Source organism: Lycium ferocissimum, chromosome 1 (genome assembly GCF_029784015.1).
Source record: "Lycium ferocissimum isolate CSIRO_LF1 chromosome 1, AGI_CSIRO_Lferr_CH_V1, whole genome shotgun sequence".
Classification (NCBI taxonomy): Eukaryota; Viridiplantae; Streptophyta; class Magnoliopsida; order Solanales; family Solanaceae; genus Lycium; species Lycium ferocissimum.
Genome location: NC_081342.1, coordinates 70,583,233 through 70,725,525, shown reverse-complemented (window position 1 = coordinate 70,725,525; position 142,293 = coordinate 70,583,233). Strand labels below are relative to the sequence as shown.

Genomic DNA, 142,293 nt, shown 5'->3' with positions numbered 1-142,293 from the left:
TGGTAAAAAAAAGGGTCCAAAGTTTGTTTTCATTTTGTAATCTTTTTGTCTGACTCGTGGCAATCACAATTAACGGCTAATTCAGATACTTCCTTCGTTTCATAATAAGCAATTTTAAATTTCAGACACAATTCGTTAAGAAATTATTCACTTCTAAAAAGTAAGAAGTATTTACTAACTTACTCTTAATCAAACGCCTTAAAAGCAGGTATATGATCTTTAATAGTAGTATTTTCCTCATTAATTATTCTTGAGCCGAGAATCTATTGGAACAAAAAAGTTCTACCGTCACAAAACGTATAGCTGCCTCGCATATTCTACCCTCCGACTTCACCTCGCGAGAATATACTGGTCATGTTGTTGTTGGTCAGTAATTAACCGCATGTCAAAACCTTGCATGTTCATAATTTCAACCTTAGCTGCTCCCTTTCACACACACAGACACACAAAGACAAAGGAGTAATAAATGAAAGGGCCTGAAAGATGGGGTCAAAAAAAGGGGGTCCAACAACAGTTATGTTTCTGTTTTATAATCTTTTTGTTCGACTCGTGCCAACCGCAATTAACGGCTTCTACAGAAAAATAGGTATAGAGAGAGATAGATACTTCCTCCGTTCATGTTTATTTATTTCATATTTAACAGTATTGGATTGATCACATAATATAAGAGTAAATTTAAAAAAGATAGGTTGCTAATTCTTTCTTATTTCGAGCAATCTAACACTCTTTTTTGAATTCCAAGAAAAAAGCAATAAATACACTCTTTTATCCCATAAGAATAAATAAAATGATAATTCTACTAAATCACCTCTCATTATTATAATTTACTCTCTCCATCTATTTTTATTCGCTCATACAAGATTTCAGCACTTCCTTTAAGAAATTACTAGATCATGCATATTTTTACTATACCCATTACTATAAGCATTTCCAAAAATTTATGGAATGATTTGGGGGATTAATAGTTAATGTTAAGGGTAAAACATGAAAAAAATTATTTTTATCTTGATATGCTAAAATGAATAAGAAAAGTAGAAATATATTTTTAAGATAATTAATAAAAGAAAGTTGAGAAAGAAAGTAGTATAAGTCATCTAAGGGTTGGAAAATAATAGTGTATTTAATAATAAAGGTAAAATAGGTCAAAACCAGAATTATCTCTCGATTTTATAAATCGGCACAAATAAAAAAAATACATTTATCAGACAGTAGACAAATAAAAGTGAAATGAGAAAATATTTAATTTTTCTTTCTAACTTGTTTTTGCACATTTTAAAGCATGAAAGGACACGTCACGAGTAAGTCAAAAGGACAATGCGCCAGAATCACCGGATAACGCCGGTTTTGTAACGGTCACGGCGTTTATGCTTTCCATAATTCGGTGTCGACTTACTTTTCGACTACCGTTACTGGAACAACCATCCCTCGTAATCTATTCCAAGTTATTTATCGCTTTTTTACTTTACACGCTCCTTTAGATTCTCCCTCTATTTATTTTTACTGTTTGTTTTTTACTTTAGACACCCCTAATAAATAAACGAAGATATATTTTATCATAATACCTATATTAGCCCTAATAGACTAATGTTAAGAATAAAATTAGAAAAAAAAGTTTGTCTTTTCTCTCGATATACTAACGTACACAATAAAAAATTTATTTTTAAGATATTCGATAAAGTTAGTGAACGGACGGAGTATTAAGTAGGAGGTATTTGACTATATCTTTACCCTTATTTACGTACAAGTTACAATATCTATATGTTAAATGTTTACCCTATTTATGCCGTTTCCTCCACTAATGATAAAATTCTATCGAGCGAAATGATAAGAAAAAAATCGATTGTGCCTTGAATATTAAACGACAAATAATTTGAAACCAATTATTTTTAGAATCATATTGTATATTTTGAGATAATTATTTTTAATAATCACGATAAATAATTTGAGATAGATGGAGTATAGTTTTGCCTTACCAATTTTTTTTTTTTATTATTTTTTTTTTGGGTGCTCGCACGCATGTGTTGAAGTACCACTAATTTAAACAAAAATATCAGCTTAATGCACCCATAAGCAATTGGGATTTGGGGTTCTCACTCGGAGGGCCCATCTTTGTTAATATGAAATCTATATATAATATAAAAGTTTCAAAAAAGATAAGCAATCCCCCCCCCCCCCCCCCCCCCCCCCCCCCCCCCCCCCCCCCCCCCCCCCCCCCCCCCCCCCCCCCTCTCTCTCTCTCTCTCTCTCTCTTTTTCTCCTTTTTTTTGGAGTTTTTTCTACCTAATAAATAGGTAAATGATTTTAAAAAAGGCCTCACAAAAATGAATGCTCCTGCAGCGCACGTTTTGAGTAATCAATTGTCTTTTAATACAAACCAATAATGATTCTCCTAATTACACCTTTACTCTTCCTCTCAACTGTTGAAAATGTTTAAGAAAATTTCTACGTTTGAACTATTCACTTCACTTACTGGCAAAAATCAACGCTTAATCCTCATTCTGAAAGCAAGAGGAATAATTAGCATATATTTCCCTATAATTAGCATTTATTAGTACATATTACTCTGCTAGCTAACCGTAGGAAATAAAGAGGCACGTAATCCTCCTAATAATTAGCCTCATGCCCACACGACTTTCTAACTTCAAAAAAAACTTGGACTCTATTTAGCAAGTTTTAGAAAAGGGAATGGCCGTCCAGCTAATTGGTGCGCCAGGTAACATCTCCGCTCTTTCTCTCTCTCTCAAAAAATCTCTCTCTCTCTCTCTCTCAATATAGATTTATGTTCTCTTTAATTTTTATCTCATCCTTTTTACTGTATTTAATTTAAATAATTGAAATGTGGATGTCATGTTTGTTTGATTCTGCTTCTTATGGGTGTCTTGATTTTTGATTTCTGATGATTTTCTTGAGCTTTTAGTTATAAATTATTGTACAGAACAAAGAGAATCATTTGAAGTCTTCAATCTTGTGGCAAAGAACCGAAATTTGAAAGGTAGAAATCAAGTATTTGTTTTTGAATATTTCTTTTGTGCTGTTTTATTGTTGAAGTAAATGTTGAGAATTTTATTTTATTTAATTGTATGCCGATTATTTGAAGTAATTGTTGAAATACGTTTGTAGGAATATCATCTGGATTACAAGTGAGGGGACTGTATTTGCAAGAACGAAAAGGTGTCACTTGAGGAGAGACTTTTTCAGAACGAAGATTTTATACTGTATGATGAAGAACAAATATATAACAAAAGCTCAAAAAAATACTTATACTTAAAAATTTGTATCTTTATATATTATAAAGTTGGATGTTAAGAAAGAGTGATGTGAACATCTCTTTACCAATGAACACAATTTTTTTTTTCTCCTTTTATTGGTCTTTTCTTTAATTTTCTCATTTATGTGCCAAGTAAAAAGTACAAAATATAATCGTTTAGCTCTTTTAAGTATGTTAAATGTGCTTAACTTTTTTCCTTACAAAGATGAAAAAACGTTGCATAACTTGGTGAGTATGGGAAAATGTAACGACATCTATTTCATTTATGCATAAACCTATGCTTACGGAGGAATTAATGAAATGACAGAAGTTTTTAATTTCATAAACCCATATATTAAGAAGTTATGGAGATAAAAAGTTGTGAATTGTGAAGGTATAACAATTTGTGGGTAGTCATTTATTGCATCCATGGAAATCCTCACACCCAAAAATAAAGATTTCATTAGAGGAGAGGCGAGAAACCAAGCATACTAAGTTGAGGATTTAAATTTCTCTAAAAGTTTCTGCTGTAAAATAGTTGAATTTTTTTCGTTTATCGAAGGTATTTTATTCTTTTTTCAAATTTATCCTTGACACATTCTTAATTCAATGAACAAATTTGATGTTTGTAATAGTTTCAAAGCCCCTCTTAATTAAGGATGTTTTAGTAATACAACTCTAAATATTTAGGAGTAAGTAAATTCCTTAATTCATGTGTCAAAGCCTAAAACCTCAATTATTTTGGACTAGAGGGAGTACTAAATTTTCTTGGACGTTGCTTGATTATACTTTTGAACATGATTATCAGATAATTAACAATCGATATGTGGTATAGTAATGCTCTCAATTAATATCTTTCTATTTGTATAATTATCTTATTTTTCATGTGAAAAAGTATCCAATACTTTATTTGGATTTGTTTTTCTAATACTCATTCATATATGTAAAATGTATGTTTCCTTATAAATTTGTTTTTTAATATATATTTTCTTCTGCATTTCTCCCATTTTTTTTTTTTTTTTTTGATTCTTTTTTGGTACTATAAAGATTTTATATCTTTATATCTAAATTTATATTAAAAAAGATATTAAAACTTTAAACTTATAAAACGAACATTCACGCCGCGCGAAGTGCGGCCACATTCACTAGTTATGAATGAGGGCGTCCATAATTCGATTCGATATGATTTGATTTTCATCAAAATTGAAATCAATCAATCCTTTTTTCTTTTCTTTTCTTTTTTTTTTATCCTTTCTCTCTCTCTCTCTCTCTCTCTTTTTTTTTTTCCATTGCACACACAGAAATACAAATTGAATACAGTCATCCAATTGGAATTGTCGATAACTTTTTCATTAGTCAAATGCATGATTAGCAATAATAGATGAATGAATGATTGATTTTATGATCTTTTGAAATATTCTTACGTGAGAAATATATGATGTTATTCACTTTCGTTAATCTAACTTATCTCATATGTACTTTTAAAACAAACTAAATTTGTTGAATCACCATACATATTTATCCCATTACAGAAATTCTATCACGTGAATTATTACATCATATGACTATTCATTCTTTTACTCTCCTCCAAATGTGGATTATACATTTGTCCTTCATTTTGAATTCCTACAAAAATATTTGAGAATTCAAGAATTTTACAGAATTTCTATTTGAATATATATTAAAAAAAAGGGAAAAGGGTCAAAAATACCCCTTTCTTTCATAAATTGGCTACTTTTTACTTTCCGTTATAAGTTGCCAAATCTACTTTCACCCTGTTGAAATTAAATATACCCCTATCGTTAAGAAAGTATTCAAAATTACCACTCATTTCTAACATATTCTCACATAAGCAACCCTAGTCATTGGAATTGCGTGCATTGGACGTCACATGACAACAACTTATTAGATGTGGTGCCTACGTGACAATCTTTTAAAACCAATCTGGAAAATTGATTTTTTTTAAAAACAAATCTGGAAAAAATGGCTTTTATTAAAAATCTGAATTTTTTTGATTTTATAAAACCTGTTTTTTAAAAATATATTATTGAAAATTGGATTTTTTAATTAAAAAATCTGGAAAATGATTTTTTTTTTTAATCTGGAAAACTATGAAGTATTTTTAAAAAAATGTCCTAAAATCTATTTTTTTAAATATGGATTAGTTTTTTTTAAAAAATCAGAAAAGTTGATTTAAAAAAAAATCATTTTACAGATTTTTTAATAAAATATCCAATTTTCAAGAATATTTTTTTTAAGAAACGGGTTTTATAAAAAATAAAAAAAATCATATTTTTAATAAAAGCCATTTTTTCAGATTTATTTTTAGAAAAATCAATTTTCCAAATTTTAAAAAAAAATATTGCCAAGTAGGCACCACATATAATAAGTTAAATGCCAGGTGACATCTATGTCACCCAATTCTAGTAGATCAACATGTGGGAATATGTTAGAAATGAGATTATTTTTAATCTTTACTAACTAGCAGTAGGGGTATATTTGACTCCAACTTGTAACGAAGGGTAAAAATAACCAATTTATGAAAGTAGAGGGGCATTTTTTACCCTTTTCCCTTAAAAAAAATTCTTGAGTGATTCGTTATATTGTGAAATGAAAGTAAGATGTCATTCTGCTATTTTTGCATCTGGGTAGCGATGAAAATATACTCTATATGAATTCAACATTGTTTCATAGTATGTCTCGAACTAATTCTTCACATCCATGACTCTATATCTTCTTTATTGTCACTTATTATATTATTTTAGTTAATTAAATGTTTTTCTTAATTTTACCATCTTTAATATTTTCCAATACCAACACTGCCAGCAAAATATCAAGCATTATAAGGGGGGAAAGAGTATTTACAGGGGCGGATCTACTTTAGGCTGAGAGGTGTCGCGTAACATTGCTTCGTCGGAAATTTTACTAAATATTTATATATAATTAAAAGGCAAAGGCAAAATTGAGGATATATTTATGTAAGTGACACCCCTTAACGCTTTGATTTTCCCAGAATGTATCTTAATTTTTGGCCTAATTCTTCTTCTGATGATCGATTCGACCTCTGATAAAAAAAATACCTTGGTTATATTTCATCTCTTCAACAAGTTTGTTCCAATTCGGTGATTAATTTATGTGACCAGCGAGACATTTTTTTACTGATCTCTTTTATTCTAATTGAGTTTTTTCCAGATTTTGTCCCATTAGGATCAATTGCATTGAATACAAATTTTACAAATTGACTGAGCAATCTAAAGTGAATAGTCATTGAGACGAAGTATGATATTGAGTGAAGGAAAGGGTAATTTTAGGAAAAGATCTTCTCCGCTTTGCCTCGAGGACAATCTCCGTCCGGCCCGAAAACCTTCTGACGCCTCTCGTTACCTTTTGGGAGGATGCGCTTCAAGAGAATGATTCGGGTTCTTTGCAGAGTGGAACCATCGGGTACCAGACACGAGATAGATCTTCCAAAGAACAAGGGTGATCTCGTAGTTCTTGTCTGTGAAGATGCGTTGTTAGGTGCTCCATTTTATTTTCCCAATGAGGCCGAGCCTAAACTTGTGCTTCGGATAGCCCAACCGGTCGGGCGCTATCTCTTTTAGAGTTGAACACGAGTTCGAAACCCAGCAGCACATCACTTTTTTCTTTAAAAAAAAAAGTTATATTCCTCATTTACAAAAAGTTTTATAACATGTTTGGGTTCAAACCCACAACCTCTTAATTGTTAAGAAAATTATAACCAATTAGTCTAAACTTACATTTTTAATTATTATCGACAGTAATTTATTTAGACGTAAAGAAGGATCTTTCTGCTTCCCTACTTAATTATTTGAGGTTTTTTTATGTTTTTTTTTTCTTTCACCTTCTTTCTCGCTACTTTTAATGAGGTTATTTTGAATACATTTAAAAAAAAAAAAAACTCTTCGAGAAAAGTTATAGTATTGTAAGTGAGTTATGTTTTATTTATATTTTGTTCCAGTGTTACATTGTTTTATTTATTGTTTTTCATTTTAAAATGTAGCCGCCGACAAAAAATGCTGTAACTACGTCACCTACATAACATAACAATGAAAAATGCATGTAAAGACATCGTCATTACCTTTTTTCCTTCTCATTTTGTCTTTGCTATTATCTAATAATCATATTTTATCTTTTATCTTATCTTTTATAATAGCTCTATCTGATACCCTACTTTTCTTGTAGGTTTATCTTTCAAAAAGCTGATATATGACTGAAAATGATACAATATATTCAAATGATGTATTCATCAAAACAATACTATGTTATATTATATTATGATTATACTATACATTATGAAACGATAATTAAGACCATTTGTATTTTGTTTCTTTCTTCTTCTTGTTGTACCAGCTTTTTGATTCTTGTGCACTCACACTGAAGTAAGTGGTTTCATTTCATATTGGCTTTTGGAGACACGAGGAATTCGAAATCCAAAACTAAGGAGAAATTAATAAAAGACATAAATGTAGCGGAATCTTAGTGATCTGCCTTTTCGTTTTCCCACAAGAAACACTTTTCTAAGTGGGATGTTGCTTTAACTTCGCAATTAATCAGATATTATGACACATCATTTGACTGGAATTTCATTTCTCAAGTACATACTTAAAAAATTATTTAACATTTGTTGTTCACTTCATTTAGTCAATGCATTTTGCTTTTTATATATTTGATTAAGAGGTATACTAAACGATAACACCAATTTGGCCCAAACCATTTTAGTTATACAACCCTTAAATTATTCAAATCTAACGATTTTTGCTTAAATGGACTTCATCATTGTACTTTTAATCCTCGTATTAAAATCAATCTTGAATCTTCAAACATATGTGCTCAATTTATTTTTTACTATATCTTGATTATGTATTCAGTTACGAATTACAATAAATTAACAGCGTTATAAATTAGATATGTAATGACTACCCCTATGTATACACAATCAAAAATGAACAATTGACTGTATAATGCTCTAAACTTACATTCATAATCAAATTGTATTATCTAGACCTCATTTTACATCATTCCATTTAGTAGCAGAAAAGACTGAAATAACAATAAAAAATGAACAATTGACTATATAATGCTCTAAACTTACATTCATAATCAAATTGTATTTATCTAGACCTCATTTTATATTATTCCATTTATTAGCCGAAAAGACTGAAATAACAATATAATAGACAAAGGAAGCAGAGCAAATTGCTTAGATAATCGTTTGCTTGTAAACTGCCCACTAGAAATTGGAATGACTCCATTGAGAAGTGTAAATGTTTCGTAGAGAAGTGAAATGGGAGGTAAATATTTATGACAGTAAATAGGGATTCTAATTATCTACGTGGGAACCCAAAATTTGTACTTATCAATACAATTTTGGAGACCAATAATTAGATAACCAAAACCCTAAATATGACTATATATACAAGTCTATGGATACATACTTCATCATCCTAAACGTCAAACTATTACATAATCTGAGAATTCTTTGAATAGAACTCCAACAAAGAAAATTATTGACGAACCTCTTCATGGGTCGCCAGTGAATAACAACATTTTGTATCAAGATGTTAGGAATCAACTGAAGAAGCTCAAGTTTGAAGTTAACATGTTGCTGCTGAGGTTGACTCGTGAAATTGGCATAGATTACATGAAAAGATTCTTAATGGAGTCCTATATTCTAACCGCCATATATAACATGTTGGAGTTGTGAACTACTTTTGTCCCAAATGAAGCTAACAATAACTCTATTATCAATATTAACAGTGCCATTGAATCTGACTCAAGATATTCAAGTCTCCATCTGTGAACCAAAAGAGTGAGTAGTCCCTTATTAAGTACTTTTTGCTGTGCATGCCATGCATATAGCATGGTATGCTAAAATCTATCTTATGTTTTGATAAATTTGATATTTTAGGTGGTTAGCTCCCTACTGTTATTTGGAATATGTTTTGATGATGTTTTGGCATTTGCTACATAACATTATGAAATGAATCATTGGAAATTATGCTTATTGTATTTTTTTTTTCCACTACTTACTTTGTTTCAACTTCTTATTTTTGCTAGATGATCATTGAGGACAACAAAAAGGACTTAATAAAGGACTACTTGCTCTTTTGGTTCAAAGATGGAGACTTGGATTCTTTGAAGTCAGATTCAGTGTCACTGCTGATATTGATAATAGAATTGTTGTTAGCTTCATTTGAGATAGAAGTAGTGAGCAACTCCTCCAACATGTCATATATGGCGGTTAGAGGATAGAAATTCATTAAGAGTCTTATCATGTAGTCTACGTCAATTTCACGAGTCAAACTTAGCAGCAACATGTTAACCTCAGACTTGAGCTTCTTTAGTTGATTCTTAACATCTTGATACAAAATGTTGTTATTCACTGGCGAACCATAAAGAGGTTCGTCAATAATTTTCTTTGTTGGATTTTTATCCATTTTTTCATATTATAAATATGTAATATTTTGAGGTTGAGGATGATGAAGTATGTATCCATAGAGTTATATATATATAGAGTCATATTTAGGATTTTGGTTGCACTGTATTTAGTTATTGGTTTCCAAATTGGTAAGTACAAATTTTGGGTTCCCATGTAGATAATAAGAATTCTATTACTATCATAAATATTTACTCCCATTTCACTTCTTTGAAGCATTTACACTTCTCTATGACCATTCCAATTTTCAGTGACCAATTTACAAGCAAACAATTATCTATGCAATTCCCTTCGGCTTACTTTGTCTATTGTTATTTCAGTCTTTTTTGCTATTTAAGGGAATGATATAAAATGAGGCCCAGATAATACAATTTGATTATGAATGTAAGTTTAGAGCATTATACAGTGAACTGTTCATTTTTAGTTGGGTATACATACATCTCAATACATAATCAACATATAATCGGTAAAATAAATTGAGCACACAAGTTTGAAGATTCAAGATTGATTATAATCTGACGATTAAAAGTACAATGGATGAAGTCTATTTAAGCAAAAATAGTCACATTTAAATAATTTAAGGGTTGTACAACTAAAATAGTTAAAAGATAGAAATAAAGGGCTCTTATACACTGTCATATTTTTTCATTTCTGGGTGTTTATTATTGTATACATAAGATTAGTTATGAACTCTAAGTTAAAACGTAGTATAAAGACTACTGCGTATTATATGTATAAAAAAATCAAGTAGTTTCAGAAATGGGGAATTATGTATTTCTCAAAAGGGAAAAGGTCTAAATTGATCGCCATTCGAGATTACTCAATTTTATCATTTGTTGCATTTTTTATCCACACATAGCCTTGTCGTTAATAAATCATCTTGTATTTGTCCTTGCCATTAACCAACTGTCTCGTATTTGCCCTTGTCGTTAACGAAACTCAGTATAAATGGGTGGACTCCACGTGTCCAAGTTCTTCAAGAAAAAATGTCATATTATGCCCCTCAACTTTAGAAAATGATGTAAAATTAAGTTTAAATTGAAGCTCCGTTAAGGATCAAGATTATTAAGAGGATCAAGATTATTAAGCAGATTTTTTTTCTAACAGCAAAGTGATACTAATAGTTTAAGGGGACGCAAAATTACTCTATTTTAGATAGTATGCGGACAAATTTGACACGTTTACTTCCTCAAAATAATGTTTTCATTGAAAATTATGACAGAGACGCACGACGAGTGTCTGCCAATGAAACATCCTTTGTTCCTATTTAATCCCTTAATTGAAGGAGGTGAAGGGAAGTAGCATGTGAAGTTTGTTTAGGCTTACACAAAATGTCCATAAACTGAGTTGTCTTGGTATGGAAATGGTAATGTGAAGAAAACAGAGAGGCAGCCACATGAGGACGAGGTTTTCTTCAATTAATCCGTTGCAAACTGAAAAAAAAAAAAAAGATCCATTGCAGAACATTAACAATTAGTACAGAATGGGAGCAAATCTCCTAGTTGTACCACTCTTAGGTCTCAAATTATTTGTCATACTTTTCTTTTGCACGCCCCTTAAAAACATTAATTAGGAGAAATGTTTAATTATTTTACCCCTCATTATTATTTGAACAATCATAGCATCAACCTATTATTAAGGTGTTTGTAGTCTTTGAAAATAAGAACTACAAAGGGGAAATGAAAAATAAATAATTAATTTTGTCGCGAAGAGTAATATTTATTGCAATGTCACGTCACGCTCGTGAGGCTGTGTCGGTAAGTTTGTAACGCCATATGATTCATGTTGTCATCCCCATTTTAAAATTTAGCCTCTATTTCTTTCTATTTTCCTGTCTAGCCATTCCAGGATTTCCATCCTCTCATATGGTGATGCGAAGTGTAAATTCTACCTGTAAATCAGATTTTATCCAAGATATTAATAAAAGTGGAAAAGACTCACTTTATACACATTGTCGATACAACTGAGCCTCATGGCTGATATGCGACACGTAACACTATCTTCACTAGTTGTAAATTATCGAAAAGGCCTTATCGAAATGTTTGAATTTCTATCTTGTAAGAAAACACTAGCTTATGCACACATCATAACTAGAATTTATTCCCAATTGGAAATGGAAGATTTGCGCAACAAATTTTCTTAAGCAAAATTTATCTTTTAAGCTTTTTTTCTAAATGTAGGCTAAAAGTTCAAGATCAACACTATTGGGTCTATCCATGCAAATCACCCTATGGGAAGTTGGTTATGGCCCAAGGATCTGATTTCCTTTCTATATCTAACCGGACAATTTGCACGATTGTCCTTGTTTAATTTTTGTCCCTCAAATTGATGGTCTTTAATTTTGCCCTTCGCACAAATATCCTGAGGTTCTGGGTTCGAACCTTGGCTTATTTATAAAAATGAAATAAAAATTCGCACGACAAGACTTTGCAAAAAATCTGCATTATGCAGCAGACTTTGCCTTAAGGCATAACCCGGCAGACTTTTTGCAAAGCCTTGCCTCGATTTTTTTTTTTTTTTTGACCGAGCAGGGGTTCAAACCGAGACTCGGAATATTTTCGGCCACCTTTTTAAGCGACGGGCAAAAATTAAAGACAACACCTAAAGAAGGGAAATCTGCGCAAAAATTTTTTTTTATCTAGCCGAGCGATGAGCCACCCAAATCCATTCGGATGAAGATCCAATTTATTTTGAAGATTTTGGTAAATAACCAGTTTTATGCTTTTGCTAATTGAAAATCGATCATTATTCTAAAACTTGTTATAAAATAATAAAAAGCAAGAACAAGAATATTTGTAGAAGAAGAGAGAGAGAGTTCTTATTTCTTATGAGGATAAAATACAATAGAAGAGAACATCTCTATTTATAGGAGAGAATTGACTTGGTGCCAAAGTCACAAACCCTAAAATCCCTCCTAAAGATAGACATCACAATATTATAATAATATTTATAACACTCCCCTGATGTACATTTCGATAGATAATATGCCTTCATTAAAACCTTACTAGAAAAAACCCGGGGGAAAAATTCTAGTGGAAGGAAAAAAGAGTACATATTTCTAATAATACGCCATTTGGTTGCCTCATTAAAAACCTTGCAAGGAAAACCCAATTGGGACAAAACCTTGGCTAAGGGAAAAAGAGTACAACACGTATTAACTCCCCCGATGGGTACATCACTCCAAAACTTGAATTTTCGCATTCCAATCTTGTGCACTATCTTCTTGAAAGTTGTAGTTTGTAGAGACTTGGTGAATAAATCAGCCATATTATCGTTCGAACAAATCCCTTGCACGTTGATATCACCATTCTTTTGGAGCTTGTGTGTGAAGAACAACTTTTGTGAAATAAGCTTTATCCGTTTATGAATCCACTCTTTGGTTGGGGTATGTTGCTACATCTTGGTCTTTGGATAGAGTTGCATCAAGATATATAATATTGTTGAAATCACTCCAAGTGCATTTCGAATTGCTTTGTAAACATATGTTATCTTTATATGATTTGATTGTCATGTAGACCAACATCATATGACTATAATCCCTTATAGTCGTAGCAAAATATATAAATGCATCAATTGCATAAAGATATGGCACTTCAGGACCAAAGAATTCTGCAAGTTTCTCATTTCAACTTCTTTTAACGAATAATATACTCTTTTGAGAACTCTTCAAGAGTTTCAATAATTCTCAAGTCATCAACTTGCACTAACCAATATGACAGATTTTGATTTTCACAAAGACGTAAGGATAAATAGTCATTTGTGCCCTTAGTCGATAAATATTCATTAAGGTGATAAAATCGCGTTCACCTTGCTTAATTCATATAAGAATTATGAACAAATTTCTACAACTTGTATATGCTTCGTGCATTTAAAATTCTTCAGGAATTTTCATATAATTTTGTCAAGTAATTCATATAGGTTGTGACAACATCTATTTCTATCTAAATATATGACATCTTCTGGTGTCCGGACAGCAGGTCCAATAAGCTTTACGCTTACCAAGATGTGTCATTTCACTTGATAATAATTTCTACCATGCTTTAATAGACGTAGAATTTAGATCCTCACAATCTTTTACAATATTGCGCTATATTGTACCAAAAATATCATCGATGATATATCATTTGTATTGGTTCGCAATGTGACATAACTTATTGAGATCTCATCACTTCCATTATTTTTAGGTACCTAAACCTCTCATGAGGTTTCATGAAGTGTTATGTCGTAGGCTCTTCAAGAGCACATTGCCTCCTTATAATGATCATTGATCATTTGCTCCTCTTTCTTTTCCATGATTATTGCGTTTGGAACCGATTAGTCTACCACACTTCATGTATGCTATAGACTCTGTCCTTCAGGGACATGAATTTAATAGGAGCATTTTGCAGCTGAAGTTAGAAATTAATTTTGGGTCAGCAAATGCTTCTAGCATTTGAGTAGAATTATCTTTTGAATGAGGATCATACTAATGATATATAATTTATCACATATTCCTCAGCTGCTTATTCTCTCCCCCTTATGTTAGAAAAACTAACATACACCCCATTTTCTTTGGGGGAATCCATCTTTATGCATCATGGTAGATTAATTAATCGTATACCACATATAAAAAACTGTTAGATGGAAATATCTGGTTCCTAACCCTGAACCAATTGTGAGGGGAAAATTTATCATAATTTAGCACATGAAGCATTGTTCTCATAAGCAATGGTTTTGCTTTTTATCGGAGGCATTCAATGCCAAACCAACTTGGATATAAACTAGCATTCACAAGATGAATTATCTTGATTACATAATCTGAAAATTGCGTTCTCAACTCAATCGTTTTTGAGCAAGTAACTTTGCATATGTCAAACTGCAGGTTGACAATAAACGCACATGTGACTGTCTTATCGATGCATCTATTTAAGACATCACATAACAGGTGAACGGGCCCATATTCACCTTTTATATTTTTTTTTCCAGAATTTAGGGATGCAATCCCAACATTAGCCAGTATAATAAACTCATCATGGGAACAAGCAATACAAATAAATTCTTGAAGAATCTTCAAGTTCTTCAATATATGTCGAATATTCAATCTGCACATCATATTTGAATCGGATGGCAAATTGCTCATGCCAATCGATAAAATTATTTATACTAGTAAACTTCGTGTTTACCATGCCATGTGCTATTTGTTTTAGTAAACTTCTGGTTTACTATGACATGAATTATTTTTGTACCAATAAACTTCGTTTATTGTGGCATGCAATTCATCATGCTTATATTTGTTGTACAAATCGAGTAACCTTTCATATTCATATTTCTTTTCCACTATGATATTTTGAAGATATTTAGTCCTCCAATCATTTAAATCTTCAATATGATAGTCATTTACTTTAGTAAACTTCGGTTTACTAGAACTTTTGTTTCGATCATCACACCTTCAAATATTACAATCTAGGATGAATGACATAATAATATATAAGCTCTTTAGGAGCCTTTAATTTATTCTCCATAATCACATATGGTTCGGACACTCTTTGGTGTCATGATACTTGTAGACAAATGATTAGGCTCTTCTCGACCTTGATCATTAATTTTTAACTACCAAATATTGCTCGTATCTTTGCTTTGGTATCATAAAAGAGTTTTAGTTAGACACTCGGTGTCATGAAATAAATAGTAATTAAATGGACATCTAAAGACAATACAATTTATAAATGATTAAACATTAAGTTCTAAACTTCAGTATTTCAAACATCTCCTTCAGGGAAATTTGCTATTAATGTCTGAATATTTTGTATCTTAGCGGTGAGCACAGAAATATTACATCCTCAATCAAGAAAAATACATGAATTTGTTATTTCCTTGTGGAAATCAATAACAACTAATCATGCTATCAATTTGGTTATAATAGAAAATATTCTATAAAATCTTTTTCATTTGCCTTGGAATGATATATAATAAAAGTATCCAAGATAATTTGATGTACGACAAGTACGTGCAGCAATGACCTTCATACCACAAAATAACATCTATATCTTTTGCTAATTTATCTCTTCAGAGGTGTGTTGTGGTATTTCTTCATTCACTTCGTGGAATAAAACTTGGTCATTTAGATGAGCTTTATAGATAATTTTCAATAGCTCATTATTTCTCTGAGTCCGCTTTAATATATTTCCCAAACTTTTTCTACTTGTCAAAAGTTATACCGATACTTCTAGACCACCAAAATACATATAGAACAATTCCTTAGTAGTAAGTTACGTAATACCAAGACATGTTAGTAATTTTCGAATGCTGACAACTTTAAAATCTCTAGTTAACTAATTATATCCGCCACAAATTGCTAACAACTTACTTTCCTAAACATGCATATAATACCAAATTAATGATCAACAGGAATAAGTTCTCATAATATAACCAAACTAGCAAAGGGAAGGGACAAAAATATATTCCTGCTTAATATAGTGAAAGAAGACAATTTATGAGTTCCATTGCAAATAAAAATAAGGCTAATCAGATTCCTTTCCCTTTTAACAAATATAGATATTACATCAATTTCAAAAATTACACATAAAACCCTTAGCAAGTTCCAAATATAGTATAAATTTGACGTTTGAAACCAAAGGATTTTGAGAATTGCAATTGATATCAAGATGTTGAATTGAAACGTTTGGACACTTTCAACCATGATATATTTCAACGGCATGTACTTTGTCCTACGACTTCCATAGTTTGATATTAGGTCCAGTACGTCTAAATTCAACCAAGAATAGTACTTGACAATTCGTTTCCAAAGTAAAAACAGGTACAAAAATAGGATAATATTTATCCGCTTTATTTTCTGAGTCTTACTACTTCGGGAGTAAGTTTCGATTTAATGTTTCAGGAGCAAATTTCAGATTTACTACTTCAGGAGAAAAATTAAAGTTTACTATTTCAGGAGTAAATCATAGAATATTTAGAATAATTTTTCTCAATTATTTTACCTCTTCTGGAGGTGAATCGTGATATCTTCACAATCAAAAACACGTTTATAAGTTTTATTACAGACTATCACATTCACTTCAAGGAATGGATCTGTATTTGTAACATTTATCAAAAGTTCTCATTCTTCAGGAATGGAACAGAATCATCTCTACGTGTTCTGAGCATATCAATTTATGATAGCTTAATACCTCTTTTAAGATGTTGCTACTTCAGGAGCAAATAAAAGTATTAGAGTATTTTTCTCTAACATATCTTCATTTGTAATCACAGCAAATCTATGAAAATATTACCACTTCTGATGATTATGCATAAATAAATCTAACCATAGCAAGACTTCAAAAATATTGCCACTACGGGTGACCGCATAATTTATGGCAAACTCTACTGAAGTTGGAACAAACCTAAGATTGTTGTCCAATTTATAATCCTTTCATTAAGATGATTATTTTGTGGTAATGAGTACCAAAACAACTGTTGTATACTAAGTCATACATATATCCCGTAACCAACCGAATAATAAAAAAGAATATTAAATCAAAAAGGAAGCGAAAGCCCCAATTACTTACCTGTATTGGCCACCTTACCTTTTCCATGTAATATAGCATACTAGAGTTACAGACCATGAAGAATTGAATACATACGAATCACTACTTTTCCTCTTGATTTCTAACAAGGTACGGGTGGTGCCATAAAGCTCTCAAAGATGATAATATTTATGTGGACTAAACTTTAACAAAATATTAGAGACTCGTGCTGATAACGTGTTATAAAATAATAAAGCAAGAACAAGAATATTTGTAGAAGAAGAGAGAAGAGAGTTCTTATTTCTTATGAGGGATAAAATACAATGAAGAGAACATCTCTATTTATAGGAGAGAATTGACTTGGTGCCAAAGTCACAAACCCTAAAATCCCTCCTAAAGATAGACATCACAATATTATAATAATATTTATAACAAAAACTAATTAATAGGAGTATTAAGACACTTCTTAATAAGTAAATAATATTTGGATAATAATACTCCTTTATAGATTAGCAACACACAACTGCTTCTTCTCTAGAGCAAAAATGCTCATTCTTCTCTTTCTCCTTCTCGAACTTCGAGACACTTTTATGAAATTTCACTTGCAGAAGTTCGAACTTTAGGACATTGTTCTAGAGTTTCAATTTTTATGAGTGAAACTTCATGATATTGTGATGTAATTCAGCTTTTATAACTCAAAACTCCATAACAGTATCCTGAAAAATAACAATTCTACTATTTAATTAGTAATTTATCCCTTTGCCTAATTAGATTCTCAATTCTGCTGTTTTGGTCATGTGATAGTCAGATTTATTAGTAAAACTTTGTGTGAAAGGTCCTTCCAAAAGAGGTGGTGCTTTTGTACACAAGTGATTGGCTTTTATCTTGGAGAAGGGTCAATTCTTCCAGAGTAAATTGTGAGAGATATTATTGCTATTCTAGTTAATTACATGTTGGTAATGCAAAGCCAAAGTTTCTTTGTGGTTCCTCTTTTCCTTACTCATCTTTTCTCCTCTATAAAGTGCAAATGTCCCACATAGGTGGAGGAAAGTCTTTCTTTCCTCCTTATATTGAATTGTGTGTTGTTGGGTTGGTAAATGGGCTAGAAAAAGAGATGGGTCTCGCGCACATGAGAATTGGGCTCAGTAGGCAAAAGTGATGAATTTCCCCCCATCCCCCTGCGCACGAGGTATACATAAGGCCTAATTCCATTCCGGTTTTGCTAACTGTTTCTCTTCCTAGACAAAATACTTTGTGCAAGCTCTATACTTCCAACCACCTGTGCAGGTGTTCGGGAGTTGTTGTGGAACCTTGGCGAGCATACCGGGCTAGCCACGACAAAAATGTGGTTTAATAATTTGTTTTCTTGTCTTCCTTGTAACTGATCTGTATTGTTCTCTAATTTTACTAACATAAATTACTACTGCTCAACTTCTTGATTATTATTTATATACGTGGTTTTCACCTCTTTGTTGAGTTTGTTTAATATAGAGTTTACACCTCAGCTATCAGTTGTTCCCTTTTTCTACCTGAACTATCACCATCTATATATTAAAATTCTATAATACTTATGAGGGTTCGATTCTTATAAGCGATAGTACTTATTCTTGACCATTTTTAATTGGTGTCCATTGCGAGTGAGATTATTATTTTGCCTGGAAAGATGATTACTTCACTTATTATTTTAATATGGGAAAAGGTGTAAATATATCCCTCGGTAAAAAAAATGGTGCATATATACCTTTGTTGTTACATAAATGGCGCAAATATACTTTTTTCGTTGACGGAATTTTGTAAAAAATATTTAGCTTCGTTTATAAGTAAATGCCACGTGGCTTCAAAAAACAAGTCTACACATTTTTTTTTTAGTAGAATTATTTTTTTCAAGCCACGTAGTAATTTTTTTTATTTGATGGGTCAGCATGAATAATTCGACGAAATGAACAGGATGGATAATGGAGAGAAGCCGGATTCAAGAGTATTAGGCAAATGTGAAATATATGCTTCTTTCCAAATGCAAGAATATATTTCTCCATTTTGAGATTGAAAGTTACTTAAGTAAGGTGACAGATAGTCTAGTCATTTTGAAGAAAGTAGACCCCTAAGCCATTAATTATACTCCCAATTTATATGACTCACATTTATTTTTAGTTAGCCTCATAAAAAATAAAACGTTTATATATTCGAATTAATCTAACTTCACATTCTCATTTTACCCTTAATGAAATGTCTTATAACCAAAAAATGTATAATATATTTTAGACTATAAATTTTAAAAATCAATCAAAATCTCAAAATTCCTTATCATCCCAATAATCAAAAGTGATCAAATTGTAATTTTTTGCATCTGCATAAAAATAATCTGGGGCATCTATGAAGAGTTAATGAGAAGATGCTCGCACAAAGATATTTGATCGTCAAAACAATAAATCCAAATTAACCGTTGAATTAAAGAAGGCAAAAAAAAAAAAAAAAATCATGTAAAAGAAGGTGCAAATATACCCCGAATTTTGCGAAAAGGTGCAAATATACTAAAATCTTGGGTTTATATCAAACTTTTGTACCAAAATCTTGGAGTTATCTATCCGATATAGGGAGTGAGATTATAATCATGAAATTATAAAAATTATAATCCCGGAATACCTCGTTTGACCAAACAACCCCTATTGGTGCGATTAGAGATTATAATCCGATAATAAATTGTGATCCTATTTTATTTCATGTTTGATACAATTTTTGATTTCATGATTATCCATCGTGAGACTATTATGATATTTTATATACTTAGGATAACAATTCTGAAATTACTAACCCTAGATAAAATAGCAAAATATACCCTTCTCCCAACCATATAAAATATGGAAAAATTGACATAAATATCCGCCCATCAAAATTATAGCCAACAAATGTATATTTTTTGTATTATGATGTATAATATACATAAATTATACAATTTTGATACATAATAGTGTATATTTTTTGTACTCCCTCTGTCCCAATTTAAGTGTTTTAGTTTGACTGGACACGGAGTTTAAGAAATAAATAGAGAATTTTGAATGTTGTGGTCTTAAATTAAAGATGTACGAAATCCTTTAAATCTTGTGATCTCAAATTTATCAAAATTTACTAAATATAGAAAAATTCTATTTTTGGGATAGACCAAAGTGTATAATAAGACACTTAAATTGGGACATAATCACAAAAAAATTATATTTTATTTTAACCGAATTAATTATTTTTTGCGGGATTGACCAAATGAGTAACTTGCCACACAAAAGATGGGGTCATTTGCGCAATTACCCTTCAAAGGCACTGCTCTTTCATTTTTGTCCTCAAATTGTTGGTCTTTAATTTTTGCCTTTCACCTAATATCACGAGGTTTGGGATTCGAATCATACTCAGTAAAAAAAAATTCACAAGATAGAATTTCGTAGCAAAGTTAAACCCATTCGAGCCAAAGTTAGGCCTCAGGCAGGCAGACTTAAGGTAGCAAAACTCTGTCTTGCCAATCTAAACCTCTGCCTTGTGAAATTCCTTTTTTTCTTAACTGAGCTGGGATTCGAACCTAAAACCTCAGATATTAAGCGAAGGGCAAAAATTAAAGAACATCAATTTGAGGGCCAAAATTTAAAGAACGGTGCCTTTGAAGGGCAATCCGCATAAAAAATTGCACAAGATGCCCATAGAGCCCATACCTACTAAGATAAAGCTATAAAAAGTCTTACCAGCCGCAGTACAACCCTAATCTGAAATCTGTGAAAAATTCATCAGTGCTTGAGAAAGTGGTTGTTGGAGTTTGATAGGTGAAGATACTCCCAAAGCATTTACACGGCACTTGTACAGAGCACAGACGTTGTTGTTGTAAATGTTTTTCGAGTATCTTCTCCTATAAACTTCAAAATCTGGATCCCACAAGACACGGGTGAGTTAAATCACATACTACTTTTATCGGTTTGTTACCCCCCGGTCCAAATCTGATCCATTCTGTTTAGCTGCTTTGACAAAAAGAAACACAAATATTATACTCCCTCCGTCCCAATTTATGTACCAATACTTTTTTCGCTTTTTCAGAGTCAATTTGATTAAATTTTGAAGCTAAAATTAACTCAATATTTTAAGATTAAAATCTATATATTTGAAAACTAAAATACATCTTAAAATGTTGGTGGACCGAGGAAGTAATTTACTTGAATATATATTAGGTTGAATTTTATTGGAGAATCAATTCATATAGCCGACTCTGACTTGCTTTGGTATTAAGGGAATTTTTCGCTGGGTTTTGATAGGTCTAAACATATTCTCAACTGAAACAAAAGAAATCAGTACCAGAAATGGATAAAGCATAAGTTCAATTTATTGTACATGAGGAAAAAAAAAGTTAAAAAATGAAAGGTAGAAATCAATTGATTATGTTTAGCTTACATCTCTCGCTTTCGGGCTAGATAGGCTAGGTGACCATTTTTGTACCTACTTTCTTACTAGCAGTATTAGCACTATTCTCGTAGTTTCGTGTTCTTCGTACTTCCTGTGATTTTTGTACTTCGTTTATCGCATTATTTCGTTGTTGTTACCGTTTCCTTATCTAAATGCTATGTACTGCTTTCCATTTCGCATGTTATTGTGGTGCTAGTGCTTTCATTTCCTTATTCTCTTTTTTGTTTTCTTTTCAACTGCTTTACTCGAGTCTAGGGTCTTTCGGAAACAAACTCTCCATCTCTACGAGGTAGGGGGTAAGGTCTGGGTACACTCTACCCTCCCCAGACCCCACATTGTGGGATTACTCTGGGTATGTTGTTGCTATTATGTGCTTAGTCCATTTCATGTTATCCGTGCTAACTGTATCAACTAATTTTAATTCATGACATTCTTATTTATCAATGCTCCTCTAACCATTGCAGGATTGACTTAGAATGCATTTTGCAGATTGTTGATCTAATGTATTCCACTTTATACAATACCTTTTTATCAAGCAAATACATGCTAGAGATGGAAATGAATAACGTTCTAATTGTTGGGATATGGGGAATGGAGGAACCGGGAAGATGACAATTACAAGATCCTATTTGATGAACTCTTTTGTCAGTTTGAATCTCCTTGTTTCCTTGCGGATATTAAAGACACTGAAACAAAGCGCGAAATGCATCCTTTGCAAAATATGCTTCTTTCTAAACTGTTAGGAAAAAAAAAAAAGTTGATTACATCTATGATAAGTATTAGGGGAAGCACATGATAGCGAGTAGATTTCGTTCCAAGAAGGTTCTAATTGTGCTTGATGACATAGATTGCAGAGACCACTTTGATTACTTAGCAGGGGATATTAACTGGTTTGGTAATGGTAATAGAATTAAGAGAGAGAGAGAGAGAGAGAGAGAGAGAGAGAGAGAGAGAGAGAGAGAGAGAGAGAGAGAGAGAAAGGTGAGAGAGAGAGAGAGAGAGAGAGAGAGAGAGAGAGAGAGAAAGGAAAGAAAGAAAGAAAGGAGTGTTATAAATAAAATGTGAAGGGAAAACTGTGTATGATATATGCCCACCTTCCAATGCTACAGTAGATAGAAAACAGTTTTTCCACGAGGTAAGCCTCTTTTTCAATATAAGATCTGAAAAATAAAAATCTCATTTGATCTAATCAGATTTTTTTTTTTTTGGTCTTTTTGGGGTATATAATGGAGATAAGTTGTTGACTGGATACAGAATAGATACACACATATACAGAGAGTATCAAAACATTCAGTAGATTATAAAGGACATTAAGCAAAAAATCTGTTACCTCATAAATATAAAAAAAACACATCGGTGTATCTGACTGAGCTACATTATATGCCATGGTTCCTCCTCATTATAATCTTATTGACTTCTCAGGGAGCTGTACAATAATCTTCAGGCACAAGACCAAATAAGTAAGAGCCCGTTTGGATTGGCTTATAAGTTGCTTATAAGCTGTTTTCAGCTTTTTTGAGTGTTTGGCTGGCATTTAAATCATTTTGTCTTAAAATAAGCTCAAAAAAAATAATTGATCCGACTTAGCTTATCTAAGTTATAAGCCAAAAAAATAAGTTAGACTACCCCAACTTATTTTTTTTAGCTTATAAGCTGCAAACAGCTTATAGGCATAAGCCCATCCAAACAGGCTCTAAACTTTGTTCTCGACCCCTCCATAAATGAATCGCTAGTATGAACTTCTCAGTTAAACTTACCTTCAGCCAATTAGGTATATCAGCTTTCACTATAGTTTATTCTTGAAACCACGTGGAGAACAGTATTTTGATGATTTTTTAGCTCTGTAGTTATACATGTGTGTTTGTGTATCTCAGTTTTCTATATATGTTGTGAACAGTATTTGACAAATCTGAAGACGCTTGATCTCAGCTTCTCCAAAATATTGATACAAACACCAAATTTCAAAGGAATGCCAAATTTGGAGACTTTGCATCTGAAGGGATGTATAAATCTTGAAGAGAACACTATCCTTGGGATATTGCAAAAAGCTCATTTTCTTAAATTTGAAGGAATGTTAGAGCCTTAAGAGGCTTCCAAGTAGTTTTCACGCGGTATGTCCTAAATATCTGGATTTGGACGAGTTTTCTAGTTTAGAAAATTTTCCACATATCCTTGGAAGCATGCATTGCTTGTTAGAGATTAACCTACAATCTTCCGGGATAAGGAAACTGCTGTAGTAAAATCAGCTGCTTGGCAGACATTGTAACTCTTCCTTTGTAAGTTGACAAGTTTGTAAAACCTAGATGTGTCGGCTCCTTCAAACCCGAAACCTTGCCGGAAAGTATTGGGGGTTTAAAGAACTTAAAGGAATCTTGATGCCAGATGTACTCTAATTTCACGACCTCGTATTCCACTGTAAGGTTTAACAAACTTAAATTCTTGAGGTTTCCAAGACCAGTATTGGAAGAAGGCCAAGCTGCAGTGTGTTTTGTGTTTCCAAAGTTTGCTAAAGGGTAACTCTCATTGGAACTTCTGGATCTCAGCTACTGCAATTTAATAGATGGAGGACTTGCAGAAGACTACATCATCCTTGTGTCTTTTCTCTTTTTTACATATCTCCCTGAGCTTTACATTACTTGTATATATATCTTGATTTATTTAGTATGCTAAATCCAACTTATGTCGTTTATCATATGAATACTAGAGACCATTTATTTTAACCTTGATTCTTAATTGATTCGAAACAGTTTTTCTTGTATGGTTGCAGTTTGATGGTTGAGTAGCTGGAAACTATTTCAAGTTGATTGAAAATTGTATGAGCTGACTAACAGCTTGGAAGTTAGCTGAAAAATCCTAAAACATTCATTCACCCTCATCTGCTATATCAGTTGAATAGGAATCGAGTTAATTACCTTTGTAACAAGTTGGGCATGATTAATATCTGTACTCCAACTTAAGGGGGAGTGTTACAGAATGTATATAGACTTCATTCTTAGTAATGTATATAGACCTCATTCTTAGTAATGTACATAGCCATAATTAGGTAGTAGATTTATAGGAACACGTATTTATTTTCTTTCCTAAGTTAGTAAGTTAGCACCTAAGTATTGTATTTATGCCTTTCTTACTTGTTGGAAATTAAAAAAAAAAGAGTCTTAAATTCTATTACAGAAACTATCTACTTTAACCTTGAATATGAAATGATTTGAAGCAGTTTTAATTTTAGGCTTGCAATTTGAAGTTCTGGAAACTAGTCCAAGTTGATTGAAAATTGTTTGAGCTGACTAACAGGTAAGTTAGCTCAAAAATCCTGAAACACCTATTCACCCTCCTCTGGTATTTTTATTAATTGATTGTTATGGATATATGTTTGAAAGTCTCTGAATTCCGAACAGAGCTGATAACTCTGTTATAAGATTATCAGTCAACACTCAAAGTAAGAACGATACTCAGTAGGCTAAGTGAGTACTAAAGTCAGTTAGTTGTTTGGTTACTGCAATAGTGCTTGTTTGAAAACCAGCAAGAAAGAATCCAAGACTATGGGATACAGAAACTTTTTTTTTTGTTTGTTTGATGAAGACTATGGGATACACAAACTTTTGAAAGGCAATGAAGTATAATTTCATCACATTAACTGTCTTTTTACATACAAGCTTCACTTAAAATTGTACAAACAAGTCCCTAACATACACCGGGTTCTGAATGAACATGGAGACCAGCAAGCAATGGTCTTTAGAGAAGGATCAATATCAAAATCATAAGTCTAATTACATTTTCAAGAACTTTATTACAGACACACAAAGCCAAGACACATAAATAAACCAAACTTCACCCTTGTTAGTTTAAAACTCAGCTTTGGAAGCTTAATATCGTGGCCACCAGCAGAGTTGCTTTCCTCGGCAATACTAATCACCTTAATCTGCTTCTTCTTCTCTTCAGCCAAATTAGGCACAATAATATTCAAGACACCATTTTCCAGATGAGCCTTAATGCGTTCCAAATCAGCATTTCCAGGAAGTCTAAACTGTCTCCAGAATTTTCCTGAAGTTCTCTCAGTTCTGTGCCACTTCTCCCCTTCAATTTCTTCATCCATTTTCCTTTCCCCACTGACTCTTAACACCCTGTTTTCTTCCACCTCAATCTTGATGTCCTCCTTCTTCATCCCTGGTACACAACAGCAACAACATGCCCAGTGGAGTCTAAGAAGGGTAGGATGTATACGGACCTTACCCTATCTTTGTGGGAATGGGGTAGAGAGACTGTTTTTGATAAACCGTCAGCTCAAAGGAAGTAATCCAGGCGGTAATGAAAAGAAAATAACGTCAGCAGAAGGCAGACACACAAAGCAAATAAAGCAACACTAGTGGTAAGAAATGGAGTCTTCATCCCTGATATGTCAAGTGTAATTACGTGATCCGTTGCTGTTTCCTTTCAATCTGAGCGAGCTAAGGCGATTGATTCGACCCCTTTTGGGATGGTAAGTGGGGTTTGTTCAAGAATCCTGAAAGGGTCCTGTATTATGTCCCAAAAGGAGCATGTGTATGTCATTAGTGCCTCAGTTTGGGATGGTAGAAAGGCTACAGCCATTGGTAACACAAGAAATAACCTCATAAAGCTTACTCTTGTTTTCACCATTTTTTCTTCTATTAAGTACACGGTTTGAAGAAGAATTATACAAGTTTCTGGAGAAAGAACACTGAGGAAGAAGTTTGCTAAGGGGGGACACTTGGAAATAAGAGACATTATTTCTGAAATGTTCATTTCCTGCTCTTGAATATTCAGGGTAAGCAAGGATTTTATTCACCTTCCCTCCGTTTTAATTTATTTGTCCTACTTCCTTTCTAGTCCATTTTTTTTTTCCACTTTAAAAAAATGCATCTTTCCTTTTTTGACAACTTTTTAATTCCAACTTTCCACATAGCATGTTTAAGACCACAAGATTAGATGACATTTTGGTACATTCTACATATCTTTAGCTTAAGACCACAAGATTTAAAAGTTTCTTTACTTTTATAATTGGTGGTTATTTCTTCTTCTTTTGATTAACTCTTTCCACATCGTCTTATAAAGATTCGCGGTAAATAAGAGTAGGTAATTAATTCGTCTCATAGAGTTAGCTATTTTGTGCTTAAACCACAAAAATCAAATATGTAACAAATGAAAACATGGAATTTTAATAATTCTCCAAACTATTTTTGCCGCCAACCTCTTTACACTTTAGACATCAGATCGAGGAAAAGGTACTAGTACAAGCAAAAGCGAGTAATAAGTTGTTAATTTTATTTGTGTCAAATATGTAACAAAGGGAAGAGTTTTAAAGATATATGTTACTTGCTATATTAGGTAAAGAAGATCTCGTGATATAAAAATTACTTATATTGTATATATTAGTATAATTTCACGTTTCAGAAAGACAAACTTGTTTTGACATAATTCGAAAATCAATTAGGTTACTTGGCACTATTTTCTTTGGTTTTCTTCTGGTAGCACTATGTTCTGTAGAATTGTAGTGTTGTCTAAGGAAGTCGCCCTGCAATTTCTCTCTTCCGTTTTTCTTTGCTTCTGATGTTTCGACTCTTCCCTACACGATGTTGACTATCTTTTTTCTTGTCTAACTTGATTAAAGTTTAAGGGCAATTTGGGCATTAAAAGTTATTTTGTATTTCATATACCGAATTTCAGAATCCGTAAATGTTAAAGTTCAGTATTTGAAATAGTACAGTGAAATATTGAAACTAATTTGAGAAATATTTTATGTGAAATAATGACATGAACTCACAGTGCTTTAACTTTTACGACTCTTTTTTTAAGTGAAATTCATGTCCGAACACAATTAACTGCAAAATATTCTGTTTCAATTTATCCCTTACTACTCTTTGTTTTTGTTTTTTCCAATTTCAACAATATAAATGTTTTCCACACACCTACTAAAACTAAGTGCCTATCAAGTTCTTATACATTTACCTCTCTATATTCCAATGCATAAATTACAGAAATCACAATCAGATCAAATAGTCTGGTTCCTATCTGTGACTGTCTTGACTATCAGGTATGGAAGAGAAATTTAGCTACCAAATTCCAATTTTCATACTAATTCCTCCATGACCAAGTCAAATATAAGAAATGTATAATATTTTGGTTGTCTAACAATGGTACTACCACATGTAAACCACAATTAGTTTTTTCAATTATTCAAACATCATTTAACAATGTGTCCAAGTCAATTATTCTCCTTCTTCTTCGTCTCTCTCCTCCTTCATCATCTCCATTTTAGCTGATAATACGTCCTTTGCATATTGCCCTTCATCTGTCTGCAGTAATGGACTTAAAATTTCATATCCTTTTTGGAGACTTGACAGCTACAATTCCACCTTTCCACAATACTGGAGCTTTTAACCAAAATCATCCCTCTTGTTTCACCCCAACTTCCGCTACATCCTTAAAATATTCTACAAAACCCAAAACATCCTTTAAGTTTCCCAAAGTTGACCAAAAACATCCCTGTGTTAACATTTCCATCCATATTTAACGGATTCTTCATTCGCAGATTGATCCAGGATTCGATGTCAACTGCTCTCAGATTGCTCCAGTTATTTACATGTCCAATGATTCTCTCTTGGTTAAAGAGATTGATTACAATACATATTCCCTTAGCCTGGTAGATATTGATGCTTCTGAGTTCTGACAAAGAAAGGATGGCCTAGAGCACATCATAAGCTTACTCTAGAAGACTTTCCATTTGAATATTCGGAGCATGATACAACAACAACAACAACATACCCAGTGTCGTCCTAAATTTTTGTGCAGAGTGCCCTTCAAATGCACGGGTCTTTAATTTTTCCCCTCAAATTGTTGGTCTTTAATTTTTGCCCTACGCCTAAAACTTCTAGGTTTCGGTTCGAATTCCCGCCCAGTCAAAAATTAAAAAAAAAATCGCCAGGTAGAACTTGGATTCGCAAGGCAGAGTTTTGCCTGCGAAACTCTGTCTTAAAGGCAGAATTTTACCTTCAGGCAGAATCCTGCCTTTGCTTGCGAAATTCTGCCTGAAGGTAAAATTCTGCCTGTAGGCTTAACTTTGCTATAAAACTCTGCCTTGCGATTTTTTTTTGGGGGATTGAGCCCGGGTTCGAACCCCAAACCTCATGGTATTAGCCGAAGGGAAAAAAGTAAAGACCACCCCAAAATAAGGGCATTCCTGTGAATTACTCGTGTAGTCCCACATAGTGGGGTTTGGGGACTAGGGATTGGGGAGGGTAAGATGTACGTAAACCTTACCTCTACCTTTATAGGGTAGAGAGGCTGTTTCCGATAGACCCTCGGCTAAAAAAGATTCGGAGCATGATATGAATCTTAATTTCTATTAAGATAATCGTGTCACACCCCAACCTGGGGTGGGGTGGGGGGTTGTGGCTGGCACTCTGCACTCGAAGGCCCGAGCGAACCAACCATGGCATCTGTGACATGTAATATGAATAATGGGCCGACAAGGCCACTATATGACACTAACAAGAACCAAATGTATTAACTCCGCACGCCGAAGAACCCAACAACAACCTCTCTCTCTCTCTCTTTCTTTCTTTCTATATATATATATATATATATATATATATATATATATATATATATATATATATATATATATATATATATATATATATATATATATATATATATATAAGGCCACAAGGCTATATCACGGTCATGCCAACTGTACAGAGGGCCGACAAGGCCAAGCAAAACATATATACACGGACAACTGGTCTGCAAGCCTCTAAAAGAGTAACACAATATCAACAGGTCGGGACAGGGCCCCGATATGCCCCAAAACTATATATATATACACATAGTAGTACCTATGGACTCAAACAAGCAACTCCGAAGAAATGGAGTGCGACACTCGACCGCTGATCACGGGTCCTGCTGAGGAGGCGCGCCGGCCTGTCTATCAGTACCCGTGGGCATGAGCACAGCGCACAAAAAGGCGTCAGTACGAAATATGTAGGGCAGTAAGCATAAGCATAAGGAATGTAAAAAGCAAGAGAGGAAATCAGAAACAACCTGAAACCCTGAATAAGGCCACGATGGGCAACCATAACTATGACATGAATATAAATGCATGCACATAAAATCATTCGTCACTATGGAGGCTTATAACATATCATATTATATAATAATAAATCCTTCTGTCGGGTGAGCTCATCGTCATATCATCATCATCTCTACCCAACTAATCAGTGGTATGCACAGCTACGTGCCTGCCCGGCTGTATCTGACACGGCACAGTAATGAAAGAAATAGGGAAAAGGGTTCAAAACACACTCAAACTATGGCCAAAATTGCCATAACACACCTGAACTTTGCGGGGGTCCTATGACCCCCCTGTACTTATTTTTTGTGTATTTTGTACGCTTTCAAATGGACAAAGTCACCCAAACTCATTTGAGTGTATACATGCGCTCCACTACAGGAAATTTGATTTTTAGCGACCACTTCTTAACGAAGGGAGATGAATCCGGTTGTTATAAGTGCAGTTACAGTGACCAAATTTTTTTCCAGTCGTTAGAGCTAATTTTTCTTTCAATCATCGTGCCTTTTGCTTTGTGCCTTTTGCGTTGAGTTTGTGCTCGTTCAAGAATTTGTGCCTTTTGCTTTCCTTTGTGTTGAGTTTAAAAGATTTAATTATTCTTCAATCGGGTATTTTTCATTTCTCCACTTTCCAAAATTTCAAACCCAAAAAAACTCCATTGTAACGACCAAATCAAACGGGTCTTTTTCGATATTATATAGGATTTGTGATATTGTCAACGTTGAAAACATGATTAATAATAGTGGATTAAGATAGTAGAACCAGTAAATAAAAACTCCATTAGGGACGTCGAGTTTCGACTTGAAGCTTTCAGATCTGGGTCTTCAAATTTCGGATTTGATGAATAAAATTCTTGGTTGCTGATTGTTTGAAGCTGAACTCGAGCTTAGAAGACGTCTGGAATGTGAAGAAGAACTGAACGACTCCATGACTGCCATGAACAAAGCTTGAAGCTTCGAACTCGAATTTTCGGGTTGCCGCAAATGAGCTCCATTTCGAGTGGGTGATATATCAAAAGAACCGGAACGTCGAGAGGAATTTGAATCTGAAATTTGGTGATGTTTGGTTGAGATTTGAAGTGCATTAGGATCAAATTTCGACCCGCTTCTCGAAGAAGATGAACAAGAATTTGTCGCCATTTTGCCAAAGTTGCCATAACACACCTGAACTTTGCGGGGGTCCTATGACCCCCTGGACTTATTTTTTGTGCATTATATACACTTTTATATGGAATCTTACGCGCTCAAAGAGAGGAGATACAATCGCTTGTACAGGTCACCATATAAAGGCGTACAAAATACACAAAAATAAGTACATGGGGGTCATAGGACCCCCGCAAAGTGCAGGTGTGTTATGGAAACTTTAGCCATAGTTTGAGTGTGTTTTGAACCCTTTTCCCAAAGAAATACGTCTAGGTGCACATCTATGTGCCTGCCTGGCCGCTAATAGCGCGGTGCGGTAATGAAAATAAATACATATATATAAGTGCAATGCAAGACCGAACACAGAAGGGATATCATAGAAAGAGTCGGAATGACCTATCGTCGTTATCCTCCGACTATCGTACTGTCGCTACGTGCTTCTTTCAATTCAAGAGATAACAATTATAGATTATATGAGAAATATACTTGATACAAAGTACATATGAAGTAAGGATCAGCTTAATTGAAAGAAACATGTTCGACTTTATTTAATCGTGAACCACTTCATATTGCACATTATTCTCAAACCAATGAACGGGAAAGATACAACCCGTGGAAAAATACTTCAATACAATCTGGTTGTGAAAGATGGACTATCATTATCATCATGGAGTGAAAAGAACCTAGGTTTAACGAAAGCATTTCAACGATAGGCTAGTCGAATTCTAGTCATGCCGAAGAGTATAGAGAAAGCCCTACATACCTCGTTGTTGAAGCGAATCCCGTCCCACGAGCCCTAATGTCCTTTAGAAAATACGAAGGATTCGAGATCAATTCCCGAAGGATTCGAGATCAATTCCAAGTCTATAACTTATAAAAACATGCATTGAGACATTTTATCGAACAACTTGCGGGCGTACGTTCATTGGATCGTTTATAGATCAATTTCTTTCTTCAAGATTACCATTTTCTTCTCTTTTACTCCTACACTCCATTATCAATCCATCCATTACTTCAGAATCCCAAAATAATACATTTACACCACATAAACTAGCCCAACAATCAAGTTCATCTTTAGGAGTTCATATGAATCCATAAAAACTTGTTCTCATGGGATTTCTTATCTAATTCCTAGGTTTAGATGTTTATAGCGCTCAAGGTGATGAGAAGAAGATCAAAACATACCTTAAGTGTTGAAGAACACTTCAACATACAAGTCACTTCAAGACGAAGCTTTCTTCCGAAAGACAAAACAACGAGAAATCGATGATTCTACGATTGTGACGTGATTCCTAATGTTGTAATCACTTGATTTACCACCAGAGCTAGAGGCAGTCTATCCGGTATTCCATGTTTCCATTCTTCCTAAATGCTTAGGCGATCCTTCTCGTATCACCCCTATTGAGGATATTCAAGTTACTAAGGACTTGTCGTACAAGGAAGTTCTTGTCACCATCCTAGATCGTCAAGTTCGTAAATTGCGAACTAAAGAGTAGCTTCGGTTAAAGTATTGTGACGGAATAATAATATAGAAGAGATGACGTGAGAGGCAGAAGAAGATATGAAAGCCCGATACCCTCATTTGTTCCAATCTTCAGGTTTACATTGACATCCCTGCAATACAATACTTCCTTTCTCATTTCTATTTCTCAAGCTATATATATATATATATATATATATATATATATATATATATATATATATATGTTGTGTTAGGTGCTATTGCTGAGTCAGGCACGGCGAGTACATCCCGGACCACGGCAGATGACAGTTGAGGTGAGTTATGGCTAACTTATCTTGATTTCTGCATACTTAGATGGTTGTGTGAGGCCAAATTGCCATTGTTATGTTGTTATGTGGCCCTGTGTGGCTTTGGATATTGGTTTGAACTACTTGACAGGTTTTGAATAGTCCTGTTTACAGAGGAAACTCTGTCAAAATTTTTAGAAATCCTGAGAGTTGAGATATCCCTCAACATTCAAGGATGAATGTTCTTAAGGGGGGAAGGATGCTACACCTCATGTTTTCGTGCATTATCGTATCGTAAGGTGGCTAACATGCTAAAAAGGTAATGTTTTGAGGTATTTAAATATCATGATAGTCGTATGTTAAGTGTTGAAGTCAAACGAGTTGTGATACGAAAGTCGACAAAGGTTGTCGCAAGTTACGTTTGTAAATTTCACTGAAATTTGTTTCAGATGTCGAAGAGTTTTTCTCTCAATCTACTTGGAGTTACAGGGTGATCCACCTATCAAATCGAAGGTCTGCGAGTCTAATTTCCATCGCATTTAACCGTTGGTCGATACGATGTCCCAGTAGAGAGAAATTCGCATTTCCGTCCAAGGCTGCAAACTGCCGCGGGACAGTGAGCCCAAGTCGGTGGCTGCCCAACTTAAGTGATATAAAAAGAGTCCCAAAACGTTTTAGGCCCTCATTTTCTTCAAGTTAAACCCTAGAACAGCTACTTTATTCTCTCAATTGATTCTCCATCAATCACAATTAAATTCAAAGGCAAATCAAGTGATTACAACATAAGGAATCACGTCACAATCATAGAATCGTCGATTTCTCGTTGTTTTGTCTTTCGGAAGAAAGCTTCGTCTTGAAGTGACTTGTATGTTGAAGTGTTCTTCAATACTTAAGGTATGTTTTGATATTCTTCTCATAAGAATTAGATGTTCTTCAACACTTCAATGTGAAGTGATTCACGATTAAATGAAGTCGAACATGTTTCTTTTAATTGAGCTGATCCTTACTTCATATGTACTTCATATCAAGTATATTTCTCATGTAATCTATAATTGTTTTCTCTTGAATTGAAAGAAGCACGTAGCGACAATATGATAGTCGGAGGATAACGACGATAGGTCACTCCGACTCTTTCTATGATATCCCTTCTGAGGTCGGTCTTGCATTGCACTTATATATATGTATTTATTTTCATTACCGCACCGCGCTATAGGCGGCCAGGCAGGCACGTAGATGTGCACCTAGATGTATTTCTTTCATTACCGTGCCGTGTCAGATACGGCCGGGCAGGCACGTAGCTGTGCATACCACTGATCAGTTGGGCAGAGATGAAGATGATATGACTATGAGCTCACCCCACAGAGGGATTTATTATTCCCTCCGTTTTAATTTATATGAACCCATTTAACTGGGCACGGAGTTTAAAAAAATATAGAAAATTTTTAAACTTGCGGTGTTAGATAAGTTACATATATTTTGTGTGGTTATAAATCATTGCATAAAGGTAAATTGTTTCCAAATATAGGAAGAGGTCATTCTTTTTTCACGGACTAATAAGAAAATAGGTTCACATAAGTTGAAACAGAGGGAGTATTATATAATATGATATGTTATAAGCCTCCACAGTGAGGAATGATTTTACGTGCATGCATTTATATTCATGTCATAGTTATGGTTGCCCACCGTGGCGTTATTCAGGGTTTCAGGTTGTTTCTGATTTCCTCTCTCTTGCTTTTTACATTCCTTATGCTTATGCTTACCGCCCTACATATTTCGTATCGACACCTTTTTGTGCGCTGTGTTCTTGCCCACAGGTACTGATAGACAGGCCGGCACGCCTCCTCAGTAGGACCTGTGATCAACGGTCGAGTGTCGCACTCTACTTCTTCGGAGTTGCTAGTTTGAGTCCATAGGTACTACTGCATGTGTATATATATAGTTTTGGGGTATGTCGGGGTCCTGTCCCGACCTGTTGATATTGTGTTACTCTTTTAGAGGCTTGCAGACTAGTTGTCAGTGTATATATGTTTTGCTTGGCCTTGTCGACCCCTGTACAGCTGGCATGACCGTGATGTGTGTGTGTGTGAATAGGTTGCTGTTGGGTTATTCTGCGTGCAGGTTGATACATTTGGCTCTTTTTAGTGTCATATAGTGGCCTTGTCGGCCCATTATTCATATTACATGTCACAGATGCAATGGTTGGTTCGCCCAGGCCTTCGGTGTTACACCTCCCGTTTTATTGCAAGAAGATTTTAGCTTATTGGTGGTGTACACCTTCGGTTCGGTAGTCCGCACCAGAGCTTTGGTCACGAGATATTTTACTTTGTATGTGTACAGGAGTATAAGTATGTATTCTTGACATTATGAGGGAATTAGAAGTGAAACGAATCGAATCGGAGCAAAACGGAGCAGCTCAGAAAACTGTTGAAACCAGTCAGCGTCGACGGCCCAAGGGACGGACCGTCGACACGTCGACGAGCCGTCGCCTGGCACCGTCGATGAGGTTCTGCAATCAGACATCTCAGGCGGAGAATCGACGGCGCATGTCGACGGAGCGTCGACACGTCGACGAGCCGTCGACCCGCGGATCTGGAAGTTTCCAGCCCTGGTTATAAATATAAGCTCCCACGTTTTAATTTATTATTTCTCCCCAAAACAGACTCTACATCTCTCTAAAACCCTCTCTCTATTTCTATAACAATCTATACCAAGAAATCAAGATCAAAAGCCAAGATTTAAGAGATTCACATACTAGGAAGCCTATTAGGGTTTGTGGAGAGTAAGAATTTCTTTGGCATGCAAGAGGAGGATTTCATTCTAATGGAGTAGAGTGACTCAAGGCTTGTTCCCAAGTGTTTCAGGTAGAATCGCAAGTTAAAGAGGCACGCAATTAGACGATAGAGTTGAAGAGATATAAGGTATGTGCGGCTAGTCCCTTCTTTTCTAAGGCATGATCCCTATGACATGAATTCCCCTATCTCTCCATGACTTTCTTATATTCCATGAACTATGAGTCTACGTCGATAAAGAGCTCCTTATGAGGTAAAGATAAGAGATATGTCATGAATATGATAATGATGATGAATTTAAGTCTAAGGAATTCTAAAGCAAGATATGATATCCATGAGGTTAATGATCCTAAGTATGATCCTTTGATGTTGTTCGTTGTGTACACTCTCACCTTACAATGTTCGTTCTTCCAAGGTGAGATATGATGAATATGATCACTCCATAATGTAATCGGGGGTTCTTGACCTTATGTCACCCCGATATAGTTATAGATTGTCTTTAAGCTCTAATGCATGTTCTATGACGAATGTATGATGATGATAAGTTTATGATGAATTCATGATGACACGATTCCACCGTGCCTCGATGGCCGAACATGTCACCGCTAAGACGGGCTGCTTATGGTTCCACCGTGCCTGAATGGCCGGACATGTCACCGCTAATGCGGGCTGCTTGTGAGTACACCGAGCCTAGAGGCTGGACATGATCACCACTAGTGGGTGACGTATGATGGTTACCCGGACGCGGGTTAATGATGTTGATATATGTGATATGTTTAAAATGCATTTACTCTTAAAAGCTAAGCAGGTTATATCTTCACCTTACGTTTCATGATTTCTTTATTATGCTCATTTTATTCATGCCTTTCATATACTCAGTACAATGCTCGTACTGACGTCCTTTTCTTCTTGGACGTTGTATTCATGCCCACAGGTAGACAGGGTGGTGATCCAGATTCGTAGGAGCTATCAGCAGACTTTGAGAGCACTCCATTGTTCCGGAGGTGCCATTGATTATTATTTTATGTATATATATATTTTGGGCACGATAGGGTCCTGTTCCGTCCAGATGTCTAGTACTCTAGTAGAGGCTCGTAGATACGTATGTGTGGGTAGTATGGTCTCACGATTTCCTCATTGTATATGTATACTATTTTGAAAGCCGAAAGGCTTATGTATATAAAGGTAAATATGTTTCAAAGTGAAAAAGGGCTTTCCTATGATTAAAAGCAAGAGAATAATGAATGAATGTAGGATGAGTATGATGAGTAATAGAATGAGTGGTGCTCGGTGGTCAGCCTCGGGTACCCATCATGGCCCCTAGTCGGGTCGTGACATTCGGTTGCCGAGTGCCGGCCACACCTCCCAAGGTTGGGGTGTGACAAACTGTACCGGTTCTCTTCCAGATTCTGCTCGACCGTTAGATTGCTTAAATTCAGGTGGAAACAAGTCATATATTTATGCTGAGGATTATGAGCCGGAACATCTCAATTGGTATGGTATTTGTGAGAAGAAAGTGGTGGTGCCCGTGATGAGGAGTGGGTGGACCTAAAGCCTTAAGTAGAGTGATTTTATTGATACAAAATAAAGTTATTCGACTTTGCTATATACTTCCTCATAGTTGAGTGACTTTATAATTGTAAGAACCACCCTCGAAAGGCTTAGTCCTCCTTTCTTGTACTTATCCCTATTGAGAATTTTTTTTAATTCTTAATAAAAGGCCGCTAGACACTTTGTTTAGTGGTATGAATTCGCCCAATAAATAAAATAAATAAAAATAAAGAACAACCAAATGGTCAAAAAGAAATCTAAAAAAAAAGGTTAAAGAACAACCTCAAATAGTCAAAAATAAATTTAACAACTTCAAATGGTCAAAAAGTAATCTTAAAAAAAGTTAAAGAACAATCTCAAATGGTCAAAAAGAAATCTAACGTTGGATCATTGCATTGGAGGACAGGAGTCAAGTCAATGATAACTGTACAAAGTCATCTGATTCACATTAAAGCCAGCGGATTAATCATTACACCAATTGTTTACAACTATACTCCCAATGCTTTCTTCTATACCAACTAGATGATGAATGTACGGGTCCAACATAAAAAATAGTACTTTTTTTATTTTAATTTATGTGATATATTTTTTTTAGTCGGTCTAAAAATTAAAGAATAAGAAGGGTTTACCCCCATCGAATAAATTAAGTCCGGGCCCAAACTCGAGATATATAAGTAGTAATAATCTTAATTTAGGAAGTATAATTTGTATCATATTTTTTTTCTACATAATTAATATTAGTGACATGTTAAATATGTATAAGTGACATGTTAAATATGTATTGTTGATAAGTCTTAATAGTTATTTAAGTTACTTAATCCCCTAATTAGATAATTTTTAAACAAAATATTATTTATGATGAAAGAAGTTTGGCGAGAGAATTATCAAATATCACAGATACAAGCGACTGAACATTTTGTAACGTAACATGATCTAAATTATAGGATTATAAATAATTACAACTCGGTGAAAATCATAAAACATAAAAATAATGATTTTTCATGAATTTGTGAGTATATAAGTTCTTTACTTATAGATAGAAACAAATTTCGTGGTATTTATTAAGTTGTAATTTCACTCATGATATTTTATACTGTAAGAGTTTATGTTAGTTAAATAAGGTGATTCAAGTTTAGTTTTAGATGAAATTAAGAAAAAAAATTCATTAAATGAACCTCACAAATCAACTTGGTTCTTCTCATATAGTTTATGCTTAAAAATATTAATCCTCAGTTAAAATTGTAATTTATTGTACTTATTGTATAGTTTTTAAATATCTTAATTTTAATTAAAAATATTATGTTGATCTAAATTAATTTAACTTCAAGATTTAATCAAATTAAGTCTCGAAAAATGATAAGTACCACGTAAATTGAAATGAAAAGAGAGTAATTAGTAAAATCTTATTAATGCTCTAGTTAGAAACGAAAATGTGTACATAGTAACTTAAATTTTACTAAAAGGTTTAATGACAAAAAATGTAAAGAGTAATCTGATACTCCCTCAGGTTTATATTATACGATTTTTTTAGCTCAAACACAGCCTTTAAAATATTACTCACCCCTGGAGAGTAGGAAGCATTTTCACTAAATTATTCTTAATTAAATAGTACTAATTTAATATAATTTCTTATTTATATAAAAATTCATTTATCTAAATAAGGGTAAATTTGAAAGAAAGAAATAAAGCTATTAATATTTACTTAATTGTAAAAACTTTTTATATTGAACCAAATATAAAAGCTCAAAATACCCCTTTGCACACTCCTTAAGAAATAATAAATGGAGTGCATAATGTATCATAATACTCATATTAATTAGTGTATAATTATATTGGATTTGGAAAAAGTGGAAATTTATTTTTAAAATAATGTAAAATAAAAGTGAATGGAGTGAGCGAATATATATATATATATATATATATATAATAGAAATAGAAAGGAGTAAGGGCTTAAAAAAGATTCACAAAAATTTGTAGGGGCCTACGTCAACACTCAAGAAAAGGAATTGAGCATTAAATGTGGGATTAGCCAAGGAAAAGGAGTAGCACCCACGTGTAAGTGATAACCAATGATTTGCAATGTGAGGACGAAAAACTTTATAAATATGACATGGTATGTAAGGGATTATTTTATTACAATTATATTGTGGGCCTCACCACTTTATGCTCTTCCTACTCTTCTTTTCTTCTTCACGTTTTTTTTGTCATTTCTCTCTCCTCTTTCCTATTTTTTCTCATTTTCTTTTTTAAAATCAATCCTATTTAACTGATTTTTTAAGAAAAATTGAAAAAATATCTTTAAAAAAATTAATCTGCATATAATAGAGTTGATTTTAAAAAAAAAATGAGAAAAAATAGGAAAGAGGAGAGAGAAATGACAAAAAAACGTGAAGAAGAAAAGAAGAGCTGGAAGAAAGATAAAGTGATGGGGCCCACAATATAATTGTAATAAAATAATTCTTCACACACCATATCATATTTATGCCTCACCCATGGTAAAGTTTTTCTGTGAGAACGACGGTCCTGCCTGATGGAACTCGTGTTTCCATATAGTAGAAGCAGAAATAGAAATATCTTTTGTCCTGTTTTCCCTTCTCCCTTAGTCCTTTCTTCTTGTTTTTAGACATCATATGAAACCTTCAAAGCCTATTCATGGCCGAGAAATCTGTTTCTGTTCTTTTCATTGCCATTCTGTTCTTCACTTTAGCAGATGGCACTCTGTCTATGTACCTCAATTCTAGCGCTTGCATTACACAGAGTTGTGGTAATGGGGTGAAGATATCATACCCCTTTTGGATTCCTGATAAACAACCATCCCACTGTGGCTTACCAGCTTTTAATGTCACCTGCAACAAACTAAAACCATCTCTTCATATTTCTGGGGAGGAATTTATTATTAAAGAAGTATTTTATACAAACCATTCGATTCTGCTAGCCAAAGCAGATGTGATTGATGAAGACAACAGATGTCCAGTACCAAGACATAATTTTAGCATCAGGGGTACTCCATTTTCCTCGGGGCCTAACACTAAAGATCTCTTCTTCTTCTATGACTGCACTCAACGTTATGCAAGAGAGACATATGCTTTGGATTGTGCCAGCAATACCAGCCAATATTCTTTTGCGGTTTATAAAGCTGATCTTCTGAAGTACTATAACTATTCAGTCGAATCGTGTCAGGATCCTGTTAATGCCCTTGTTGAGGTTGATTCTCTAGATAGATTGCTAAAAATGAATTACAGACAAGTTCTGCTAGGGGGATTCTTTCTGCAGTGGGATGGGACTAATTGTAGAGATTGCCAGAATAGTGGAGGGCACTGTGGTGCTCAAAGTAATGAGTTTATGTGCATTTGCAAAGACCAAACCCAGCCCAAAACATGCCTTCATGGTAATTCTAGAAATTATAAGTTTTAAATCCATGTTTGACCAGATTTCCATTTATTGATTAGAGAATATCTCCTTAATTCCTAAATTGAGGGAAAAAAAAAAAAAAAAAAGGCAAGCCAACTTCCCTTTTCAATGATTTCTTCTGTTGTGTATTGAGCATATCAAAGGAAAAAGTGTTCAAGACTTAGGTGATAGCAGTTGACTAGTTACACTTTATTGAGATTCATTATTATTTTTTGGTATCAGATGATCACCTTTTATGTCCCCGTTTCAGGAAGTAAAAGAATCGGATTGAAGGTTGCAATAGGTGACTATTTTTTGAATTTGGGCACCTTGATTTCTCTTATTATCTTCTTCTCCTCAAGAAAAGCCAATAAGCATTTCTTGTTGCAGCAGTTGATTCAACTGCATTTACATAAAAATAGTTTATCTGATACTGATCGCTGACCTCACACGCCTTCTTTTCTTCTTTTGTCCATTCATAGCATTATCTGCGGTTGGAGCTGCATTAGCGGTAACCTGCTGCTTGATGTGCTGCTTACGAATTAGGAAAACAAAGAAGACGTCAACAAGAAAACACAATGTTGAAGTCTTGCTGAGGCAGTATGGATCCCTAGCCCCAACGGCATATAGCTATTCAGACATTAAGAAAATGACAAATTCCTTTAAAGAGAAACTTGGAGAAGGGGGTTATGGAGGGGTCTACAAAGGTAACCTTAATGGTCATCCTGTTGCTGTGAAGATCTTAAAAGAGACGAAGGGGAATGGAGAAGAGTTCATTAACGAAGTTGCAAGCATCGGTCAAACTTCTCATGTCAACGTTGTTAATCTGTTGGGATTTTGTTTGAATAGTCGGGAAAAAGCTCTTATTTATGAGTTCATGCCAAATGGATCTCTTGATAAACACATATACAATGAAGATTCTAACATGGAATGGGAGATGTTGTACAAAATTGCACTCGGGGTAGCTCGAGGATTGGAATATTTGCATAGAGGGTGCAACTCCCGAATTTTGCATTTTGACATAAAACCTCACAACATTCTCCTGGACGAGGACTTTTGTCCCAAGATATCTGATTTCGGTTTAGCAAAATTTTGTACTCGAAAAGAGAGCATAATGTCTACAATGGAAGCTCGAGGAACCATCGGTTACATAGCTCCAGAGGTGTTTAGTAGAAATTTTGGAGGAGTGTCACACAAATCTGATGTTTACAGCTATGGAATGATGGTTCTCGAAATGGTTGGAGGAAGAAAGAACTACAATGATGAAAGAAGCCATAACAGTGAGATATACTTTCCACGTTGGGCTTATCAACGAATTTTGCTGGATGAAGACCTAAATATAAGAGATATGATGACCAATGAAGAAGAAGAGATTGCGAAGAAAATGATATTAGTTGGTTTGTGGTGCATCCAAACAGACCCCTTGCAAAGGCCAGCCATTGATAAGGTAATTGAAATGTTAGAAAGCAGCTTGGAGACCTTGCAAATCCCACCAAAACCTTTCATAGGTTCTCCATCACGATCAGAAGGATCGCCATTGAACACTTTGGAGCAACCAGCAAAGCCATTCAGATTTTCTACTTTGAGTACGACGCTCGAGTCTACAGCCTCAACAATTGTATAATTTGCTGAAGAAGTTTTTAGACAATATTTTTGTACAACATTGGAATATAACAATCAAATATTCATGAAAGTTATAAATACGTGGCCACTTCCACTTAAAGGTGAAAACTTGTCTATTTGTTTTCTTATATTTAACTGTTTAACTTTTGCAGGAGATAAATGAGGGGAAGGGGATTTTGTAGTCTGAGTTGAGGGTTAGTTTAATTTACTAATTGATGTATTATGCTAATGCTTGACTTGGAGAAGGAACTAAATGACAGGCTATTGTCTTTCTTTTTCACCTCAATAAACAAAATCTTGCTAAAATGACATTCAAAATTTCAGAAAAATAAGGGAGAAACAACTTCAGTATACGCAGTGCTAGCTTCCAACTTTCGCTACATCTAAAATTTTCCCCAAAGCACAAGACTTCGTTTCCTTATTGGGATTGGATTAGCCAAGTATACTGAGGCTAGCTAGAGAAGAAATCTTTGTGAATGTGGTTTTAAAAGGGAGGCTTCCAAACAAAGGAAAGGACCTTCTATAATACTTTGAGCTACACTAGTCCATCTAACAAATCTTGCAAGCAAAGATTGACACAGTTAGGAAGTCAAGTGCTACATCTCTTTAGAGGCAATGCTTGTGAATCCGCTTACAACTACCACCAAATTCTCTCAATAGCACGTTGCTTATATGAGTATTATAATTTCATTTGAGAATATTCAGTTTTAGTGAAAGCTTGCTTGTAACTTTTTAATCTTCTTTTGATATAGACATATTTGTAGTTATTTTAATTTATGGAGTTTGGAGTTATTTTCTGTAAAAATAAAGTATTTAGATTTTTTTTCATGCTAGTATCCCATTATTAGAAAAGAGAGAGTCTCTGCTATGAAATTCATGCGTTTTGGTTTGAAGACCCTAAAAAACCACAAGGCTGAATAATATCATTGCTATGCACGGGCATCACCCATCTATTTGTAGTTATGTGTGTGTGTGTGTGTGTTTGTGTATCTCAGGTATATGTATTTGTTGCGGACAGTATTTGACAAATTTGAAGACGCTTATTCTCAGCCTCTCTAAAAGATATAGACACCAAATTTCACGGGAATGCCAAATTGGGAGACTTTGCATCTGAAGGGATGTATAAATCTTGAAGAGGTTGACCAATCCTTGGGGTATTGCAAAATGCTCATTTTCTTAAATTTGAAGGATTTCAAGAACCTTAAGAGGCTTCCAAGTAGGTTCACACGGTATCTCTTAAATATCTGGATTTGGAATAGTGTTCCAGTTTAGAAAGTTTTCCACATTTCCTTGGAAGCATGCATTGCTTGTTAGAGATCAACCTAAAATCCTCCGGGATGAGGAAACTGCTATTGTAAAATCAGCTGGTTGGAAGACATGGTAACTCTTCCTAACATTATTTGTAAGTTGACAAGTTTGAAGAATCTATAACTTGAAACCTTGCCGGAAAGTATAGAGGATTTAAAGAACTTAGAGAATCTTGATGCCAAAAGTACTCTAATTTCATGACCTCCGCCTTCCATTGTAAGGTTGAACTAACTTAAATCCTTGAGGTTTTCAAGACCAGTATGAAGAAGGCCAAGCTGCAGTCTATTTAGTGTTCCCTCCGTTTGCTAGAGGGTTACGCTCACTGAAGCTTTTGGATCTCAGCTACTGCAATTTAATAGATGGAGGACTTGCGGAAGACATTGGATGCTTATCTAAAAACTCGTGGAAGACTACATCATCCTTGTGTCTTTCTCTTTTTTACATATCTCCTTGAGCTTCTACATTATTATATATATCTTGAGTTATTTAGTATGCTAATCCAACTTATTTCATTGATCAAATGAATAGTAGAAACTATTTATTTTAACCTCGATTCTTAACTGATTTTGAAACAATTTTTGAATGCATGGTTGCAGTTTGAAGTTTGAATAAGTGGAAACTATTTCAAGTTGATTGAAAATTGCGTGAGCTAACAGCTTATAAGTTTAGCTGAAAAATCCAAAAACATTCATTCACCCTCCTCTTGTACATTTATCAGTTGATTGTTATGATTATGTGTTTGTAAGACTCTGGATTCACTACCGTTGATACCTCTGTGATAAGCTTATCAGTCAAAAACACAGAGAACAATAGTCAGTAGTTTAAATGAGTACTAAATTCAATAAGTTGTTTGGTTAGTCCAGTGCTTGTATGAAAGCCACCAAGAAACGATCCGAGACTATGGGCTACACAGAGATTGAAAGGCAATATAGTATAGTTTCATCACATTACCAGTCTTTTTACATACAAGCTTTGGTTTAACACTTAAATTGTAGAAACAAGTCTATAGCATACACAGAATTCTGGACACACCACATATATTATGAACATTGTGACCAACAATGGTCTTTAGAGAAGAGCCAAACTTGCTCAAAACTTCTATTAACTTAAGCAGTTGGATAAGAAGCTTGCATAGCAATTCCACAAAGTCCTTCAGCATCTATGTTTCTTTGCATTCTAATGTAACCATTCTCGCCCCAGCTAGTTCCCCAAGAGTTCTTCACTAACCAATACTGCGTCCCATCACTAGCTTCACCATATCCAACTGCTGTAACACCATGATCTAACTCAGTTCCACATTCTCCAGTAAAAACACCGCTTGAATAGAACTGAAAATCCGCTCCACTAGCATCTATGGCGACTGATACAGGTTGGTTAGCTACAGCTTTTAGTAGAGCAGATTCGCTGTTAGCTGGAACATCTTCGTAACTAGTAATCTTGGCAGCTTGGTTGGATTCCTCGCCAGTTTTGCAAGTGCCATCAGTTCCGTACGGGTAATTTGATTCAGTAGTAAGCCCATGGTTCTTGATGATAAACTTAAATGCATCATCCATGAGACCCCCTTCACATCCCATATCGGAACTTGTGTCACAGTCCACGACTTCCTGTTCGGATAAAGAGATTAACTTACCAGTTTTGTTCTTGTTGATTCCTTCTGTGGCAGCAACAGCAGAAAAAGCCCCGCAACATCCTACATTATAATAAGGTCGATTAGTTTAAGTGCTGCAGATAAATTTATAGGAGGTTAAATAATGATGTGTTAGTTTGACTTACCACACTGCCCTTGGTCCTTAATTCCAGTAACAGCACCCTCCTTTCTCCAATCCATGGTAGCTGGAGCAGTTATATTTTCGTATTTGAATGATGTTGTTTCCGATTTCTGATGGGAAGGCATTCTATACCCGTTGCGAGTGGCTTTGAATTCTTCATTTGTCAAATCTGCAAATTCATTGATGTCTAACTTGTAAGACTTGATCCCAGCCTTATTGATGGAATCAATGTACTCAGCATTGTCTTTGAATATTTTGAATCTTTTTGCTTTCTCTACATCATGTTTGTACACACGCCCAAAGCGAGCCATCCACCGCTAGTGTTTCTGGACCATTGAGGCTTCATACAAGGTGCGAGATGTGGCTTGGGAAGCCATCATTTCCAACACTAGTAGAGCTACAAAAGCAAGCCTCCAACTGAATGCCAATGCCATATTTTGCTACCTGAATTTTCTAGTGATAATAATATTCTGTGTTTTAATGTTGTTGATGAAATGTAAGAGAGTAAGATTTTTATAGTGCTCAAGCTGTTGTTCTGTTAACATTTTCTCATGATGATAGAATTCCTTGAGATGTCCGGTATGTTATGTCTGATTGTGACAAAGATTTCGTACACGCTGCTATTAAGCCCTTATGCCTCTCATTTGTAACTTTGTGATATTTTTTTTTCCCAAAATCTTGGAAATAAAGGTACTAAGGAAGTTCATTCATTGGCTACTATTCTGTCTATTTGCAAATCAAAATCACCTCTCTTTTGACCACTATTGTGACACGGAGAAGAAAGAATTTTCATAAATTGACATTTCTTGTCATATTATAAGATTATATTATCTTCTTGAGTAAACAACTCAGAGTAGTCAGTGATTGTATTTCTTTAGCAAGCGTGTTTATCTAAATCCAGTTGAGCTAGAATTTTGTTTTCATAATTAATATAATAAAGAATGCATATATGCAGATTAAATGAACTATAACACATAATAGGATGTCCAGTAAGTTTTTGATGATCCTAACTTCTTTGAAAATGGTAGGGCAAAAGATTTTGACACAACTTAATTAGGAACAAATGAACGCCCAAATGTCACAAATCTTGGGAAATCAATAGGGAATACTTTTAGTTTAAAGGTGTTCTACTTTGATACAAAGTATGACTTACTTTTGGCCACTATAATGCCAGATAGAGTTAGATGCTAAGTTGCTATGAAGAGGAGAGATGCCTAACTTTGTTGCCTGGTTAGTCATTGAAGAGTCAAATGTCTAGATGGATAAGCAACTATATTACATTCTGAACTCATAATTTTAAAAGTATGCGATGAGTTTATTGTTAAGAACCTTAAGGTTGAAAATATCAGGTTTAAATTTTGGATCCATGTATGATTAAGAAGACGATACATGAAGAATTTGACAGGCTAGGAGCACTTCTTCTGCATGCATTGAGAAGAGAGAGATTAGCATGACCAAAGACCATCCGGTGAAAGAGGATAGCACTTCCAAGGTGAAAATCCAAGAAATAGAGGGAGAAGATTCAGAAGAAATGTCCTTGACCTATTTGTTTATTGGATGGATGTCTTAATTGCATATATAAAATTTCTCCTGGATGTCTTTGATATTTTTATTCTAGTTGGTGAAAGTATTTTCTTCCATTTGTACTTTTTGGGATTTCTGAATTGTCTGGATACTTTTTTTTAATGAATTTGCTTAATTATTGTGGATGCTTAATTAGTTTTCCGGTGGGAGAAAACGGAGACAATCTGATCGTTGATAGTGAGCGATACTAGAAAAACATTGTTATATACGTTGGTGACAGCGTGCTTAAAGCCATACATTCATGGTGATCGTGCAAAAATAACTCAATGGATTATATCAGAGCAAAATAAGTGTATAAAAGTGAAAATCCCTTGGATTAAACCAGGATAAGTCCTCGTGTTGCATTGTGCATACGAATACTGGACAACTAATTATTTTAACCTTGAATGTGAATTGATTTGTATAACAGCTTTTAATGTATGGTTGCAGTTTGAAGTTTGAGTAACTGGAAATGATTTCAAGTCGATTGAAAAAGATGTTTGAGCTGACTAAAAGTTTACCAGTTAACTCAAAAATCCTCCTCTCCTATATTTATCAATTGACTGTTATGGATGTGTTTGTAGGACTCTTAATATCCTACTGCTGATAACTCTGTTATAAGCCTGTCAGTCAAAGACACAAAGTAAGAATGATAGTCAGTGAATACTAAATACAAATAAGTTGTTTGGTTAGTGCAGTGCTTGTATGAAAACCAGCAAGAAACAAGCAGAAACTATAAGATACACAGATTGAAAGGCAATTAAGTATAATTCCTTCACATTACCAGTCTTTTTACATACAAGCTTTGGTTTAACACTTAAATTGTACAAACAAGTCTATAACATACACAGAATTCTGGACACACCACATAATTTATGAACATTGTGACCAACAATGGTCTTCAGAGGAGAACCAATAGCAAACTTGCACAAACTTCAATACTTAAGCAGTAGGATAAGAAGCTTGCATAGCAATTCCGCAGAGTCCTTCTTCAGCACCAATATTTCTTTGCATTCTAATGTAACCATTCTCGCCCCAACTGGTTCCCCATGAGTTCTTCACTAACCAATACTGCGTCCCATCACTAGCTTCACCATATCCAACTTCTGTAACACCATGATCTAACTCAGTTCCACATTCTCCAGTAAAAACACCGCTTGAATAGAGCTGAAAATCCGATCCACTAGCATCAATGGCGACAGATACAGGTTGGTTAGCTACAGCTTTTAGTAGAGAAGACTCGCTGTTAGCTGGAACATCTTCGTAACTAGTAATCTCTGCAGCATGGTTGGATTCCTTCCCGGTTTTGCAAGTGCCATCGGTTCCCTCGTATGGGTAATTGGATTCAGTAGTAAGCCCATGGTTCTTGATGATAAACTTAAAAGCATCATCCATCAGACCTCCTTCACATCCCATATCCGAACTTGTGTCACAGTCCACGAGTTCCTGCTCGGATAAAGAGATTAACTTACCAGTTTTGATCTTGTTGATTCCTTCTGTGGCAGCAACAGCAGAAAATGCCCAGCAACATCCTACATTATAATAAGGTCGTATTAGTTTTTATTATTTCAAATTCATTTATAGGGAGGTTAAATAATGATGATGAGTTAGTTTGACTTACCACATTGTCCTTGGTCTTTAATCCCAGTAACAGCACCCTCCTTTCTCCAGTCCATGGTAGTTGGAGCAGTTACATTTTCATAGTTGAATAACGTAATTTCAGACAATTTCTGGTGAGAAGGCATTCTATACCTGTTGCGAGTGGCTGTGAATTCCTCATTTGTCAAATCTGCAAATTCATTGATGCCCAACTTGTAAGGCTTGATCCCAGCCTTGTTGACAGAATCAATAGTTACCTGAATTCTTTCTATTGACACTACTATTTTTGTGTTTGAATGTTGATGAAATATTTAGAGAGATCAAAGTATATTTATAGTACTGAAGATGTTCATTTAACATTTTCTCATGATGAATTATGATTGTGACAATGGAGATAGATTTTACGTACACGTTGCTTTGATGTCCTCAAATGATATAAACCTAATAAGCCTCTCATTTGTAACTTTCTGATGTGTTTTATTCCCATAAACTTGGAACATATAGTTCAATGGAGTGCTTAACCCCAATGTTGTCCTATTTGCAAATCACAATAGCTTCTCTTTTTTGGCCCTTAATGTGACACGGAAAAGAACAAAAATAGTTACCACAGCATGTAATTTTCACTTCAAGCTTAGGGAAAGAAAAGCATTTTCATAAACGACATATCTTACTTGTCCTATTATAAGTATAGCATACGACTCAATTAATAAAGTGGATTTATGGTGCTACCATGGGCGGACATACATAATCTCAAAGTAAAAGTTTATTCGCACTTGATATTTATATTAAATTATTTGTATCAAGTGGATCTAATTGAATTTACTTAGGATGAAATTTCATTTTCCTCAAGAAATGATAGTGTAAATACGTGAAGTAAATGAACTGACTTGACCACAATCTCTTCTTTTTTTTTTTTTTTGTATAACCAAAGCCCAAAATATTGAACCCACTGGCTCGATTAATCCAAATTCGAGTTAAATACTACATAGCAGCCTAGTTTAACAAAATAATTACCTTAACCTCTCTTTTTTAAACAAATTTTAGGCGTAAATGCACTATGCAGTATATAATCGATATATAATCACCGCAAAACCTATGTATATTCAGTGTATATTGGTTATACACCTATTGTAAATTGAGTATATAATGGTCAAAAACACACCTCAATTATCACTTTTTTGTGAGTTTTCTACCCGAACTATCAGGTGTTTGTTTTCAACCTGAACTATCACCTACTATTTAGCAAAATACACACAACTATCAAGTATTTGCGTTTTCCAACCTGAACTATCACCAACTATTTATCAAAACACAACTAGACTAGTATCTGATGGTGTTGGAAACTCGCAAAAAAAGTGATATTTCAGATGTATTTTTGACCATTATCTCTTAATTTTTTTTAAATTTTCCAATTAATTCATTATGTGGAGTGCCATTTGGCGCCATTTTTAAACACACAAAAAGAGAATGTACAACACGCACCATCAAATATTAGTCGAGGTGTGTTTTGATAACTAGTTGATGATAGTTTAGATAGGAAACACAAATACCAGATAGTTCAGGTAGAAAACTCAAAATAGAGTAATATTTGAGTTGTAATTTAACTATTATCTCTAAAACTTATTTCGACTAAGCGGATGAAGAAAATTAAGATCCCAAAGGGTAAAATGCCTTGTAATTAAAGATCAAAGTTACGAGACGTAAATAATCTAGAAGGATTTTTTGCATATTAAAAAACATTTTCTAAAAGCCAAATACAAAAAAAAAAAAAAAAAAAAAAAATCCTTATATTCTAGAAAATCATGGCAAACATAATCTCCATTTATGCCCACTTTATTTTTCTGTCTCGCGAGTTCTGACTTGAGCCGAGGGATATATGACTTGTGGATCCGAATTTCTATTGAATTAAATTAAAAACGAATAGAAGGAAGGGAAAAAAGTGTAGAAAATGATAACATTAGTCCCTTAACTTTGGTAGCAGGTCCAAAATACTTCCTTAAGTATCATTTGAGCAGTTTTAGTCCTTTTTTTCTTTCACCCCTCCACCAGGACCTCCTTGCTCTTTGGACTCAACCACAACTTTCGAGTTAGAAGTGGAGGGTGCTTATCATATGAGCAACCCCTTCTTGTCAGTTTTAGTCCATTAACTTTGCCTAAAGTGGGCACCTTTGGTCTCTACTAGATATTTACCAAACTCTGATCGTTAAAAACTCAAAAGCGCAAATAAAAAACTATAATTGACACAAAAATAATAGAAATTGCACCTTAAACAACTACATCAAACTCTTGAATTGTGCAAAAAAAAAAAAAACTGCAAAAATTATACTTCTAAATGCGAGTTCTCATTAAATATTTTCTATTTTCATAATCTCTGTAAAATCTTTTTGATAGGTATATTATCGGTTAAATTTAATAGTTAAAATCTGATAACTATCTACTGGAGACCAAAAATGCTCGTTTTTTTGGCAAATTTAAAGGACCAAAACTGCTCGGTTTGATACTTAAGGGTCCATTTTGAACTTACCACCAAAGATAAGGGACCGTTTTTGTTATTTTCTCAGAAAAAGTGAGGGGATGCCAGAAATGAAAGCAAGCATTATCCAATAAAATACTTTGTCCTCTTCATCTAGTCTTGATTCACCAATTTTGTACACTCTCTCCTTAAAATGTTATGATTACGTGTTTGTAAGACTCTGGATTCACTACCGTTGATACCTCTGTGATAAGCTTATCAGTCAAAAACACAAAAGAACAATAGTCAGTAATTTAAATTAGTACTAAATTCAGTGAGTTGTTTGGTTAGTGCAGCGCTTGTATGAAAGCCACCAAGAAACGATCCGAGACTATGGGCTACACAGAGATTGAAAGGCAATATAGTATAGTTTCATCATATTACCAGTCTTTTTACATACAAGCTTTGGTTTAACACTGAAATTGCACAAACAAGTCTATAACATACACAGAATTTTGGACACACCACATAATTTATGAACATTGTGACCAACCAATAGCAAACTTGCACAAACTTCAATACTTAAGCAGTAGGATAAGAAGCTTGCATAGCAATTCCGCAAAGTCCTTCTTCAGCATCAATATTTCTTTGCATTCTAATGTAACCATTCTCGCCCCAACTGGTTCCCCATGAGTTCTTCACTAACCAATACTGCGTCCCATCACTAGCTTCACCATATCCAACTGTTGTAACACCATGATCTAACTCAGTTCCACATTCTCCAGTAAAAACACCGCTTGAATAGAGCTGAAAATCCGATCCACTAGCATCAATGGCGACAGATACAGGTTGGTTAGCTACAGCTTTTAGTAGAGAAGACTCGCTGTTAGCTGGAACATCTTCGTAACTAGTAATCTCTGCAGCATGGTTGGATTCCTTCCCAGTTTTGCAAGTGCCATCGGTTCCCTCGTATGGGTAATTGGATTCAGTTGTAAGCCCATGGTTCTTGATGATAAACTTAAAAGCATCATCCATAAGACCTCCTTCACATCCCATATCCGAACTTGTGTCACAGTCCACGAGTTCCTGCTCGGATAAAGAGATTAACTTACCAGTTTTGATCTTGTTGATTCCTTCTGTGGCAGCAACAGCAGAAAATGCCCAGCAACAGCCTGCATTATAATAAGGTCGTATTAGTGTTTAGTATTTCAAATTCATTTATAGGGAGGTTAAATAATGATGATGAGTTAGTTTGACTTACCACATTGTCCTTGGTCTTTAATTCCGGTAACAGCACCCTCCTTTCTCCAATCCATGGTAGTTGGAGCAGTTACATTTTCATATTTGAATAACGTAATTTCAGACGATTTCTGGTGAGAAGGCATTCTATACCTGTTGCGTGTGGCTGTGAATTCCTCATTTGTCAAATCTGCAAATTCATTGATGCCCAACTTGTAAGGCTTGATCCCAGCCTTGTTGACAGAATCAATGTACTCAGCATTGTCTTTGAATATTGTGAATCCTTTTGCCTTCTCTACATCATCTTTGTACACACGCCCAAAGCGAGCCATCCACTGTTCGTGTTTCTGGACCATTGAGGCTTCATACAAGCCGCGAGATGTGGCTCGAGAAGCCTGGAACAACAAAACTAGTAGAGCTGCAAAAGCAAGCTTCCAATTGAATGTCAAGGCCATCTTTTTAGTTACCTGAATTCTTTCTATTGACACTACTATTTTTGTGTTTGAATGTTGATGAAATATTTAGAGAGATCAAAGTATATTTATAGTACTGAAGATGTTCATTTAACATTTTCTCATGATGAATTATGATTGTGACAATGGAGATAGATTTCGTACACGTTGCTTTGATGTCCTCAAATGATATAAACCTAATAAGCCTCTCATTTGTAACTTTCTGATGTGTTTTATTCCCATAAACTTGGAACATATAGTTCAATGGAGTGCTTAACCCCAATGTTGTCCTATTTGCAAATCACAATAGCTTCTCTTTTGGCCCTTAATGTGACACGGAAAAGAACAAAAAAATAGTTACCACAGCATGTAATTTTCACTTCAAGCTTAGGGAAAGAAAAGCATTTTCATAAACGACATATCTTACTTGTCCTATTATAAGTATAGCATACGACTCAATTAATAAAGTGGATATATGGTGCTACCATGGGCGGACATACATAATCTCAAAGTAAAAGTTTATTCGCACTCGATATTTATATTAAACTATTTATGTCAAATGGATCTAGTTGAATTTACTTACGATGAAATTTCATTTTCCTCAGTAAAATGATAGCGTATATATGTGAAGTAAATGAACTAACTTGACCACAATCTCTCTCTCTCTCTCTCTCTTTTTTTTTGTATAACCAAAGTTTTGAACCCACTGGCTCGATTAATCCAGATTCGAGTTCTATACTACATAGCAGCCCAGCTTAACAAAATAATTACCTTAACCTCTTTTTTTGAAACAAATTTTAGCCAGTATGCAGTGTATAATCGATATATAATCACTGAAAAAATCTGTGTATATTGGTTATACACCTATTGTAAATTGAGTATATAATGGTCAAAAACACACCTCAAGGTTCATTTTTTTGTGAGTTTCCTACCCGAATTATCACGTATTTGCGTTTCCAACCTGAACTATCACCTACTATTTAGCAAAGCACAACTGACCTATCAAGTATTTGCATTTTCCAACATGAAGTATCACCAACTATTTTTTAAAACACAACTAGACTAGTATCTGATGGTGCTGAAATCTCGCAAAAAAGTGATACTTCAGATGTATTTTTGACCATTATCTCTTTTTTTTTCTTTTTTTTTTTTTAATTTTCCAATTAATTCATTCCATGTGGAGTGCCATTTGGCACCATTTTTAAACACACAAAAAGAGAATGTACAACACGCACCATAAATATTAGTCAAGGTGTGTTTTGATAACTACTTGATGATAGTTTAGATAGAAAACACAAAGATAAGATAATTCAGGTAGAATACTCACAATAAATTGATATTAGAGGTGTAATTTAACCATTATCTCTAAAAACTTTTTCGACTAAGCAGATGAAGAAAATTAAGATCCCAAAGTGTAAAAGACCTTGTAATTAAAGATCAAAATTACAAGACGTAAATAATTTAGAAGGAATTTTTGCATATTAAAAAACATTTTCTGAAGAGAAAAGACATCATTTGACTCTTGAACTTGGCACGAAAACTCAGTTTAGCAACTAAACTTAACTTATATTTATTTACCCCCCTTAACAACTTTCATCCCAATTATTTACCACCCTGAGAGCTGACGTGGCAAAAAAAAAAGTAAAAAATAAATAAATTAAGAGAGTGAAAAATATAAAAAGGTGGGCCCGCTGATATATATATATATATTATTATTATTATTATTATTATATAATTAAAAAATAAAATAAAAATAATATATAATTAAAAAATAATTAATTATTTTTCTCTCCACCCCACCCCACCCCACCCCCACGCCCCCGCTCCTCTTCTCACCCCACAACCCCGCCCCCCACCACCATCTTCTTCACCCTTCATTTTTTATTTTTCTCTTTCTTCTTCTTTCTCCTCATCCTACCATAACCACCCATAAGAACAACACCCACATCTTTAACCCACACCCACCACCACCACCACCATCACCCCACCAAATTTCATCCCATTCCTTCTCAAAATCGTCCAAATTGATTATTTTGGTTGTCATTGTTTGCTATTATTATTATTATTATTAGCAACCCCATTTTTTCCATAATCATTATTCCATAACTTTATTTTTAAAAGAAAACAAAAATCAAAATCAAGAAACCAAAAAATGGTGAAAATGGTAAGAAAAAAATGATGAGAATATAGAGAGAAAGAAGAATTTGTGAAGAAGAAGGAGGAGGGGCTGTGGGGGCGGGGGGGGGGGGGGGGGGGTTGTGAAGAAGACGAAATGGTGGGGGAGGGGCGTGGGTGGGGGAGAGGGGCGTGGGGGTGGGGTGGTGGGGGGGCGGGGGGGCAAGCGTGGGGTGGGGGCGGGGCTGTAGCGTGGGGTGGGGGGTTGTGGAGAAAAAGATGGTGGTGGTTATAGAATAATGGTTATGGAAGAAATGGGGTTGCTAATAATAATAATAATAGCCAACAATAACAATCAAAATATCTAATTTGGGCGAATTTGAAAAGGAATGGGAAGAAATTTGGTGGGGTGATGGTGGTGGTGGTGGGTGTTGTTCTTATGGGTGTTTATGGTAGGATGAGGAGAAAGAAGAAGGAGGAGAAAAATAGAAAATGAAGGGTTGGTAATTTTTTAGTATTGGTTATTTTGGTTGGCGGCGGCGGCGGTGCGGCGGAGGCAGTGTGGCGGTGGCAGCGGCAGCGGAGGTGTGGCGGCAGCGGGGGGGTTGAGGAGAAAAAAGAAGAAAGAGAGAAGGAGGAAAGAAGAAAAAAGAGAAAAAATAATAAAAGAAAAACAAAAAATGAAGGGTTAGTAATTTTTGACATGGCAATGACGTGGCAACGACGTGGCAACGATGTGGCAATGACGTGGCGCGAGTGTAATACACCTCCCATTGTGAGAGTGGTATTATTTTCTCAGGGTGGTAAATAATTGGAATGAAAGTTGTTAAGGGGGGTAAATAAATACAAGTTAAGTTTAATTGCTAAACTGAGTTTTCGTACCAAGTGCAAGGGTCAAATGATATCTTTTCTCTTTTTTGAAAGTCACAAAAAATAAATAAATTATTTTCTAGAAAATCATGGCAAACATAATCTCCATTTATTTCCACTTTATTTTTAAATCGTCTCGCGAGTTCTGACTTGAGCCGAGGGATACATGACTTGTGGATCCGAATATTCTATTGAATACAAATTAAAAACGAATAGAAGGAAGGGAAAAAAGTGTAGAAAATGATAACATTAGTCCCTTAAGCTTGGTAGCAGGTCCAAAATACTTCCTTAAGTATCATTTGAGCAGTTTTAGTCCTTTTTTTCTTTCACCCCTCCACCAGGACCTCCTTTTTGCTTCCTTGGTGACTCAAATCCACAACTTTCGGGTTAAAAGTGGAGGGTGCTTATCATATGAGCAATCGCTTCTTGTCAATTTTAGTCCTTTAACTTTGCCTAAAGTGGGCATCTTTGGTCTCTGCTAGATATTTACCAAACTCTGATAGTTAAAACTCAAAAAGCGCAAATAAAAAACTGTAATTGACACAAAAATAATAGAAATTGCACCTTAAGCTACACAAGACTCTTGAAATGTGCAAAAAAAAAAAAAAAAAAACTGTAAAAATTATACTTCGAAGTGCGAGTTCTCATTAAATATTTTCTATTTTCATAATCCCTGTAAAATCTTTTTGATAGGCATAATATCGGTTATATTTAATAGTTAAAATCTGATAAATATCTACCTGAGACAAAAAATGCTCATTTTTTGGCAAATTTAGAGGACCAAAACAGCTTAGTTTGATACTTAAGGGTCCATTTTGAACTTACCACCAAAGATAAGAGACCATTTGGTCATTTTCTCAGAAAAAGTGAGGGGATGCCAGAAATGAAAGCAAGCATTATCCAATAATATGCTTTCTACTGTTCCATCTACTCTTTGATTCGCCAATTTTGTACACTCTCTCTTGTTAAAAGTATGTTTCCATTTTAGTTTACACCAACTCCCTTGTCCCAATTTACGCAGCAACACTTTTTTTTTTTTTTAATCTGTTTCAAAAAAATTTAATTTTTTATATTTAGAAATAATTTAATTTTATGAGATTAGTTACAATCACACAAATATATAAAATTTGTTTTGAGCTATAAATTTCAAAACTCTATGTCAAGTTAAATGATTTATTTGTGTCAAGTTAAATAGTGTAACATAAATTGAGACGGATGGAGGATTAAAGTTGTTAAAACAACATGGACCCCCAAAACCCAACTTGCTCTATATTTTATTTTCATTAAAAATAGATCAATTTTGTACCATTCACACTTTTGTTTTGTCAAACTGAAATTTTTCTGTTTGAGATCATAAGCAAGATGGAAGATGAATACATTAGGAGACACCATAAACATGTGGTTAACGACAATCAGTGCAACTCTTCACTTGTTAAACGCATTAAAGCTCCTGTTAATCTTGTAAGTTTAATCCATTTAAAGTACTTTGCTCTTTTATTTTCATATATTCTCAGATCTATATGCCATCAACTTGTTTTGAGTTACTCCCTCCGTATATTAAAAATAGATGTTTAGTTTCTTGTCCAATTTAGAAAACCAAGACAGAATTTTATCACTTAGTTCCTAATTTACCTTTATTACTCCCTCCGTTCACTTTTACTTGTCCACTTTAGACTTTTTACGCTGTTTAAGAAATAGTAAATGAAGTGCATAATTTACCAATGTACCCATATTAATTGATGCATATTTTTATTGAATTTCAAAAATGTTTTGAAGTGAGTAATTAATACTATGGGTAAAACAGAAAAAAATAAATTGTCTTATCTTAATATACTAAAAGTGATAAGTAAAAGTGAAAATCTATTTTTGGATATTGGACAACTAAAAGTGAACGGAGGGAATATTAACTATCATCATTTCCTAATGCATTTTCCAAAACATTAAATTTATTATATTCAAAGGGCGATATACTAAACTTATCATTTTATTAATTACATCTTAGGGGTTGTGCCAAGTCAAACATGGACAAATAAAAATGGACAGAGCAAGTAGCTGCATTGTAGACAAATAAGATTTAGGAATTGGGATTTTGTCTTCCTATAAAGTAAATTGGTCGAATTATGTAATTTAAGATTGCTGATATAAATGTTTTTGCTGCTGTTTTGAGGTAAAGAAGAAAATGTTTTTTTATGTGTAAGACAGTGTTAATTGTTTCACCCAAGGGTGTGGCCTAGTAGTCAATGAAGTTTGGTTGAAAACCATGAGGTATCAGGTTCAATTCCCAGCAGAGATAAAGTACTAGGTGAGTTCTTCCCATCTGTCCAAGGCATGGTGGACAGATTTACCCGAAGACCTATGTTGGTTGGAGGTAGCAGGTACGCTGTTGAATTAGTCGAGGTATGCGGCTGGCCCGGACACCACGGTTATGAAAAATAATGTGTAACAACAACAACTACATATCCAGTATAATCCCACAAAGTGGGGTCTGGGGAAGGTAGAGTGTCCACAGACCTTACCCTACCTCATGGATGTAGAGAGACTGTTTCTGAAAGACCCTCCGCTTAAAAATAAAATAAAATAATGTGTAAGACAGTGTTTTTTTTTTTTTTTTTTATGAAATAAGATTGGTATTAGAAAGGCATCATGAAGATACATGTTACACACACAACAAAATCATGGTTAACTCCTGAGAACAAAAACTTCAATTCTAAATCAACCAGAAAGCGTTAATTGTTTCATCACCTAGAATATTCATATAATTAGCCTTTGGAGATGGAATTGGCTTTGGTAAACCAAATTGCATCATGTACTTGATTTCATGTGTAACCGATCATTGGATGTGGGACTGACTGGTCTGGTATATTTCATAGGTATGGTCATTGGTGAGAAGGTTTGATCAACCACAAAGGTACAAACCATTCGTGAGCAGGTGCGTAGTGCAAGGGGACCTTGAAATTGGGAGTGTGAGAGAAGTGAATGTACGGTCGGGTCTTCCAGCCACCACCAGCAAGGAGAGGTTAGAGCTTCTAGATGATGAGGAGCACATCTTTGGCGTAAAGATTGTTGGTGGAGATCACAGGCTTAGGGTATGCATCTTTTATCTTCTCATAGAAAATATTGAATCCATTGAATGGATATATATGTTGGCTAAGGTGCTTTGTGTATCTTAAAGTTGAATTTATTCTGTGAAAAAGGAATATAGAATCAAGTGTCTGTTGAATGGTAAGAAACCATGTTTTCCTCTAACCATCTTGCATCAGCGTATAACTGACTATTATATGCTCCTTCTCCTGTTGTGGTTGGGGGGTCATTTGCTCTTTCCCCCCTACTTTGTGCTGGTCTTTAATTTTTGCCCCTCAAGACAAACAACTTTTTTCGCGGGCATAGATTTACATTTTCGCATTATAATATTCCACAAGTTATGTCCCGTGCCTTTAAAGAACTTATCCCCGCTAGGCATAAGTTTGATTTTGAACGGCAAGAATTAAGAATCAGCCAAGTTAAAGACCAGCCCATTTGAAGGGCAAGCCCTGCAATTTCTTCGTGGTTGGCTGAGAGACAGGATTTTCATTGCAAAAGATCTATACGTACTTGAATCCTTGCTGTTCTGAACTCCAACTAGAGATGATGTTACCACCATTCAACTATGCTGATTACTTCTCTGAGAAGTCTTTGGCACTTGAGCTTTAATTTGTCCCTGTTTAAACGAGTTATCCTCTTCCTCCTTCTAACCTCAAATTTTATTTTTCCTGATCGGCTTCTTCAACCAGTACAATAACTATCGCAATATATATTGATCAAGCGAGGTTTATTTCGACATTCTATTCTGAAAGAGCTGACAAATCAAAGACAACTTATAAGTTAAGCATCCATTGTGGGATGAGATTCTCAAGCTTATAGTACTATTTTATACATGCGTGCACACAGCATTTGAACTTGAAACTTCAAGAAACTTCAAGTGTTCAGCATTCATTATGGTCACCTTTGCTTATTCAAATGTCTTCATGGTGTGCGTCTGCGAGAGAGAGAGAGAGAGAGAGAGAGAGTAATTGATTTTAAAGTTGGGATGGGAAAAGCACAAACAATGAAGTTTAGAAACAGAAATTACATGAGATGTTTTATAGTTATCATGAAGTGTCCATTCAATAAATAAATTTAAGTTTGAAAGAATTTTGGTTGAATTTTAGACGGAAGTAACTTGAGTTTTACTTGCACCTTGTCATGTACGATCTTTATAATTTAATTTTCTGGAAAAATATTTGGACCATCTTCTTTATTGCCTCAGAATTGGCTTACTCAGTTAACAGTAGTTGTGCTTGAATATCACATAGAAGCTGCTTACGTTCCATGCTGTTATTATCGCTTTTTTCTTGAGCAATAATGAGTCTTAGAAAAGTGGCTAATTAATGGTACTCCTCCTGTCCCATTTTACACGACGGTGTTTGACTGTATACTATGAATAAGACTCAAATGAAAACTTTGACACATAAACTAAGTATATGCAAAGTACCATAGTTGACCTTGATAGCAATAATTAAATGGGAGATGGTCAGAGTCCCACATTTCCCTTCATGTTCCTCACTTTTATATCAAGTGGGTTCCAATAAGTCATGTCAATAACGGTAAAAATGGGATGTCTTATCTTATTACCACAAACTAAAGAGAAAAGAGTCACATAGAATGGAATAGAGGAAGTTGTAAATTATATCAAGTTTGATCCCACATGGTTTGTGTTGCGGAACTTAAATGGCTTAGACAGTGAGCATGTTGAATTGTTCCATTCATCAAAATTACAAATCTTCTGTTCTTCATTTACTGTTCTTTGGTTAGGAAATGGAGAAGTGAATGCCTGGTCAACTTTTCCTCATAGCAAAGAGACGTTTCTGTTGTTTTGTTTCTTGAAGCGGCATCGATGCAGCCCTGCCATTGGGTATAGCGTGGGATGTAGGGATCCTTTTACCTGTACAAGATTTCACAAATTCTGATCCTATGCGTGTGTAATGCTAATATTTGTTAACTGGAACGATGAAAAGCAAAATGACCTGCTAAGAATGGTTATTGCTTTCCTCTGGGAGAGGCTAATGCTAAGTCCAAATAATCTTCCTCGCATCATCTTAACTCAATTTATTGAGTTTCTGGTGTAATAGTAGTTGGATTGATGATGATGACCATACTTTTTGATTTTTTGTTCCTTATGGGGGTGAAGATTCTTCTTTTTTGATATCCGTGGTGTCTAGGCCAGCTTGTTTATACCTCGACTAATTCCACGGGATACATGCCACCTCCCACTAGCAACAGGTATTAGGTAAATTAGCCCACCAAGTCAGTACCTTCTTGGTACTATTTACAATGAAATTTACCTTACATTTAAGAAAAAAACAATTCATTGAGCTTTATATATTCCTTTCTTTCCATGGTCTTATCTTGTGCACATACACTCAATGTTGGGTCTGGTATTTGTCAGGAATCTTTTAATTTGTTTATTTATTTGTATACCACTAGAAAATACACAGAATCTTTATAAACCTCTAATTTTTCTCAATATACACATTATTGAGTAATGGAATGAAGCGGATCTTGATGTTCTTTCAATCTATTTTTAGTTCCAGAAAAAAACAGGTCCAGATGGAGTGAAATGAATGTTGAAGATTCATAAAGCCATCAACTACTAGTTTGGGATTGAGGTAGTAGCAATTGTTTTTTGGTTAGGAAATGGATAACTGAGAAGTGAATGCAAGGATAACTTTCCTCCTGAGAAGAGTGGTTTCTGTTGTTTCGTATCGAAGAATCGATACACATTCATTGACAATGTGGCATCGGATGCTAGGACCATTTTGCCAAAACAAGATTGTGCAACTCCCCTCTACCATTTCTCTTATTAAGTATGTTATTCAAATATTTGATTAAGAAAAAGGACATGCTAAGATTAGAACGGATAAATAACTTCCCCATGCGAGGGGCTCATTTGAAGTCCAACGAACCTACCTCTGCCTTAATTTGAACTCAATTTATTAAGCTCTCTGTAAACTGCTTTTCTTCTTTATCTTTTTCTGTTTCTTTACCAAATACATATAGCTCATCATGAAAACGTTGTGCTTCCATGTTCATAATGTGAGCCAGCTCCCCTTCCACACTGTATAGTAAAATTATGTTAGTATGTTTTTGCATCATTTTCTGGACTGCATGTTTTTTGTTGGAAAACGGAAGTATTACACAGTAGTACTTAATATCTATACATTGAGCTTGTTAGCAAGTGATTTCCTTTTTCTTTGAAAACGTGGCAGAACTACTCCTCGATTATCACTGTTCATCCTGAGGTCATTGATGGGAGACCTGGAACAATTGTGATCGAGTCATTTGTAGTAGATGTACCAGACGGGAATACCAAGGATGAAACATGCTTCTTTGTGGAGGCCCTCATCCGGTGTAACCTCAAATCGCTAGCTGATGTGTCAGAGCGTTTGGCGGTGCAGGGCCATACCGAGCCTATTGATAGAATGTAGCTTCACAGTTTTTGCAAATGCAGTAGCGTGGGCATATACGTCTTTGCTGCTGGAGCATACATGGATTTTGCTTAGAAGGTGAGTAGAGTGATGGGTATTGTGCTTGTCCTCCTTGATCTCAGGCGAGCGTGTGTATATATATTTTATATTGATGCTTCCTTTAATCATCTGATGGTCACCTCTGTTCGTAAAACCGGATTATTCTTGCAATGGCTATTTCACATTTTGAAGAACCAGTACTGATTCTGGCAGTGCGAAGTATTGAGCCTTGGTTGTAAATATATGCTACGCTACTGGATGAGCTTTTGTTGTCATAAGAATCATGTGCTACTCTGCTGTGGCAAAGGTGCGCTATACACTTGTATCATTTAGAGGCTGGTGTGCTAATGGTATTCCCTAGACTGTAACTCTGCCTTTGTTTTTTTTTTTTTGGTACTTATACATGACAAGAGTTCCTGGTTTGTTGTAGTATATTTCACCCTTTGCGGTATGTTGTATATGATTTCTTGGTGCCTTATTTGTTCCCAAAAACATGTGGATTTCCGAAGCAATTTGTCTTGTCCCTTCTTCATCCCTTCATCCCCTGTAAAGGAATAAGAATGTGAGGGATACTTCCAAGGAGCCAAGAATATCAAGAAAGACAAAGAAGACCGCTTTTGTTTGTCTTGGTTTTGTTTCACCTCAGTACACAGCCGGACCTCTTTTGTTTCAATGAATTAAAAAGGCTACCAAATTTGGGAATATACTTAGTACGTTTTGTTTTGGGAACATGCATGCATTTCAATTGCTTATCATGTGTGTGTTGAGCTTAAATGGGAAAATATGATCAGTGGATCACATACTCGAACCCAACTTGTTTAGAACTGAGATGTTGTTGTATCATTCATGTATGTTGCACTTAAAGTTGGTATACAACAACTATATCTCAATTACAAACTAGTTGAATTATCTATATGAATTCTTACTTCCCATTTTGATACATTTAATTCCAATATGGAATAACTTGTGACTTATGACAGTAGAGGTTTTCTGAAATTTTGGTTTAACAAAGTCTAGTTTCTCCAATCATTCGTGAAAACAGGTAATCATAGTTTATCCATGTAAAAATCACAAGAAATATCTCTTATTTCTTTTGTCTACTTCACCAAATGCATTTTGATTGGTTTAACCTAAGAAGATTATTTCTCAATAGTTACAAGGTTTGGTTTCTGATACATTAATGAAACCAAAACCTTCAAGGATTCAGAACTCAAGGTGGCAACCAACTACTATATACATAGCACGAAGGAGCATTGGAACTCGACCACAAATCCAACATTATTACAAACATCCAACGAGAGACAAGTGTGTGCGCTGTCAATACCTTGTTCTCAAAAAGAGCCAACTAACCAACGAAGAACCTGAGTCTTATCAAGTTTTATCCTTCTAGTTCTTTTGTTGTTATTGTTAGGTTCTAATTGTGGTTCCACTTATTTTTCTTTGCAAGTATTGGTGATAAGTGTTGTTGATATTATTGTTTCTAGGCCAAACCCGGCCGAATACGTATGATCGTCCACAGTCAAACACCAAGTCTGCCGCCCCTTGTTCCATTTAGACACGTGAGGTAGGCTAGAATTTGTTGTGTCGTTTAGACAACTTTTTTCTTTGACTGCTTGACTTGGTGAATTGCACGAACGTGCGTGAAGACCTTAAAAATAGATTTTTTATTTTATTTTTTATTTTCTTCTTCCTTTTCTCTTTCTTTTGCATCAATTGAAAAAAAAAAATCATTAGAAAATTACAGAAAAATCTATCAGTGTTGGTCTTGTCTAGTTCACTACACAAGTTTGGTTCTGCAGTTTTGAATCATTGGTGTTTCTTTGAAACTCGACTGGGTGATTGAAAACTTGAACTTGAAGATAAATTATTTTTAAAAATAAAAAATTCAAGGATGAAAATCGAATCAGCGTTGAAAAATCTGATTGGAAGCTGATGAGATGGAATTTCTTGGATCTGGGTTTAAATCTTCGAGTAACAATTATTTAGAGCTGAAAATCGTGATCGTTCCTTAATTTGAGAGCGGAAATTTGAAAAGACATTGTTGGAGTCTAAGCGCGAGTTTGAAATTTTGGTTTGGCTTCGATTCTCAGATTTTAGGTCTGTTTGTTGATGTTAGCTGATTATGATGTTTGTAAGCTCGAAATTGTTCAATCACAGCTGAAAATATGAAAGCTACTTCGGGTTTGAAGCATTTGTCAGGAAAAAAATTAAATCCGCCATTGTTGGCCGACGAAGCTTTGACTTGAGTATTAGTTTTGGAGTTCTATTGCTTGTCGAATCTGAAACTAAAGTGGAGTTGTGTTTGAACTAAATCGACGCTAAAACCAACTGAAATATTGCTGAAGTTGAACTTGAAAACTCATAGAACTCCATTGAAGCTCGTATGAAGCTTGAAGGTGAAATTTCAAATATTTCGATCAGAAATTTTCCCCGCAATAGCCATTCATCTGGGTTTGCTGTTTTTTCTGTGGAATTGCTTGCTTGATAAATTAATCATTGTTGAAAATGAAGTAAATCTGTAAGAAAAAAAACATGGAGGAAGAGGGTGACGTTGGGGAAACGGCGGCCGGAGGACGGAGGGGTTAGGTGCGTGGGGTTGAAAATAGGTTTTTATTTTTTTGCTCCTTTTTTTAATTTACTAAATAGTTTTAAAGTTTTGGTTAAAAAAAAAACTAAATAGTTTTAAAATAATTTTTCTACTCATATTTTATTCTTTAATAATTATTTTTAGTATATATGCCACGTGTCTTCATTTAATTCGCTGTGTTGACACGTTATCGGCAAGTGTATTACACTCACTCTATATATTTGATTGATAGTACAAAAAGTGTCTAAGTGAAACACAAAGTGCCCATCTGAAGTGTCTAAATGGAACAAGGGCACTTTGAAAGGCCAAAGTTAAGGTTTTTTGACGAATACAAGTTGTCCGTCAAACGGGTTTAGCCTTGTTTCTAGGATCGTAGACAGATTGTTCAAGGAATAGGTCATTTAAGTTTGACAAGAAAGTTGTAAACATGTTATCGCTTCGGATTATAGTGAAGATTTTGGTAAATCCCGTAGGAATATAGGTCGTAGTTTTTGACTCTCTTGAACAAGGAGTTTTTCATGTGAAATCTTCTGTTTTTTTATTTTTTTTTATTTTTTTGTATTCCGCTGCAAATTCCTTCTTAAGCAAACTGCTTCAAGAATCTAATTGTTGAAGTACATAACAGTAGCCCGATCCTAATAAGTGGTATCAGAACTAGACCTTTATACAAAGGCTAGTACCTTGAAAGATGACGACACCTCCTATCGTACAAGAAGGACAATCAACCACAAGACCACCATGCTTTGATGAAAATTATTAGGGCTGGTGGAAAGACCGTATTGAAGATTATATCACATGCGAAGGTCTAGAGCTATGAGAAATTATTCAAAGACACCCAGTTATTACCAAAGCATCAACATCCACAGATGGCAAAGAATCAACATCAGAGTTCTTACTCCAAGATGAAAAGGACTTTCAGGCCATCCAAAAAAAAAAATGCAAAGAAGATACTTATATGTGGCCTTAGACCAAAAGAATATAGTAGAATCTCTTCCTGCAAGACGGGCAAAGAAATATGGGACACCTTTACAGACCACCCATGAAGGAACAAGTCCGGTAAAGAAATCAAAGATCTCCATATTAAATCGACAGTATGAGTTGTTTAGAATGAATAAAGAGGAATCCATCCAAGAGATGTTCAATAGGTTCACCAACATAATCAATGAACTCGATTTTCTTGGTTTAGATGTTCCTCAATGAAAGAGGATTGAAAAACTGCTCGATATCCTACACAACTCTGGCGAAAGGAAAGTTAATGCTATCATGGAAGCCAAAGATCTGGATACAATGACCATAGAAAACCTTATGGGAAATTTGAAAATGTATGAGATGAGGAAGCTCCAGGCATAGAAAAACACTCCATCAACCAGAAATGTGAACCTGGTTCGCGCGGCCAACCAAAGCAAGGATTTCAGTGAAGGAGACATGGCCCTGCTCACCAGAAAATTTTAAAAATTTGTTAAAAAGGAAGGATTCCAATACAAAGAGGATGTTCCTCAAAACCAAGAGAGTCCGAGAGAAATAACCAAGATGGATGTTGCAGATGTGGAAGTATGGATCACCTCTTGCTTTTAAGTATGAGAATTCTTTACACACCGTTAATGCATGTATAAAAGATAAAATTATTTTATAAAGTTTCAATCAAAGTTTCAATTGGCTAGCTTGAAGTAATGATTTTGATCATGATATCTATATGAATTTCCCCTATTTACTCTAATTTAAAATATTTATTTAGTTGAGAGCAGTATATATAATAATATTCTTTGTGCAAACATAATAAAGAAAACTCTTGACGTCGAACGACATGGATACCAAAGGCGTTATAATTTTCAAAAACAAAATAAGTAAAAGCTGGTGTCTCCAAAGCTTAAAGGTAAGTTCTACAGGGTGGTGGTTAGACCAACTTTGCTGTATGGAGTAGAGTATTGACTAGTCAAGAATACCTAAGTCCAGAAGATGAATGTAGCTGGGATGAGGATGTCCAGATAGATGTGTGGGCATACTAAGAGAGATATAAGTTATTTGGGGCAAGGTGGGAGTAACCTCTGTTGCGGACGAAATGATGGAAGCGAGACTTAGATGGTTTGGGCATGTGAAGAGCAAGTGTGAGGATGCACCAATAAGGAGGCGTGAGAGGTTGGCTATCACAGGAGTTAGGAGAGATAGCGGTAGGCCGAAGAAGAACTGGGGGGAGGTGATTAGATAGGACATATTGCGACTTCAGCTTATTGAGGACATGACCCTAGATAGGATAGCGTGGAGGTCGAGGATTAAGGTAGAAGGATAGTAGGTAGTCGAGTGATGTTGCATTGTAGGTGGGAGAGGTAGGGGCTATCCCCCTTTACACGTATTCTTAGTCGTAATATTGTTTAGTTATCGTGTACTTGTCAATTCTTCGATGTGTATCACTATCTATTGCGCTTTTGCTTTGTATCTTGCTCTTTTGCTGTTATATTTGTTGTGTCTGTGTTGAAGTCATTTTCCTTTATTTTCCTTTCTTTTCTTTGATCTTCTTTCCTTTCGAGCTGAGGGTCTTTATAGCTTTTTTGTCTCACAAAAGTAGAGGTAAGGTCTGCGTACATCCTAATACTGGGTATGTTGTTGTTGTAAAATAAGTAAAAACTGAAAAAGGCAAATTATATAGTGTTTAAGTAAAAAAAAAAAAAAAAAAAAAAAGAAGAGGATTTGTCTACGCTAAGTGTATATATCAAATCATTTAATGCATGACATATGTCTTTTAAGTAAAATTTTGGAGTTCTTGGCATTTTGCACCCCTAACATGTGCACTCTTTTGTGATTTGCACCCTATTCTATTATTTTCAATGATTTCCACCCCGATCTCTTTACATTTTTGCAAAACAAGAACAATCATTTTTTGTTGAATTATCCATAAGGGCAAAACAAGAAAACATAAAAAATGATGCAAAATGAAAAAAATAAAGTATTAAACAAAAAAAAGAAAATCTTGCCGTCTCTTAATTAAAGCCACCCCTAGGGAAGATTGTCCCTTAATGCCACCGCCCAAGCTTGTACATGTACCGGAACTCAATTGTTTCATCGATATACGTTTGTTTAGCAAGAACAACATCATTCAAGGCATATTTACATCTTCTTGCACAACAAATTATAATAGAAGTCAATTTAGCCTTAAGAAGGGAGAATTATATGTACATTATGTGAAGTCGTTGTTTTTCCTTTGAGCAATTTTCTACATAACCCTAATTTTAGCTAGGATTACTGTTAAAATTTTGATATCATGAGTTTGAATTCAATGACGTTGTTACTGTTGTAATTTAATGACTTTATTACTGTTGGCCCCATTAAATATTTATCTAAGAAGTTGAGGCGTGTACCAAAGGACGGAGGACAATGAAACATCCTCCTTGCTCTTGTTAGATGAAAAGATACCATATCAGTTATCAAGTATCATCCTCTTCAAAGAAGAGATGGCAGGGAAGATATTAGCATATTGATGGTGTTGGAAAAAAATTCAACTTTAACCTTTGAAGAGGCGAATAGGAATTGATGAGGCAGAAAGAAAGACAACAAATGAAACATGGCAAGCCTAAATAAGATGTCTTTTTTCTGTTTGCACCATTTTTTATCTTATTTGTATTTTTCCTATTTTGCTCTTATGAATAATTCAACAAAAACTCTTTTTTATTGTTTTGCAAGAAAATAAAGAGATTAGGGTGTAAACCATTAAAAATAATAGAATAGGGTGCAAATAAAATAAGAGTGCACACGTTAAGGGTGCAAAATGCCAAGAACTCAAAATTTTGACTTAGCACAACTAATTATGGAGTATTATGCATTCTTCCTAAAGTATCACTTTATTACGACAATTCATTTAGGATTTATATAATTTAATGCATAGATCAGTACAACACTTTTTTTTGGGTTAAGATAGATATCTAATCCATGAAAATTGACCAATAAGTTATAGTTGAGACCAGATTAGATTGCCACATTGGAGGACAACAGAGAAAAACAGAACTGAAAATGGTCCATATCTAGCTAGCTAGCTAGAGAGGAACCATTTTCTAGGTTGTACATGGTTAAATTGATGCAAACTACAAAGCTACGATTCCTGCAAGCACTAAAGCTAAAATAGAACCAATACTAGAAAGACAAAAGCTGATCCTAGATCTAGTTGGTGAAGAGGGAAAAAAGATATATCCATAAGCTATATTCCCTCTGTCCCTTTCATCCCATTAGGTGGAGCTGCACATTTATTGCAAGTAATTCCTTTCAATTCTTCAAAGCTCTTGAGAATATCTTCACTCGCGAATTTGTTAGAAATTAAAATAACTTTCTCCTCTTCGTCACCTTTTTTCTCTGCCACCACCATTTTGTTTTTGTTTGGGGATGCACTCTTGAATTCAAGTGTAGGAATAGTTGATCTAATTGGAGAAACACTTGAACGCCGTTGAGAGCAATTAGAGGAGGATGAATTAAAGTTTAATGCTCTAGGCACAATATTTATGCCTTTGGGAAGCTTATTTTTAGCAACGTGCCAGTGAGACAGTTGCAGTCAATAGTGAGCTGGGGAGGATGGTTATGTTCACCGGAATAGGCCACAACAAAAAGATTTTTACCCTTTGGGCTTTTGTCAATGTGTTTCTTCACTCTACAGCTTTTTAAGGTGCTACACCTGTAGGAGTTCCTGTCGTGACACACAGAATAAGCATCACAACATTTTATTAGGTCACGAAAATTGATGAGAAAGGAACAAAACTTTCTATGACATGAAAAAAATGTTGAAAGAACAAACCTCGGGAATGGAGAAGTTTTTATTGGCTTTTGACCGTACTTCCGCCATGCCCATGTATCATTTATGAATTCCTCTTGCCTCAATTCATAGATAATTTTTATCGGCTGATTTTTCTTGTGACGATCAGGTGACTCATTTAATCTTAAAAATTCATTTCACGTAAAATGAAACAGATCGGATGGAGTACTACCTTCTACGAGTCTGGATCAAACTAGTTCTACTGGGCACGGTCAAAGTAGGATGAACTAAAGCTCGCTTCACCAGTTGTTGTTGCAAATTAATCAATTGTTGCGCTGCTGCTGACACACATTGTTCGGCTGGTGGTGGAGGAGGAAGAATTATTGGTTGGCTAATTATTTGAATGGGGACGGGGTTTGTAGGGTGAATGATCGAAGAAGATTGATCATTTGGTTTTTGCTGTTGAGCGATTGGAAAATTCCTAGAAAAAATTTCTACTGAGCTTTGAAAGATATATCGTCACAGTCATCATCTAAAAGTCTGTCAAAAAGATTCCAATCATCATCATTTTCAAAAGGCAGTGAATCTATGCCTAAACTAGGAGCTACAATGTTCTTACAACCGCGCCTAGATCCCAATTGTTATCACCAATTTCAGCTCTATATAAAAATGTATCTAGTTAGCTAGTTCAAAAAATGGGGTAGGGTAGGGTTAAAACCTTAAGAAATTTAAAAAAAAAAAAAAAAACCTTAAAAAAGCCCAATTATGTATTGTGAGAGAGGGGAGTGGGGGAAAAAAGGGGCTCAAAGACTAAAGAGGGCACCGACTTTCAGAGAACATTAGCATATTAAAATGGGAAAAGAAAACTAATGTAACAGGGGTTTGAGTGGGTAGGGACTTAGGGACCAAACAAGGGATGAAGAAACTGAATAGGATTTGCTTATTATATAGAGAACTCAAAGGGGGAACCCACTCACCCCCGCACATCCACATTCACTTAGCATTTAATGCACATTGAATGTTTTTTTCCTCTTCTCGGGGGAGTGATTTTAGCACTTATATGAACAGATAAAAAGAACACTCAAATAGTGAAACAAAGGTCCCTAAAAAAAGAAAATTTGCAATTTCAATATTTTTTTGATGTCCTTTGACTTTGTTACAGTCAACACTTTTTTTGTGGAACCAATAGTTACAATCAACAATTTTTTTGTGGAAGATATGTTGGGTGCACCCCTGACTATAGCATATAAGAAGATGTCACAAACTCTGATGAAGCAGTAGAATATGCCAGAGCAGCTTCAGAAATTTAGATCTTGTAACATGTTTGGAAAAGGTAAACAATTTTTTTGTGGCAATATAAGTGAGCTTTGAAGTGTGATCTATCTAGTCTAGTGAGAAAAGCTTAGAAGAACTAAACCAGAGGAAATAAAACTTAAGCAGCGAAACCTCCCAATTACCAACTCCATATTAGAAAATATCTCGAGTACTGCCAAATGTTTTGATATTTTGGAAAGGGAGAAGGGTCAAAAATATCCCTCTACTTTGGGAAAAGGGCTAAAAATATCCTCCGAATTTATTTTGGGTCAAAAATACCCTTCCCGTTATGAAACTTTTCAAACATATCCCTCCGTTAAAAGAATTATCTATTCCCCTTAAAAAAACATTTTTTGACCCGATCCAAACTTAACCCAACCCAAACAAAATAATAACTCCTTAGTCCACCAAATGAGACTCAAACGTTCAATTTGAGAATGGTAACACTTCAAAATCTCATGTTACAGATTAGGACAAACATTTTAGGCGCTTCTTGTTGTTAGGTGAGCTGGGAAAACAAGCCTTGGGCATACTGCTACTTCCATTTCATGGATGAAGTTTTTGGGTTTCATCATTTGCTTGAATAGGATTTTTGCAGTGAGAAGAAATTTATTTCTATAGTTTTATTTAAATCAGGTACAATTTCTGTTTTATTTTTATCTTTTCATGTTCTTCTGTTTGGTGTTCGTATTGTCTCTAGAATTTTGATTTTGTTGCAGTGAAAATATGGCAGTGGCTATGTATAAAATATGCTTTGCTAAGAAAGAAAATCTCAAATTTCTATCAAAATAACTGAAAGTTCCAGCAGAAATTACATACTTTTTTAGTCCTATCCATCCCTAAATATACTCTATTTGTCTTAATTTTGTCGAAGTTGAGATAATATTTGAAGCCATATAGAAAAGAAAGTTGGCTGGAAAAAGTGAAGAATCGCATGAGGAATTGGGAACCGTCACTTTTCTCTCTCTCTAATGTTCTCTCTCTCTCTCTTTCTAATGTTGGTGAAGAGGAATTGAACGTTTGAGTCTTGTTTGGTGGACCAAGGAGTTATTATTTTGTTTGGGTCCGCTTAGGTTTGGATCGGGTCAAAAAAGGTTTTTTTGGGAGAATGAATATATCTGTTAACAGAGGGTACGTTTCAAAATTTTCATAACGCGAAGAGTATTTTTGACCCAAAATAAGTCGGGAGGACATTTTTAGCCCTTTTTCCAAAGTAGAGGGATATTTTGGACCCTTTTCCCTTTTGGAAAAATAGGGGCAAGTTATGACCTTGTAAGTTGTATGTGTGTTGGCAAAAAACCAAATTGTAGTACGTAATGCTTGTCTAACTGTTATGTCATTAACATTAAATTTATAGATGGGGAATAATTAATTGAGATTTGGAACCATTAGAACTTAGACGACTTTTATTCAGTGCACACATGAATTTTACATTAACCTAAATTACCCCCTAAACTTTGAATTTTGATAGCTTGATCCCCCTGGACACTAGTGTGGCATAGAGTGTCAATACACTCTCTTTTAGCCAAATGAAAAGAAGATTTAGCTAAATTAATGAACTTCAAACGGTGTAATTTCTAAATAAGAGAAAAACTATGTATTTCTTCTTTTCATGTAATGACTATTTATTTCGATTTTGTTGTCCTTTTTCAGGTCATATTGGTAAAAAAAAATTGATTGAAATTTCATTATTTTTAGCCAAAATATTGGAGTTTCAACTGTATATATATTTTAAAAAGTTTCTTACTCATATGCAATAATTATTTATTCTAATTGTGTATTTTTTCTTCCTTGCCAAATGTGTAACAATAACTTATTAGAATGTCATTATTTTTAGCCAAATAATAAAGTTGTAGCCACTAATAACATTGTTGCAAGTTTTTTTTTTTTTTTTTATACACATTTGGCTTCATGGAAATATATAATTGGTGGTAGGGGTGTACAAAGCAAACCAACAAACCGCACCAAACCGATAATCCGAACCAAACCGAGAAAAAAACCCGACTAGTGGTTTGGTTTGACTTGGTTTGGTTTTAAAAAGAAAAACCCGAACACTATTGGTTTGATTTGGTTTTAACTAAAAAAAGTCAAACCGAATCAAATCAACCCGACATTACATTTGTAAAATTTCAAACACATTTTATACATAGAAATATCTATTTATAATGTAATTTATAAATGTTTCTTTAGCTTTTTCATAGTTTTTTGTCTTTTAACATATTATTTCAAGCTTGGAATTAGACTTTTGAATGGTTTAATAAGTTTTATAGCCCAATGATATTAGTAACTCAAATAAAACTCAACAAAAATCAAATCAATACTAATGCTAACAAAAGAAATTCATATCTAACAAAAAGAATGACAATAATTTTGATATCTATTCTTTAGTTTTATATTAGTTTAGAAAGTGAAAATACGTAACTTAATTTTATTTTTTTCTTTAATATTTAGTCATGTAATTAATACTTAGTAGCCGTACTTATTTTAGCATGACTTAGTACTTTTAGATTATGATCATTTTTTACATGCCTTATAAATTAGTTGTATCTATTGTAGTATGACTTAGTACTTTTAGATTATGATAATTTTATTTTATGCAATTTCATTAATTTTTTTCGTTGAATATTTTAGTACAATGTCATCTCTCATCACGTTTTGTGTTATTTTCTTAATAAATATCTTAATTAGATCGTTGTATCTTACTAGGACTAAAGAAATATTTGAAGTATAAGTTATATGTTTTTATGAAGACTTTACCGGAAAAAACCCGAAAAACCCGAGCAACCCGAAAAAATCGAGAAAACCCGAGGTTGAAAAACCCGACTTTTGTTGGTTTAGTTTAGTTTATAGATTTAAAAACCCGATGCAATTGGTTTGGTTTGGTCTTTAAAAAATTCGAACCAACCCGGTCCATGTACACCCCTAATTGGTGGACATAAAAAGGTTAAAAAAAAAAAAAAAAAAAAAAACTGACAACTTGTGAAGGCCTTGCAAACTCATCACAAGCCTTTCGCGGCTGTTGAATACTGATTTCAATATTTTTACTGCCTACTGCAATTTCTTTAAAAGAAGACAAAAGTAATTCCTATGTAAAAGAAACGGTTATCACGAGATAAACACAACATAAACGCAAGAAGGAACAAGCACTCAATTGTGAAATAATTTAGATTGATAGCCTTAATTATATATAACTAATGTAGGAAAACACGTATTAGAAGAACACCTTAACAAATTGTTTGTTACACAGACTAGTTACACAAAAATGATAATATAAAAATTGTTATTTGAACACCTTACCAGAACAATTATTTGGATCACAAACTGATTTTACACATATTATATGGTAGAGATTATTATATGGTGCATACTGGATAATAAGGCAATGATTATTTTGTTGGTGAATAGCAATGTGGGATTGTGATATGAATATTCTACATTTCTACTATATAGAAGAGTGGGTTAAAAAGCAAGGATCGTCGTCCAAGGGAAATTCAGTAATTTTACTAAGGCCTCATTTGTTTTCATTAAGATTAAGACGTCTGAATCTGAATGCACGTCTGAATGATTAAGATGTTGTCTCTAGATCTGAACACTGAATGATTAAAACTGTTTGTTTTTCAACATCGGAATGTCCATAATATATTTATTTAACTATTATAAATATAAACTTCAAATAAAAAGTAACTAAATATTAGAAAATAAATACAAATTTAATAAAATAAAAATATTATTCGATAAAAACTAAAACGCGATGTTCGCTAGTAATGACGACGGCCGATGCTTTGTAGCTCTCCATTGTGGGTGGGGTAGGCAGTGGTGCGGTGTCGTGGTTTTGGGGGTGGGTGGTGGGTGGTGGTGAGGGGTGGTTGGGGGTAACCCGGTGGGTGGTGAGGGTGGGAGGTAGTGGTGGTGGGTAGGTGGAGGGTTGTGTGGTGTTGGTGACGAGTGAGGGGTCCGGGGGTAGGGGGTAGGGTTGGGGGTTAGTATAATTTGGGTGGGGGTAGTGGGAGGTCGCGGGTGGTGAGTGGTTGGAGTGGGGGTGGTTAGGGTAAGGTAGATGGGGGTGGGGGGTTGGTGATAGGTGGGTTGTGGGGATGGGGTGGGTCGGTAGTGGTGGGGGTAGTGTTGGTGGTGGTGGTGAGTGGGACGTAGGGTTAGGGGTACGGTTGGGGTGGGGTGGGTGAAGGGTGGGGGTAGGAGAGGCTTGGGGTGGGTGGTGAAGAGGTAGGGAGGTTTGAGGTGGTGGGTAGTGGGAGTGAGGGGGTGGGGTGGGTGTTAAAAATTATCCACACAAAGTGCCTCTTAATGATATTAAGACTGGATTCAAGATCTTAAGCGAATAAGACCTATTCGAGACTAAATAAGTGCTTAGATCTTAATGTAAAACAAATGCACTTAATGACTTAAGGGCTGAACCATTCATATTCAGACCTTCATTAAGTGCAAACAAATGAGGCCTAAGTCCACGTGTCCCATCAAAGTGCAGGCTATTAAATTTACATATTGCCATGTGTATCATCACGTTGGAGAAAATGAAATTTGTGTACATTTCTGAAAATGTGGGCCCTATTTAGTAGCATCTAAGAATCATGATTTCTGTCTTTCTTTCTAAAATTGACGTGACATCTAATCTGATTGATTGTTCAATTTTGCTACTTTCAATTAAAGTAAACAAATATGATGTTTACTAAAATATAAAATTTAGTATTCTGCATTTTTCAATTTGAGTTTTCTAATTTAATTAGGTATGGAGTATAAGAAAAAAAGAATTTTTTTAAAATCTTGTGATTTTAAATTAAAAATTATGTAATGTACCTAAACACTCTTTGAACCTTATAGTATTAAACATGTAATGTAGAATTTGAATTGAGAAGATATCATATATAAAAACAATCAACATACTAAAAAGAAAGACTAGATGCGTGAATTGAAATGGAAGGATTAGTTATAAATTTAAATAGAATATATATTATGAAATAATAAAAGTTTGATTTATTTTTCAAACTTATCAAATTATAATTTGATAAAACTAATAAGTGTGTTTTGGGTCCAATTTATAACACCAACAATATAATCTTTTTACATTTTAAAATTAATCAGATCAAAACTTAATATGTTATAATATATTGCATTATTTTGCAAATTAGTTCATAATTCTTAATACTAATATTGTTTTGTCTCAAAAGGAATCTCTTTTTATGCAAATTGTCTCTTTTAAAATATTAATGAATTCCATGTAGCATATTAACAAGTTTGAGTTTTCACAAGCTTTATGTTCACAACCAAACATAATAATATTCCTTTTACTGTTTGAGCCAAGAAATTATTTGTCTTAATTAATTTGATATATAACTACAATTCGTAAACAAAGAAAACTTTAGTAAAAGAACTTAAAATTAAATCTAGATAGGATAGTCTAAAATTACGCTTATGATTTGAAATTTCATGTAATATTTTTCATTATAGTGACATAAATGATACTCTTTTCTACTATCGGTTAAGATAAATTACACATTTAGTTTTGTTCAATAATGAGTTACGTTCCTTAGTTATAAATTCAACTACTACTAAGCAAAAAGTTGGAAAGTAAGCTATTCAGGATAATAACGTATAATAATTCATCCTCATGAAATTATAAGTTCAAGTTATGAGCTAGAAATTGGAAAGAATGACCTTTAGGACAATAATGCATAATGGCTCATCCTTAAGAATTTATATTATTATGTTATACAATGGTAAAAAGAAATGTGAATGTTAGATTCATAGTGCTTTATAATTAAAAAAAAAAGAAAAAAAAAGAATGTTACCATAATTAATAGTAGGCTTAATACATCAAGCATGTTCCAATTGAGGTTGATGAGGGTAATGTATTTTAAATGAGGTGATATATTTTAAATGGTTAACTTATTTATTTAATGAGCATTTGAGAATATTTGCAGAAAGTTTATCAAAATTTAAGTTTGAAATGTCTAATAGGAACAATTTATCACTTGTTCAGGTGCTCAATTGAAACAGATAGTGGTTTGAGTGTCTAAATGAATTTTTTTGGCAAATTTGAAAAAATGTCGATGTATTAAGTCGTAATACTAACAATTCTTAACAAAATTGTAGGATTAAGTTACTTTATTGCTTTAATTATCCTAAAGTTTTGTCTAGGGCCAACAAAGTGTTGGTTAAAATATCTAACAAATTTGTGAATTTATATCTATATTTTCTCTTTTTATTAAATAGGGAAAATACCAATAGAAATTTTTTAATTTGCTCTATATGTAATTGTTATGAAATTTCTAAACAGTCATGTTGGGCCCGTGCGAGCACGAGCTTCAATTGGGCAATTCGCAGAATTACATGACATTATATTTGTCAACTCCAAACAAAAGAGAACAAAATTATAGCTTTTACAAATGTGACATTTCTAAACAGATTGTAACAAAACCAAAGTAGATTGCTTCAATTGTTCTGCACTTTCTTCAAGGGTAGCAGGCCCAGCTCTTTAGAATCCAGCTTGTATATTGTAAATCTTGATTTGTTAAAAGAAGAAAGGTCATCTCAATACAGTAACAAAACTCCTAATAGATAGGCAAGAGAATGTGCAAGCCAAGAGAAAAAGATTCTCTATCTCGTAAAGCTCAAGCTCTAGAGTATCAAAATTCTAATTCAAGATTCCCCTGATTGATTGATGTCCAGCTTTTAGTTCCAAGTAGGCAACCTCATACATAACTTTATTCCATCAAATTAGAGCAACTAATGAGAAAATCTCCTAAACAGGACCTAAACCACTTTTCATATAGGTTTAGTAATAAAAATATCATGACATCTGTATTTTATTTAATGAATAGAATAATCATGACTCTTCTACCTTATCCATACTCATTATCTTCACATAGCAACAAATCACAAAACTTTAATAAGTACATCAACTTAAAACAATTAAAAGGTCTTGGTTTCGCATCACAGATTCTGAAGCCTAGGATCAAAAGGAATCGGTAAGAATATGAAATAATGAAACATATTCTATCAGTTGTTTTCAATACTACCAAAAAACTACTGGAGAAACTCTTTACACAGAAGATTGGAAACCAGATACTCCTGTTATTAGAAAGTGAGTTACTTCTACTAATATGTTTAAGGAATCAGCTTTGGTATAGAAGGCATGTTATTGTAGAACCTGGTATAAATTGAATGATACCGGACATCATTTTCCAGTTTTCCAAATCTGAAAAAATTACAAATGGATGTGTTATATACATGACAAAGGATGAATTACTTTTGTATCCAGAAAATAAATTTGAAATAATAAAAGTAGAGGCATGCAACAAATAAGATGAAACAACGCACTTTATGTAAAGTGTAGACTATTCTAATCTCTATGGATGAGATTTAATAAGAAGAGCCACTTAAAGTAGAAAAGAGAAACACTAAGAAGTAACTAATTATAGAATAACCATAAAAAAACATGTCACCACCAAACTTATCTCAGTCTTCAAATTCTTGACCTATTAAAAGTTTCAAATTTATGTCAGTTTATTAGCAAAGACTAAACTTATGAAAGAAAAAAAGAGAAGACCACAATATTAGGAATTAGTACCAACTATGTACTATGATCCAAAATGCAGTAATGCAGACGGAGTACCAATAGCATAAGAATTTTCTACGATCATGATTCACCTCCATTATTATATATTGGTAACATAATCCTCAAGTCCTGCTTATGCCAAAATGCACCGTACAAATAGGGATAAGAGATGAGCTTACTTCATGAGAATATAATGGAACTCAAATTCAATGCAGAGAACAAGCTATCTCCACATCTTTGATAGCCAGTATAGTGGATGCACTACTATCCAACTAACAGGCTGCAAATTCTTAAAATAAAAAGAATTAAATGTCAACATAGAAGTTGCATCATGGACAAATATTCTAATATATATGGGCAAAAATGTTGAACCTTGCATCTGTCACCATGATGCTCATATTGCAGTAGCAGTGATATTAGATCAGAGAATAGAAAAGAAAGAAAAAAAAGCAGCAGCAGCAGTGATATCAGAAAAGAGAAAAGAAGAAGAGGAGAAAAACGCTGCAGTAGCAGCGACATAAGATAAAAGAAAAGAAGAGAAAGAAAAAAAACAGCAGCAGCGACGATATCAGAGGCGAGACGAAGAAGAGAAGAGGAGGAGGGGAAGAAGAAGAAATAATCATACCTGTAGCTTGAAGTATAGAAACCAGACCAAGGAAGAGAGCAGCAAAACTAGTAAGAAAGTTGAATCCTTTTCTGTTTAAAGTCAACTTTTTATTAAAATAAACGAAGCGCATGCTTCTCGCTTCTCCTCCACTTCGATCTTCTTGAGGAGAAGAGTCCCTTCTTTTTACCAGCATCGCCTCAGCCTTCTAAAGCACAAGTACCTCAATGCTTTAGGCGACAAAGCGAGCGCTTTTAATAACACTGAGTTTCACAAGTCCAATATAGCATATCAACTATTTTCTTTACAGATTCTGACAAATCAAATAGAAAATAACTCAACAAATACAATGATATAAGCTCACAAGTATTTGTAAAAGAATAAAATGAGAAGGCAAAACAAAAAACTCATGTTTTAAATCCTTATAGTCACAACTGCCCACATGTGATCCAGCTTATAATCCTTGATGTCCACCCATTAATGTACGCGCAATGGACACATATTATGATCATTAACTAATATAGCTAAGTGTCTCGCTAAGGCATGACGCTTCCCAACAATTCGATTGTGGTAAAAAGTGACACTCAACATTACTCCAGCTTTGAGTCCTGCACCTGATCGACACTCTCACATTTTTTGCCTTTTAAGGTTCACATGGACCTGCAGATTTCAATTTAAGTCAATCATAAAAAAGGTTCCAGTCCCGTAACAACAAAAGTAGATTACAAAATGAGACAATAAAATATTTATTTCGTTTCTCTGAGTATTTGCATCAGTTCAGCTTCTTGAGAGGAGGGAAACATAGTCTTCCTATGGATCAAAACCAGGAGCGCGCAAGACTCTCATTCTGAGCTAGCTCATTCAGATAAGAAGTTGTTGTATTACACTTTTTACTTTTGCCAATCGGAAGTCTTTGTTCAGCATTTACTCTTACTAAACTCAAAGCTCTAAAGCTTTTCCCTTGTCCTCTTGCTAAGGCACCAGGTGGAATGAATGAATGTTTCGAAGCCTTCAAAGTTGATTCCATTTCATACTTTTGAGATTTTGACGGATTCAAGTCAATCTAATCTAACCAAAAAACATAGCATTATCAAGCGGCCCTGCATTTCATGTGATAATCTAGTCTAGATATTTGTGGCAGTTTTCAGATGCTAGGTGCTTATTAACTTTTCAAAGCACCAAAATAATCTTAAATTCTCTAAAAGTTGAAAGCCAGAAAAGGTTATGATTAAAAGCTAGAAGTTTCTGCATTTGTAGGTTTTCAGACATAAGAAGATATACATAATTCAATCAGACAAAATCTGCAAATAACTTATGAAAGTCATCCCCCTGAAATCCGCTAAACAAGATACAAAATTCAGAAGAACTATTAACGAATGTAACCGACCTTACTATTATGAGGTTACATCACAAGCCAATGTCGTCGCCATCACCTATGCTATCAGCTTCATCGTCATTAGTCCTATTATTACCTTCATTCTCCTCATTATCACTTATGTACTCTACCATAGTGTCATCCTCTTGGTCAGAATCTTCTTCGATATAATCAACTTCAACTTCTGGTTCCGTTTGAGCATCCAATTCAATTACATTTGCATCCGAGGGTAATCGGTTCAACATCATCTCTATGTAGTTTACTCAACATATCCACCGTATCATTGACAATCGAATTACTTTCAAGTGACATGTCTTGATACACATCATTATTTGTAATATGCGACTCATCACTTTCTGTCTCTGAATTTTCCTTCTCCGGACATCATATAAGTGTCTATCTTGAAATTTGAGCACAATTCGCCAATTTTCCCCCAATTTTGGGTCATCAATGTAAAATACTTGTTTTGCTTGAGTAGCTAGTACGAAAGAATCATGTTCATACCAAAATCTTTTAACACATATGCTCGTAAAATGTTTATCTTTTTGCATCCCTGTTTTCTTGCGAAGATCAAACCACTTGCATTTAAATAGAAAAACTCGATTCTCATCAACATACTCTAACTCAATGATGTCAGTTATAATACCATAAAAATCAATCAACTCATTTTCATGATAGCCTGCAACAACTATACCACAATTCTGACTTTTACGTAATTCATCGCGTCGTTGAATAAGATACCTAACACCATTTATAACACAGACAAAGATGTTTTCTTCCACGCACATCGATTCCATTGCCAAAGGATATAATTTCTTGATAGACATTGACTTGTCCTTATTATATAATTTCAAAATCTATGATTAAAAAAATATTGCGTTCAATTAGTAAAGAAGAAAAAGATTAAAATTTAAACACAACAACATGATTATTATCTTAAAATCACTTACTTTCCTTTTAAACCATAAAGGAAATTGTTCTCTGTGTTTCTCTTCTATATTCCCAACATCTTGTTTCACCAACTCTTCTTTATGCTCTCTGCATGTAAAAAATAAATTATTTAGAAATAGTATTAAAAAATAAAAATATCAATATATAAATAGAAAAATTACTCACTGAAGAAAAGATTCTGCTTCTTCGCAATTATTCAACACATACCACCGAGCCATATCAAGATCTTTCCTTGGTATGGCATCATAATCTCCATCTCCAAATGGTCTAGCACTCTTTGAAAATATGTCTAGAACAGGTTCATCTTTCTTGCTAGATCCATCATCATTTCGATCTTCACGATTAAATCTAGTTTCGATGCCGGTAAGATACATAGAGCAAAATGTCAAACATTCATCAATAATATAGCCTTCTGCAATAGAACCTTCTGGTCGTGCCTTGTTTCGCACATAACGCTTAAGCTTGCACAAGAACCTCTCAATTTTGTACATCCAACGATATTGTACTGGTCCCCCATACATAGCCTCTCGTGGTAAATGCACAGCCAAATGTACCATAACATCGAAAAAAGCAGGTGGAAAGATCATCTCAAGCTTACATAATATAACAATTATATCCCTTTCAAGTTGTTCTAAGTCATCTCGTCTCAATGTCTTACAACATAATCGTTGGAAGAAATCGCCTAACTCAATCAATGATGAAGAGACATTTTTATTTTCAAATCCACGAATAGCAATAGGTAGCACTCGTTGTAACAGGACATGATAGTCATGACTTTTGAGTCTACTTATTTTACCATCATCCTCACTTACACACCCTGAGATATTTGAAGCATAACCATCAGGAAATTTAACATCTTTTACAAATGCCCAAAACTTTTTTTTTCTCTTTTTTTGACATATTATAACAAGCAGCTGGCATTGTACAACTAGAACCATCATGTTGCAACCATAGTTCTTTTCTTATGTTCATATCCTTAAGATCTTGTCTTGCTTTATATGTGTCCTTAGTTTTCCCATCAATATTTAATAAAGTCCCCAGAATACTCTCACAAATGTTCTTTTCTATGTGCATGACATCTAAATTATGCCGCAACTTCAAGCTCTTCCAATATGGTAACTCAAATAAAATACTTCTCCTCACCCAATTCAACTCTTCAGGAAGACGTTTATTTTTCTTATTATTTGAGTGTTTTCCTGGTTTATAAGTACTGAGTAAATCCAATTGTTGCAAGACATCATCTCCTGAGAGCTCTTTTGGTTTTATTCTTTTTTCTGTCTTCCCATCAAATTTCTTGCTTCTTCTCCATGGGTGGCTAGCTTCAAGATACCGACGGTGACCCATGTAACAGATTTTACTTCTTACCCTCTGTGAAGGTGCATCCTTATTGCAAGTAGGACATGCCATGTATCCCTTAGTGCTCCATCCAGATAAATTACCTAATTCATAAAAAAAGATAATATATGTTCAGTAGCAGAAGAAGAGCTCTTCTCCTTGAGAAAATACAATTAATGATTGCGCAACTTTTTTCTCTCTCTCTCTCTCTCTGTTCTTCATGTTCTTACTAATAAAGTTGGTCTCCAAAATGAAAACGGAAAAAAGACTTACAGGGAGGCAAGTTTCCTCTTTAAGTAAGCTCTATAAATATATTATTGATCTAACCCATTGTATAATATGAGTTGCATATTCAACTCGCCTATTTGACGTGAAATTTAGATTTACATGTGAAAATCCGTTAAAATTCCAACAAATATTAGATCTGAACTCCTAATTCTAAAAGTACCACAAGTTTACTGCTAAGAATCTTACAGGTCAAACCTATAAATTTTAGATCCTAAATCCGCATTTGGTCTTCTCATAGTGATCATGTTAATTAGAGATACAAAAACTTCAACAAAGTTATATTATTTTTGATTTCTGCCAGTGCATCTACCTAGAATGAACTATTAAATAAATAAACCAGCTATCAAATTGTGTGCTGCTATTGCAAATAGTGCTAAGTTTACACATCACTAACTGATATAAATAAACTGTTTCTAATATACACAGTGTAGTATTTATTGCACATGTCTATGCATCACATAAGTCGGTAATTATACACTACTAATTCTTTTTTGTTTTTCATTAACCTACCATCCGAAATACATCTTCATGAATAATTGAAATTACACTTGTAAAACAACGCTTCATGATAAAATAAGTAAAAGCTAATTAATATCACAGGAATAATTGCAACGACAATAGTTGCGTAAGGATTTAAAAAATATATAACTCTTCATCAACAATGTTTAAAGGTCACGGGAGAACCTCGTTAGTATGCAATTTATTATCTTACGAATCTTCTTGGAATGAGTTAGCTTATTGCTCATTCTCTATGCAGTGAACAGATTGCCACAGAATTAACAAAAATTGCACTTACAAAGTTTGACTCCTTCTTTGGATAATGCACGATCACTAGAGCAATTCCTCGGCCCGGTGAGAATTACTCTATTAAGAAAATGTACAACGGTATCGAGAGGTACCTATCCAAAGATTCAGTGGAAGAAGCTCATTTGTAATAACCAAGGAAGTCCTAAATGGTTGTTCATTCTAAATTTAGCTCTGCAAAGAAAATTGTACACCAAAGATAGATTGATAAAATGGGGTAGGAACTACAGTCCTACATGTCCATTGTGTGAAGGAGCAGATGAAAACATTCAGCACTTATTCTTCCTCTGTCCAATATCAGCACTCATATAGCAAAAGATACTACATTGGCAAGGCATCTCAAAACTAGTACAAGGGTGGTTGGAAAAACTGAATTGGGCCAAGAGCAATGCAACAGGAAACAATTCAAAAGCTGAAATCTACAGAATATCATTAGCTGGCTGCGTCTATTACCTATGGCAGGAGAGGAATAAAAGACTATTTCAGAACACAAAGAGGACAGAAGACACATTGGTGAGGCCAGATCATCCAAGATATCCATTGTAGAGGAACACCAACATCTCGACTAGCAAAACAGCGTGAGAGGTTTAATTTTTATCCTTAGGCTGTTTTAGCTTTGTAGTGCCTATGTAAAGATGATTGAAGTACTAGAACTGGGGCTTTCTGTCCTGTTTCTAGGGGTCCTGTGTTCAAACTCTGTATCTATTTCCCTAGTAATGCAATATGTCAGTTACCAAAAAAAACTTTGACTCCTTCAACTGTTCTTACAATATGATATCAGTAGTCTAATAATAAATAGTATAGATTATTAGACATCTGTGAAAGTAAGAAATTTCAGAACCTACCATAAGTTGGAAAGTCATTTATGGTCCATAAAAAAGCGGCATGCATCTTAAAGCACTCCCCAGTTGACGCATCAAGTGTCTCTACACCATCACTCCATAACTCTTTCAAATCATCAATCAAAGGACGCAAATAAACATCAATATCCTTTCCAGGTGCTTGAGGACCAGGAATAAGCAATGACATCATCATGAATGGGTCCTTAAAACATTTCCAAGGAGGAAGATTATAAGGAACGAGAATGACAGGCCACATACTATACGATGTGCTCATGTTACCGAATGGATTAAAACCATCAGTTGCAAGACCGAGTCTTATATTACGAGGTTCTTGTGCAAACCACTTATGATTCTTGTCAAACTCTTTCCACGCTTCAGAATCAGCGGGATGCCGTAACACATTCTCTTCATCAAGATGTTTTTCTTTATGCCACCTCATGTCCACACTTGTTTTTTTAGACATAAATAACCTTTGAAGTCTCGGCTTTAACGGAAAATAGCGCAAGACTTTATGAGGAATCTTTTTATTCCTTCCATTATCAATTTTCCACCTCGAAGTACCACAATGTGGACACTCTTGTTTATCTTTATGTTCAGCCCAGTACAACACACAATCATTTTTGCAAGCATGGATCGAAATGTATCCTAATCCCAAACCTTGCAGCATGTTTTTAGCATCATAATATGACTTAGGAAGTGTCTCACCATTAGGAAACGCCTCCTTTAGTAACTCCAGCAACATATCAAACGATTTATTACTCCATTGATTGTACACTTTCAAGTGTAGCAACTTCACAAGAAACGAAAGCTTCGAGAATTTCTTACATCCTGGGTATAGTTCGCGTTCAGCTTCTTCCAAAGAATTTGTCAAACTTTTTAGCTTCCTTCTCACTCATATTACCACATATATTACTACCAGTTGTTGTCTCCTCTGAAAAATTGGCAAACGGTCTTCCACTGGCCTCTTCTAACATAGTGTGAATTCCATCATCGTTGTCATGTTCTTCATTTTCATCTTCATTGTAAATCGCATCACTGTTATCTCTCCTTTGTAATTGTTCCCCATGGTGTATCCATTGCACGTAAGTTCCCATAATTCCTTGGATCAATAGGTGGTCATGCATTATTTCTTGCGTTTGAAAAATTACATTTAAACAGTCTTGGCATGGGCATCGAACTTTAGATTTTCGATCAAAGTGAGACCGAACAAGTCGCATAAAAGATTGGACACCCTCAACATATTTTTTGGAGAACTTTTGTTCATGCATCCAGCCTTTATCCATGATCAACTGCACAAACATATCAATTACCCAATAAATATTATAGAAGAAGCACATTCAATGTTCTTTCGGATAAAATAACTACCAAAATAAATATTTCATAAATGCTGGAATACTAGCGAAAAGTAGCTACTAGGGATTCCAATGGATTGAAAAATGCTGCTCTCCCATTCTTCTATACAGTATTCATTGATGAAAAGTTAAGAGCTTGTCTAAGCTAATTTTAAACGTAGAAATAGAAAAAAAAAATCCATATTTGTCATGGTTTTCTACTTCTTAACTATATTTTTAATGAAATTGGCAGTCCAAGTCCTAATTTTTTTTCTTCCTTTAGATGCATTGATTGAACCCAAAGGTGAATCTGTGTTTCCATTAAACCCAAATGCAATGATAGTGAATAAGAGTTTTATTTATAACTTTCTTATTTATTCAATTCCTCCGAATCGCAACCAAATTAATGAAATAAGTACCAACAAATCCACATATAAAAATCATACCTCAATACATTCTTATTCATAAATCAAAACTCAGTATTATGATGCTAAGAATCAAATAGAGAGGAAAAGGACAGGGAAAGTATGAGGAGAAAACTAGATTGAAGTACAAGAGAAGACTTACCAGAGAAGACGAAGAGCAAAGAGATGCAGCGTTGAGCGATGGCTGTAGCTATTTTTCTTTTGAAAGGAGAAAGAGGAGATGTTGCAGCGGCACAATTCCTCAAACAGGAAAAAAACTCCTAAACCCAATAAACTTTCGGTCTTAGAGTTTAGTGCTTATATGAATCTAAGTAGTTAAACGGTGAAATACTCCTAATAAGGAAGTTAGTACTTAATAGAATTGTAGAGATTCTTTTTTATAAAATAAGGTAGAATTCTACTCCCTCCATCTCAAAATATTTATCGTCCTTACTAAAAATATTTATCTCAAAATATTTATCATTTTATTTAACCAAGTTAAATTAAGTAGCTTTTTCCTATTTTACCCTTATATTAATTAGCAACATTTAAGAGGTTTTCATCATTAATTGAGTAAACATTTATTGAGGAGAGATTATATGATGAAATATGTTAAGGGTAAAATAGTCAAAATGTTAACCTTATAAATGCTTTCTTAATGAGCGTGTAAATAAAAAATGCGATAAATATTTTGATACGGAGGGAGTAATTGATTTACAAGTGTTAAATAACAGGACTTCATATTGTAATAATTATAATGCGACTTTAACCAAAGGAAAAAAAAATTATAATCAGAAATTTTAGCTACATAATTCAAATAAGGAAAGGTTTAATAATCAATTTTTAATGAATTTTTAAGTTTTCAATGTTAAGAAAATATTAAATAACTATTTTGTCTATTATAGAATCTTTTAATGAAGCACAAAAAATTCAATCAACATTTCTAAGGTCCTTTATGCTTTTAATATAACTAATTTCTATAAACGTGCAGTTGCACATTATTCTCAGTCAATCTCAATCTTAGTAAAAAAAAAATACTCCCTCTGTTTCAATTTATGTGAACCTATTTCTTTATTAGTTCGCGCCAAAAAGAATGACCACTTTCTATATTTGAAAATAATTTACCTTTATGCAATGATTTATAGACACACAAAATATATATGACTCATTTTACACCACAACTTTAAAAGTCTTCTCTACTTTCTTAAACTCCGTGCCCAGTCAAATGGGTTCACATAAATTGAAATGGAAGGAGTGTAAGATAATATTATTTGAAATTAAATATACTAATTTTATGAGGCACAAAAATATTACTTGATCATGTCCACTTAATATTTCCCATTAAGGGCGTGTTCGGTATGGAGGAAAATGTTTTTCACAGAAATTATTTTCATGGAAAATATGTTATTAGAAAATAAGTGAATTTCCACCACGCAAACTTTCCATTTTAATAAATTCCTTATAAAGGTAAAATTAAATATGAAGCTGAAAATTTAGGAGGGGTAGGGGTAGAGGCTAGGGGGGGGGGGGGGGTGGAGGAAATCAAAAAAGAAAACTTTTAAAACTTCTTTTTTTTTAAAAAAAAAATGGTTAATTTTTTTTTTTTTAAGTGGTGGTTTGCTGTTGGGCCGGGGGAGCGAGGGGGTGGGCGTTGTAGGAAACCAAAAAAAGAAAAACTTTTCAAAAAAAAAAAAAATTAAAAAAAATTATTTTTTTGGAGGGGGTGGTGGGGCGGGGGAAGGGGGGATGGTGTAAAAAAAAATATTTAAAACTTCTTTTTAAGAATCTAAAAATATTTTTTGGAGGGGTGGGGGGTCACCCAGCCGGTGGGGCGGGGGATGGGGTGAGTGTAGATAACCCCCCAAAAAAAAAAAAAAACTTTCTTTTTTTCAAAAATATCTTTTTTGGGGGAGGGGGGATGGTGGGGTGGGGGTGGTGGAGGGGTGCTTTGGGTGGGGTTGTGGGAGTGGTTGAGGTTTGGTGGCTGGGGGTATGTTGGTGGTGGTAGGGTGGTTGGTGAAATGCCACTTGTGGACTTGTTTTTCCTAATTTGATTAGGGAAGTCATTTTCCCATTTTTTTAAGGAACTTGTTTTCCTAAATAAAATGATTTCCAAAAATTTTGATCAAACGAACATGGAAAAATTGAAAAACATTTTTCGGAAAATGTATTCCTCCATACCGAACAACCGAAAAATGTTTTCCTAGAAAAATAAGTGATTTCTACTTATTTTATCAAGATCGGTTAGTTAATAGAAAATATTTTTAGAAAAATACCTAGTCAAGCCCCACCCCCACGCCCATCAATCACCTCCCCCTCCCGACCCCAACCCAACCATCACCCTCGAATGCACTCCATCTTCACCCACCCCTACCCCATACCACCACCCATCCCAACCCCACCTCACCCACACCACCGGTACACCGAACCACCCCACTCACCCCCTTCTAAATTTTCTATTTCATATATTTTATTTTACTTGTTTAAAAAAAATATTAAAAATGAAAAAAAAATTCTTACCCACAACCACCAAACCTCAACCAAATTTAACCACGCAAAATTCCCATGTTTTATAAAAGTAAAATAACGGGGGGGGGGGGGGGGGGGGTGTAGAAAACCAAAAAAAAAAAAAAAATTTTTTTAAAAAGACATTTTTTTTTTGGATGGGGTGATTTTGTTTTTTTTTTTGGGGGGGGGGGGGGGGGGGGGGGTGTAAAAAACAAAAAAAAAAAAAACTATTTTTTTTAAAAAAGAAAATTGATATTTTTTGAAGAGGTGTTGGGGTTGGGGTTGGGGAGGTGGTGGGGTGGTAGAGGGGTAGTAGTGGGGGTGGTGTGCGTGGGGTGGTGGGTGGAAGAGGTTTGGTGGGGTGTGGTGGTTGGTGGAATGTCACTAGTGGACTTGTTTTCCTAGTTTTTTTTTTTCAAGAAGATTTTTCAATTTTAAAAATATTAATGAACAAACTTTTTTCTTGTTTTCCTAAAAATAAAATATTTCCAACGAATATGAGAAAATTGAAAAACATTTCCCCGAAAATGTTTTCCTCCATACCGAACACATCCTAAATTGTTGTTTTTGGTGTACATCCTTTAAGTTTTTACATATGGAAATATATATTAGAACTAAAATAATCTAATATTAGGAGTTATTAGTTAACGGAAGAGCATTTATATATTTGTGATTAGTGGTGCGAAATGTAATTAACATTTTAAATTTAAGAATTCAAAAATTAATGAAATTTAATCAACCACTTTATTATAATTTTAATTTTTTTTAATGGTGTAGCAAAATTAAAACAAAACACCAAAGAGCCTGCTTTTGGCTTGGCTTGGCTCGGAGAAACTCAACTTGAGCTCGGATATACTTTCGCAAAGCTTAGTTGAGCTCGGCTTCAGGTATTGCAAGAAACTCGATTGAGAAAGGTTCTAGCCAAGAAGTTCACTGAGCTTCCATGTCAAAAGAAAGGTTGCGACCGATTCGATGCATATTGTAATGTTTTTTAACCTATTTTTTTTTTCTTTCTAAAAATGCTTATAAGCATTTTATTTGTTGCGAAGGTTAATTTTCGGCACTTTATAAGAGCCAAAGACTTTTTGGAATTTATTTATAGAATTAACCACTAGGCTCCATTCTTAGAGGTATTCCTTTTGAAAAAATATTATTATGTATCGTAAAAGTTATATATATATATATATATATATATATATATATATATATAATATATATATATAACGTCTTAAGTCTAAATTTGAAAGATGGAAATATCCCTAAAATATTGATGGACATCTCCCCTTTAAAAAAATAATGAAATAATTAATGTTAATAATATATAAAAACTTAAATACATTTATAATAACTAAAAAATGCTCTGTCATATTATTAATGCCAAGAGCCGTTTTGTTTTTTTGCTCTCTTTATTTATTTGTATTTATACTTATTTGGTTGGCTTCAAACTTCTAAACCTTTCCAAATTCTCTTCATCAATATTCATTGATCTTCTAGCTACTATTTTCATAGATAATATATGAAAGTATTTGTTTCCCTGTATATCTCCTTTTTCATACGGAGTATATTTTTTTTTAGTTAAATACCACTAAGCAAGTTTAGTATGTAATTTATTATATTAACCAAGTAATAAAAAAGAAGTGTTTCAAGCAACACATAACGAAAAGAAAAAAAAGGGGGAAAGGGCATCAGGTCATAAGACCAAAACCCTAAAATCTTGCTCAACAATTGAATATCTAGTGCTGGGTTTGAGCACTTCTCCACTTCCTAAGTTTTTGGGTTAATCAGAAGCACTACTTCCTTCAAACTCGTTGTCCTTCTAATTCCCACCAAAGAGAATTACAGAAAGCTGAAAAATGGAAAAAGAAACCGTTTTTTGGCGCTTACATTTTTTCACAATTTTGGCTCCAAAAGAATTTCAGGATAACCACCATATATATGAGAAAATAAACGAAGAAGTTACATTGGAAAGTGAAGCAGAATTTCTGCACCTGAGCAAGAAGAACAGGTATGTATCATTCCTCCTTCTTTATCTTTAAACAAGATTAAATAGATAGTTATTTGTGACAATCATATCTTGAATGATTTGTTCATTGATTATTTGTTGAATATCCATTGATCTTGCTTTATCTTTGTCTCATTTAATCAATATAGAAGCTCGAGAAAATCAATTACTATAAGTTTTTGAAACAAAAAGACTCTAATTTACTGTGTAGACTACAGTTTCGCGTGGTGTGTATATTTACAGTTGGTGTGTGGCACATAACTAGTGAAGCATGACATTATTCAAGGCATCTATTGAAATAATTTCTCCTCTGTTTTGTTCATATTGGCGTTTTCCACTCGGGTTTCGAGTGAAGGATTGATTGTGAAAACATGGTGTTAAAGCATGTGTTTGAGTCAAATAATTAGAATTCGGATGGGGTAATGGCACATTGAATCCGGATGAATTGAACCGATATCTTTTGAGATGAATATTCTGTAGGTTAATTAAATATTGTGTTGAAACCAATGGGTATTTCTTCACAAGGCTCGATATTTATCAGACCACAGCCTCTTGTTAACACTGTAGCTTATATAAGTTTATGGAAAAGTTTCTGTGCCTTCAAATTTGGAAATTTCTAGCATAAATATATATCTTTGGTATGTTATACTGATTCTTCAGTATGCTAGTGATGCTTCAAAAGTTCAATTAATAATACGACAAGAAGGCAGTGAACTCTTCTTAATAAATGACGTGCGTGAGACTTTCCAGCTTCATGATTTATGTTCTTTCTTGCCATAGGTTTGTTTCTTTTTTAATTTTTGTCCAGATTTTCCTCTCTGTTTTCTTCGTCTTTTGAGTTCTCTTTGAATTTTCTAATTTCGCATTTCAGTGGCTGATATAACCTTGCTGGGTTTTAATTAACCATTCAATTGGATATAGAAACAATCTCTTCATTTTCAACCTCAATTTCCCTATTTTGTGCTTGCTTTTCATTATTATTAACACATAATCAATTGAATTAAGCGTTTGGATCCTTTATCTCCCAAATGAAATACTATGTAGTAAATTCAAAGCTCCACAACTAAGTGATCTCATCTGTCAGAGTTTTCTTACTCAAATTCAAAACTCAAAATTATTGGAAATGACCACTTTATAATCTATTTGAGCTCTCCAGTTTTTTAAATGATATACTTAGCTTTATGGAAAGAAAATTAGAAGAACATTTCACTTGTGGGTAGTGTAGTAAGAAGAGAACAGTCTCCTCTTTAATCTACTGCCCCTAGCAGTATGAAACCTCCATTGAAAACATTAATGCTATAGTGGAATTGAATACAAGGAGTAGAAGAATTAATTGTGTGTGATTAGAACAAATTATGCTTTCTGAAAGAAATAAGAAAGTTGCTTTTGCAAGCTAAAAAACGCAAGGGCAGGCAAAACATTCTCTATCAGTAAAAAGAATCAGGATATATTTGGTTTTGTATTTTCTTTAAGTTATAAAGGGGATTCTAGGAGAAGGGTGGAGGAGGAGGTATCTAAGCCATTTTAAAGGGGCATGTGGCACTAATCCAAATCTATATTGATATATACGGGAGCGTTTATAACTGGAGTAGATCCAAACCCATTGAATTGATAGTTGAATCGCGTAAAGACACTTTGCACTCTCCATTACTCTTATTATGTACCATTAATAAGATTTTGTTCAGCTGTTGGTGCAAAACGCATGCCTCTTTGCTATGTGGTCCTGCGAATTTTTCTCTCAGCATATTTGTTGTTGTGTTTTGATCTTTTTTCTTCCTGCTTCGAGCTCAACATTTAGTCGATTTCAAAGGAGAAAAATGCTCCTGCGTGGAAGCCTCAATGTTCGTGTTTTATATTTCCTTTTGTTTGCCGAGTAATCATTTTACTGCGGAAATTGAGGCAGTGTGGCAAGAATTATCAATCTTTGCCTAAAAAAATGCTGGTTCTTTTTCACTTTGTGATAAATTAGTTACTTCCCCCTCTCCTGTTTGATTTGCCTAACCGTTGGCGACGTGTTCTCTAACCCATTCAAAACAGCATGTTTATTGGAATGTAAGAGCATCTTAGTAGGCGTTTGGCCAAAAATACCAAAAACAAATTCACCTTTTTTGGAATTTTTGAAGTTGGAGTTGGAGTTGGAGTTGTGTTTGGCCATAGTTTTTGAAATTATAGTTTTTGGTGAAATATAGCTGTAAAAAAGTGAAAAATTTTTTGAAAAACAAGTTTTTTGAGTTTTTGGTATTTCGGAATATTTATGGCCAAACGCCCAAAAGTGAAAAAAGTGAAAAAAAAATTCTGGAAAAAAGTGAATAATTTTTATGGCCAAACGACACCTTAGTGTTTTCTGTTTCCTATACTAGCGTGCTATTCACCTCCAATTTCTTCTTTCTACAACTCAAGCTAAGGTGGCCTTATAATCAGGGACTAGAAATGAGAATATTAGTGTTAAAAAGGGTGGTCCTTGCCAAAAGAAACTGCTGTAACATAACTTTGAGTAAGATAGTAGGAGGAACCTAAAAGTTAGCAGCAGTAGTAAATGTTCGATGTTTTGCTCATTGTTTCATGTTTTGATTGTAATACTAAACCTTAATTACAATGTTGGGCCCGTGCTGGCACGGGCTCAATGATTGGTGCTTTTATATAACTATTGGTTTGTTAATCCAATGGAGTTTACATCTTATGAACATACTAAAATTAGATATTGTGTCTTGGTAGAATTTTGCAAATCAATGGCACCAGGAGGACATATCTTCAAACAAACTACACTTACAGGGAAAACTATTCGAGCTACTCAATCGCCGGATGAATCAAATAATGTTACTCCCCCTGTTAATACAGGTGATACGTTTTATTATTAATTAGAATTAAATTATTTAGTTATTGGCCAAGTTGGAATAAAAAAACATTTACCTTTGATTATTCTGCACAGGACTGTGAAATTCTTTTTGATACACAATGGAGCTTCTTTATAAGTGGAATATAGAAAATTTTAGAGCTAATACAATCAGAATTAGGGTTGTAAATAGTGAAAGTACTAAATTTGTAATAATTTTTTAGTGTGCTTATCCATCTTCTACTAGTTTAAAGTAGATCATTTAAGTGCAACTTAAAAAATTTGATATTTCATGTTATTTATGCAGATTTTGTTTGCTCTTTCTTTTGTGTTCTTTAATTTATTCTCCTCTCTTTCTTACATTTCTGAGTTACTCGAATAATTCTTATGTTGATCTTGACTGTTATTTCAGTAATTCAATCATCAACCCAAGATTTGTGAATTTAACTCATAAAGTTATCTGATGCTATTTCAACATTTTAAAAAGAAGTGCTTCATGATATCGCCCTTTATCTTACATATTTTCTTTAAATGCAAGACATTGGATATGTTGTATGAGCAGTTGCGATTGATTTTGCTTTGTCATATAAGCTACATAAGTGAGTCTAAGAAGTTGAAAATGTTGGCATAGATCACATGTAATAGTTTCTTCATGATAACTTGTATTAGTTACACTTGTTTTATTCTTGACCGGCTCTCCTTTGCTCATCATGATATAGAAACCAGCTATGTAAAGGTACCTACTCTGTCAATATGCACGATTTAAACCTTTTCCTGAATGAATAGTTGTTGTGATCTACGCCTTTGAAATCCAACGATATTTTATGTAATCTGTGAAATTTATAATCACTGGTTATGATCTGAATGATCAAAGGACATGCTATTAGCTCTCCTATATTCTTACTGTTTTGTCGATGAATTTCTTGACTTGGTGTCTGTTAAAATACAACAAAATGAAGCAAAATTTTCAGTTGTTTCTGTCTTCATCCTGTGCCATACTCATATGTGGTGTTTTGAACTGACTTTTTTCCATCAGATGATTCCACTAAGATCAGGAATGGTCGTGGCAAGACTAGAGGGAAAGGTCTTGAAAGGATGAGGAAGACTATGGGAAGCAAGATGAAAATTGAGATTCCACTTGGTAAAGGGAGGCCAACTAAGCCAACTCAATCGGCAAAATTATCCAATGAACTAGGGATAATTGCCAGGAATTTTCTTTCGCTTCCAAACAAGTGGAAGGAACTCACAAGAGAGGACAAAGATGCAGCACTAATTAGGTGCCACGTAAGGATTCTATAATCTTGTAATTTTATTACATGGTAGTGATTATAGTGAGTTCTCTTCTTTCGGGTATTGCTGTTATTCATCCATCTATTTATTTGGCGAACTCATCGGCGATATCTATCTCCATTGAAATCTAGTAGTAAGTTCACTCATGTAACTGAAACAATTTTGGCCAAGAAATGGCCATAAACTGCTTCTATACAGTGCAGTTTTTGTCTTGACTGCACTGCTGATATGGAACTTTGCATGCATAGCCTCTGTGTGTGACAACTGCTGCATACATAGCCTTCCTTGTGAAAAAAACCAGTTGCATATTGATTTCTGCTCCTCTGCATATCTGCTTGCCTTGCATTATCCTCCAAATGATGTCCCAAGTTTGATCCTTTGGTGCACCATTTCTTGTTGTCTTTCCAAGCTTAGCATAATCTTGCAATGTTTTTCTCCTGATGTTGTTGCTGCAAATCCTCCTAGGCCTTGTGAAATTCTCCTGATTTACACTTCTGATGGTATTTGCATATTTTATCTTTCAGTCTTTAGCCATATTAAAATAGTATACAGCAGCTCTTCTGATTCCTTGCTTTTTCTGCTTAATAATAGCACCACTTGACCATCCTTAGCTGTATCAAAACCACTAAAACCAGTACTCTTTCCATAAATTAGCGATCTCTCAACAGGTTGAGCACATAGTACTAATACCACACACTCAGAAAGAGCCAATAAATAGATTAAGTATGGCCTTCAGTTACTATGCCTGGTGTATCACTGTAGTTGTTGTAGCAGCACCAAGTTACATAGTATTGCAATTCAAGAAAACCATTACCCTTTCCATAAATTGGCAATCCCTCAGTAGGTTGAGCACCTAGTGCTAATACCACACACTGAGAGAACGCCAACAAATATAAAAGGGATTAGCTGATGTGATGATTAGTTATTGTTTTAATATAAAAGTGAATTTGATTGTTTGTGTGTTTCTTCATAACATATCTGTTTTTTAGGAGAAGTTTGAAATTGATTTGGACGAGCATTACGTGAAAGATAGTGTTGAGGATATTTTGAAAAATAGAAGCCGACAATGGCGTTACAAGTTAAAACAGCTATTTGAAAGTGCACGTTCCGAGGAAGAAGCTCGTAAAATTGAAGTGCCAGAGTTGACCCGAGAAAATTGGAATAAGCTTTGTGACATGTGGGCTGATCCAGAGCATAAGGTAATTTATATTCATGTTATTCTCCTTGTTGTTTAAGTTACATATATTTATATTTTCTTTGTAGAAACGATGCGACATAAACAGGGCCAATCGAAGTAAGCTTAAAACTAATCATTTCATGGGGTCAAAAGCGTTTGTACCTGCTCGTGCTGAACTTGTAAGTTATACCATTTTTGTTCTTCTTTCTAACAATATTTTAGTTCTACATCATATTAATATTTTATTTTATAGGCTGAAAATGGAGTAGAGCCTGACAGAATCGAGTTCTACAAGAGTACTCATTACTCGACTGAAAAAGGATGGTCATCTCTAGAGGCTGAGACTAACTATGTAAGAAAATTATTATTTTAGTACCATAGCCATTGCATTTGTCCGGGTAAATATTCTTCAGAAGTTGTGTCGTCCTTTTTGACTTAGAAATTGAGATTAGCCTTGAGTAATTCATAATAAGTTTTTCTTGTGATTGGACTTTAAAATAATGAAAATTCCACTTTACAACAGAAACAACTACTCAAATTAACTCCCGAGCGAGTTTGGTGAATTCCATTTTACCAGCGAATATTGATTTTGTTATAGTCTTCCCAGAAAACTGATTTCCAAACAAGATGTTGTTGTGTTCCCTGGTAGAATTTCTGTCTTGTGCTGCTATTTGGTAGCGTGATTTTCACTGCAATATAGTTGTATTTGCTGCTAGATTTATAATTAATTTAAATAATATTAATATTCTTATGCAGAACAACCTGAAAGATTTGAAAGATATATATACTTCGGGAGAGCCGGGAGAGCCTTCCATGACTATTGATCAAATTATGGATACTATACTTGGTAAAAAATCGGGGTACATAAAAGGTCTCGGTTATGGTCCGAAACCTGATACTACAAGAGCCACACAAAGAAGAACGGCAGAGTTAGAAGACTCCCTTAGAAAGACGAAAGAGGAAGCTGCTACTGCCCAACATGATTTACAGAAACGATTAAATGCAGCTGAAATTGTGGTAGAAACCCAGCAGTCCAAGATAGAAACCCAGCAGTCCCAGATAGAAACTCAGCAGGACCAGATACAAGCATTAAACTCTCAATTGGTTACTTTAGCAGCACGCCAAGAGGAAATGTTTAAAAAAATGCAACATTTTGTTAGCTCATCGCCATCAAGGTTAGAAATAACACTACTTTACATGATAAATTCTGTTTTAGTTCTTTTATTATATATATAATAATTTGCATTTGATCCATATCCTAAAGCAACCTCTTGAATCCATAGGAAGGTCGTTAATTGTTGGAGTTCTTAGTGACAAAAAATCACATGTTTAGACTTGATTGCTGCTTCTAAGATCTGTTTTTTTTTTTTTTTTTTTTTTTTAAATTTCGTATGGTTTGTCATCGAACAGTAAACATTTAGATAGGAAAGTAAGCTGAACAAAGTAAAATTGATGCAGAATGACCATTCGTATTTTCGAAACTAAAATGGAAGTTCCACTCTAGAAATGTTATCAAACATGGCTGTAAAAGCGTAACTCGCTTGTAGATTATCTTCTCTGTCAACCCCCCCATAAAAGAAAAAAATTAGAGGAAATATGTTCCTAACTCTCCCCCTTATTTTCATTGCAACTGGTGGTGTAGAAGGATCAAGGAGCATTGTGGAATAAGGTACACAAGGGACATCCAAGGCTAGAAAGCAAAGGGAAGTTCGGGTGGTCTTTAGAAAACGCTTATAGCAACATAGTAGGTGTGTTGGGTTTTTTTGGGGGGGGGGGGGGGGGGGGTTGGGATTAGCAAATAGCATGGTTTGGAGGGATAGAGTACAGGAGGTTTGACCAACAGCCATATAATACATACTTTTAACATCATCTTGGAGTATTAGTTAGACTATCTGTCAAAAGGAAAAGAAGAAAAACAATCGTAGGCGTCGAAGGTTGGGATTAAATTCACCAGAGAAAAATGAACCCAAAAGTTGAGCTAGATCATATGGGTCTGGACAGAATACTAGCAGTGTCATCAGTTTTGACACAACATTAGATCAAAAGTATCTGTGATAAATGTTTTCTGCAGCTGTCCACTCAATCCAGTCTTCCAAAGGCCTATTGTTCGCGCAGCTTTGCTCTTGCAGATGAATATCAGCCACACCAGGCTGTCCAGAAATCCAAACATATACCTCCTATACAACTGTACTCATCAAAACTGGAATAAACAGTAGTACTCCTCATAAATCTAGCTAGACATTTGAAACATAAAAAAAGTTACTGCTATTAGGAGAAGATATTAGAATTATAGTATTGTAGTATGATATTGTTCCAAATAGATAAATCCTTTTGATGATGAACTCTATTTATCTTTGGATTTGAGATTTGAATTCTTCAACTTCTACACTTTAAATCTAATCTTAATTTCTTTTCTCTCTTTTCCGCAGGTATTAAATGTGGGAATTGAATCAAGACTGATTGCAAGCTAAGTGTCACCACATTATTAGTATTTTAGAAGAAACCTGCACTATCTGTCTTAGTTTAGGAGTAATATTTCGTATATTTCAGTTGGATTGGTACTTTGGAAGAAACTGCATTGTCTGTCTTAGTTTAGGAGTAATATTTAGTATATTTCAATTGGATTTTCTTGTTGTTAGACATATTTTACTTTTATTTAGGAGTTTGTAATGAGATATGATCTCAATACAATTTTAGTTGTTCTTAATTGTATGATCATGGGTGAATTGTATTATTATCTAGCATGTTTTGTTATTTTATTTTCAATTTATGCAATTCTAATTTTAAAAATTAATAACTACAAAATAATTAAACGTCATCGAATGTCTATAATTAGTGACAAATATTTTGTCATTAAAGGATTAATTTTTGGCGATGACTAAACTAAATTTTTCTAGACAAATATATTTTCGTCACGAAACAAATTAGTTCGTCATAAGTTGATTACATTTAGCGACAAAAATATATTTGTCTTAGTATCCTCCTCCTTATTGGGTACGAATTAATGCTTTATGTTATGACAATTGTAATTGTCACTAATCATGACAATTTATAGTGACAATTTTTTTTTGTCAAAGAAAAGCAATACTATTAGTGACGAGATGATAGATTTAACTACAAAATTGTAAGCTTTGTTTATAACAACAAATTTGTCACTAATCTCTATACATTTAGGGACGAAACATTTTTTTGTATATAAAAGGTAGTCTTTAGTGACGAAATTATATTATTTCAGCTACAAAATACATATAGCTTTTGAGACAATTGGTATCGTCACTGAACAAACTAAATAGTTAGTGACAAGATAGTTTCGTGGGTATTAGTAGCCTCTTTAGTGACAAAAACACACTATCAACTACGAAAATCTATCCTTTTTATGACAAATATGTTCGTCACAAATACTATGCATTTGGGGACGAAAGGAAGATTTCGTAGTTAATAAACTTTATTTAGTGACGAAACATTAAGTTGTCTTTTAGCGATACTTTGACGAAATTTTTTCGTCACACCCGCTTTTTGGGACGAATGATTGACGAAATTTTTTTAATCGAATTTGTCACACAAGATTTATCTCTTGGGATACAAAAAGGTAAACCTTTTGAAATATGACTTAAACTAATATGTACCAATAACAATCATAGATCAAAAAATCTAAAGACGACCGATAAAATCAATACCCGTTTTGATATAAGTAATGCAAAAATGGATTTATTCCCAAATATGTATGGAAGATTGCTGTTTCATTTCAAAAAAATCTAAAGATAATCTAAAAGAGCTTGATCGGAATAAAAGGCTAGATTCTTCCTCAATAGATTTTGGGATCTAGTGGGTTTTGCAAAATTGTTCAAATTACAAGAGAATATTTTGAAATAAGATTTTGGAGTTGAAGAGTTGAAGCAGTAGTAACAAAAGAAGATAGGTGGAGTTGTGACAGAAATGGTGGTAGTGGAAGTGGCCGAGGTCCATCGAAGATGGCAACCGGTTAATGAAGAAGAGGAGATAATAATATCACTTTAAAGTTATTTAGGAGGGTAATAGGAACCCTCACAAAGTTTAAGCATCCTTTTGAAATTAATGGTCCAAGTCCGGGGGATTAACAATCACGCATTTTCTAAAAAATTTATCATGGTAGAGAAACAATCAATAAAATTTATCGTGGCACTCTATGTTTGTGACAAGTGTTTCTGTGGGGCCCTTGTCAGCACATCCTCCTTTTCCACTTTCATTTCCTAGAATTGCCAGTCTTCTCTGTGTCATTTTTTTTTCTCTCTCTCTCCAACCCTTTCTTCCCTCTTCTCTATTTTAAATCCCTTCTCTTTTCTAAGTCCTACTTTTCACAAAAATCAAATAGGAAAACTTGATAAGACTAACCCAAATTTTATTAGAAACGGATTAATACAAACCTAATTACATCTATCTTTTTCTCTTAGTGTTTCCTGATATAGCTGAAAAACCTGAACAATTTTTCTCGTTTTTTTTTTTTTTTTTTTGGTTAATTTTTAAATTTCATAACTTAAGATTTCTAACAAATACACACCAAGTTAATTCTTTGGATGCTCATTAAACTTAAAGAAATTATCTAATAAAATCATTTATCATTATTTTATTCGTAAGGTCATTTAAGTTAATATATTTATCTTACAAAGTAACAATGACTAAAACAAGGGAAAAGGGTCAAAAATGCCCCTCTACTTTGGGAAAAGGGTTAAAAATATCAATCGTCACGAAATTTGGATAAAAAATACCCCTTCCATCATTAAACTTTTCAAATATACCCCTGTCTTAATGAAAATCCCCCAAATAACCCGATTTTATTTTTAAACCCGCTTTATTTAAACTCGACCCAAGTAAATAAAAAATCCATATGGGTTACCTGCTTCTGTGCCTAGTGACTACAACAACAACATATCCAGTGTAATCCTACAAGTGGGGTCTGGGGAGGATAGAGTGTAGGTAGACCTTACTTCTACCTCTGTGAGATAGAGAGACTGTTTTCGATAGATCCTCGGCTCAAGTAAAGTGAGATGAATCAGTGGGATAGCAAGAAAAGATACCACAATAACTAATTTAAGTATTTATCAAAAACTCAAGGGACCAAAATTGCTATTATCCCAAATAAATATATAAAATTTTCAACTTAAACTAAGGACCTATTTGAGCTAGAAAAGAACTTTAGGTACTAAAATGTACATTTTCTTGAAAAAAAAATTTCACTTGGGCCCTATAATTATAAATTTATTATTTTAGTTAAGAAAATAAATAAATACTTTAAGTGATAACTCGTATATTAAATTTAGTACCCAGAATCAAACTGATCCTTGTATTATCAATTCCTACATTATTACTTTAATATATACCTTGTTTTCAAATCAAATAACCCCTAAAGGTAAACTCTTTGTATCGAAGGCACATTTATTTATTTTCAGAATTTGAACACAAAATCTTTGATTATATGTATTAAGAAATACTTCCCAATTCACCCCAACATTTGATACTCCCCCCCCCCCCCCCCCTCAAAATCATTGTTCAACGACATCATTAATATCCTCTACAGAAACTGCCAACTCATTTGCCGTGTAAGAAGGTTAAAGGGAGCTAACAAAACGATAAACTGAAAAAAGACAGGAGAGGAGAATATTGACTGTAAGCTCCACTAGAAAACTCATTTTCATTAATTAATTCTGTAAGTACAATAAAAATCCAAAGTTAGTCCAATTTTAAGATAATTTATTGTTGTGCACATGGGAATGTACACTTTCAGATTCATTTCATTTCTTTTTCCACAGACCCTTCTTTATATATATATACCTTTATGTAGAGTCGATCGCTCTGAGTTCTAATTGGTTGAGAATGAATTGATGGTCCACTTATATGACCTAAACAATCCTTCCATTATGAACTAGAGTTGAATAAAGCCAAATGCTTATATAAATGTGTATGTGTGTAGTGCGTAAGTTAATTTTGTACATTATCCGTTACATCCCGTATTTTCGTGCGTTAAGTTGCATCATAGGTTAGTCACATAAGCTCAAAGTACAGGATTATGTTTGAAGTTATAAGTGTTTATGTTATGTTCAACAAGTGATAAGTAAGTGCCGCGAAGGTTGGAGGTTAAACGAATCGGAAAAAAAAAAAAAAAAGTTTTGCTAAGTTTGGGATGTTGAATAAGTTATACAGACTGTATGGAGTTTTGGACATATCCAAGTATGCAAATAAAGAGATCGGTGTATAAAAGTTTTAGGTCTCGAAATAATTTCCGCGATGAACGATCTGCTAAAGTAAGGCGGTGAACGAATCGCTATAGTACGCTACGGTGCTGCCGACTTTGGAGCAACTATATAAAGGGGTTTAACCCCTCATTTTCAACCAAGAAACCAGCCAAAAATATTTCCCAAAAATTCTAGAGAGTTCTCCAACCTTCCCTCCATTAAATTTCAACGCGAGTTAATTAAAAATCTCCGGATTCGGGTTCCGCCGGCGTATGGTTACGATTATAATATTGTGTTGCGGTGAATTTGTGGCTTGGGAGTAAGGCAAGTATTGGAGATATCGCGGTATTAGCGGAAGTAAGGTATGAATCTTTCTCTTTTGGTATCATTTAAGGCTTATTTACGGAGATAAATTTATGGAATAATTATGTAGCGAATTCGTTTGTGGAGGAGTTGGAGAAAATATCATGTGGAGTATTTGATGGAATATTTTGGTAGTAATGAGGTTGTTGTGGTTTCTGTTGTTGTTATTGGTTGTTGATTGTTGGTATTGAGAATTCGGGCTAGGCATATAAATAGGGGAGATGCTGTCCGAAATTCGGCAGACATTAAAAGGAATTTATTTAGAGACTTAAGATAAGAGTGTGACAATGAGCCTAATGATAATACGAATGGTTGCCTATGTAGATTATGAGATGACGAACGATCCTAATAAATCGCGCGACAGGAAACAAGTTGGAAAGTCGGAGAGTAAGCTCCAAAGGTATGTTAAGGCTAGTCCCTTTCTTTTAAAGGCATGATTCCTTTCTTATGAATCCAATAGGTGTTTTCCAAATGTTCCATGATCCCTTTATGTGAATCCATAAATGTTTTCCAAGAATATTTTTATTCTCAAAAGCTAGAAATTCATGATTCATAGAGTTCATGATTCAAAGGCATGACTTCTTTCTTGATAATCCATAAATATTTTCCAAAATGTCCCTATTTTCCGAGTCAAAGATTTATGATTCTATAAGCTTTTATGACAACAACAACGGACATGTTTTTACAATATGAATGACGATGTTAAAGATGAGAATGTTTCTATGATGATTATGATGGTGATGATTTTAAATTCTAGAAATTCCAAAGCTTATGATGTTAATACTATTATGAGATTATTGAGACTATTTCATGATTTTCTCGATTTTATTCATTATTGTTGATCTCACCTTATAATAATTGTTCCTTCAAGGTAAGATATAGCGATGATGATGGCTCCATAATATAAATCGGAGGTTACCGACCTTACGTCACTCCGATAGAGTCGTAGCTTTTATTTGGCTCTCATGCATGTTTTATATATATATATGTATGTATTTTACTACACCGAGCCGCGCTATAGTCGGCCGGGTACGCACCTATCGTGCAACCACCGATCGATTGGTACTACACACCGAGTCCCGAAAGGGCGGCACGTTACACACCGAGTCCCGAAAGTAGCCGGACGTTACACACCGAGTCCCGAAAGGGCCGGGTACATTACACACCGAGTCCTGAAAAGGCGGGTACGTTATGATGATGATGTTATTTATATGTATGTAAGAAAAAGTTTTTTTTTAAAAAGTGAGCATGCATGACATCCGCCTTTATGAGGCATCCGGATGTACGTGTTATCTCTCTTATTCCATGTTACCTTCCATATCTATATTATGTTGTTATTCATGCCTTACATACTCAGTACATTATTCGTACTGACGTCCCTTCTTGTGGACGCTGCGTTTCATGCCACGCAGGTGTATACAAATGAGTAGAGGATATTAGTAGAAGATGTTCCAGCTGGATTGGCGAGCTCTATTTCCTTCCGGAGTGTTGCCGAGTCAGAGTATCTATGTTATGGTATCTTGATTTATGTTAGAGACTTTGCAGACAGAGTCACGTGTATAACATGTCAGTCTTGTAAGCGGCTCTGTAAGTCGATGTATCATTATGCATTATGTTACAAATTTCATATGATTACAGATTTTACTTGATTTGAGAAAGACGAAAAGCATGTTTTTGAAAAGCTTTCATTATGCACTCATTTCATGATTTAAGAGTCCAATGAAGATTATGAATATAACGAGAACCAGCGGGTTCGCTCGGCCCTAAGTAAGGGTCGGGTACCCATCATGCCCTATCAAAAGTTGGGGTGTGACATTATCAGGCTCATACCTTGAGGTTGTGGGTTCAAATTCTACCTCTGCAACATCTTAATACATAATTATCCCCTAAACTTGGACCTTAATTCCAAAAAGACATTTGAACTTTGCGGGGGCCCATTACTACCCTAAATAGTTCAAAACTGATATAAATACCTCTTTTTTCGACCAACTCCAATTTTTTTTAAAAAAGATGTTAATCATGCATTAATCCTTGCTTGACACGTGTTAATTTAACTAAAGATACAATCTTTTTTTTGTTTTTCGTTTTTGCTTATACTTTTTTTTTTCTCTCTTTCTTTCTTTTTGAGTTCACCATCCCCCTTGTCTCCCCCACCCCTCCCCCCTCCACGCACATCTTCTTCTCCAGCTAACCCCTTCCCCCATATTCTTCCTTTCTTTCTTTGTTTGTTTCTTTCTTTTGTTCTTTCTTCCTTCTCCTTCTCCTCCTCCTCCTCCTTCTTCTAATTCTAACCTCCCTCCTATCTCTTGGGATACCAAAGGGTAAACCTTTTGCTCAAATGGGTAATCTCCAATGTCCAAGAATACCCATAAACTAATATGTACCAATAAAAATCATAGATCAAAAAAACTAAAGATGACCGATAAAATCAATACCCGTTTTGATATAGGCAATGCACAAATGGATTTATTCCCATATATGTAAGAAGGTTGCTGTTTAATTTCCAAAAAAATCTAAAGACAAAAGCAACTTGTACAAATAAAAGAATTTAACCATTGTTTTGGGGTTCCCCATGCTCTCTAAGAGAGTGCATTAACTCGGTATGCCAGGTGACCAAAAAAGTGGATAATAATATCACTTTAAAGTTGTTTAGTAAGGTAATAGAAACCCGCAATGAGTTTAAGCGTCCTTTAGAAATTAATGTCCAAGTCCTGGAGGTTAATAATGACGCATTTTCTCTTTTGTCAAAACTAATTTAAGCTTGACTTTATCATAGGCGTCCTAGACTCGTAGTCCTACCTGTGCTAATCATTACAAGGATATATGAAAGGGACAAGCTGAAAATAGCACTGATCTTTCTTTTTGCAGTATAGAGATCCGGTAAATCACCATGCACGTGCATATGTCTCCAAAATTTAACCCTTTGCTCCGGCAACACTCAAGATTCTTTCCCCTATTTGAAAAAACATTCCCCTTTTCGATTTGTAGAAAAAGGTGTTACCCTTTCTTTAATTATTTAAAATAAAATTAATAATCTTAGATATCTTATTTTATTTTTAATATAATAAATTTTACTATATGAATATTTAAGCAAATGGAAGCATGACATAAAAGCGTATAGAAAGATGGCCTAGATGTCATCCGTTTCGAAGACCAAAGGCCCTAGCTTCTGCGGATCATTTCTTTGAGAAAAATATTCATTCTGTAACACGTGTATCTGATTACGGATTCCAATAAAACAAATTTATAAACTAACATAAGTCTTGAATATATGTATCAATATGAATAATTTCGTTAAAAAAAAGGAAATTTCTGCCAATATGTATTAAAGGATTGCATTACTTTTAGATTTTTTTTTTTTTTTTAATGCGCTACACAATTCTTCCATCTGATGATCAGTACGTGGGACCCGAGTGATCAAAAAAATCTCATTTCAAATCACTTTTTTCTTCTACATATATGGAAGGGTCCAATGAGAAGAAATCACACTAGGAGGGTATAGTAATACTACGCTATCCAGCAAAATTTGTACTTATTCTGAATTTCTTCTTCCTTTTTCAGCTGCTAGTAGATGATCTTTTATAAATTATTAGTACTACTATACATAATATCTCAACATGCATATTATCATAACTAACAAATTTTTTTTCGCAATTTATTAGTTATAGAATTTGTGTGTCGCTAATTCTTGTTTCTTTTTTAATAGTGAAGACGGATAATCAGGAGATGATGGTTAGAGTTTTGGCATCATTCTTCACGCTGATTCTTGCATTCTTGCAACTTAAGTATCAAGGCAATCAACAGACTCCGTTTCAGACACACCCGGGGATCATGCTAGTTGGAGTAAGCTCTTTGATATTTTGCTGGTTGTTATTCGGAATCAAGCTGAAATCTCCGCTATTTATCAGATTTACCTTTGTTTTGTTCCATTTAATATGGAATTCTTTGGTTCCCTGTCGATGGCGAGCACCGCCTCTTTTCTGTTCCCGGACTCTATCCGGGCAGTTGTGTATTTCTTGGGACTTCTTTTCCCGGCAGGGATCGTCTTGTATTGGATCATTAACAAGTTGGAAGAAACACATTTTGCCGAGACTAAGTTTTGGATAACAAGTTTAGACCCTGTTTTATGCTTTATGAGGAGGATAATGAACATGGGATTTCATCCGGTGGAACATATACTTCCTGTGTAAAACAAAAAGAGCTTATTATATGGTTCATGTCTTTTTTTTTTTTTTTCCAGAGTACTACTTCTTCTCTTGTAGGGTGAGTATTAGCTACCGGTTCGGATGAACTTAGTAACTTTTGTTTAGATTCTGTATTTATATTAGGAAATTCATTAAATATGTATAAATATTTAGTTGCAAACCTAGTAACTATGACAAACTATGAGTTCAAGGGCAAATTCAGAACCCATAAACTCTAAATTCTGGCTTTGCTCTGGTTAGAGTATCGCTTTCATACGACAACTCATTGTTTCAAATCCAATAGTAGCTAGTTATTCCATTTTTTGTGGCGGTGTTGGAATTAATTTCAAGAGTCAAATGAATTCTTTTAATTAAGGAAATTGTTCAATAACACTACACATATCTTTAACCAAGTAAATGCCGATGTTTAAGGGAGATAAATCAAGTAGCAGATTTTATTGCAAAGAACCTTTCCAGTTGGATTGGTGGCAACTTTCAAGAAGGGGAGGAGTTAGCTCAATGGGGGAGAACCCATTAACTTTGTTGCAGATAGTATACCTAGCTAAATCCCTTATCTCTATACGGGGAAAGAAAGAACTCTGTCAAATTAAAGACGTGAGAGAAAGTCGAACTTCTCCCTCTCTAGGGTTCCTATTTATTGATTACAAAACCTGATCTAGTACTCTCCTTAGAAGAAAATTAACGATCAATATGATCTCCTCCGATCCATAGAAGCAACAATAAATAAACTAATGGAAGCTAGCTACATTCCAAACAAATACTCCATGATAACACCAACTTATACATTGATGAAAGGACGCCAGCCCCAGAATCTATGGACATAAACACTATTTGCTGTACAAATTAAACAATGATAATTATTTATTTAGTGATGGCAGAATTATAGAAGAAGTCTGTGTTTGGATTGTTCAAGATCATATAATCATAAGACAATTGATCCCATCATCAATCGATGTAGGAGAGACAACATCTCTGTGCGCTTAGACAGAACAATTGGAGCACGGACAATATAATATCGAAGCCCAACATCAGATGTACAAATATTCGAAATGGTCTGAATCTGATACTGTGATAAGAAATAGACATTGGCCTAACCTTTTTTTTCTTTCCAAAGGGCCTCTAAGTTTCATGATTGAAACTTAAATGGGGTGTTATATTGATATAGCCAAAACATAGAGTTGTTCTCAGAAGTTGATAGAAAATATGAAAGATCTACTTCTCATTAGTAAACTAAAACAACAAAAATTCAACCAGAATCTAAACTATAGCAACCCTTCTTTGGTTTGAATCGAAAATTTGGCCAATGTTTCTGATCCTTCTTCAGTAGTGTTATAACTCCATTAGGTAGAGAAACAACATCGTTGAAGTGGAATTGGTCTTCATCTGCTCCCCTCTTTTAGCAAGAAGATCAGTTAGTGCATTCTCTTCCCTATAACAATGTTGAAACTTATAGTTCGCCTGTTGTGCTATCTGCCAGATTTGTGCAAAGATATCCACAACATCCCATGAACATTCAAATTCCTTCCTAGCCATCTTGATAGAAACCAGAGAATCAGATTCAATGACATTGGCCCTAACTTAATTAACACCAAAAGCTAGCATATGAGGTGATGATTGTCCAAAACCGTATATATAAAGAGATAGTAGCTAAGGCATTCATTATCAACCGATGTGGGACACTCAAAGCCCCACATGTCCAAGGTTGAACATTTGGAGCGTGGACATTAATATAAGTTCGGGGCCCAACACACCCCCCTTCCCCCCTCCTCGCACACTCAGGGCTGGACATTTGGAGCATGGATAATATAAGATCGAGGCCTAACATTAGATAAACAAATGATTATGATAGGTCTACCATGATAAGGAATGAACTTTGTCCCAAACTTAACCCCAAAAGCTAGCTCATAATGTGAAAATTGTTCAAGATCATATAAAGAGATAATTAATCTCATCACCAACCGACGTGGGAGACTGATCAAAAACCATGTTTTAGCTGGATGTTAACTTAAGCCTCTTATGAAAGTCGGTATCTTACTTTCAAAAGAGAGTCTCTCGACGTGGCGAGGTACACCTAACTTCATAATTGGGCTAGTCACTGGCTAGAGGGTGACTGACTTACCGGTGGGAAAGGAGAATGTTGTGTGAAAAGGACTAAGAATGAGGAGCAGGAGCTAAATTTAGGAGTGGATTGAAAGTGAGGAAAATATTAGAGATTATGAGTTAGGAATAGATCAGAGAAACTAAAAAGAGAATGAATAATTGAGAGTAATTTGTTCTTTGATTGACTGTTGACTCATTCCCTTTTGGACGTTTTTTGTAGAGTTAACTTATACTTTTATTTAATAGTACTATATGTGTCTCTTAATTTGGTTAATATTAATGAGTAAGAAGACAAAATGACATGCATTAAATTGGCATCTTCTCCAATAAGTTTCTTTTAGTAGTTCACTATTTACTCAGACTAACCTAAAAAGAAGGTAGCACGCCTCGTTGACGTGCTTTTTTGAGAATGATTTGTTTAACTTTTTAATTTTTAATAGAGCTATAGATGCCAGAAATTCCTTAAAGCAAGGACACAAGAAGTCCATCGATTTGACATCTTTGTTAAATTTCCTTTTAATTTCTCTATGAAGTTTCATGTAAATAAGGTAATTAAAGTATATCCAATTACTTTAATATGATATAATATAGTTTAAATTATAATTGTAACTAATATAATTTAATGATCCTATGTGAATTTTATCCTATTTAATTAGAGGATTACTAATATATAGAAATGACAGTTGGGGAGGATGAACAAGGGCAATATTGTAATTTTCATGTTTTATTTGGGGCAAATTTGAAACTGAAGCACTCTGCTTTGTATATAAGATCTTCTTTATTCTTCCCATAAATTCTAGAATCTATTCTATCAAAAAGATCTATTCTCTCTTTGGCTTCTACTTATCTACTTCTACCTTCGTTATTGCTCCCAAATTCTGGCCACCGTCTTAAATTGCTGAGCTACAGTAAGTTTTTCTTCTTCTTTTTCCACTCTTTTTTTTTCAATGTGTCCAATTCTTGGAAATGGAATAGCTATTTTCATTCTTTTTTGGATTTTTAGGTGTGCATATCAACAATTGTATCTGAATTGCACATGCATGTTTGAAAATAGAATCAAATTTGTGTATGTCTTAATTTTTCTGTTCTTTTGGGTTGTTCCTTCAAGAATTTTCTATATACATGTCAATTATTTTATTTACCTGCTCATACATGTTAGGAGATAGTTACTTATGTTAGGAGATAGTTACTTGGGCGAGAGCTGGTAAGAAGTAGTGCAAATTTGTGTCTTCCCGTGATAGATGTATAGATTACCTTTTATCTCTATAATGTGCATTCTATTCATGTTTATTGTTATTTCATTTCTAACAAGTCTAGAAAGTCGAGTAAAGAGTTGAATCATGGTTCCAAGAAAAGATTAGTTGATTTGAAGAGTTGCCAGTTTCTTATTATGGGCAAGAAAAGGAGATCGAATGGTAGTCTAAAATGCACAAAGGTTGCGCTACTATTGTGTTTGAAGGAAGCTAATGCTCTACAGGGTGATGATTAGGAGTGTGGTAGATTCACATTTGCTTTATGGGTTTCTTTGATTTAATTTCTATTCCAAATGTGGCGATTTAGCTTTGCACAATGTGTTTGATATAATTCCTGAGAGAGATGTTGGTATGCGTTACTTAACAGCTATACGCAGGTATCAAAACACCATGGAACAATAAAACAAGATCAATTGCTTTTTCCGATATATATGGGAAACAAATTACAAGTTCATTTTGGTAGCACAGTCAGGAATTCAAGATCAAAAAATGAGCTAGAAATACTTAGCACCCTTACTCTTTAGGAAGATTGTTTTTAGTTAGACATATAACATACAAGATATTTTTACCCCATTGTGTAGATATGCATATATTATATTTTCTATTACTGAAAAGAAAATCAGCAGACGGTTTGATTAAAATACTGATGCCTACATTTTTTTCCAGTTATATATGAAGTGAAATAAAATAAATGCTACTATAAAATAGTTTCTCGAAATCATACCACAGATGCAAAGATGGAATGAGTAATTGTGCCGATGGGCTTTCAGGTACTCTTAACGAATAATCAGGTAGAAAAAAGAATAGCTAGCTTTAGGTACAAGTGTATTTGGACTACCTGACATAGAAACCAACCACACAGGTGCACGTAGTACATTGATAGTGGACATGAACTACTATAAACTTGGAACCCCTCTTGAACTTGACATGGCCACCAAAAGCAGAACAAGGCCGAGCATGGCCAAGATTAGGGTCGAGATAGACTTGCTTAAAACTCTTCCGGATAAAATATGGATTGGTATGGAATATGAGAATGCCCCTCTTAAAGGCTTCTACCAAAAGGTTGAATACGAGGGAATCCCCAAGTATTGCAAACATTGTCGGAAGCTGGGTCATGTGTTAGCTAACTGCAGGGTCCTTGAAAGGAAATAGGCTGCTCAAACCAAAAATGAGGATGCTAATGTGGGCAACAATATCGGTGTAAAGCAATCCAACCGAGATGAAAATGTTAACAAGGTCCAGCCTGTGACACAAAATATCAACAACAACACAAATACTGTCTCTAACCACAAGGAGGGGGATCAACAAAGAGACAAGAACACCAAATGTGAAGCGGAACAGAGTGCCCAGGTAGTTTCCTCTGATGCAAAACCTGAAAAGAGGAAAAAAATAGACAAAAAGAGTATGCCCACCAGAAAACCTAGTGTTCTTCTGAAGATTATTCAGTCGACTAAAAAGAAGAACAAAAAGAGGAAGGCTCGGAAGATCCAAGAACAAGGTCAATCCAGCAAAGAACAGAATGAAGCTTGGAATTCTAAGTCACACTCCATCACTGATGCTAAAGACACGGCTGTATATTAGGGTCCTTGTCTCAATGATGGTAGAACCAGTGATCAAGACAGCCCTAATAATATTGTGCAGGTATCAAGCAATATGCAGGCTATACAATAAGGAGATAACGAACACCTTGGAATACAGACCACACAACTAGAAGGGGAATCTGCCAGGGTCCCTCCCGATATAAGGAACCTACCAGCTATTAACCTTGTTGTGGATCTTAATGCTGGACCAATTTTTAATGATGTTACGGAGGAGGATACCCTTCAGGGTCCTCGGAAGAATGGAAACAACAAGAAGGATCTATAACAAAAGGAATCACAACAAATACATTTTCAGCAGCAGATTGAAGTTACCTCTCCTAGCAGAGTGGTTGTCATGATACCGGAAGATCAGCTCCAAACTGCAGCAACAGACAAAGACAACAACGATGGTTTTTCCCCTGTAGTGAAAAGCAAGTCCAAGCAGAAAAAGAACAACAAGAAGAACAAAGGCAAACATAACTCCTCCAAGAAAGGAGGAAGCACAAACTGACCCCCTTATGTTTCTATGATCAGTTTCATTTTCTGAAACATCAGAGGGGTTAAGTCCAAGAAAGGCATACAAAGACTAAAAAAACTCATTTATATCAACAAAGTGGATCTCACGGTTATTATGGAGCCCTTTGTTAGCATGAACAAAATCAACAAATACATGAAGTATCTAGGATATCAACATTGTATTTCCAATCCGAATGGCCAAATATGGATATTTTGGAATAGCGATCACCAAACCGTGGTGGTTGATAGCACTGACCAGCAAATTACGATTAAAAAGTTCTACAGTCCTTTAAATTGTGATATGTTTATCACTGCTATGTATGCTAAATACACCTCAAGTGAAAGACAAGATTTGTGGGCTGACCTTATCAATGTTCATCATAAGATTCAAGGTCCTTGGTGCATTGGAGGCGACTTCAATCTTATTCTGGATCCAGACGAGAAACTAGGTGGTAAACCTCACAGGATGGGTAACAGCTTTGAATTTAGCACCTGCATGAACGCTTGTGGGGTCACTGATCTTGGCTTCGTAGGTCCAAAATTCACTTGGTGTAATAACAGAAAACCAAGGACAAGAATTTGGAAGCGTCTTGACAGAATGTTTATCAATGACGAATGGGCCCAGACCTTTCAAAGACAATCGGGTGAGGCATCTTGTGAGGACAGGGTCAGACCATAGACCCCTTCTTACTACATGCCATAATTATCTCGAAGGAGGTACAAAATATTTTAAATTCTTGGATTTTTGGGCTGACCAACCTACATTCACTCAGCTAGTACAGCAGTCCTAGAACACCAACATCATTGGCAATCCCATGTGGAGACTTCAGTCCAAGTTGAAAATTCTTAGTAAGAATCTCAGTACTTGGTCTAAAGAGGTTGTGGGCAACGTATATGACCAAGTAAAAGACTGGGAGGATAAGATGCATCATTTGGAAGAACATGATATTAACCAAAACAGTGAACTGTCCAGAGAAGAGCTTAACAAAGGGTAGGCTGAATACACTAGATGGATGGGTCTCCAAGAGTCCTTACTTAAGCAGAAATCTCAAGTTAACTGGTGTTACACCTCGGCAATTTCGTGACTTTGCGTCGTGAATGGACTGACGTCGGTTTTGACATTTACCTTCACGACTACAAGAGGGTGATTGGCAGCCTTAATGTATACAAGATAAGATTTTTAAGTCATAGGACTTGGTGAAACTAGGTTCGTCATGGAAGCGAAGTATACTTTATGTTTGGGAAAGATTTCATGGGTGTTGAATTAACGAACATTTAGTAAGGTCTTGAGGATGAGGTATAATGTCCATTAGATCGTTAAAGATGCATTACACGAGTACCAAGAAGGTTCCATAAGGATTCGAGATCAAACGAAGCGATGAGAACGAAATCGGAAAAATTGGGGATTATACGGTCATATATACGGACCGTATACCTGGCCATAGAACCCTTCCAGTGAAGGGTGGTTCTACGAGGAAACATACGGTCCAATGTACGGACTGTATAAATTGTACAGTCCGTATATTGAACCGTATATAGGGGTGGGCGTTCGGTATTCGGTTCGGTATTTTTGAAGTTCGGGATCGGTAATTCGGTATTCGGTAATTGAAAATAGATACCAAATACCGAACTTTCAAACTTCGGTTCGGTAATTCGGTAATCGGTAAATTAAACTTCGGTTCGGTACGGTATTCGGTAATACCATATTGAAGTCGAAGTCCACTGTATTACATCACAGGAACTTCACTGCTTAAGGTGTCAAACAAGAAATTGATTAGGTTGAAGCCTTCATATACACACAATTTCATTAGGATATCAGAGGCAAGTACATTAACTGTCTTCTTTAGCAATGCCATAAACAGCTGAAAGAACAGAAATACAACTATCCTTGTGGTGAAAGCACGTTTCATTGTACAGACTTCCATTACATTTGTTCTTTAGGAAGTATAGGGGGAGTGAGTAGATTCATTTCTCCTCCACCAATGAGCTAATCTAATAAATAATTAACTTTCGGTAGAAGAGCCCAAACAATAAGCATTCAAGGATATATGGCTAACTCCTGCATTTTCATATTTTCTTTTGTTATTTCCTCTATCGGTGATGCTTTCCTTTCCAAAATACTCAACTCCTCTTGAACCTGAAAATCACCACACAGATCAATGTATTAAGTTTTCCTAATACTAATAACCAGACAATACAGCAATATAAGAAACGATATGAGAACAGACAGGTCTAACAAATCATGCTGGAATTTAAACATTTAACTTCAACTACTTGTGAAGAGGTTCTAACGAAGCAGAAAATAAAACTACCAGATATTAAACATGGAGGACAGGAACGGAAACTAAAACAAAAGAAAAATACTAAAGACCACATCGAAATCAAAACAGGATTGAAAAGCAGACGAAATGCTAAATTACATAGCAAAAACTACTTATCTAGTTTAAACGAAATTAAAACTAATCTCCGCTAAATCGAAAATACACAAAACTAAATAAAAGCATTAAAGACAAGGAAGAAAATTACCTCCAGAATGATTCCTAAGGGCAGCCGCAGTGATCAGTGATCACAAGCGACCGATGATCGTCGATGATCACAAGCGACCGCGATGATCGGTGATCCGCGACCGCTGCTGATGATCGGTGATCACAAGCGGCGACAGAAAGGAAACAAATGGCAAGAAGGATTTAAAATGAAAAATGAAAATTCATAGCCTTATACCTGAGGCATCTTGCGATTACAAATCAAGAACGAGGGAATCTTTTGAGCTATCAGCCATATCTAAAAAGAATTTAAAATGTGTCAACAATTAAACTAAGTAAAAAAATATAAAAATAAAATACAAAAACCGAAAAACATACCAAGTTCAAGTTTCATAAGATCATTAAAATCTTCTTCAACCTTTATGGGATAAGGCTCATTTTGACGCCAATCTTGAAGACAAATAACGACTTGCACCAATTTCGGAGTCAAAGAACTCCTAAACGAATCAAGAATACGGCCCCGTGCTAAAGGCACATTCCGATGCCACACTAGAAATTGGAATTGCCAACACATCACGAGCCATCTCGGAAAGAATTTTATATCTAGGAGAATGAGCTTTCCACCATGACAAGATATCAAAATTGTCCTCGTCATCATTAAAACTCTAGTTCTTCACTAAGATACTTTTCCAACTCGACTTACCACCCAAACAGCACTCATCTTGTTTGTTCCTCTTCATTTGGATCCTATTTCTCACTTTTGTTGATTTTGTGCTAGTGTTAGTGCTAGATGAATCCGATGTCGACGATAAATCGAGAGAGAGAGAAAGATGAGCGTCGAGATGCATTAGAGAATTTTGCTACATACTCTTCAAACATAGATTTCATGTAAGTCACCACTTCATTTTTTATTTCACTCCTTTTCATCTCCAAACATATCCTCAAGTGCGTCGCAACATACTCGAAGTTTGTTACGAGGATCTAAGATAGAGGCAATAAAAAGCACTTTATTCATTTTTTCAGGAGCACCCCAATACTTGACAAACTTTTCTTGCATTTTTTCTCCCATTTTTGCCAAAGAAGGATCATCGTCTTCCATACACTCTCTCAAATGATTGTGAAGCTCAACTATATCTTCAAAGTGACCATTAGAAGTGACGTAGAGTGAACCTGAAACCTTCTCAGTTAGATCATAAAACCTTTTAAGAAATATTACCATATTTCTCACCTTTTGCCAATCATCACTTTCAAGTACACCTGCAATACTTCCATCTTCACAAACATGAGTAGCAAGATAAGTTGACAATCCAAGATCTTCAAGATCAAACCTATCAAATGCACTCTCAAAATGTTGTGCGGCATCCAACATTAAGTAGGTCGAATTCCACCGGGTTGAAACATCTAAACATAATGACTTCTTACTGTCTATGTTTTTTAGTTCACAACATTCCGCAAATTTTCTAATCCTTGCTGGCGATTGTCTAACATATTTCACCATTTGCCTAACACGTTTGATAGATGGACCAACTTCTTTCATGCCGTCTTGCACATAAGATTCAAAATGTGAGCCATACATCTCACGTGAAGATGGTTACCACATTTCATGTTAGATCCCAATTAACCATTTGTTTGTGTAACTCTTTCACCATGACATCATTAGAAGAAGCATTATCTACGGTTATAGTGATTATTTTCTCCAATTTCCAATCAAGCAAACACTTACTAATACAACGGGCCATTTCGTCACCCTTATGACTAGTAACAACTTTGAAAGTTTAAAATTCGTTTATGCAAGAGCCAATCACTATCAATAAAGTGTCTTGTCAAACACATATAATTTATTCTTCGTATAGAAGTCCATGTATGTGTGGTTAGACAAACTCTCGGTGATGTTTCTTTCAAATACTTCATAAACTTTTGTCTCTCTTCACCAAAAACTACATAACAATCCTAATCAACCTGTTCTACGGGAGGGAACTCGGAATAAAGGTTGGGTTTTTTTCATAAACTTCTTAAAACCTTCCTTTTCAACAAAACGAAAAGGAAGCTCATCAAGGATTAACATCTCAACTAAAGCCCTCCGAGATACCTCTTGATCAAAAGTCCAAGTTGCCCCATCACCCGTTTCACCTTCTAATGGAAAGTTTAAATTTGATTGTTTGTACTTAGAATTGGAAGTGTTAACTTTATTTGGATTTTTAGAACAAGTTTTCAAATGTTTATTCGGTCCATTTGTTCCATTTTTAGTTGCATCAACTAAGAGAACTTTACCACAATACTTGCTTTGCTTTATTAATTCCATCTTCTATGAGCTTATCATAATGCGGCCAGCGGCAATGATCTTGGTTCTATAGCTTTCTCTTCACGATCCTTGGATGTTGTTCAACTTCCGGTGTTGAATCAAGAGACTCAGTAAGAGGTGTGCTTGCACTAACATTGGCTGTTCGACTTGTTTCATCTTCCATCTAAACATAAAAGAGATTACAAAAGACATAAATTGCAAGGCTTAACAGAATAACTTATTTTCTTTAACAAATATCTTTCTTTCTTTCTCTCTCAAATACTACTGCTATGGATACTATCCATTTATATCTTTCTCTCCCAAAAACAACAACAACGAAACATTGGAAGTGTAAAACAAAATCAAAAAAATACAATACGGAAGCTATTAAAGAAGCTTAAATTAGTGAATCTCACCATACGGAGGCAGGAATGTGAGCTGGTCAGAAACTAGTAATCGACTTCAAACGTTGTCGTTCACGCAAACAATGCCCGAGCGCCTATGCCAAGGGGTGTTCGGGTCGGGTTAAGGGGTTTTTGGAGGCTGAGATGATACAGTTTTTGGAGGCTGAGATGAAACAGGTCGGGTTAAGGGGTTAGGGATGAAGGTGAAGTGATCGATGACGATGATGAGACGATGAGACGATGTTGATTACTTAGGGATGAATAGGAACTGATCGATGACGACGATGAAGGATTGAAGGTGAAGTGTTACTGTGTTAGGGACTTAGGGTCTTAGCCTCTTAGGGATTTTTAGTTACGGATCTGGGCCATTTGGCTGTTGGATTTCCAGATTTGGGCTATTAGCTATTGGATTTCCAGACTTGAAATGTTTTACAATGGGCACAAGGCTTTAGCCCCTTACTCCTGTACAGTATTGTTGGTAATTTAATTTGGTATTCGGTGTTCACCCAAGATACGGAAACATTATAATTGTAAAATGCAAGATACCGAAATCGAAATTCTAAATTTTATATTTCGGTACCGAATACCGAGGCAAGATTACCGAATACTTTTGAGTAGTTGAAGAACTCGTATTAGGAATAAATATGGAATGTGAGCTTAAGTATGCAAATAATGGTATGTTGGTCTGAAAGGTAGTTGAGTTATGATTCATGGTAAAATATGAGTATAATCTTGGCATGAACGGTACTAATGATGTTAAGGAAGCGTTATGTGAATGATAAGCATGATGTTACATTATAGTTGTGGTTATGCAAGATCTTGGAGATGAATTTGGAAATTGAGTAACATCTAGCCAAGGGAATTTACGTGTTATGATATTATGGGCGTTGCTATGATGTTTGGGAGTTGTTTTATTAGATGAGGGAAAGTTGTCGAAACAAAGGAAATACTGCCCAATTTTCGTTAGCCTTAGTCGCTTTAGTATTAAGCTTAAGCATACTTCCAATAATCTAACCTTCGTACGAACTCCTTTGTATGTAGAATTATAAGCCGGAAAGAGAGCTCTTAGTTGACATCGTTAAGGAGATACAAAGGTATGTAAGGCTATCCCCTTTCCTTCAAGGCATGACTCTTGTTCATAATTTCTTCCTTATACTTCCATGACCTTCTTACATCCCTAAAGATGAAGTTTGAAGAACTTTGAGAACTTTTTACGAGATACGCTCCATAACGGTAAAGATGACAATGATGACTTCATGATGAAAATATTTCTATGCTTATGGTTTCATTGATACTATTCTTTCTTGTTGTCTCACCTCAAAATACTAGTTCCTTCAAGGTGAGACTTAATGGTGAGGATGACGCCATAATATAATCGGAGGTTCACGACCTTACGTCACTCCGATAAAGCGTACTTTTATTTGGGCTCACATGCTCACGTTTATTATATGTATATTATATATATATATATATATATATATATATATATAGGGGACATGGGGAAAGGTGAGGCGCTATAGACGCATAGCCACCTGATCAGCTGGTATCTTATGATATCATCCCGGACGCGGGATATATGGGTAATGGATCGGGCCGTTCGTTCCACGACAATATATTGATATATGATGATATGTGGATCGGGCTACACGTTCCGCAGCAATATTTGATATGATGATATTTACTTTATAAGCTTTCATGCATGACTCCGCCTTAATAGGCAAGTAGTCACCGGTTATCTTCTTACCTTTTACTCTCTTGTTTCCTTATTATGTTATAATGCATGCCTTGCATACTCAGTCCATTACTCGTACTGACGTCCTCTTCTTTCGGACACTGTGTTCATGCCCACAGGTAGACAGGGAGACGACCCAGCTTCCTAGGAGCCAGATCAGTTTGCACAGGAGCACTTCCATAGACCGAAGGTGCAGTCTTTGATACATTCTTTTGTGTATATACTTGGACATGGCGGGGTCCTGTCCCGTCTTCATGACTTCAGAGTTTCAGTTAGAGGCTCGTAGACACTCATGTGTGGGTAGTGGATGTTATGTGACCCTTATTGCATATTATGTATATTATTCTTCTGCTGCCGCAAGGGCTTATGTAAATATATGTATGTGAACATGTTTTATGGAGTTTATATGTGTACAGGTTGAGACGATAGTAGTATGATGTGTGGTGCTCGGTAGTCAGCTCCGAGTGCCCGTCATGGCCCACTAGGCGGGTCGTGACACTGACAATGCGAAAATATTACACTACCAGTGTAATTTAGCCAGTTGGAGGTTACTAATTTCTTACCATCTTTGTTTAAGTTACCAACTCAAGTTTAATAATTTGCTTTTACATATCCTTATAGTGTAAAATCAGTGGACAAAAACTAAAACCCATTGTGTAAAATCAGTCTTCAGAATTTAGGATATAATAGTTTCTACTTATTTGGCTGACATGCTACGTAATCCTAATTTACTTTATTTCCTAATCTTTAGATGCATATCGACTAGCAGGAGGACATTTCTGAGGTTGTGGAAGAATATTTACTATGAACATTCAGGAATTGTTTATGCTGGCATTAATGCCTGTTCTAAAAACGCTGTTGATTGTGGTTGTTGGCTTATTTCTTGCTTTAGATCGTGTGAGTATTTTGACTGCAGAAGGACGGCACCATCTGAACAATGTAAGTTGAGATGACACTGCTTATCAGATATATTTGAGTGAAGCATTTCTTTATATACTGTTGTGCTTGGACTCCAGACTGCTAATCCTTTTTGCGCATAGCTATGAATGAAAATCACTACAAAAAAATTGGAATTAGCTACAAAGTGCGTCGTGAATCTGTCGTTAAATACCTAGTAGCTAAACATAACTTTTTGATAATCTTTCCCTAAATTGGTTTTTTGACGGATTTTGCTGTTTAGCTACAGAATTTGTCCGTCGCTAATTCCTGTTTTTAAAGTAGTGAATGAAAGATTATGCCATCGAATATTATATCTGTTTGCAAGTCTCATTTGTACCACAAATGGGAAAATTGAATATAATACTGGTTTCTGCCTGCATGTTTTCTTTTAATCTGCCATTAAATCTTCAGAGAAAGAATTTCAACTGTATTGCTTATTGAACCATTTAGAATGTCTACATGTATAAAATTCATGCTCCTCAAAGGTAAATTTTAAAACTAAATGCTAGCAAATTCAAAGGTAACTTACAGATAATGGGTGCAAATTCTATAAGGGGTATATTATCCTTCACACTTGTGTTGTTAGTCTATGCATTCATTCAGGTTTCAAACGATCATTGTCATTCGTTACATCATTTGTCCTGTCATAGGTGTGCTGATATTATGGTTTTTTACAAATAATCCACTGTTAAATGTTATTGAGTGCATTTCCCTCAGTACTAGATTTCTCATGTGTACGGGTGATGTGCTCAAAAGTTTTGCTTTTTTGGGGAGAGTCGTTATTTCTGTGAATTGGTCCATCTTTATTAAGTTCAATTATCTACTTGTGTCACTCAGAAAGATGGGTGTGATGTAAGGTTAACTTTGTTGTCTTCTTGGTAGTCTCTCGGACTCTCCAAAAATGTCGCCGCACACGTGTCAAATTCTCTAAGAAAGCACTACTTTTGGAGGATCCGATGGGCACCGGGTCGACATTTTTGAATAGTCCAAGTTACATTTAAGCATGAAACTGAAAGACGGGTGGTTATATGCAGCCTTTTATCCATTTATATCTTCCTCTTATCTTCAAGTCATCTTATCTTCCGTTACAAACAAATATATGACTGCCTTAAAGAAAATAATAAGTTGAAAACAGAAAAGGGAAAAGAAGTAGTCTTGTCATCTAACCGACCTTGCATGGACTAAAGAGGATCTTATGTTTATGATTTGGGCAGCTTGTATTCTACGTCTTCTTTCCATCACTTTGTGCTAGTGGTCTCATCAGTTCAAGTACAGTGACCGGCAGATTTTCTTTGTAGGTGCATTCTTGTTTCTACCCTTTCCTTAAATGCATTTTACGTTTTCCTTAGTTTTCAACGTTTCTTGTGTTTCTGGTACATTTTTTTTTTCAAGTACAGGTGGTTCGTCCCAGTGAGTATTCTTATTACGTTTCTTGTTGTATCAGCTCTCGGTTGGATACTTGTCAAAATCACTAGAACGCCTCACCATTTGCATGGCCTTGTTATCGGTTGTTGCGCGGGAGGTATGTAAACAGAACTTTGTCGTTTTCCTTTAATAGGGTATAATGTTTTGATTTTCAGAAATATTTAGCTCTGTGATCTAAACACAAACTGTTTACACATGGTTTCCTCACCACTCAACAATATCGGCTTAAGATTTTGGGTAAAAAATATGAAACTGATTAGCTTTTTGGGTCAACAAATGAACCTGTGCGGTTACCTTATATATCCTTACATAATTATAGTACCACAGACCAATCTTCTTGCCGCTCTAAATGAAATATACTGAATTTAAGAGAAAGGTACCATCTTGAAAATCTAGTTGCTTTTAGTGCTTTTGTGTATAGCCTTTAATTCTACGCAAAGAACCCACTCTAATACCCACCCACCCACCCTGAACGGCCAGACTGCCAACTCGAGCGTGAACAGTATAACATGGGGGCTCAAACAGGGACGGACCTGGCTTTGATACCATGTAATCGAATGAAAGAACTTGTCTTATTCCAATAGGTAAGCAATGCATAAATACAGTATAGGTGCTGATTAAACAAATAAATAAAGAAGGATTCAATTCCTACAAATCTGCTACCTATATATGGCTACGTACACGAGTAAGAATGAAGTCTATATACTCCCTCCGTCCCAATTTATGTGATATAGTTTGATTAGGCACGGAGTTTAAGAAAGAAAAAATACTTTTGAAACTTGTGGTTTAAAACAAGCCATAGATATTTGTGTGGTTGTAAAACATTTCATTAAGGGTAAAAAGGGAAGTTTCAAGTTGAATTATTTCTAAATATAGAGATGTATCATTCTTTTTGGATAGACTAAAAAGGAAAGTGTATCACATAAATTGGGACAGAGGGAGTACATTCTTTAATGGCTTTTCTTAAAAAGTTCAAGTTTTTCTTCTCAAGTCGTGAAGCCCATATCACCATGTGTACTCATTAGTTTCTGAAAAATGATCATCAGAGGAAACATGGGGAACTTGCCTGTCATTATAATCCCAGCCATCTGTGCCGAGAAAAACAATCCGTTTGGAGATCCATTTACGTGCTCTACAAATGGAATGGGTTATGTATCCCTCTCTATGGGGGTAATGCAATGACTTCATTTTATACGTGCTAAAACATAAGTAATTCCATCTTGGATATGATGACCTTCAGCCTGGTTTTTTTTCCTGTTTCCAGATAGGAGCTATTGGCGTCTGGTCGTATGTATATAATATCGTATGGGCATATGGAAAGAAGGAGGATGGGGATGTCTCAGCCTACTCTAGATTAAGAGAAAATCAGCATGGTGAAACGTCAAAACAATCCTTGGACAGTACTACAAGAACACTGCTACCAAGTAGTAACTCGAAGGTCGATGAAGCTTCAGTAAGATCATTAAATATCTTAATTCCTCTTTTCTTTTGTCTGGTTTACATCTGTGAAACTCCTAGTACGATGTTCCATGCAATCGTCTTCCTAATCAATAGAAAATATCTTCACCAACTTGATGCAATAATCCAGCAAGTCTTATAACAATTATAGTTTCTTCCACTAATTTTCATCTACCCTGCCAATGTACTTTGGAAATAACAAGTATGCACTGAAAGGCCTACCACAGCTCCTTCAGTGTATAACTATCAATATTGTTCTCATGTATTACTTTTCAAGTTGTTTGACGTTTCAAAAAATCAAATACAAACACTAACTCAAAATAACAGGTTTCGTTACGTGCTGTCATTGAGAAAAAGGTGAAATCGTTGGTGGAATATATCGAACTGAGTGTGGTTTTCAGACCCCCTACAATTGCAACGGTATGGCAATGGTGCATGTTACAATGTCATCCCAAATAGTTTCCAAAAAAGCACGCACTTGTGCATGTTTGTTTAATTCTTTCTTTTTATGTTGCTTATGTTTCTTGTAGATTGTTGGCATTATCATTGCTTCAGTCTCTCCAATCCAAGATATCTTGGTTGGCTCTTGTGCTCCACTTCGTTTCATCGAGAGTTCCGTTGTTTTGCTAGGGTATGATTCCTCTTGCGAATATTTTTTCCCAATGCTACTTGAGTTACTTGTAGGAGGGTATCATATCTGTTGCTTAAATCCTCATACCTCTTCACCAACAGAAATGTATTGGTGGAACTTGAAGATAAGAATGACATACTGTTTGTCCAAGTTATTTCAATTTTTTTTTTTTTAATGCTTATTTTCCTAGAGTTGAGGTGTTTAGCCAAGCTTTTAGGGGAAGAATAATTTTTTTAGTATTGCTTTTCCCCATAAGCACTTTTGGAACCTTGTCCAAAAACAAATTCTTGTTCTAATATTGGCAAATGTGTTTTCAAATTGATTAGCCAAACATAGACGGCTATTCTTCAAAAGTCTTTTCTCGAAAAAACTTGTAACAAAAAGCATCTTTCAATATAAACAGATTTAGGAAGTTTGATCAAACAGGCTATAAGTCTTCTGCTGCTGCTAATTTAGAAACAACGAAAAGTAACCCGAGTTTAAGATCTAGGACCTAAAGACGAACTCAACTATGTTCTAACAAAAAAGGAAATTAAACAATATAGTACCAGTTTTCTTTTTCTTTCTCTCTCTCTCTCTCTCTCTCTTTTTTGGGCTTTCAACGGAAAGGATTCTCAAAATTAAGAGGAGCATAGTTCAATAAATTTACAGTCAGAGTAAGCAGGTCTTAATGTAAATGGGATCTTAAGGCAAACTCGACCATGGCCTAACAAAAATGGGAAGAAAAAGAAAGTACGCCTAGCATGTTTTCTCAAAACGGCCATTATGTTACGTGATTTTATCTACTGCAGGGAGGCAGCAATTCCATCCATGACCATTATAATGGGTGCAAATCTTCTAAGAGGTAAGTTGTAGTTTGAACTTAGTATCCTATACAATTGCATGCATTGATTTTCTGCATTTTCTGTAATATCATTTCAACTATTTATGTACTCATTCAGGTTTCAAGCGATCAGGAGTGGGAATTTCACTTCTTTTTGGGATCATTGTAGTCCGATTCATTCTCTTGCCAATCATTGGTGTTGCTGTTATTACGGCTGCAAAAAATCTAGGCATGGTGGGATCAGATCCTTTATATCACTTTGTTATTCTCTTGCAATATGCGGTTCCACCTGCAATGGCCATAGGTAAAGTCCACTTGTGATGATCCCTAATTGATCTTAAATTTCTATAAACTATGTTGCTCAGACTCTTCAAAAGTATTGCTAGTGTGTGTCGGATCAATGAGTGAAGTGACTAACCATTGTTGAACTGTCATTCTGTTTTGCTTATGAGGGTGTTTTGATGGATTAATTTTTTGCAGGTACTATCACACAGTTGTTCGAAATTGGTGAGACTGAATGTTCTGTTATCATGTTCTGGAATTACGCCGTGGCATCAATTGCGTTGACGCTTTGGTGTACTGTCACACCCCAGTCCTGATGGGGTATGATGGGCACTCGGCCCTTACTTAGAGCCGAGCGAACTCACTAGTTCTCGTTATACTCATAGTCTCATTGGGCCCTTAAAGCATGGAATGAAATGCATGATGAAAGTTTTTCGAAAAACATTCTTTCCGTCTTTATCAAATCAAGTAAGATCCGCAATCATATGAAATCAGAAAGTAATGCATGATAATACATCGGCTTACGAGCCGCTTGCAAAACCGACATACTATATACGTGACTGCACCGCAAAGTCTCTAACATAAATCATTATACCATGACATGGATACTTCGACTCGGCAACACTCCGGAAAGACATGGAGCTCGCCAATCCAAATGGAACATCTTCTAGCCATATCCTCTCTCGTCCGTATACACCGCGTGGCATGAAACGCGGCGTCCACAAGAAGGGACGTCGCGCACGAATAATATACCGAGTATGTAAGGCATGAATAATAACATAATATAGATATGAAAAGTAACAATGAGTAAGAGAGATGACCTGAACATCTGGATGCCTCATAAGGCGGATGTCATGCATGCTTAGCCTTTTTAAAAAAACATTTTTTTACATATACATAGTAACATGCCCGGCCATAAAGGCTCGGTGTGAAAGTAACATGCCCGGCCATGAAGGCTCGGTGTGATATATAAGTAGTATCATGCCCGGCCATTAAGGCTCGGTGTGATCATCATTAGCCCGCGTCCGGGGCCATATAATAACATGCCCACTGCAGTGGTGTGCACATCTACGTGCCTGCCCGGCCGACTATAGCGCGGCGCGGTGTGAGAACATACATACATATATATATATATAAAGCATGCATAAGAGCCCAATCAAAAGCCACAATCAGACGGAGTGACTTAAGGTCGGTAACCTCCGATTATATTATGGAATAATTATCGTCGCTTTGTCTCACCTTGAAGGAACAATTGATTTAAGGTGAGACTATCAATGGAGCATAGAACTAAGAGAAAACATAGAATAAGACCATAAATCTCATAGGGCATCAAGTCATGTACTTTTGGAATCTTAAAAGAAATAGCATCTTCCATGAACAAAATTGAGACATCAAGAAATGGTTCAACGTTCTCATATCGTCATCATAATAATATATAGCTTGGAAATCTCTAAACGAATAAAATTATCTCATAATAACATGAAATCCGTATGCCTTGGAGCTTGGATAAATAAATCCCTTATGATCATCATCATGGTTATCATATAAGAAATTATTCAACTCTACCATCATAGAAACTTTAAAAGTCATGAATCTCTAACATTCTTGGAAATGAGAGTTTTCATGGAATTCAAGCATAGTTTGGTAAGAAAAGAATCATGCCTTTGGGAGCTCAATAACATCATAATGATCGCGAGATTCGTGGATTTCTATCATTTGCGGAAACAATGATATTATGGTACGACATAAAGGTTTATAACGAAAGGATCATGCCTTTAGAAAGAAGGGGACTAGCCTTAACATACCTGGAAGACAAATTCTCGACTTCCAACTTATTTCCTGTTTTGCAACTCGCTTAAGAATTATTCGTAGCCTCGTAATCTACATATAGAACCATTCATAATATCGTTAGGATCATCGTCATACGCTCGTCTTAAACACTTAATGAAAGCCCTTTTAATTCTGTCGAAATTCGGGCAGCATTTCCCCTGTTTATGTGCCTAGCCCGAAATTCCAATTCAACAACCAACAACATCAACAACAAAACCAATAGTAATAACATCATTTCCAACACCAACATATGCCATAAAATAGCCCACACACATTCTTTCTAAATTTCCCAACCAACCAACTTGGGATACGACTAATTAATAACTTTATTTCCGTAAAGAAGTCGAAATTAATACTAACAACATCAATAACAACATCCTCAACATCCTACAAGATAAATATATGTATTTTCATCCAAATTTCTCTTCAACCCTCAATCCATAATCCAACAACATCAACACAACAACTATAATCTTTATTCTTTCAAATATCCCTTAATCAAACTTGATAAAGAGAGGGATTTGATGATTCATACCTTGTTTTATGAAGGTAGCCAAATCTTCATCATCTCCTTGTTCCCAAGCCACTCCAACACTAAACGAAATTATATTCGCGACTACGGGTTGCCCGGACCTCGATTGATACTTCGTTACTTGAAATTTCACTCAAAATCCTCAATTTTTGTGATGTATAATGCTCCCTTTGTTGCTGAATTTTCTAGAAATTTTTGGATGAAAAAGTGAGATTTTAACCCTTTATATAGGGGCTGAGGCGGCGTAAGCTTTGTGGCGATCGCAGCGCATGCTTTGTAGCGCCCTGTTGCAGTTCTGTTGCAGTTTTGTTTCTGCTTCATCAGCTCAGTTTGTAACGTCTATAATTCTCTACTCCGATGTCCTATCAACGAGCGGTTTATTGCATCACAAACTAGACTCGACGAACTTCATTTTAGGCTCTTAAAACACCTTAAAACTCCATATATACTAGGAGATATGCGCCTCCAAAGTTGACTAAAAATCCGTCCAGCATTTCTCAAATTTTCGTCGAACTTATTTTCTCCAATTTGCTCGATCTCGAAATGTTTCGAAACTCTCCATATATGATATTTATCAACTATTATACTAATAATGGCCATGTTCTCGCGTTCCAAAATACTCTTTCCCGATTACGACTTACGAGATCGTAATTCACCCCCTTTTTTTTTCGTTGTTACGTACTTTCCATGGCTAAAACATCATGGGACGCCTCCGACACTCCATTACTACGTCCTCGAATGTTGAGCGAGCAGTTCGCTCCGAGGTAGATATCAATGTTTTTACCCGTATTTGTCGGTTGTTTCCTTACTTACTTGCGGTGTTACTTGCCCGTTAAACCGAACTTATTCGAACTATGCAATCTATTCTTCTTCTTTTGTAGTCAAGATTTACGCTTGTACTCAAGGTCATCTCTTTTTCTTATTATTTATCTGTCCACTAACTCTCCATGCTTTATCGCCTTCATTGTCTCTTCAGCTTTCGTTGTTCACATTCTTGTATGCCCTTTTTTATGCCGTGATTACTACTTACTTTTATCTAATTTTTGATGCCATCTTCCTTTTATTTAGAAATTCTTGTTCCCTTCAATCCTCCGTATTTTTCTTACGTTTCACAGATATCCCAAGCCTTTATCTCCTTGGAGTTGACCTTTTCCCAATAAGAGCTATCATGTTGCTTATTCCACGAGGTTTCATTGTCACCCGATTGATCTAATCAAAAGCGATATCCTTTGATCATTACCTTTGGGTCTCTCTTTCTACCTTTAACCTTTGCCGGATTATCACTTAATAAGTCTTTCCCCTAGTTTGACGCAATTGTCTGTTATTTCGATTTATCAGTCATGCGAACCTCTTAATTCCTTAAATGTCCATCTCCTTTAGTTATATCCTTGGATTCTTTTCTTGTGATCTTGTCGTCACCTACTTCCACGACTTCACCTTCCGTTGGCTTAGTCCCTTTATTTCACAGCCCTTTATTTCTCTGCTAATTGGCAACTTTCTTATTTAGTTGTGACACTTTTTCCTTGCTTGCTTCTCTAGTGATACTTTATATTCATATCATTCCATCTTCTTTTTAATGCTTTTGTCGTACTTCTTAATTCCTAACCATGTCATCATAGTTTCACACCTATAGGTATCGCCCCCGATGGTTTGCAATAGCATTTTCCTTGCTAATAAAACTTATTGGTCTCATTAATTACTTTACTTCGGATTACTCATCCCATGCGTCGAAAATACCATAGCTAAGGGATTTGTTATTCAAATGAGACTCAATTCAACCATATGCAACAATCCTCACACATTCCTTATATGCTTGCATATAATATTGTCTCGTCATCGTTGTTATCCCCTATCGCAAGATTATACTTTGCAACATACTAATCCACTATTCAAATTATTTTCAAATCCTTGTTTGAATCTTTCCTCCCATTTCCTTCTCCTCTAATCTGAACACCATTACCGAATAACTCATAATCCGGAGACTAAAATAAAATCTTGCTTAATCATCACTTCCTTTCAATACAAGTGTGCTTCCGTCTTTGAGTCATTGGCTCTCCTATACCAGCGGCTAATTGAGACTTAACTAGCTTCCATTATTCTGCAAATATTTATTGTCGTCTCCACACCATTTTACTAGCCATTTTATCAGGACGATCATTCATATGGTCCTGTAACACATACTCTCGCAATTCAATATAAACGGTGACTTACGATTTCATGGCGCAGGAGATATCTTCAAACGTCAGGTAGTACTGGTGTCGTGTTATCCATAAGCATACTGTCTTTCTTTCTTTTGACGATCATTGAGATTCTTATAAATATTTCTCTTTTAAAACTCTCTTCTCTTCTAATGCCGCGATTTTTCTTTAGTAATCCCGTCTGTCCTGATACTTATCCTTGATCACTTGTAGGCATTTTCACTTCCTTCATTACCTTGTTGGGGTGCTTCTGTTGCATATTTACTTGTAACAAAAATTTCTCTGGTATGAGCGATTCGAACCATAGCCCGGGACACAACGTATTATATTTGACAAAAACTTATTTCTTTCGACTTACTCAACCTCCATTATCTTGTCATATCCTTTCCCCACCCACTGTTTCATAATATACATGAATTTAGTCCAATTTCACTTTTCCTTTTGCACACTATATTAGTTCCTTTCGAATTTTGACTCCTTGGTTTGGTACATTTCTTTCTTCCGTACTTGGAATCATTCTAATTCGTCTAATAATGTCATCATATACCAAGAAACATTCGAGTATTGATTGTCTATGGTAGTCAATTAGCGAGCCTAGCGATCATCCTCAACTCATGCAGTCCATGTATAGAGTCACCCTCATCGCATGGTCTGATTTATTTCTCTTTTGCTAATTGAATTCTTGTATCAAGTCAAATATCCACATATTTTGGACACAATTCAAATCACTTCCTTCTTTTATGCCGTAGAATAGTGCATTACATTCATTCATACGTATATACCATTACGGTGCCCTGACCAAAAAAATTGCGCGGGGGTCAACTTGCCGCTTGGTGATGCGGAAGGGAAGCACAACGTTACGGGACCTTCCGCTTTCCTTCAACGATGCGGACGTAAGCGCAACTTCATTACGTGTCTCCTGCTTTTCTTCCGCGATGCGGACAGCGAAAACTGGCTTCGCGATGCGGGAGGAAGCGTCTGTGCACGAAGCTTTTACTGCGCGAACTCGTTTTCTTACGGGGATGTTCGAGGTCGATTTTTGAATTTAAGGATCCGATTCTTGGCCTTTCGAGTAACACAAGATCATAACCTCTGAATTGCTTATGGAATTCGTATCGAGTCCAAAGGAATAATCGATGATGAGTAAAATAGTATTTCAAGAATCAATCAAATGGCAAGACATTAAGATTGAAGCTACAAGGCATGGAATAGGCGGATTTGTTATAGAGTGCTCATGTTCATGTTCTGCCGGTTCACGCCAAAGAAGGGGGAAGAACACCTCACATACCTTACAACCAAGTTTGTCCTTCGCCCGAGCCTATATGTATCGAGGAATATATCATTAATCATACTTTCATCACCTTTTCATCAACTTATAAGCACTCTTAGACGTCCTTTTCTTTCTTCCTTCGTTCATTTCTTATTCCCTTTACGATACTTGCTCATACAGTATGTTTATTTCTCGTATTGTCATCTTGAAGGTCCTCTTAGATTTCCATTGCTCTTAAAGGGGCTCCTTTCCCGTTTGCCACTTAACAATATCTACTTAGAAGTTTTGTAGATCATTCCACAAGGAGTACAAACCCATCTTAATCTCGTATATATTTATATATACTTCTGAATGGAACTTTCCGTACTTGTTAACTTCCTTCCCATATCAACATCTTTGTTACCACTCACTAGCCAATCTAATCTATAAATCGTAATCTTGCACTTGGGTTCCCGATGTCAACTTCCTTTATGCTTCCAATAGGTCCATAACATTCCTTCGGTGAACGGCTAATGGTCACATTTTCATTTTACTCTTTCTTTATTGACACATAAAAGGTTCAATTTGAATAAAATTTCGTGAGTTTCCTCTATAATTCATACTACCTCATTCCCGCACAACCCAGAAAACACATCCAATGCTCTACGAGCAATCACAAGTACCATAATATCTTGCTCAAGTTCTTATATCAACATCTATCCATGTTAATGAAGCAACGAAACATACCTTTCAATTGAATGACTTGATTGAAGCAATTTTCTCATAGTGACATAATCAACTGCTTATCCGTGATCCAAGCATTCAGTTAGAATCCGGGATGTCATATCCTATGGTTTAGCTCTATGGCACGATCTAAGATAAGAAAGAAAGGTCAATAGTTCCTAAATGCCCCGTGACCTCTTGTTTATAAGTGTGGCGCGCTTCACACCCATAAACAAGACTGCTAGACACGACTTTGCGACAACCCCTAGAACGAACTCGCTTCGATGCCAATTGTCACACCCATCGATAGGGCATGATGGGCACCCGACCCTTACTTAGAGTCGAGCGAACCCACTGGCTCTCGTTATACTCATAATCTCATTAGACCTTCAGGTCATGAATTGAAATGCATAACGGAAGCTTTTTAGAAAAATATTCTTCTCGTCTTTCTTAAACCAAGTAAACTGTAATCATATGAAATCTGTAAAGTAATGTATAAGGATACATCGGCTTAAATAGCCGCCCACAAGACTGGCATACTGTATACATGACTCTGTCTGCAAAGTCTCTAACATAAATTAATATACCATAACATAGATGCTCTGACTCGGCAACGCTCCGGAAAGAAATGGAGCTCGCCAATCCGGCTGGAACATCTTCTAGCAATATCTTCTACTCATCTGTATACACCTGCCTGGCATGAAACGCAGCGCCCACAAGAAGGGGCGTCAGTACGAATAATGTACTGTGTATGTAAGGCATGAGTAACAACATAGCATAGATATGAAACGTAACAAGGAGTAAGAGAGATAACCTGTATATCTGAGTGCCTCATAAGGCGGATATCATGCATGCTTAGCCTTTAAAAAAAAACATTTTTATACATATACATAGTACCATGCCCGGCCATTAAGGCTCGGTGTCATATATATAGTATCATGCCCGGCCATTAAGGCTCGGTGTTATCATCATTAGCCCGCGTCCGGGCCTCCGCGTCCGGGGCAATATCCGTAAGATGCCTGCGCAGGGGTGTGCACATCTACGTGCACGGGCCGACTATAGCGCGGCGCGGTGTGAGAAAATACATACACATATATATAAAGCATGCATAAGAGCCCAATCAAAAGCCACAACTGTATCAGAGTGACGTAAGGTCGGTAACCTCCGATTATATTACGGAATAATTATCGTCGCTTTGTCTCACCTCAAGGAACAATTGATTTAAGGTGAGACTATCAATGGAGGATAGAACTAAGAGAAAATATAGAATAAGACCATAAATCTCATAAGGCATCAAGTCATGTACTTTTGGAATCTTAAAAGAAATAGCCATCATTCATGAACAAAATTGAGACATCAAGAAATAGTTCAACGTTCTCATATCGTCATCGAAAACATAAACTTGAAACCTTTAAACGTGAAATCATCCTCATCATTTTCATCATAATAACATTCTCTCATCTTTAACATCATCATTGTTATTGAAAAACATTCCCATCGTTGCCATCATAAGGGCTCACATAATCACAACCTTTGGTTTGGAAGATATGAATATTTTGGAAAACATTTATGGATTATCAGGAAGGAAATCATGCCTCGGAATCTTAGACTTCTTAACTTTGGATAACAAGGAAAATATGGAAACATTTATGAAATCCTAACCTAGAGATCATGCCTTTGAAAGAAAGTGACGAGCCTTAATATACTTGAAAGATAATTCTCGACTTCCAACTTACTTCCTGTCTTGCAACTCTCTTAAGAAATATTCGTAGCCTCGTAATCTACATATGTAACCATTCATAATATCATTAGAGTCATCGTCATACGCTCGTCTTAAGCACTTAATAAAAGCCCTTTTTGATTCTGTCGAAATTCGGGCAGCATTTCCCCTGTTTATGTGCCTAGCCCGAAATTCCAATTCAACAACCAACAACATCAACAACAAAACCAATAGTAATAACATCATTTCCAACACCAACATATTCCATAAAACATGCCCACACACATCAAGTTTTCTAAATTTCCCAACCAACCAACTTGGGATACGACTAATTAATAACTTTATTTAAAGTAAAGAAGTCGAAATTAATACTAACAACATCAATAACAACATTCTCAACATCCTCCAAGATAAATATATGTATTTTCATCCAAATTTCTCTTCAACCCTCAATCCATAATCCAACAACACCAACACAACAACTATAATCTTTATTCTTTCAAATATCCCTTAATCAAACTTGATAAAGAGAGGATTTGATGATTCATACCTTGTCTTATGAAGGTAGCCAAATCTTCATCATTTTCTTGTTCCCAAGCCACTCCAACACTAAACGAAATTATATTCGCGACTACGGGTTGCCGGACCTCGATTGATACTTCGTTACTTGAAATTTCACTCAAAATCCTCAATTTTTGTGACGTATATTTGCTCCTTGTTCTTTGAATTTTTACTCTCGAAGTTTTTGGATGAAAAAGTGAGATTTTTAACCCTTTATATAGGGGTGAAAGCGGCCATCAAAGGGGTGATTACTAACTATCAAGGAGCTAACAATGGAAGAATTTGGGTGACATGGGATACTAATGCATATACTGTGAAAGCTTTACATGTGGTACCCCAAGCCATACACTGTGAAGTGACTAGTTTGGTAGGTAATTTTACTTGCTTACTAACTGTTACACCTCGAAAATTTATGTCGTTGAGTCGTAAATAGACTAACGCAAGCTTAAGATGAACATGTAGCTCCCACGACTATAAGAGGGTGATTGACAACCTTAAAGTATGTGCGATAATATTTTTAAGTTATGTGACTTGGTGGAATGAGGTTCGTCAAAGGAAGCGAAGTATAAGTTGTGTTTGGGGAAGATTTCACAGTTATCGAGCTAACGGATATTTAGTAAGGCCTTGAGGATGAGTTATAAGGTTCGTTAGATCATTAAGGAAGTGTTAAACAAGTGCCAAGAAGGTTCCATAAAGATTTGAGATCAAACGAAACGACGATGACAAATTCGGGAAAATTGCGGATTGTACTGTCATATATACAAACCGTATAATTTATACGGCCCGTATATATGTCCGTAGAACCCTTCCAGAGAGGGATGGAATTCTGGAGGAAATGTACGGTCCATTATACGGACCGTATAATTTTTATTTTTATTTTTTTGTATAGGCTCTTGCAAATTTGTATGGTGGTAGTCGTAGTAACTTTTTAGCTTCTTTATAATTAATATTCACAGAAGATGCACATTATTTTACTGCTATTTTTGGACAATATGAAATCGAATTGACCATTTTGAGCCGTAAATATTCACAGAATAACTAAAGTCACATTAATATGCAAAGGGGATACAAAAAAAAATTTAAAATAAGGCTTAATGCATATGCGGTCCCCCCTAAACTCGTCCTTTTTTTTTTTTGGCACCTCAACTTAGTGTTGTTCTTATTAAACCCTTGAACTTGGCCTCAAGTGTGTCTATCAAACACAATCCGATAGTGGTTATTAAAAAAAGTACTAGTACAGTACATTTATTTGCGCTGATTTCCCTTCAAACACACAGGTCTTTAATTTTTATGTGTGGCCTTTAATTTTTGCCCCTCGTATCTGTGGTCTTTAATTTTTGTGCCTCATACATGTGGTATTTAATTATTGCCCCTCGTATCAGTGGTCTTTAATTTTGCCTCTCATATATGTGGTCTTTAATTTTTGTCCCTAAGACTTATTTAATGAAAATATCCATACTTGTTTCGCAAGACATAATTTTTTGTAACATTTTTCATCTTTAAAAATGGAAATTTTGCCTCGCTTGACATAAGTTTTGTGGTATTTTTCATATTATGTTGAGTGTTGAAAGTTTTGCTTTGTCCGGCATAATTTAGGTGAATGTTATGATACATATACCAAAGTTAAACGTAAACTATGCATAGCGAAATCTAAAACTATGTCATTATCAGATTATGCTGAGTGTTGAAAGTTTTCTTTGTCCAACATAATTTGTGTGTATGTTATGATACAAATGCCGTAATTAAACGTAATTTTTTTAATAGTTAAGCGTAAATTATGCCTTGCAAAATCTAAATTATGTTGCGTCCAAAATGCTGAAGAACAAAAATCAAAGATCACAAATTTGAGGGTCAAAATTAAAGGCCACCCCAAAATATGGACATTTGTGCGAATGACCCATTACAGTATCCCTAATTTAATGGAATAAATTTGTAATTCTCCCTGATTTAGTGGAGTAAATGACCGTAAGTAACTATACCAAAAAGTAATAAAAATTGCTATTTTTGTTCCACTTTAAAAGTTATGCTAATTATATTTATAACTCTTAAACAGTGATAAGCCGTGTAAAATTCTCTAAGAATTAGAGCCATGACAAATAAATTTTCCAAGTAGGTATCTGTGACAAACCGTTTCTTGATCTCTGGCCCCTTTCCAGTAAGTGAGCAGGGCCCCCATGGATAAAAAAAAGAAGAAAAGCAAAAGGTAATTAAAACCTCATTAGTCATTACATTAATTAATTAAGGAATAACAAAGACGCGCGTTCAAGATAAACGCACGACTAGAGACCCAGAAATAACGCGTTACATGTTGCTCCCCACTAATCTTATCCTTTAACTTTATCCATGCCCCCTTCCCCACTCCCCCAACCAAATGGGAAATTAGAGGGAAAATGATCTTTGAGAGTAAATACAAGTTATTGACAGCAATCCTAACAAAACATCATTCAATTTTTCAGAGGCAGATCCAGGATTTAAATTTTATGGGTTCAATCTTAAGATTTTTAGCGTTGAACCCATTATATTTGGGGTCATATCTACTATTTATTGCAATTTTAATAATTTTTTACACATAAATTTAGGCTCCACGTCGAAGTTTGGGGTTCAGTTGAACCACTACCTTGTAGGCTAGATACCCCTCTGCAATTCCCCCCTACCCCCCACTCCATATTAGTTGTCATATTTCGCTTTTCGAGAGCCAAGTTGACCAATTTGCAAAACTAACTTGGATTAGATCAATTCAATATTTGAAAATTATAATTTAGATATTCAACAACTACATGTAGTTTTCACACGAGCCGAAGATATTTCGGAAATAGCCTCCCTACATCCCAAGGTAGGGATAAGGTATGCGTACACTTTATCCTCCCAGACTCCACATTGTGAGATTCCACTGGGTATGTTGTTGTTGTTGTTAAAAACTACATGAAAATACTGCAAGTTGCAGTTCTTCTAATATTAATATGATGAAAAATACATCTCAAAATATCGGTCAAAGTTTATATAGTTTGACTTTTAAATAAAAAAATGTGAACAAGTAATATGGACGGAGGGAGTAATGAACTAAACCCTAAATTACTATATTTATATAGTAGTCTATTACATTAATCAGAAATATTAAAACTCTTTGCTCAACCAACATGAAAAATTGTAAAAATATTTTCCTCCGTACGAAAACACATCATATATCTAAACTTGACGAACACATAGTACTAAACTAGCGTGCCTATTGTCTTAATTTCTAAATTCTATTATGCTACTTGTTAGGGTGTTGCCTTGATTTTCTTACCATATTTGAGTTTTACTTTTTCTCTAGAAGGAAGGTATAATCATAATCGCTTTACTTTTCCCGAAAGGAAAACATAATTCTCTTCTTAGAGGAAAAGGTTTTGGACCTTTAAAAATTAAAGAATCTTTCTCATACAACAAAACGCAGTAGCATTCACAATGTAGTTAGTTAAAGAGTTTGGTTTAGGGGGAGATTTACTCTCTCATTGTTTAATATTTTTTCTTTTATATTTCATGTAGGTCACTTGACTAAATCATACTATTATAGTATTATGTTTTTCAGTATATGTTCATTGTTGTCTGATTTATCGCTACAAGGGTTTGCAATTGTTAGCTTCCGCATGATGCCTTGTTATTTCGATCCCAACAAGTAGTATTAGAGCCAATGATTTTACGAGTTTGAAGACAGGTTCAACACGGGTTCAAATCAAGAGCAACTAATTTGGCGACAATGAAGAGTTTTGTCAAAAAAAAAAAAAAAAGAGTCTGAAGTGCTACATGTGAAGACGAAGTTTCAACCATATTTTCAACATTCCTGTTGCTGCATCTTTAAACAAAAATATATAAGTTTTAAACCATTTTTAGGCAATAATATTTTTAACATATTTTTAACCATGACAAGTAGCAGTGATGAAGATTATGTGAAGAAGACGGATTAAGTTTTATCGAGAAAATCCAGGCCAAAAGGGATGATTTGTTAGGGTTTTGTCCTGATTTTCTTACCATATTTGAGTTTTACTTTTCTCTGGAAGGAAAGTCAACGTATAGCCCTTTACTTTTCCCGAAAGGAAAATATAATTCTTTTTTATCTTTGGCTAGTCCTTTTCTTGGAGGACAATGTTTTGGACCTTTACAAATTACAAAAGAGTAGGATTTCATATTAAGATCACAAAAAGAACCTACTGGAATGGAACAAGCTCCATTCATTACAAAAGAGTAGATTTCATATTAAGCTCACAAAAATAGGGGTAGGATACCACAGCATCCAATCCTAGCTCAAACTTTATGGAACATCAAAAGTAAAGATCCTGTCCATGCTCCCATCCAACTGGAAGGATTTGTGATTTGTGATTAATTAGTCAAGGATGATTAGTATTATATGCTTTCTCCTATGTTTGTCTCATCAGCTTTGAAAGCATAATATGCTTATCAAAGCTTTATGGAACATCAAAAGTAAAGATCCCTGTCCATGCTTCCATCCAACTGCAAGGATTTATGATTTGAAAGTTGCAATTCGCAAAGGTTTTAATCTCCTTTAGCAAATAGCGGAGGTTAAACTCCCGCGAATTGCAACTTTCAACCTCCGCAAATTAACCATTTTTTTTGTAGTGATAAAGGATGACTATATAGAGAAGTCTGAATGTAAATCCGCCCCTGGACTGACAGTAAATACAAGGGTTTCACAACTTCATCCTCCTGCATGCAATACTTAATAGTATCAGTTAGTAATATCACAAGATGAACACAACCTATTTATGAAAGATTCAGAATTACCAGTATAATTCAATCCAAACAAGAGCCCGCACTAAAAACACTCTATGACCACTATGCGAAGCAAAAGTACAAATCCATCACTTTGTTTGAGTTTTGAATTCATAATTCAATATTTTCAGCAATTCTAATGAGTTTTACATAAAGAAATGGGTTCAAATGAACCCTTGATCCATACTATTAGATCAGTCCCTGCCCAGAAGAACCCAGCAAAAACCTAGCCCTAATAACCCCAAAAGTACTAATTAAAGAGCACCATATATATATATGACCATTATAAGGAGAGAAAGTATACCCTAAAGCCAGAAACCAGCCCAACAAGAATCCCAAAGCACAACCAAAAATGCAGGAAATTACACTAAATGACCTTGAAAATAGGTAGTCTTGAACTTTAGAACCTGTTTGCTCCATAGACGAACTTTTAAGGTCAAAAGTAAAAAGTTCTAACCAGACAAAATTTGTTAAACTTAAATTTTGCTAATGGAGCAAGCAGGATCAAAAGTTCAAGATCACCCATTTGCAAAGCTATTCTTGTAAATATCCTGAAAAATGTTGTTCATAGAACTAGCTAGAGAGGAATTATGTGTATCGTCTGTCCCATAACTGGCCGAATAATCCTTTTCACCCTCCTCCTCAGATAGTATAAAGCAGGATCCACGTTTGTCATCCAGAATTCAGTTTCAGCAAAATGTGCCTCCAGCTTCGCGAAAACCCAATTCAGGGTTTTCGCAGTTGGAAGTACAAGGCACACGAAAAACACAAGTGGCTGAACGGGTTCGGGTAGCAAGAGGGAGGCTGTGCTCGCCATTGAAAGCGACACGAAGAAGTACAAACCAATTGGAATGGAACGTAGATATTTGATTCCTAGTAGAAACCAACACATTATCAAGGAAATAGCCGCGATTCGCCCTATCATGGGATGCTCCTTAAACATATTCTGTTTGCCTTGATACTTGAGCTGCAACAAGTTAAGTATTAGCGCCAATAATGTCGCGAATAATGCAATAATCTCTAGTTTCGCCATTGTGAAGAAGATGAAGAAGAAGAAGTGGTGGACCACTAAGAAAAAGGAATATTGCAGCTAGCAATAGACGAACAAGAAAATGAGGTGGTGGTTCTCATTCCACCTATTGTAAGTGTCTCTATATAAAGCGAACAATAAGAGGCGGCTCTCTCATGTGCAAGGTCACACGTGTAAATATACTTATCAACGCCGCGTTTAAGGGTAGATATTCTGTCCTTGATGAATAAAAAATGAAACATGAAAAAAAGGTAAAAGCCAAAATCACTTAACCCTCTGTTTGGATGGTTGTTTCCCGTAGCTCATTAATGTACAGTATGGTGTTGTATTGTATTAATCAACACAATGTTTGGATAAACTGTATCGTTTGTTGTGATTTAATAACATTTGTATTGTTTGGTTTGACCGTATGATACTGTATAATAACTTGTAAGTTTACTAAAATAACCTTAACTCTTAATTAGAAATTAGTTTATATATATTAATAAAACTCAGGTAAAGAATAAAATAGGAACTTTAAAAAATAAATAGGTAGTGAGTGGGGGTGGTGGACGGGTGGGTGGTGTGAGGTGGGTGGTTGTGGGATAAAGGTAAGGTAGCGGGTGGGGGTGGTCGAGGGGTGCGTTGTTTGAGGTGGGTGGTTGTGGGATGAGGGTGGGGGCAGTGAGTGGTAGGGTGGGGTTGAGTGGTTGTGGGTTGGGGTTGGGCGGTGGTGAGGGGTAGTGGGTGGTGGTTGGGGTGATGGAGGTGGGAGGCAGAGGAGTGGGTGGTAGGGTAGGGGTATGGTGGGGGTGAATGGTGGGGGTGCGGGTGGGGTGGGGTTGGGGGTGGGTGGATGGTGGAGCGTAGGGGTGGGGTGGGGTGGATGGTGGAGGGTGGAGGGTGGGGTATAATGGAGAAATGAAATATGTAACGGAAAAATGGCTAAATCTGTGGTTACAAAAATTGGGACTTTTAATGGTTATATAACCAATGGGATGAGCTACGAACTTTCTGACACGAAATGCGCGTAATTTTAAACAATCGAAAGCAAACATGATTTAAAGCAGAGAACCATACATTAATGAACCACAGGAAACCACCATCCAAACAGGGGGGTAAAACGTTGGAATCTCTCACGTTTCAACTTTTTCGGGTTTTTTTTTATTTGACAATGAAAATTTGAGACTGGCGGGTCAAATTAAACATATCAGTAATTAGTTTGTTCCGTTATTCTATTTCTTGCTTTACTTGATTTCCTCGGCTTTTTGTAAACTTTTTAATTTTTGGATTGATATTATTCACCATTAATACTCCTAAATTGGCACAAATATCAATAGAATTTCCACAGTACATAAGAGGCGTATATATTTACGTAATAAATTTGTATATGTGATTACATATTACACAAGTGTGGATTCTTTTGTTTTAACAACCAAAAACGAACGAGCTAATCGAAGTTTGATGTTTCAAGTTGAGAAAGACATGACATGACATTATGTGATTTGACACATAAATATCAAATTCAATTTATTTTTCCAATCAGAATGTTGATGTATACCCGCACCAAATTCAATTTGCGTCAAGCCACGCGGAAAAACAAAACAAAAGACTAATGCAGCAAAAAATTTGTCCGCAGTACTATTGTTCCTTTTTTTTTTTTCTTAATTCGATATTTGATATCCGTTTTGAATTTCTAAAAAGTCTAACTTTAGGGGTCGTCTGGTTACTAATAAGAGAGAAGCTATCCGCTTATTAAATTAGCGTAATTTTATACAGTATTTGATTATAAATAGAAAAATAATTTCCATATAGATAATAGAATCTAAAATAAGTTATACCGTACAATGTTTGTCTGAGTTTTTCTACTTTTTATTTAAAGCATAGCATATTCATATTTTTATTTGACGCACAACTAATACATATATAAGTTATGAAGAAATTTATGTATTACTTTATGCTATGTTTTATGTGGAAAAGAAAAGAAATCAACCAATTATATTGTATGCTTATGCTAGATTTTATGTGGAGATTATTTTTCTCCATTTTTATAATCAAATACAATATATAAAATTATACTACTAGTTTTAATATATGAGTAGCTGCTCTTTAACCGATAGCATGATCATAAAACACCAAAAGGATAAAGCTACAAGCCCTTTTTTCATTTTTTTTCTATTTTGTTCAAGAAGCCAAAAAAGAAAAACCAAAAATCCAAGGATATAATTATAAATTCATTATTTTTAGTTTTGAAAATAAATAAATATTTTAAGTGATAACTCGTATATAAAATTTAGTACCTAGAACCAAACTGATCATTGTATTAACCAATTTCTACATTATTATGTTTATATAATTTGTTTTCAAACCAAATAACTCCTGAATGTAAACGCTTTCTATCGAAGACAATTTTATTTTCAGAATTTGAACACAAAATCTTTGATTAAATATTAAGAAATATTCCCAATTCACTGTAACATTTGGTATTTCCTCTCCAAATCATTGTTCAACAACATCATTAATATTCTCTACAGAAACTGTTGACTCATTTGTCGTGTAAGAAAACGATAAATTGAAAATAGACAGCAGAGGAGAACACTGAGTGTAATTTCCAACTCATTTTCATTAATTAACAAATACAGTAAAAATCAAAAGTTAGTCAAACTTTAAGAGAATTTATTGCTGAGCCCACCACACGTGCACCTTGACTAGGACCTAGTCCTCCCTATGCTAATCAATCATTACAAGGATACACGAAAGGGATAATCTAAAAATAGCATTGATGGGACAATCTGAAAGTATTACGTCCCATGCCATTATCATTTTTTTATATTTAAAAATAATTTAACTTTATGAAATAATTTATATTCATATAAATATTTAAAATTTATTTTGAATCATATATTTCAATTTTTTTTTAATTTATTAAATTTTATGTATAATAAAAAAAACACAACCTTTTTAAGACGGAAAAAGTAGCATTGATCTTTCTTTGCAGCATAGGGATCTGGTAAATCACCATGCGCATGTGTCTCAAAAAATTAACCCTTTGCTTTGGGCAGGCTCAAAGATTCTTTTCCCTATTTGAGAAACACTTTCCTTTTTAATTTGTAGAAAAAAGGTGATACTGTTTGTTTAATTATTTAAAAATAAATTAATAATCTTAAATTTCTTATTTTATTTTTAAT

At 34.9% G+C, this 142,293-nt stretch overlaps 8 protein-coding genes, 2 long non-coding RNA genes and 1 pseudogene across 17 annotated transcripts; 5 read left to right on the top strand and 6 right to left on the bottom strand.

Moving 5' to 3' along the window:
• The first annotated feature begins 20,964 nt into the window (after nt 1–20,964).
• On the top strand, nt 20,965–25,052 carry LOC132031132 (uncharacterized). The gene is made up of 3 exons (XR_009408173.1): nt 20,965–21,128; nt 23,538–23,751; nt 24,867–25,052. It is a non-coding gene; the product is annotated as an uncharacterized LOC132031132 (long non-coding RNA).
• A 242-nt stretch (nt 25,053–25,294) lies between these two features.
• Nucleotides 25,295–26,389, bottom strand: LOC132031122 (22.0 kDa class IV heat shock protein-like). Its single transcript, XM_059420992.1, has one exon. It carries the CDS (start codon nt 25,800–25,802, stop codon nt 25,428–25,430), a length of 375 nt encoding a protein of 124 aa, XP_059276975.1. The 5' UTR covers nt 25,803–26,389; the 3' UTR covers nt 25,295–25,427.
• A 13,202-nt stretch (nt 26,390–39,591) lies between these two features.
• On the top strand, nt 39,592–42,079 carry LOC132067240 (LEAF RUST 10 DISEASE-RESISTANCE LOCUS RECEPTOR-LIKE PROTEIN KINASE-like 2.5; the record flags this gene model as incomplete). The annotated part of the gene is made up of 3 exons (XM_059460404.1): nt 39,592–40,345; nt 40,619–40,651; nt 40,830–42,079. Coding segments are annotated over 3 exons (1,929 nt in total), but the record flags the coding sequence as incomplete, so codon positions are not given.
• A 788-nt stretch (nt 42,080–42,867) lies between these two features.
• LOC132031113 (senescence-specific cysteine protease SAG39-like) lies at nt 42,868–45,551 on the bottom strand (annotated as a pseudogene).
• Nucleotides 45,552–47,552: 2,001 nt separating this feature from the next.
• Nucleotides 47,553–49,655, bottom strand: LOC132067231 (senescence-specific cysteine protease SAG39-like). The gene is made up of 4 exons (XM_059460395.1): nt 49,643–49,655; nt 49,169–49,202; nt 48,232–48,461; nt 47,553–48,142 (listed from the first exon to the last, which is right to left on the bottom strand). Exons 1-4 carry the CDS (start codon nt 49,653–49,655, stop codon nt 47,553–47,555), a joined length of 867 nt encoding a protein of 288 aa, XP_059316378.1.
• A 1,588-nt stretch (nt 49,656–51,243) lies between these two features.
• LOC132059176 (senescence-specific cysteine protease SAG39-like) lies at nt 51,244–55,339 on the bottom strand. 2 transcript variants are annotated; one of them, XM_059451709.1, is made up of 3 exons: nt 55,100–55,339; nt 51,923–52,294; nt 51,244–51,833 (listed from the first exon to the last, which is right to left on the bottom strand). In XM_059451709.1, exons 1-3 carry the CDS (start codon nt 55,239–55,241, stop codon nt 51,244–51,246), a joined length of 1,104 nt encoding a protein of 367 aa, XP_059307692.1. In that variant the 5' UTR covers nt 55,242–55,339. The 2 variants fall into 2 exon arrangements, with proteins under 2 accessions (XP_059307692.1, XP_059307701.1); XM_059451718.1 differs by lacking the exon at nt 55,100–55,339 and having other exon boundaries at nt 51,923–52,431.
• Nucleotides 55,340–56,377: 1,038 nt separating this feature from the next.
• On the top strand, nt 56,378–62,239 carry LOC132059188 (abscisic acid receptor PYL9-like). The gene is made up of 3 exons (XM_059451731.1): nt 56,378–56,798; nt 58,208–58,423; nt 61,622–62,239. Exons 1-3 carry the CDS (start codon nt 56,700–56,702, stop codon nt 61,838–61,840), a joined length of 534 nt encoding a protein of 177 aa, XP_059307714.1. The 5' UTR covers nt 56,378–56,699; the 3' UTR covers nt 61,841–62,239.
• Nucleotides 62,240–80,299: 18,060 nt separating this feature from the next.
• LOC132059161 (uncharacterized) lies at nt 80,300–86,284 on the bottom strand. Of its 2 annotated transcripts, XM_059451698.1 has the most exons (6): nt 86,186–86,284; nt 84,291–85,576; nt 83,899–84,155; nt 81,184–82,457; nt 81,018–81,105; nt 80,300–80,924 (listed from the first exon to the last, which is right to left on the bottom strand). In XM_059451698.1, the coding sequence occupies exons 4-6, from the start codon at nt 81,957–81,959 to the stop codon at nt 80,331–80,333; spliced, it is 1,458 nt and encodes a 485-aa protein (XP_059307681.1). In that variant the 5' UTR covers nt 81,960–82,457; nt 83,899–84,155; nt 84,291–85,576; nt 86,186–86,284; the 3' UTR covers nt 80,300–80,330. The 2 variants fall into 2 exon arrangements, with proteins under 2 accessions (XP_059307681.1, XP_059307675.1); XM_059451692.1 differs by lacking the exon at nt 83,899–84,155.
• Nucleotides 86,285–89,992: 3,708 nt separating this feature from the next.
• LOC132059130 (uncharacterized) lies at nt 89,993–98,544 on the top strand. Of its 6 annotated transcripts, none has more exons than XM_059451649.1 (8): nt 89,994–90,535; nt 93,248–93,370; nt 94,402–94,649; nt 95,645–95,854; nt 95,919–96,011; nt 96,086–96,184; nt 96,589–97,007; nt 98,262–98,544. In XM_059451649.1, exons 2-8 carry the CDS (start codon nt 93,262–93,264, stop codon nt 98,266–98,268), a joined length of 1,185 nt encoding a protein of 394 aa, XP_059307632.1. In that variant the 5' UTR covers nt 89,994–90,535; nt 93,248–93,261; the 3' UTR covers nt 98,269–98,544. The 6 variants fall into 6 exon arrangements, with proteins under 6 accessions (XP_059307656.1, XP_059307632.1, XP_059307663.1 ...); XM_059451640.1 differs by lacking the exon at nt 89,994–90,535 and adding an exon at nt 91,064–91,312; XM_059451673.1 differs by lacking the exon at nt 93,248–93,370 and having other exon boundaries at nt 89,993–90,535.
• A 15,052-nt stretch (nt 98,545–113,596) lies between these two features.
• Nucleotides 113,597–115,177, bottom strand: LOC132031106 (uncharacterized). Its single transcript, XR_009408164.1, has 3 exons — nt 114,920–115,177; nt 114,780–114,839; nt 113,597–114,195 (listed from the first exon to the last, which is right to left on the bottom strand). It is a non-coding gene; the product is annotated as an uncharacterized LOC132031106 (long non-coding RNA).
• A 4,514-nt stretch (nt 115,178–119,691) lies between these two features.
• Nucleotides 119,692–124,833, top strand: LOC132067223 (protein PIN-LIKES 1-like). The gene is made up of 10 exons (XM_059460384.1): nt 119,692–119,897; nt 121,112–121,191; nt 121,295–121,419; nt 122,371–122,492; nt 122,587–122,775; nt 123,108–123,200; nt 123,311–123,411; nt 124,203–124,255; nt 124,353–124,538; nt 124,715–124,833. The coding sequence occupies exons 1-10, from the start codon at nt 119,763–119,765 to the stop codon at nt 124,831–124,833; spliced, it is 1,203 nt and encodes a 400-aa protein (XP_059316367.1). The 5' UTR covers nt 119,692–119,762.
• The last annotated feature ends 17,460 nt before the right edge of the window (nt 124,834–142,293 follow it).

Excerpts from the sequence above, each read along its gene's own strand:
- LOC132031122 (XM_059420992.1), bottom strand. The coding sequence starts at position 25,802 with ATGAAGAAGGAGGACATCAAGATTGAGGTGGAAGAAAACAGGGTGTTA.
- LOC132067223 (XM_059460384.1), top strand. The coding sequence starts at position 119,763 with ATGAACATTCAGGAATTGTTTATGCTGGCATTAATGCCTGTTCTAAAA. Across the intron at positions 119,898-121,111 it reads GACGGCACCATCTGAACAAT|CTTGTATTCTACGTCTTCTT; the intron begins GTAAGTTGAGAT and ends TGATTTGGGCAG. Across the intron at positions 124,256-124,352 it reads GGGTGCAAATCTTCTAAGAG|GTTTCAAGCGATCAGGAGTG; the intron begins GTAAGTTGTAGT and ends GTACTCATTCAG.
- LOC132059130 (XM_059451640.1), top strand. Across the intron at positions 95,855-95,918 it reads GGGCTGATCCAGAGCATAAG|AAACGATGCGACATAAACAG; the intron begins GTAATTTATATT and ends TTTTCTTTGTAG. Across the intron at positions 96,012-96,085 it reads TACCTGCTCGTGCTGAACTT|GCTGAAAATGGAGTAGAGCC; the intron begins GTAAGTTATACC and ends TTTATTTTATAG.
- LOC132059188 (XM_059451731.1), top strand. The coding sequence starts at position 56,700 with ATGGAAGATGAATACATTAGGAGACACCATAAACATGTGGTTAACGAC. Across the intron at positions 56,799-58,207 it reads TTAAAGCTCCTGTTAATCTT|GTATGGTCATTGGTGAGAAG; the intron begins GTAAGTTTAATC and ends TATATTTCATAG. Across the intron at positions 58,424-61,621 it reads GTGGAGATCACAGGCTTAGG|AACTACTCCTCGATTATCAC; the intron begins GTATGCATCTTT and ends AAAACGTGGCAG.
- LOC132067231 (XM_059460395.1), bottom strand. Across the intron at positions 48,462-49,168 it reads TTTAACTCGAATTTGGATTA|TATTGATTCTGTCAACAAGG; the intron begins ATCGAGCCAGTG and ends AATTCAGGTAAC. Across the intron at positions 48,143-48,231 it reads TAAAGACCAAGGACAATGTG|GATGTTGCTGGGCATTTTCT; the intron begins GTAAGTCAAACT and ends ATTATAATGTAG.
- LOC132059176 (XM_059451709.1), bottom strand. The coding sequence starts at position 55,241 with ATGGGAGGTGTATTACACTCGCGCCACGTCATTGCCACATCGTTGCCA. Across the intron at positions 52,295-55,099 it reads CTTTTTTCTTCTTTCCTCCT|CTTCTCGAGCCACATCTCGC; the intron begins TCTCTCTTTCTT and ends TGTTGTTCCAGG. Across the intron at positions 51,834-51,922 it reads TAAAGACCAAGGACAATGTG|GCTGTTGCTGGGCATTTTCT; the intron begins GTAAGTCAAACT and ends ATTATAATGCAG.
- LOC132059161 (XM_059451698.1), bottom strand. The coding sequence starts at position 81,959 with ATGATGGTTCTAGTTGTACAATGCCAGCTGCTTGTTATAATATGTCAA. Across the intron at positions 81,106-81,183 it reads GAAGCAGAATCTTTTCTTCA|AGAGCATAAAGAAGAGTTGG; the intron begins GTGAGTAATTTT and ends TTTTACATGCAG. Across the intron at positions 80,925-81,017 it reads CTTTATGGTTTAAAAGGAAA|ATTTTGAAATTATATAATAA; the intron begins GTAAGTGATTTT and ends TTTTAATCATAG.